Raw genomic sequence first — 144,179 nt, 5'->3', positions numbered from 1 at the left:
TGAATCACTTTGCTGTACACCCAAAACTAACACAACACTTAAATCAACTATACTCAATTTTAAAAAATGAAAAAAAAAAAAAAAAGAGAGAGAGACACACACAGAGGAGGGACACAAGGAGAAAAGGGATGGTCACATGAAGATGGAGGCAGAGACTGGAGTTGCGCTGCCACGAGCCATAAAGTCGTAAACTTGGAGCCACCAGAAGCTAGAAGAGACGAGGGAAGACTCTTCTAGATCCTTTACAGGGGGTGTAGCCCTGCTGCCACCATGATTACATACTCCTGGGCTCCAGAACTGTGAGAGAACACAATTTTGGTTGTTTGAAGCCACCTATGTGTAGTCACTCATTATGGCAGCCAAGGAAACTAAGACAGGGTCTCTCTTGCCTCTCTGTAGCCCTGCTCTGTTGTTCAAAAGAGTAGAAAAAGGAAACCATCCTAATGTCCATCAACAGGAGAATACATGAATAAATTCTGGTGTTATTTCACAAGGAAACATTACAGCCAAATGAATAAACTGCAGCTACACGGGTCAGTTTGAAAGAACCTCACAAAAAATGTTGCGTGAAAGAAGCAAGTCGGAGAAAACTACAAATACATGCTTCCGAGTATATAAATTTCAAAAATAGGCAAAAGGAAACAATGCATTGTTTAGGTTTCGAGGCACAGGTAGGAAAGCTATAAAAAATAGCAAGTGACTGACTAACACAAAATAGTGATTACTTCAGGGAGGGAAGGGGCACTCAGGGTTTGTAAGGTTGTGGGGTTTGAGCTGGAGTGGGGGAACGATGGAATTTCTTGTAGTATTTCTCTTTACACTCTACGTGTACCTTTTATAGACTTTTTGATATCTTTATTGACACATCGTAAACTGACTATACTTCAATTTTAAAAATCTAATAAAAATTAACTAACAAAGAAAGTATAGGCTTATGGAAATTAACCTTGTCTGTTTGCTGAGTGTCTCTCCTCAGATGAAAGATTCCACAGGATATGGACTAGTCTTGTCACACGTCATTCAGTCACCTGACACACAGGCACCAGCTCCCAGGAGGGCAGTTACTGAGCTAGGCTCTGGGCTCCAAAAAGAGGGAACAGATTTGCAGGAAAAAGTGTTGGGAGGTGAGAGAAGAGAGAAAACACACACTGACTTACGTGTAAAACTAATTTGCAAGTTGAAATGCATTTAAGGGCCACGACTTATGTTGTCTGGTACTCCAAAGCCTGAAGGCTTTCAATACTTGTTAAAGGGATAAATCTCCTGACCGTATAAATTCTATCCAGTTAAAGATGGAAGGTTGAACACAGGTACTTAATATTCCAAAGCCCACTGAAATAAGATGAAGGGAATTTTTTTTTTTTTGAAAAAACATACCCAGAAGGACAACATAAGCAGAAGAGAGCAGCAAAAAAAAAAAAAAAAAAAAAAAAAAGGCAAAACAAACAAAAACCCAGCAACAAGAAAGCTGGCAAGCAGATGGATGAGTGGCCCTAAACTTGGCAGGCCCCACGAAGCTGACTCCCAAGCCAGAGCCAGGCAGGCTGAGCAGCCACGTGATTTGCACGCAGATCCCTGCAAAGCACTTAGCGCTGACAGCACCAAGCATCTGGAGAAGTGGGGGTGAAGGTGGACCCTAAGAGCTGGAGAATGCACTGAAAGCCTGTACAAGTTGAAGCCGGACGCCATTCCTCCCCAACTCCATGCAGTCTCGGATCTGTCTCCCCCAGAGGCTGGCAGACGTGGGGAGGTTTCTTCTCTGAAGAGGGATCTCTTTCCTAGGGGCAGCAGCTCAGTTGACAGCAGTGGGATTACGTGTATGTTTGCCTCCGGTGCGCTGAGACACCCCCAGCCCTCTGCCCCAATGATCCTCAGAAGGTTGGCAGCCAGGGGAACTGAGTATGATGCCTGGTTCCCTGAAGAGCTCAGTACCTGCCAGCCCTCCTCACCGTGTCACTAGCATGCCTCCTTCCCCTGGTCCCATAGTGGAGTGGCAGGACTAGAACCCAGACGCCCACCCAGGACTTCCAAGCCCATGTGCTTTCCCAGTTTTCTACTGGATCTCCCAGCTCAGGCAGACAAGCCCCTCTGACGCCCCACCCTCACCCTACTGTCCCCAACGCCAATATACTGGTTGAAAGAATTAGCTGGCATCCCATCAGACACGTCAAGGGCCTGGCCATCCTTCCTCGTCCTCAGCCCTCAGACTCCTGCACCCGTGGTACTCCGGGTCACAGGAGAGTCTTCCTTCACCTTCTAGCCTTAGAAGTCATTGGGAGGAGAGTTTATGAAAATCTGGAGGAGATCTGAAGAGTCCCCAAGGGTCTTGGGTTCTGGAGTGAGAAAAGGTCCCAGAGGGCGGAGTCTGGTCCTAGAGGGCTACATTTGAGAACTTCCTGGTCATACCCATAGGCTGTGGGTGAATGGATGTCCTCTTCCCCAAGAAAGGGAGAAGTTAAACAATTGCTTTGAGACCATCACATGTAGGGAAAGAGGAAAAGGAGCAGCTTCTGTATCTTCCAAACCTGAAATGAAAACCCCAGTCTCTCCGCTCAGGCCACCCTCCTGCTGCTAGTGTTGGCCGAGATGAGGGATAAATTTCATCTGTCTAAGAGCCATCTGAGAGGCGTGGCACACAAAATGCAGCAGCTTCTAGACTACTGGGAGGCCAGGAATCAAGAGCCCAGGATGCATCCAGGCACAGGCAACCTGTCTCAAAGGGCTTCCCTGGGGACGTCTGGCTCCATCCCTCCCTTCACAGACCCACCTGAGTGGTCTGCTGCAGAGCAGAGACCCCATGATCAGTCAGGAAAAAGAGCAGAAATACTCAAGAGGAACTCCAAAAGGATCCCCCACACCCACTCCCTCCCTGCTCCAACCCCAACTGCCATCAGCTCCAGCCAAAAAGCCTTCTGTCCCCGGGGAGCCCCCAGCGCCACTCTTCCCTGCGGGTACCACACAGCCAGGACAAGAAAGCATTCCTTTCGGTGGGGCAAGGAGGAAGTGGGCCCAGCCCTGCCAGGCGGGAGGGGAAGAGGATTCCATTCCTATTGTTCTCACTCAGACTGCCCAACAATGGGACTAAGAGCGGAGGAAGGAGGTGCCTTGGGAGTCTGTCTGACCTGCTGGAGCAGCAGTAACCAGGGCATTCCAGCCTCCAACTGGTTCTTGTGTTTTCTCCTGCCTCCCTCCCACACTCCCTCTTCTTCTTCCTCTCTCCACCCCTACCCCCACCATGCCAACAGTCTGCAGGAAGCTCAGGGCTAGGGGGCCCAGCCCTGGTGCCTGTCACCTGTTGCCAGTCCTGGCTTGCCCTGTGAGTTCTCTGCAACATTCCTTCTGCAGATTTGCAGCCTCGACCCACAGAGTTGAAATCCAAACATCTCCCCAGACTGTAGACCCCCCACTGGAATTCCCAGGGCCATGATCACATGGGGTGGAGAATGCTAATCAAAATCAGTTTCTTCCATTGTAGGCATCACTGCTTTTAAAGGACACAGGCCTGGTCCGGGGATGCAGCAATGAACCAAATAGATTCCTGTCCTTAAGAAGCTTATGTCTCGAGGGAGGGTACAACTCAGTGGTAGAGTGAGTGCTCAGCATGCACGAGGTCCTGGGTTCAATCTCCAGCACCTCCAATAAATAAACATAAATAAATGTAGTTACCTCCACCTCCCCCAGCCCCCAAAAAACCCACAAAAGAAACAAAAAAGAAGCATATGTCCTCATTTTCTGCTCTCACCTGTGTGCCAAGTCTATGTGGCAAGAAAATGCCCCCTCAACAACCTGGCCAGAGGTGTGGCAGTGTGGTACCGGGGTTAGGGGTAGGATTCTTGACATGAACTAGACCCAGGTTTGAGGCCTGCTTCTACCCATGTGCAAACTGTATAACCTTTGGAGAATTTTTCTTAGTCTCCTACATCTCAGTTTTCTCATCTGTACAGTGGGGTTTTAGCAGGAAGATAAGCAGTATTGTTAAGGATAACAGTCATTATAGGGGTTGTCGGGAGGATCCAATGAGAAGACACATGCCAAGAGCTTCGCCCAGTGTCAGGCGTGTAATAAATAAATGCTCAGTTGCCATCAGGTGTCCTCCACGGGGGAGCTGTCTTGGACGAGGAATCTTTGCTCCAGTTTACTGTGTACTTGCAAAAGTTCCAATTGCCCTGACTGCTCCCTTTTCTGCAACATCTTATCGTGAGCTAGCTCCCAACCCAGAAATTCACTGGGCTGTTTATTTCCCATTTGTCCATGTGCTCACCACAAACATGGAGGAGCCTCTGGGTGAGGCTTATACTGAGAAGCTATAATCGTAACCTTGCAGCCAACGCATGAAGCCAGGGGATGGGATCCAAGCGCAAACAAACCCTCCATATGGTTCAGATTTCTGAGGTCCTTGAGAAGTAGAATTCAGGAAGGTTTCTAATTATGTCATGGGCTATTTGAGAGAAAACAGCACCCTGTGAGAGAGAGGACCCTTTCTCAGCCTCCAAACAGGAAGATGACTCAGTCCCATCAGCTATCTCCTTGGTGTTGGGACAAAAAGGCGGGTCCCATCCTAAGGACCTTCCTTCTCAACAGGATGATCACAAGGAAGTTTAAAATCATTCACTGAACAGTATGGACAGGACCAGGGTGGAGACTGGTCACCATATTATTGCAAATAATTCTTGCCTACAAGTGATGTCTACCTCTTCATGTTTGCAGTGGGGGTGGGAAAACCATTCTCAGAGTAGGTATGAAACAAGGCCCTGTACTCCTAAACCCCCTTCCCCAAAGATGTTAAATCCTAGTCTCCTTTCAGGTCATTTATACAGATATTGAAAGACTCAAGGAAACATCTGAGCAGAGCGTGATCTAATCCTATTGTCTTAGACAGATGTGCTTTCTGAGTTCTTCTCACCATGAACTTGACTTCATGGGACCTCACCCTGCACAGAGCCTCCTGCTAAGGGCTACCACATTTGTTTGCCTGTTGTCAGTGTGCCTCAGACACCTGAGGAGGTTGCACTGAGTCCTTGGGCTTCTAGACACACAGAGCTGAGAGGAAGTGGGCACAGTCAACACATCTCTGTTTGCTGATCTGAAGATATGGGGTGGGCCAAGAGACCCCAGGATCCAAGTCAGGTTTCTCTGTGAGCGTGTGAGGAGGTTGAGGCAGGGAAGGGATGCTGGCTTGTCCTGTCGTGTACCCTAGTTAACTGGAATAGGGAATTCAGGGTCAGGTCAGAAATCCCCACGGGGACAGGCTGGAAGTGAAGACACGATAAGCAGCCGAAGGAATGGGATGGTGTCTGTTTACTTAGTGACGTCCCTCAGAGCCTGCCTGGCAAAATGGATAGTGTGTAGAAGACCGCGCATCAGTCAGGGCTCTGGTAGGAAACAGGGGGGACCCTCGAACTGGATGGATGAGCAGTTTAACAAAGGTTCAATTTACGAACTTGAAGGAAAGCAACAAGGAACACTGCAGTGTCCCAGGGTGAGCCACACAGGGGGCAGGAGGATGGGATAGAGGCCACCCAAGGCAACCCAGCTCACTCTCCCCACTCCCCCCAGCCTCCTGCCCATGCTTCCCATTGGACGAACCCAACCAGAAACCAGAGGGAAGTGAGCCCAAGGTGTGGTCCACCCCAGTCCATCCCTCAGGTCACACAGCAAGGTAGAGAAGGGAGGGACTGGCTCTGGAGGGGCAAACAGAAGTCATCCAGCCCAGCCCTCAATAAGGAGTTGCTGGTTGACTGAGAAGCCAGCCTCGGACCCTGGATGAAGCTAACAGAGAAAGAAGCCACTTGGAGCTCCTCTGTGTCATTGCTGTTTGTGGATAACTTCAACTCACTGAGCACTTACTCACCAAGCACTGCAGTAAGGGCATTACATAAATGATCTTTCTTCATCTTCACAACAGCCCCATGGGGTGAACACGGCTATTATCCCCATTTGACAGATAAGAAAACTGGGCCTCAAAAGGTTTATGTAACTGGGTTCAAGATCCACACTTACTCAATGGAATAGGGATTCAAGTTGACTCTTACTCTTTTCTTTCTATTTCCCCACTTTTCACAAAGAACATTTTTAAATGTAGAGAAGAGCTGAAAAAATAAAACAGGGAACATCCTTATCTCGACCACTCAGATGCAACAATTGTAAATACTTTGTCCTATTTGCTTTATCTGTGTGTGTATATCATATGTAGATTTTTATTTAGAAAAAATACAAAATAACTTGCAAATATTCCCTCATGCATCTTCCAAAATATCGACATTCTCTTCATAATCACTCTACTACTATCACACCTAAGAACATTAACACGAATTTCCTAATATCAAGAAAACCAGTTTAAGAGTCAAATTTCTCTCATACTCCCCAAAATGTCTTGTATTTCTTTATTTGACCCAGAATGCAATAGTTTATGCACTGCATGCAACTGTTATGTGTTTTTAGCCTCTTTTAATCTAGAACTGTACTCCCAACGTTTTTCATTCAATGACATGGGCTTTCTGAAGGGTCCCAGCCTGCTGCCCTATGGAATACTCCATGTTCTTGATTTGTCTGTTTCCTCGTGGTGTTACTTAACTTGTTTCTGTATTCCTTTTATTTCTGTAAACTGAAAGTAGAGGCTCGATTAGATTCAGGTTAAATATTTGGGGTAAGAATGTTTTACAGGTGGTGCTGGTCCCTCCTGTTGCATCACCTCAGGAGGGCTGTGATGCCAAGAGACTCTCAGAGCCTACACTCTGACCTGCCAATCAGAGGCCAGTCCCCTAGCCAGGAGGAAGGGTAAGGGAAGGGCTAAGGATGAATTTGCTGACCACTGGAAAAATCCAGACTGAGGAATTCCCTACTGAGTGTCGTCTGGTTGGGAGGATGGAAAATCCATGGGAAAGAATAGGGTAAGACAGGGGAGGGACAGATGACCTTGACTTCCAGGGGCCTTTTTTTTTTCTCTAAGCAGTTGTAAAATATGCCAACTTCAAAGAAAAGGACAGCTCCCCACTGTGAAGCACAAACACATAGACTTGTGCCTCATTCACAGGTGAGCTGCACCCCACCACCCGCAGCGTGACCCTGTTCACAACCAAGGATGTTTGTCTCTCTTAAGTGGTCCCTTTTGTCCATCAAATTATGTTTTGTTTTGCTTTGTTTTGTTTTTTGGTTAAGGATGGTCTTGTTGCAAGAAATAAAAAATCCACTTAAGGTAACAATGTGAAAAAGGATGTATCACAAGGAAACATATATTTAAAAACAGACAGACTCATAGGGATCCCCAGACAAGAACTGTCCAGCTGCTCTCACATCACACCTAGATAATTATGGCAGACATGCTCTGGAGTGTCTGGCCAGCACATAATCCCCCACGGACCCTAAAAGCCCTGGGTTTCAGGACCTCTTCCTTTGGTCACTGGGTTAGGAATTGGTGACCTCATCAGGATTTACCCTGGTCCCACTGGATTCTGCCCCCCAGGAATCTGACATTAGAACTAAGACAGGCTGGTCCGTCTCTGGACCAGTTGCTGGCATTGAGGATGTGTCACTTCAGTAAAGCTGAGAAAGGCCAGAAGTGTGTCGCAGAGGCATCCCTGAGGCTCCTTCGTGAAACAGCACAAACATACAGACCTGGGCCTTACACTACACGAGCTTTTTGGCTTAAGCCAGCTTGTAAGGAGTCTGTGTAATCTGCCACTAAATCAGCCTGACCCAGCAGTAGCATACCAGGGCAGGGCAGAGGAGCAGGCTGCCCCGTCGGGAGGAACATCTTACCACAGACATTGTTCAGAACTGCTGGTGTATGGCGAGCAGGCCTCTGCTTCAGTTGCATTCCTAACTTTTCATTCCCTGCAGACAATGTGCCCCTGAGTGTCTGCACCAGGTGGCTGCTCCCAACCACCTTGCTCTTGGGACACCACAAAGACTAGTCAGTGAGGGCCAGACCAGAAAGGGTTTGGAAATGTTTCTGAAAGCCTGTGTTTCCCTCTGCATTCCAGCCCTAATTCAAATGTGATTCTGGAAGGAGCCCCCAGAAAGAATTCCCAAGGCACCTGAAGGTTTTCCTTCTTGCCAGCCTGTAGAGGGCAGAGGACAGGTCCTGCCCATGGGACTCAGCCCCGGACATCAGCAGGGCCAGAGCCTGAGTCTTCGGCCTGTTCCCAGCTCCAGCTAAGCACCCCTCCAGTGGCCGCATCAGTCCCCAGTATGGACTTCCTCAAGCAGAGATGGCTAGTCTCCTCCTCCTCCTCTTTGTGCGAACGTCCCCTCTTCTGTTTACTCAATGAGATCCAGTTCTTAAGAGGAAGTGAGGGTCACAGATGGGAGCCCAGAAGGCTTCCTGGCAGAGAAGGTGAACTTGTACACAAGACCTCAGGACCCAACCCAAGTGTTACCACCTTCTCCAGAAACATCCCAAGAATGCCTGCCTTCTCCCAGGCCCTTGGGGGCTTCCCCCTGCAAGGCCCAGATAAACGCTATCTCAGGGAAGCAACATTGTCTAATGCTTAAGAATGTGGTCTCTGTAACCCAGCTGCCTGGGTTTGAATTCCGGCTTCACGGTTTAACAATCAGTCACTTCAGACAGGTTATGTGATCTTACCGAGCCTCGATTTTTTAAAAACGATTTTAGTGAAGTAGACTTTACACATCATAAAATTCACAATTTAATGATTGTGCAATTTAATAATTTTTAGTAAATTTACTGAGTTGTGCAACCCTAATTGAATTTTAGGAGATTGCTATGACCTCATAAAATCCCTTGTGCCCCTTTAGAGTTAATCCTTATTTCAATCCTCAGCCCCGAGGGACCATTAATCTACTTTCTGTCTCCATAAATTTGCCTTTTCTGAACATTTCATATAAATGAAATCATACAATATGTGGCCTTTTGTGTCTGGCTTCTTTCACTGAGCATAATGTTTTTAAGGTTTATCTACAATGTAGCATGTATCAGTACTTCATTCCTTTTTATTGCCAAATAATATTCCAGTGTATGGAATATATACATATTCTTATCTATTCATCAAATGATAGATACTTCTGGTTTGAAGCTACTAAAAACAGTGCTACTATGAAAGTTTTTGTGTAGACACCGTTTCAGCTCTCTTGGGCATATACCTAGGAGTGGAATTGCTGGGTTGTATCTGAAATTGAGGTCTAATGCTTTAAGAAACTACCACACAGTTTTCCAAAGTGGCTCAGCCCTGATTTTATTATTGAAAACTCAGTACACTGAGTCCCTACCTTGTCTGAGTCAATGAATGAATGAGTCCATGTATGCAAAGCACTCAGCACAGTGCCTGGCTTGAAGTGCGTGCTCGGGAAAGGCTGCGTATGCTAGCTGGTATAATTAGCTCCTAATTCTTTGACTAATTCTTCCTTGGAGGCAGGGATTGTGTCTGATTTGAGTCTTTTTCCCCAGCCCTAGCAGAGTCTCAGAAACTTGAATACAGGGCCCATTACAGGACAGAAGAGGGCAGAGCCGTCCCAGAGGCACGTGGTACCATGCGGTTCAAGAGGGAGGGTCCTGCTGAGTGCATGGGGCAGGGCTTCCTGGAGGCAGTGGCCATTAAGCTGGACTTTGAAGGCTGCCTTCTGCAAGGGCACGAGACTGATCCATAAACAGATACTCTTCACACCTCAGGTAAAGCATCCACAATACCTCCCCTTGGACTGAACCCTGGGGCCCCCTATTTTCCGCTGGCATGGAGGGAATATGATGGGGGACACTTTCTGCCTACTTTCTCCATTATCCAGCAAAAGTTGGGAGGAAGACTTGCAAGGCACCTGACAGCTCTCTCCAGCACTGAATCATTCTCCCCACCCTCTGCCCTTGACCACTGAGACTAAGAGCAGGCTCTGGGGTGTCCCTCCATGGGGCTGGGCCACAGGCTTTGGAATTAACTGCTCCCCCCCTCCTTAGGAGACCCCTCCAGCTCCTTCCCGCCCATCCTCCTTCATGCCCCAGGTCCCAGCCACTGCCCCACTCACTGTCTTCTCCTGGAGAATCAGGGTGCACTGGGGTGCTTACTCTCTGCCCATCTCCCTCTTACTTTCCACCTGCACCGCTGACAAGAGCAGACTGATGAGCAGAAACCTGTGCCCCGACCCCAGCCCCGGACAGCCTCCAGCCTGATTTACCTGAGGCTTTGGTTCTAATGCACTGCAGAAGTCTTCCACTGCTGGACCGGTAGCAGTCACACCTGCGGCTCACCTCCACCCCTCACATCTGCCGGAAGCCCACCCCCCACCAGCCCCACCAGCCCCACCAGCCCAAAGGCAGCTCGGGCTGGGGGAAGGTGGGGGAGGAGCAGAGGAAACACTTCCTATCCCAGAAGGCAATTTCAAAATCAACGCATTGCGGACCCAACAGCAAGCCAACTGCACGTTTAAGGAAATCAGTGGAATGTATGCAATTAATTAAAGGGTAAGACTCAAGGCAGACTAAATACTGGAAATCAGGAACTGGAGTCCAAGTCCCTTCATGATCGTAAGGGGGAACTTCCCGATTTGATTGCAGAAAGCAATTTACTTCAATTAGTAGTGACATAAACAGGGTGATTGCTTAATAGGAGTGCCGAATCTCTAAAAAATAAACAGCCCGAATTGCATCCCTTACCATTATATTAGTGGAATGGGATAGCTTTTCCCGAGACAGGTTTGATTAACCCCTTAGGAGCCACCCCACTCCCAAACAGGGAGCTGCCTGTCTCCTGCAATGTCTCTACATTGTAGCCCTAACATTTGTTGTGCATTTAATACGTGTTAATCAATTTGATTGTCGCTTTCATGTCTTTTAACCCCCTCAAACAAGGGAGTCAGCTTTTCAAATACATTTCCAACCATATCATTCCCCTGCTTAACTTAAAACTTCCTCAAGGTTCCCAACAATTTATCATGGCCTGAAAGCCCCACAAGATCCGTCCCCTGCCTGCCTCTCCCACCTCCACTCAGAGTACTCTCCCACTTACTCACTACACTGTACATTTGTAATCACTGCCTGTTCCTGAAATATACCAAGATCGCTGCCACCTCAAGGTCTCTGCACCTGCTGTTCCCTCTGCCTGGAATGCTCTTCCTTCCTTTCTGTGTAGAACTGACTTCTCACCTCCAGACCTCAGGTTAAACATCACCTCCTCAGGGAGGCCTGCTCTGTCTGCCCCATCGTTACCACTCCCTTCTGGCTTCTGATCTGACACTTAGAATTACCACTAATTATCTTGTGTGTTTATTGTTGAAATATTTCTTGTTTGTTGTCTGCCACCCTCTCCGCCATAACGTCCTTGAAAGCAGAGATCCTGCCTCCTGTCTGGCTTGTTCACTGCACCAGGTCAAGCACACTGTACGCAGCCAGAAGGTATCTGCTTAATAAAGGAAGTATTAGCCCTGCTTCTATCTAGGTGAAAGAATCGAGGTCCAGAGAAGTTAAGCCACTCCTTCCACTGTCAAACAGCGGGTAAATGGCGGAGCTGGGGTTCAGACAGCTCCCTCCCATGTAGCTACCCTAAACAACCCTTTTGACTGTTTTTGAGAAGCCTCCCTTCCCTGCATCCACCTTCCCCCACTGCCGTCTCACCGTAGCCACCCCAGCCCCAAGAAGCAGGCACCCATCCAACCAGCAGGGAGAGCATTAGAACCACCACAGCCCCAAAGCAAAATCTCTTCTTCCCGCTGAACACCCTTCCATCATGGGGATGGTTGGTACTGCTGCTCCTCAGCTGGGCAGGGTCCTCATTCCAAGGTCAGAAGTTAAAGACCATAAGACCTTCTTCCTCTGGCTCCTCATCTGGAGGATTTAGGTAATGAACTAGGCTCCTCTTAGGAAAGGCACCCCTGGCTGGGAATGTGGAGGCTGTAGAAAAACTGCTTGGAGGAGCTTAAGCTGCCCAGTGACGGCCACCCCCACACACCGCCAAACCCCACCCTCAGCCCAGCTCTCCACACTGCCAGTTGGGTGGGTGCTGCCTGGGCCTTATCCTGGGCTGGTTTAAACTGGAAACAGAAGGCTGAGGAAGCCAAGCTCTGGCAGGAGAAGTGGCCAGGAGAAGATCGGAGAGAGGATGAGAGTTGCGAAAAATTGTGTGCAAGAGCCCCCTCTCTGGGCTGCCAGGGTGTGGGACTCTGAGCCTTTCCCCGGGGCCAGGCAGATGGGGCGGGGGCTGACCGGAGAGCAAAGCTCTTCCCCTGCCTGCGCCCGCCAGACGCCGGCTGACTGAGCCTCACTGTCTTCCTCTGGCCCCTCCACATCGTCACCCTCGGGAAGTCAAGTGCGGCTGTCATCACAGCTTCACTGTCATTCTCTCTGTGACCTTGAGCAGACCTTTAACCTCTCTGCAGCCACTTCTGGTTGATAAAGATATCACAATACTCATCCTGCCTAAAGGCCAAGTTTCAACAGCTTTAAAAAAGGTAATGAATGGGAAAAAGGATAAAGTACACCAAGGGGATATACTCTTGTTTCAGCCTAAGTAGGAAACAGACTTAAACATTTAGTAAACATCCACTGTGAAAGGTAGCTTTTTGATGCCTCATGTTTAGAGAAAACTGATGTTCACAGAGTACCTTGCCTCCAGCTACTGAGCACCTACGCCTAGGCGTCCATCACTGTCCCTGATGCCTGCGTTCAGCTGAGACATGACTTTGGCACTCAGACCTGATCCAATCAGACAAAATCCCGGGGAGAAGGGAGCAGCCTAGGAGCATTCCCTGAATGCAGGTGAAGAGCACTGGGATGTGAGGGGGGCACAGGGTACAAGAATCAGATCATGGGGCTTCCCAGGCCATGGAAAGGGGTTTTCATTATTTGGTTCCAAGTTACAATAAGAAAGCAATAATAAAAAAAAAAAATCAACCTCTTTAAAAGCAACTCGAGTGGCATGGAGATGGCCCCGTGGGCAATAGGGCCCAGCAGGGGGTGGGAGGGGTGGTGGACTTAAAGGGAAGAGGATGGATTTGAATTCAAGAGACATTTTGGACGCAGAACCCATGGGACCCGCTGGATGGGGGCGAGGATGATCAGAAGACAGTGCTAGAGGTTGAAAATACTTTACCAAGGAGTAAAGCAAAAACCCCAAGCTGCCTTCTTGCTAGAGACACTTAAAACATTTAAGAAGATTCCAAACCTAATGGATAAACATGGAAAAACTCTCGAAAACAAGTCTCATGTATGCCCTCAGGAAACACGGATGTATGGCGCCTCTAACCCCATTGGCCGGAGCCATCTGCTCCTTTCTTTAATTAAGCTCCCTAAGCCCCTTCACTGTTAATGATTCCCAGCTCCTCGGTGGGACAGGACCTTTTCTCATGAGATTCCGGCCCAGCACAGCCTTCAGAAATGCCTTAGTGTGCCTTTATTTAGGCTTTGGCGCCAGCTTCGGGCCTCAGAGCTTCAAATTCCCCTGTGACCATGGGGAAGAAAGACTGAGGCCCATTTGAGGTCATACAATGTTTTCCAAGGAGCTCAAGTGTCACCTCCTCTGTGAGGCTCGCCCTGACTACTCTAAAATAAGAATTCCACCTCCCTGTTATTCTCTCTCTCTATACTCAGAGGTTTTTGTTTGTTTGTTTTGGGTTTTTTTTTTTTAATTCATGACAATTATCATAATTTATAATTACCAATGACTCATTAGATTACTCTTGGCCATCCCTCCCCAGCAGGCTGGGCCCTTCTGTCTCTTTAGGCTATATCTGCAGCCCCCAAGTACACTGCAGTCACCTAGTACGTGGTTTATATTTACCCATTAAATTCAAGGCACTGGACTGGGGCTTTGAAAGCTCCCATCAAGCCTTCCCTCTTGTCTCTTTCTGGCTCCACAGCTCTAACTGCCACTGCCAACTTGTGTCCCCAGCACAGAGATACCTCCCAGGCATTTTGTTCTCCAGGGTGGCGGAGGTGTGGGGTCTATCAGTCCAGTGGCTGCTGAATGCATCACGTCACAGAGGTCAAAGAGGTTACTGATAACAAAAAGCAAAGCCAGGCCTCATTTGTTAAATGATGGTACTCACAGCACTCAGAGCCAGGACGTGGTGGACAAGACCAACATGGTCCCTGACCCTCTCGGAGCTCACAATCTAATGGGCTCCTCAAAGTCTTTTCCAAGAGCCATCTGTTCCCCAGGCCAGATGTCCATGGCCAGGGCTTCCAGCTCTACTCTCCCCCATCTCTGCATGTGGCAGCTTTCAAGATGCCCAAGGAAGGATTCGATGCAGCAAACCCCACCTCCACTGACTTCAGGCCAAGGGGACACTAGGAATGAAGCTTTCAAGCTTTCCTGTCCCAGCCCTGTGGCTCATTAACTACATGACCCTGAGCACATCACCTCCGTAAACTTTATTTCTTCCCCTGCAAAAGGAGATCAAGAGTCCCCACCCCGAAGGGTGGTTATGAGGATTCAGTTAGATGATGCTGATGATAACTGCTGATGTTTTTGAAGTTCTTTGCTAGTGCCAGACACTGGGCTAAGAGCTTTGGCCGAATTATCACATTTAATCTTCCCAACAACCCCATAAGGAGAGCTGCTTTTAGAGATGAGGACAGACATTACATCAGTGCCCAGTGTCACGCAGCCAGCAAGTGGCAGAGCTAGGATGCAGACCCACCATGGTCACTGCAGTCTACCCTACAAGCCATTTCCTTATGTTGCCTCCCCCTGTGAATGCAGGCAAAGTGCATGGCTGGGTGTCTGGTACGAAGTAAGTGCTCAGTACATGGTACCTTTTATTCAGCAACCGGAGGCTCCCATTACAAGGCTGCCCCAGCTCTGACAGTTTGGGATTGGCCTGTGACCTCCCAGCAGTCAGACTCTCCCTGACCCTTTCCTGTTCCAAGTCCCAAATCTGCCTCCTTATAGAAGCTCAGATGGGAACAGACGGTGGCTGTCCATTCCCTGTCACCTCCCCGACAGCCCAATCACTGTGGGCCACCCAAAGCCTCACCTGGCTGAAGACCCAGATCTTAGCCTCCGTGAAGATGCTGAGGGGCCAAGTTTGCCTCAAGGGTCTATTTTTGGCTCTCCCTGTCCCCTTCACCCTACCTGCAGGTCCCAGCCTGAATGAAAACAGCAGGGGCCTGGGAGGTAGCTCCAGGTACCACTGGGACCAGCACAACTCAGTTCCAAAGAAAATGGTAGTATGAGATCATTCATTATAATACTCAGCTCCCAGAAGAAACCACTGCAAGCCCCATCCAAACCACAGACAGCTCTGGCAGCCTCGGTATCCTCTTAGGGTTACATAGCTTTGCAGGGAAATAAATACCAACTCATCTCAAAGGAATTTTAAGGGCTAATAAACCTTAACCAGTCTGTGCAGAGAGGGCTCCTTTCCGAGGGAGGGACTGCGGTTTTAGGGAGGAAGGACTGAGAGGGCTCCGGGGCAGGACTTAGAGGAGACCCTGTGGGCCGGGCTGCAGGGCCATTCTTCAGAGAGGCTCAGCCCTGTGCCCTTGGCCAGCCCCTCCTTGTATACCATCAGAAGCCACCATCAGATGGGTAGTGAGTTCCCCATCACAGGAGGTGTTCAAGCATATTCAAAGATAAACTGCATGGGTCTAAGGGACCTTCTAGTTCCAGGATGTTATTATATTATGACTTTCAAGTATAGGAACCTACCCTTGGCATCAACAAAAGGCAGGATAGTATGGGAGAAAGTATTGGCAACTAGAAACTGAAGACCTGTAATTTTATACTAGCTGGGTGACCTTGGGCAAGTTGCTTCACCTTTTTTGAGCCTCAGTAAAACAGAAATAACAATACTGTCTCCTGCCTGTCCCACCTGACTGTCGGAAAGGAGCAGATAAATTGCAGTGCATTGTGTGAAAAATGCCCGGCAAATTGCGAGATGCTTCGCAAACAGTTAGATGCTGCAGACACACCAGGCATTAAGCAGAGAAGGTGGCCTCCTGTCTGGGGTGATGGGAAACGCGCTAAGAGCCCAGCCTGACCATCACTCCATGTGCGAAGAAGGCACTGTCTTCTACTGCCCTGTGTTTTCTGGGGGAAGCAAACCAAGTGTGTCTGTAGATTCTGAGCCAGAATCCACTAGCCGTGGATCCTCAGCCAGCTCAATTCACTTGAGCTCCTTGTGCCTCACTTTCCTCATTTAAATAGGTATAATGAGGGTAGGCATCCTAGAGAGGCCTGAGGAGGATGAAGTATAAAATAGATACCAAGTGCTAAGAGCAATGAAAATACTATACAAGGATTTACTGTTGTTGTCATTCAGATCTTAACCAGCTAAGTAAGTTAATTACTACCAGCCACTGTCACTGAGCAGGAAGAACAATCCTAACGACAGATGGATTTTGAAAAGAGTGGCAGAAACAACCACTACTGTTTAATAAGCAATTAACATGTACCAGGCACCGTGCTAAGCATTTTACGGACATTATCTTCTCTAATCTCCGTGACAGTCCTTTGAGGTGGTCGCTTATTGTTCCCATGATATAGGAGACTAGGCCTCAGCAAGTTCATGTGACTTCTCCAAGGTCACAGAGCAAGTAAGTGATGGTGTCAAGGCTTGAACTTGGGCAGGCTGGTGCTGAGGTCAATTCTGTTAGGCTTATCCTGGCCTCTGGGATCAGAGCCTCTGTAGTGAGAGGCTAAAGGAAACAGGCAGATCATGTGCCGTGAACACAGTGGGCGGCCTGCAGGCTGCACTGCACCAGGGATCCTCTGGTTTCCAAGGAGGAGGAGAAGGGCCTCCCTTCAGGGCCAGACAAGATGGCAAGGTGTTGGGGAACGAATGGCAAGTGCAAGAAGAGAGTCCTATCCAAGCCTCAGTGGCCTTTGCCCCTCTGTCTATGGACAGATGTTGGGGGACCTTCCCCCAGAGGAGTGAGCCTGGGTGGGGAGATCAAATGCCAGGAAGCGAGGCTGCCTGCTCAAGTCAGGTCAAGCCTAGGGAGAGGTAATAAGTAACTGGGCTCAGTGAAGAGTCAGCCTGTGTAACCAAGGCAACCATGAGGTTTCATACGGAGACCGTAGGGCTGGAACGGGCATCCCCCTGCCCCCCAGCCCCAGAGCTGGCAGGTCACATTCCCTGAGTGCCAGGACCAAGGTGCTTAGACTCCACTGCTGCCTCCCGCCAAGGAAGGGAGGCCCTGCCAGGTCCTCAGCAAAGATCTGATTGCCCCTGATATGAAAAGCAACAACTTTTGGCCTCTACCCAGAAGTGGCCAAAAACACCCATGGGAGAGAAAGAACCTGCTCAGTCCTCACTTCTCAGACTTCTGTGCCTTCCCAAACACCCAGAGGCTGAGAATGCCCTGGAAAGGTGGAGGCTGGCCCCACTGTGCCAGGCCTGTGCCAAGTGCTGCCAGGCTTCTGAGATCTGGATGCCAAAAGGCAGGCCCGGAGAGAGGTACGGCCAAGAGGGGACAGGAGAATGGAAGCCTTAGAGGCACCGTCAGGACCTCGAACAGACGCGGCTGTGTAAACCCGCCTGTCTCCTCCTCATTTGCCAGCAGGCTCCAAGGTGCTAGTTCGGGGAAGCGCTCTGGGTAGCCAACCAAGAGGCTAACAGGCCGGCTGTGCAAGGCGCTCTTCCCACAGAGCCTCACCCACGTGGCAGGCAGGCAGCTGGCAGCTTGTTTTACGAACATCCAAAATCCAAGAGGAACCACAAAACCACGCTGGGCTGCAGACAACGGACTGAGAAGGCCGATGCTGGGGATGCCCCCGTGTCCTCCCCCTGGACTGGGCTCCTGCCAGGCTCTGCCGGGTGCGGGGCAGCGGTGGGAATCCGCTCCCTGTCCACCAGGCCCCAAAGTCTTCCAAGTCTCAGCATCCAGCCCTGTGACTGGGAACACCTTCTGTCGCCCCAGGTGGCCTTGAAAATGGGAAACAGTGGAGCGGGGGTGGGGGTCCAGGACATAGCTCAGAGGGTCAGTAACTGAAGGAGATGACTTGGAACCCTCTGATAGCTGGAGTCCTTTCACTGCCCGTTACTAATTTCTGACGAAGGGGAAGAAATCAGCAGTTTGGGGAACCCTGGTGCCTAAGGGGTGGTATGGGGGGGCAGGGGGCAATGTTACCTGATTTTCCAAAACTGTCTTTTTTCACTAAACAATATGTTGAGGATATTTTTGTGTGTCAGGAGATACAGTTGTGTGCATTCATTTTATAATACAAAGTGATAAAATTATTTTCAGGTACCTTTTCTGCTAAGATTTGGAGGGTGTGAAGATGGATGGATGGATGGCTGGACAGAAAAAGAGTTAGGGCTTCTCGTCCCTCTTGATCACAGTCACAAAGATATTACAGATCTTAAGACTGGAAGGGCTTAGCTTAGGGTCAACCTTCTTGTGAATGCACCTCCCTAACCACTTCCGTGGTCCTCTCCCCCCACTGGTCTTTACCTCTGTAAGCTTTCCTTTCCCTTCTGAGCACTTCATCACAATGTTAACTGGCTGCTTTTTGTGCATCATCTTTGTCCTCACTAGGCTGTAAGCTCTGCAAGAACAGATGTATTCTAAGCACCGAGCATAATTCTAGTGAGCATTCAATTAATGAGTCTTCACTTCCTAATAATGAACACATAATGAGTATTCAATTCATATTTGTTAAATGAACAAATACTAAGTTCAGAGGGAGGTGCCAAGTGACATAAGATGTGGTCCCTACTTTTCGTCTTACTATATAAGGAGTAAAAAAGATGATTGTGTGGAAAAAAGTAATCAATTAATGAGAGCATTCAACAAATGGTCTTGGAATAACGGTGAAAGGCATTCATAAGGAAAAAGAATGAAACTCAGCTGAATCCCATAACTTACATAATAATTAGTTCAAAATGGACCATCAATCTAAATGTAAAATACAAAACTTTTAGAAGGAAACGGGAGAAAATTTTCATGAACTAGAGTCAGGTGAAAAGTTCTTAGACATGACACCAAAATCACAATCCATAAAAGAAAACAATTGATTAAACTGGACTTCATCAAAACTTAAAATTTTTTATCTGTGAAAGACTCTAGCCTACAGCAGCAGAAGCACACACCTAGACCTCTGCTACCATTTCATGGAGAGGGCAGAATGTGACTTCCCACCCTTGACTCTGGGCCTTGGAACTCGCACTGGTCAATGAGACATTTTAGATGTGAAGTGAGCAGACACTTGAGATACGTTTGAGCATGACTTGCTTTTCGGCCATGAAAAGAATGTGCCTTGGGGACCTGACAATCCAAGGAGGATGAGAGACTCGTGGTGCAGACCTGGACCCAACCTGCAGCCTGGAGCCAAGACCAACAGAGCCTAGATCAGCTGGACCCCGGTGGCCCAAAGACAGTTCAGCATCACACACACGACACGTCTCATCAGCCTCCTTCAATGTGAAACAGGTCCGCAGCCTTCACGACCTAGACACTTTTGAAGATGGCTGGTCAGATACTTCAGAGTATGTCTTTCAGTGTGGTCCTTATGATTAGATTCTGGTTATGCGTCTCTGGCAGGAACACAGAGAAGTAAGGCTGACTGATTGCCTATCAGGGGCGCATGATTTCAATTTGTCCCATGGCTGGTGATGCTCTATTTGATCATTTGATTAATGTGATGTTTGCCAGACTTCACTGTAAAGTGACCCTTTTCCTGTTTGAAGTTAAAATATCTTGTGGAGAGAATATTTTAAACTATGTAAATATTCATTGATAATTTATATTAGTATGGAGTAATGGTCTCCTAATTCAATCAGTGGGTTATAATTCATCCCTATCATTATTTATTTTGATGTTCAAATTGTCCCAGATTAGGCCAGTAGAGGCCCCTTCGAGCTGGCTTCTGTGTCCATTTGACATTTCTCCTTCATTTTTTGAGCACGTGCTTGCTTTCTGCCATAACAAGATGCTCCAGGCTCTTCTTGTACCTTTCATGCCCTAATCCAGGAATCAGCTGTTTCTCCAAGGAGCCCTAGTTCCTGCTGTTGGAAAATATATTTAGAAGCCAAGATCTGAGTGCTAGGTGTGTTCATTGCTCTTGAGGTGTCACTATGCCTGGGCCCTCAGTGGGGTCAGAGATAGTGGACATTTACATGTATCTGTCACAATCAGTCAGTCAATCAATCAATCTACCTACCTATCTACTTATCTATGTACTTAAAGCTATGAGTTCTGATAGATATCTCCAGTCCAAATTCAACATTATAAGGTTCATTTAAGTTTTATCCCTCTCCCTAATTGTAACTCCCTTCTCTGACAGTGAGAAACCTGGCTCTCATTAGTCCTAATAATCTGCTTATTTGATCCCTCTCCCTGATGTCACCAATCTGCCGCCCCCAACCTTTCCCCTGGATGCCCTTCTCACCCTATGACTCCTATGCTGGGACAACCCCCACCCACAGGGACACGTTCCTCACTCTGCTTGGACTCTGACTCTTCACGTCAGGCCCCCTCCTCTACACAGATACCTTCTTCACTCTATCCGGACTCTGAAACCCCATAATAGGACATACCTATGATGCAGGTATATGCCTTCCCGTGGGCACCCTCCTCTCCCACCCAGGTCTGTCTTCCCACCTTTCTGCATGAGGCTGCTCTCTGCACCACTTGGACACCTTGTTCACCTTTCAAGGCCCTGATATGCCTCCTCTTTAGACACCTTATCATCCCTTTGGGTTCTGACTCCTCAAGCCAGGCAGTCTTTCTACATAGACTCCCTCCTCACCCCATTCAGGCTCTGACCTCCTCCGGCACCACAGCAGCTCTCCCCAGGTGCACTACGCACCTACCTTGCTTTGTCCCACCTAACAGCTTTAGAACCAATCTATTCATGAAAGATGGGAAAACACAAGAAGAAAGGGAAAGGAGGGAAGGGAAGGGAAGGACCCTCTGCCCTCTGCCCCCCGGCTCCTAGGTGAAGAACAGACTGTAGGGAGGCGTGAGTGAAAGGGAGACAGTGGAGAGGCTTCTGCCAAATCCCAGTGAGATTATGGAGACTCTGAAGCAGTGGGGATGCTGAGAAATGGTCATCTTCTAGACATATTCTAAAAGCAAAGCCAACAAGATATGCTCATGAAATAACTTGGAAATTCAACCAAGGATCACTTATTTTTCATATTGCTTAGTCAAGGCTCTCTGGTTGCAAGAAGCAGAAACCCACTCAAACAAGCGTAAGCAAAAAAAGATGACTTGATACAGATTCAGGGGGATCTCTGAGAACCCAAAGGCAGGAGGAGCAGCCAGGCCTCGTGAGGGGCAGGAACCAGGACGTGCAGAGCCACTAGGAGCCAGGGCGGGCACCCTTCCTCTCTCTTTGACCCTCTGGCCACACAGTCACTTGTCAATGCTGTTCTCTGCACATCTGCTCCATTCTCCTCTCTTGGCAGACCTCCTCCCTCTGTTCTCCACACAGAAGACAGCAACAATGATCCATGGCTCTTGTTTTACATGCCCTGTTCAAAGGGCTAGAGGAAACCAACTAGTGTCATTCCCAGACCCCGATTCCCGGGGGAAATCATCTGAGTGGACCAGCATCTATCAGCAATCTACTTCTTATAGTCAGGAGAGCAGGGTTACACAGAACGTGCTTGGCTCCTGGACCCATTCTTGATGAGGGAAGGGGGCCGTTTTTAGGGACTAGGGGATTAATGGGCAGGTCAGACACACCCGCAGAGTGTCATCTATTCATCTAGTAAATGTAAAGGATTGAGGAGCTGCTGGGAAGTATATAAAAGCAGACAAGACACAACCTTTATCTTCAAGCCAACAATCTCCGAAGAGAACTAAGATATGAAACAGTAAGAAAATGATTCAAGACAGCCAGGGTCATGTGGCAGGAGCTCCAAGAAGCACTGGTGGCCTTCAGAAGTGGAACTCCCTCCCCTCCCACAACACTATCAGGCTCTGTCAGCAGCATCTCAGTTCCCAAAGCAGAGGCTGGTGGGGGACAGGGAGGGGAAGGGGAAATCTTTGGTTATTTTGCAGTGGACATGACAGGCGCAACAGAAGTCCCATGAGCTGGGCTGTCCTCTGATTTTGCCGACACTGGGCCTCTTCAGGGCTCTGGGTCCCCTCACCACTGATTTATGACTTGTGCAGTCAGCAAATTTATACCCTCTGCGGCTTTGTTTTTACAGCATTGCTTCTCCAAGAGCTGGCTTCATACCTCAGACATATAAATCTGTTAAGGGGTGCTATGTAGCCCAAGAGATCTTTCCCAGGTGGGCAAGATTTTGTTCTCATCTATAGAGTCTTTCAGAGCCCTTCCAGCCTGACCCCTCCACCCTCACCCCATGCATTCAGGCTGTCTTTATTCCCTGGAAAAGCCAGCCCAACCTACAGTTCCAGTGCAGCTGAGAGATGGGGCCTAGCTCCTTCCTGAAGCCCTTAAAAGTTCACCGAGCCATCCAACTGCTATTGGCCACAAGCTTGGGGAATCAACCCAAATTGCTAATTTTGCTGATACTCATCCGCTCTAGTTAATTCTATCATCTCTAAGACCTTGGCTGAAGTGGCTACGTGACAACAAAACAGGGGCGGAATCTTGTTACAACTAATTCCACTTGTCATTCAAACCTTAGCTGACTAGGATCACAGTTGCAGTCTAAAGTAATATGGACAGAAAAGGAAGGGTCGTGCAAATTCTTGAAATTCCTGTTTATTTCCCCTCACCTCTTCCTTTTGGAGTGTTGCTTTGGTTGGAGGAGAGCTGCAGTGTTTGATGTAGGGGTGGGTGAGGGGAAGGTTGAAGGATATTTACTTATTGTGACTGAACAGACCCTCTCCCACCTCCAAGCCAAGCAGCTTAACCCCAACACCTTCCTCAGGAGTGACTAGCTTCTGTCAGAGGCAGAAGGAAGCTGGTGCTGGATTGTTGGCCAGAGCAGTAAAGCGTTGTGACCCTGGGCTCTGCACTGACATGGAAACTGTTCTGTCCTGTAGGCTCCCTCTTTGACTCGGGGACCACAGATTTTGCTCAGAAGGAAATGCTAAGGTAATATGAGTTCCCTGTTTTCCTCTACATGGTTCAGTCCAGGTCAACACTTTTCAGAGAGGGTTCCATGCAACATGAGTCCCATGAAATGCTCAACAAAAAATAAGTTTGACAAAAAGACAACCTACTGAATGGGAGAAAATATTTGCAAATGATATGATGGACAAGGGATTAATATCCAACATATGTAAACAGCTCATACAGCTCAATATCAAACAAACAAACAAACAAAAAAACAATCAAAAAGTGGGCAGACGGACTAAATAGATATTTTTCCAAAGAGGAAATGCAGATGGCCAACAGGCATATGAAAAGATGCTCAACATCACTAATCATCAGGGAAACACAAATCAAAATCACAGTGAGAGTTCACCTCACACCTGTCAGAATGGCTATCATTAAAAAGAACACGAACAACAAATGTTGGCAAGGATGTGGAGAAAAGGGAACTTTTGTATGCCATTGGTGGGAATGTAAATTGGTGCAGCCACTGTGGAAAACAGTATGGAGGTTTCTCAAAAAACTAAAAATAGAACTACTACATGACCCAGCAATTCCACCCCTGGGCATATATCCAAAAAAAACCCCAAAATATTAATACAGGAAGGTACATATACCCCAACATTCACAGCAGCATTATTTACAATTGCCAAGATAAGGAAGCAACCTAAATGTCCATCTACAGATGAATGGGTAAAGAAGATGTGGTCTATATATACAATGGAATACTACTCAGCCATAAAAAGAATAAATTTTCCCGTTTGCAGCCACATGGATGGACTTGGAGGGCATTATGCTAAAAAAAATAAGTCAGGCAGAGAAAGACAAACACTGTATGACATCACTTATACGTGGAATCTAAAAAACACAACAAACTAGTGAATATAACAAAAAGAAGCTGACTCACAGATATAGAGAACAAACTAGTGGTTACCAGAGGGGAGAGAGAAGAGGGAAGGGGAAATATAGGGGAGGGGATTAAGAGGTACAAAATAGTAGGTATTAAATAAGCTATAAGTATATATTGTAGAACACGGGGAATACAGCCAACATTTTATAGTAACTATAAATGGAGTATAACCTTTAAAAATTGTACTCACTATATTGTACACCTATAATTTATATAACATTGTACAGCAACTATACTTCAATTTTAAAAAATAAGTTTGGGCAATACTCATATCTATGATGGTCTCTCCTGGAATTAATACAATGGTGTGTGCGGTGAAAGCGGTGAGAAGTCCAGTGGTTAAGAAGCCTGGTTCAGTCTGTTTAACCTGTTTCCCAAGCCTCTTTGACCTGGAACAGACACCTCCTGCCGTTGCTCCTTCTTTAATAATAATTAGCTCTAAGGACACATTGCAGGAAGTGGCGATACCAGCCAACTTGTACAGGTGGGGTTGAATTCAGGAGTCCCCACATCAGGCACCATAAAATACTGACCAACTTAGTTCCAGCCTTGAACCCAGGAACATTTTGGTTCTGAAAATATGCTCTCTTCTATGAAGGTGGCCTCTGCATCTCAGAAAAGATGAATGGAGAAATACTTGAAAAATTAAATTTAAAAAATCTTTTTAAAGCAACATAAGCCTATTTATCCAAAGTGAAAGTCAAACTTGACAAACCACATTAAACAAATATGTGGTAAATCTGTGGAAGAAAAAAAAAATCTGAAACTGGAAAAATGATCTCAAATTTGACAATGTCTACCATGACCTTTTCTTAGCTTAGCTCATTGTGATCTATTCAGTAACTTAAGCTCTTTAAGCTTCAGGTTACCTATCCACCCTACAGCGTGGCTGCAAGGCTGAGAATGGAGCATACAGATGTACTTTCAGGAGACCGCAAGGTCTGAGATGCCAGACGTTAGACATGACTTTGATGTCTTGGTGTTCTCTGAGGTTCCATGACAGAGAACAAAATCATGCTAACTGGGGCACTAACCCACCAGTGAGAGATGTAAAAGGAGATTGTCAAAAATGACTTCATAATCCTTGACAAACATCCACTTTAAGGACAATAAAAGGAAAAAGTTGAAGAAGTTAGCAGTGACCATTTCTCTGGAGAAAATTGCTGGTGTCCAGCGGTATCTCTTGCTGCTGTGGGCCATGAAGACTTAGCCACGAGATGGGAGTTGGGAAAACAAACAGAAGGTAGAGGAAGGGAAAGAGAAGCCCACCCCTTCTTGGCCAAAGGATTGTGGGGAGAGGACAGCAAGCAGAAGAATCAAGAGGTAGACAGGTAGGTGTGCAGGTCCCAGTTTTCTCTCAGAGAGGAGCTGGGGGCTAGGTCAGGTGAGGGAGACATGGTGAGCAGGGGAGGTTCTTGCCCTGCCTCTGATGTGGCCTCTGGAAGGGCCACCAATACAGAACAGCAGGCCAAGCAGTATGGCCAGGAGGAGAGGGTCTGGGTACCGTCAGAGCTTCCCCAGTTCCTGCGCTGGGGCACACACTGAGCAAAGGGATAGAGGCCAAGGGCGAAACTCCTGCCCAGAGGCCAGACGGAGGGCCAGGCAGAAACACACGGGGATCTACTGAGGGGGAAACAAGTCAGCAAGGGTGCCCTCCCGGCTGTTACCTGAGCTGAAGAGGAGTGGACTCAGATGTACAGCAGACACCAAGGTGACTCAGGGACAAGACTGGGCCCAAACAGTCCTCCGTGACAGTAGCCAGCTCACACCCAAGGCAAACACAAGGACAGAGGGAACCCTCACCCCTGACTGTGAATTCTCCCAAGACCCTCCCCACATGCCCTCTCAGACCAGGGAGAAAAGGCTAAATGAAACCTCAAGTGACTGTTTAAAAGATTAGACTCCGTCACATGCTGCACTGGGCTGCACTGGCCTTTTTCTCTGCCACCCAGCAGGTGGGGTAATGTGGGGGCTTCTACCAGTTACAGTCCTAAACAAAGAAACTATACTTTCTCTCATTACTTTGTAATATTTTTAAATGGAGTATAATCTATAAAAACATTGAATCATTATGTTGTAAACCTGAAACTAATATAATATTGAAAATCAATATACTTCCATAAATTTTTTAAAAATAAAATATATTTTACTATCAAAAAGAAAAAAAGAATCTATAGTTTCTCTGCACATCTGAGAGTGGTGTAAACAAAATTTATGGCCCTACTGCAAATTAACGGAAGTGTTTCTTTTTATTAAATAATGATGTTACCTCTTCTAGATGGAATACCAGTTGGGCTCAGTAGTAAGAACCTGTCTACCAGGAATCAAAGATTTCTTCTAGAAATAGTTTCTCAGTTAAAAAATATTTCCGTCTCAACAAACTGCCAAAGGATGTGACGGCGGCATCACTGTGCCAAGTGGGCAGGGCTTTTGCACAGGGGCTAAGGTGGGGGAGGGGAACGCAGGCGGGGGAAGGAGGTTAGGGGTGCGTGCGTGGCATGGGGATCAGAAGGACCTGGGGTGTGAAACGCTCGCTGAGGCAAGTGCTGACCGGTCAGATGACTGTGACGCTCAGCTCTGCCTCACTGGGCTCTTTTGAAGCCTCGATGAGGTAAAGCTTAGCAGCGCTCGGAACAGGGCCTGACCCCTGTGCCCAGCAGTTATTTCTGCTCCGCAGTAAGTCAAGATTATCACTTATTACTTCTACACCTGTCTGCTGCATTGTAAGGCACAGGACTACAGAGGTTCTGTTTGTTTGTTTCTCTTGGTTTTTTTTAACAAACAGCAGCACTTTTACGTCTAAAATGAATGTGGTTCACAGGCATCTCCAAGGGATCGAACCCCGCGAGAAGCTCTGTAATGTCACAGCCGCGCGCGAGCCCCTCCCCCGGGACCCAGCGTAGCAACGCCGGGAACAGGGTGGGCTGTCGTTCATCACTCTATCCCCAGGGCCCCATTCCTGGGACACAGGAATGGCGACAGTAAGGCTTCCCCGGTGGAGTCTTGCCCTGTTTGCCATGTTTTTTTGCCTCTTCTTTGAGAAAGACCTTCAGGTTCCAAGCTGGCGGCTTTGATACTGCCTCGGTGGTGACGCGTCTTCAACTTTGAGGATGGGCTTCACTTGTGGAAACTGTGGGGCATTTGGAGCCCAGACGGCAGATGAGACCAGCGGAGGGCTTGCCCAATACTGCTGAGCAAAACCATTTTTGGTCAGAGCTAGGATGCCATTCAAATGGGGCTCACTGAATGGGGAGCACTGGGAAGAGAACAGGCAGATGTGTAAAAACCATTGGAGGCACTGAGCATTCAGCCGTCCACAGGGAGCTGGCTGGACATGAGGCCTGATTTATTTCTCTAGCTCTATGGTCTCAACTCAGGCAGGGGCTTTGAAGTCACTGCTGTGGAAAATTCTAGTTGTTTTATTCTAAAGAATATAAGAACAAGTTGTCATTCAATAACGTGTGCGTGGGATGTTTTTCTCTGAAGAAGAAACAGTGTGTGAACTGTCTCAGGAGGGATGCAATGGAAATTGGTCCCAGGACTGGCTCTGGGCTGGTGAGCGGGGGACTGGGCCAGAGGGTCCCTGCGATAGACTTATCCCACAGAGCATCTGAAAGTACCTTTTAGGGTTTATCCTATTTGCATGCTATTGCCTGGTAGACAACTAACAGTAACAAAGCAAGAGAAGCAGAAGGATTCCTTTCCTCCACAATAAAGACTGAACCTGACTTTTCTCTAAAAAACAAAACCAAAAGAGTAAACCATAAAGGGATTAACAGGAGGCTAATAACCCCATTGGGAACTGTTAACACATCCTAGGGTTGTGCGCCCAGCCTGGCCAAGAAGGACATTTCATTTCTCCACACTGTTTAGGTTTGTGGTTTAAGAAAATATATAACCTTGACCTAAACCTGCACAGACAGTTTGCAATAAAGATCATCAGTTTTACACATACTAATCCTGTAGTTGGATTGTCAAAGGGGGCACTCTACCAGCCCCTGCCCTCCCTCCGTTCTTGACCTTTTTTGGCTACTCAGCCACCCTCCCTTATGCCAAGAGGGGCCAGGGAAGGGGGTTCACATCTGGCCTTGTCCTATCTAGTCTGTGAAGGCAGAAAAATTGACCATAACCAGGGACTAAACGCAGGCTTTGGGATCATTTATAATTATTCTTGGGCTACCTGCAGTTGAAATGAACTGGCTTTACCTGAGCTGTTGCACCCCCAAATCCCTCCCACAGTGGGTTTTCTATCCTAGATGAATGACCTTGTGATGTGCACCATGGAGGAACCAGGGACAAGGACGTGTGTCCCGGACACCCCCATGTCCTTTCTTCTGCTTTCAGGAAACAGCTGCCAGGGTTGGTTTGGGGTCCACCCTTTCTCCAGGCTCAAGGTGAGGTTTCAAAATACAGGCCTCAGTGGGGAACAGATCGCCCAGCCTGAGTCAATCATTGTGCCAGTTTCTCTGGGCCTCAGAGCCTGCACCAGGGATGGGAAAATAGCCCTGGGGGAGCCAGAGTCAATGGACCACAGGGGCCCTGCTGGGGACAGAGCCAGAGACAGGTGTGCTGTCCACTGGACTGAACCTGTAGGATGAGGGTCACAGGACACCGCCCTCGTGCCTCACAAGGAATCTAAGGAGAGGAGAGGATATCTGAGAGAGTCCAGGGCTGACGAGTGCCATCTTTGAGCACTAACTCCAATCCATTCCATCTCTGCCCATATATATCTTAGTATGTAATCCAATAAATATCTTTAAAATTTTTTTCTGCTTAAGCCAGAGTGTGTGTTAGCTTTTCTGTCTCTTATAAGCAAAATGGTCCTGTCTGACATGCTAGGGTGCAAAGTCTAGGTGACAAGACTTGTATCCAAAGTTGGAAAAACAGTGGCACCAACCTTGACCAGTGAGTATCTTTGAATTAAACCCTGGACTATTCCATCAAAGGCATCACTGCCTACATCTCCGTATCTTCCTTTTGTGGGAAAGTGGAAATACTAGAGGGGAAAAGCCTAAAAAGCATGGTAACAGAAGGGAATTTAATGGAGGTTTTATTCCTCTGATCTGGCTATACCTGTAGCCTACTCGCTCCTCATTACCAAACAGGCTTTTTCGGCCCAACGGCTAGGCTCAGTGTTCGGAGCTGGTCTCAAAATTCCAGTGAAGTGCAGAACATTCTTTTATTAGGAACTACAGAGCCCTCTGAAAACCAATATAGGTAAGTAATGAGCCTGAAGATAATACAGGGTTAATAATTTTCTCACTGACCCCATGAAACCCTCTCTCTCAAAGGCAGGCCACAGGCAGCAGAACTGTTTGATGAGGCCCTGAATGATAGTCCTCATATGCGGTATCTGTCCCCCTCAGCCCCCCAAACCATCACCCTGTTTCCTTGATGGTGCCAGAGGTATATTTTTATATAAATGTGTAGCCAGTCTCCAAAAATGATCCCAACAATTTCTCCCCTCCTGCACAGGCACAGATGTTGCTTCCACATCAAGAGGTAGAGCTTGTCCCTGGGTATTTATCCAGAGAAAACTCTAATTCAAAAAGACACATGCACCTCAATGTTCACAGCAGCACTATTTTACAATGGAATAGTAAAATGACATGGAAGCAACCTAAATGTCCATCAACAGATGACTGGATAAAGAAGTTGTGGTATATTTATACAATGGAATACTAGTCTGCCATAAAAAAGAATAAAATAATGCCATTTGCAGCAACACAGATGGACTTGGAGATCATCATACTAAGTGAAATAAGTCAGACAAATACAAATATCACGTGATGTCACTAATATGTGGCATCTAAAAAAATGACACAAATGAACTTATTTACAAAACAGAAAGAGACTCACAGACATAGAAAACAAATTTATGGTTACCAAAGGGGAAAGGGGGAGGAAGGGATAAATTGGGAGTTTGGGATTAGCAGATAGAAAGTATTATATACAGACTAGATAAACAAGGTCCTACTATATAGCACAGGGAAATACATTCAATAACCTGTAATAAGCTATAATGAAAACAAATATGAAAAAGGATATATATGTAAAACTGAATCACTATGCTATACCAGAAAATAACACAAATTGTAAATCAACTACACTTCAATAAAAATTAAAAAAAAAAAAAAAAGAAAAGAAAAAAGAGGTAGAGCTTGTCTCTGCCCCCTTGAATCTGGGCTTGCCTAGCCTGGATTTGATCAACAGAATAGGACAGAAGTGGCCTTCTGGAACCCAGCCCTGTGCTGTGAGAAACTAAAGTCATGTGTGGAGACAGAGGAGAAACAAGGTGTCCCTGGTGACAGCCCAGCTCAGCCCCAGGCCACCAGCCAGCACCAACTGCCAGCCACATGAGTGAGAACACTGCAGACATTCCACCTTCGCCAACACCATGTGAGGCAGAAGAACCACTCAGGCAATTCATAGAAACTCTAGGAAATAAAAAGTCGTCATTTTAAGCCACTAAGTTTTAAGGGTTTTGTTCCTCAGCAATAGCTAAGAGAAACAATATTCATTGCCATCTTATATGAAATAAAGAAAAATTGGGAACAATTTAAAGGGTTATCAATAGGAGAATGGTTACATAAGCAATGGTCCAGCCATACCAGGAATGCTGCATAGCCACTGAGAAGATTGAAATCAGTCTGAACATAGTGACAGGGAAAGACCCCAAGATAGACTGATGAAAAAACCCAATTTTAGAACAATATGCCTAGTATAATTTTATGTAAAATATTATTATTTAGGTAAATGCATATACACCAAACCATTAATAGTAGTTATTTCTGGGGAGAAACATGGGTTTGGAGGTCAAAGAAGGATACGAAAACTCCTACTTTTTGATTTCTGCATTGTTTGTTTGTTTGTTTTTGCAATGAGCATGGGCTCATGCATTAGTGTTACCATCTAATAAAAGATGACAAATACACCCAAAGTAATAAAATACCTAGGACTAAATCTAACCAAGGAGGTGAAAGACTTATACACAGAAAACTATAAAACACTGATGAAGGAAATTAAAGAAGACTTAAAAAAATGGAAAGATATCCCATGCTCCTGCATTGGAAGAATCAATATTGTTAAAATGGTCATACTGCCCAAGTCAATCTACAGATTTAATGCAATCTCTATCAAATTACCCAGGACATATTTCACAGAACTAGAACAAATCATAATAAAATTTATATGGAACCATAAAAGACCTAGAATTGCCAAAGCATTACTGAAGAAAAAGAAAGAGGCTGGAGGAATAACTCTCCCAGACTTCAGACAATACTACAGAGCTACAGTCATCAAGACAGCATGGTATTGGTACAAAAACAGACATATGGACCAATGGAACAGAATAGAGAGCCCAGAAATGAACCCACAAACTTTTGGTCAACTAATCTTCAACAAAGGAGGCAAGATATACAATGGAATAAAGACAGTCTCTTCAGCAAATGGTGTTGGGAAAACTGGACAGCAGCATGTAAATCAATGAAGCTAGAACACTTCCTTACACCATACACAAAAATAAACTCAAAATGGATCAAAGACTTAACATAAGACAAGATACAATAAACCTCCCAGAAGAAAATATAGGCAAAACATTATCTGACATACATCTCAAAAATGCTCTCCTAGGGCAGTCTACCCAAGCAATAGAAATAAAAGCAAGAATTAACAAATGGGACCTAATTAAACTTACAAGCTTCTGCACAGCAAAGGGAACCATAAGTAAAACAAAACGACAACCTACGGAATGGGAGAAAATTTTTGCAAATGAAACCGACAAAGGCTTGATCTCCAGAATATATAAGCAGCTCATACGACTTAATAAGAAAAAAACAAACAACCCAATCCAAAAATGGGCAGAAGACCTAAACCAGCAATTCTCCAAGGAAGACATACAAATGATCAATAGGCACATGAAAAAATGCTCAATATCACTAATTATCAGAGAAATGCAAATCAAAACTATCACCTCACACCAGTCAGAATGGCCATCATTCAAAAGTCCACAAATGACAAATGCTGGAGAGGCTGTGGAGAAAAGGTAACCCTCCTGCACTGCTGGTAGGAATGCAGTTTGGTGCAGCCACTGTGGAAAACAGTATGGAGATTCCTCAAAAGACTAGGAGTAGACTTACCCTATGATCCAGCAATCCCACTCCTGGGCATATATCCAGAGGGAACTTCAATTCGAAAAGATACATGCACCCCAATGTTCATAGCAGCACTATATACAATAGCCAAGACACGGAGACAGCCTAAATGTCCATGAACAGATGACTGGATAAAGAAGCTGTGGTATATTTATACAATGGAATACTATTCAGCCATAAAAACCGACAACTAACGCCATTTGCAGCAACATGGATGTTACTGGAGAATGTCATTCTAAGTGAAGTAAGTCAGAAAGAGAAAGAAAAATACCATATGAGATCGCTCATATGTGGAATCAAAAAAAAACATAAATACAAAACAGAAACAGACTCATAGACATAGAATACAAACTTGTGGTTGCCAGGGTGACGGGGGGTGGGAAGGGACTGGGATTTCAAAATGTAGAATGGATAAACAAGACTGTACTGTGTAGCACGGGGAAATACATACAGGATCTCGTGGTGGCTCACAGCAAAAGAGAATGTGACAATGAATGTATGTATGTTCAAGTATAACTGAAAAATTGTGCTCTACACTGGAATTTGACACAACATTGTAAAATGACTATAACTCAATAAAAAAAAGTAAAAAAAAAAAAAAAAGAAAGAAAGAAAGAAAGACAAATAGGTTGTTAAGCCTTTTCAGCCCAGACCACTGACTTTCTGAAAACGTAGGATAAGGCCAGTTTCAAGCTGGCTGCCATCTCACTGAGCACCTACAATAAACCAGGAACCCCATGTATTATTTCTAATTCCCACAACAAGCTGGGCAGGTGAGTTTTAGTTTTCCTATTTCAGATATGTGGACCCTCGGGTTCAGAATGGACAGGTAGCTTTCCAAATGTTACCCAACTGAGTTTGGAACCCAGGCGGGTCCCACTCCAAAGCCTGGGTGCCCTTTCAGGGAAGACCTAGGCCTTACCTGATGGAGCTGAAGGTCCGGTTGGGGAAAGGAACTCAGACATCTGAGAGGCACTGCTGGCTGAAGTTTCTGCACACGTGGACCCAGGTTTAAATTCCAGCTTCACTGCTGATGAGCTGTGAGGCCGTGGACAAGTGACAGCCTGCTGTGTCTTATTCAACCATCAAACACGCATTTACTGAGTACCTTCCAAGTGCTGGGCACTACTCATGCCGGGTCCCCAGCACCTCAGAAGGGAAATCCCTTCCATCCTGGAGCTCATGATGTAATACAGAAGCCAGATATGAAACAAGTAACCAAATAAACACATCATGTGACCACAGAGGGCTGCATTAAAAGCTAAGAAAAGGGAGTGCAGAAATGCCTCAATTTCCACATCTGTAAAAATGGGATACTAATGGTGCCAACTTCATGGGACTCTTGCACTGAGTCACTAAAACATTTCATGCAAGATGCTCAGTACCAAACTGAGGACACAGTGAATTCCAATAAATGGGAATTATGATAATGATGATGAAAATGATGAGCTAAACTGTGTACATAGAGGCTGCGATAAATAATTTTTTTCAAGGGTGCCTAACATTTGTTTAATGAATACAACAAAGAGGTAACCCACTTGGGTGAGAGCAGTCAGGGAGGCCTCCCCAGAGGAGGGACCTGCTCAAAGCTGGACCAAGCTTTGTTTGCATGACAAGGGACGTGTACACCCTGCCCAGGAGGCTCTGGACCAGCCAAACAACAAGACAGAGGCAAGGCGAACCCGCCCACCCCCGGCTAACACAGTTAGTAGGGCCTTATCACAAAGAGGAGCAGGGCCTGCCGAGAAACCAGACTGGAACAGGCCTGCTGCTGCCACCACCGGGAAGGCAGTGGGGGTGGGGGTGCAGGAAGGCCTGGGGGAGCACCAGGTTATTTGTTATGGGGTGAAGAGGAAGCTATAAGTGGTCCTCTGTCCTCCATTAACAGCAGGATGGAGTCAGGCTGGAGCCGCTGGCTGCGGAATCAGCCTTGTTTTTTAAACACACATGGCTGGTCCAGGCCTTTTAACCCCCAAACACCCCAGGGTTCCTGCAGGAAGAAAACAGTAGCCTTTGGTCTAGAAACTTTACAGCTGGGGTGTAGCTTAGTGCATTTCTGTTCAGCTCAGAAACAAACAGAAGATAAGAATATTGTGATTAAAGGAACTATATTTTATAATGGATTATTCAAAGTCAGGGAGTCCGGGCTGGTTATAATTCTGTATCCTGGAGACTCCTCACTGTACATCCTTCAAGCTAAAAGCAAATAATAAAAATGGATCACTCCTGTCTGCAAAGACATACAAAATATGTCTACCTCATCCACCCTTCTGAGAGTGTCCCCTGCTATCACCAGAAATTACTTGAAAGTATGCGATCTAGAAGTGCTTACACACACCCTGGCCCCACTGCCCCCTCCGTGCCCCCCACCCCCGTCATATTCCGCTGGGACTTTCCTACAGCACCCTTTGGTGAGGCGAGGGAGTGATCAGACCGGTGATGCTTCACTTTCTGGAGAAGTCCAGACACCCTGGGAAGCTCATGAAGGCCTTTCCCTAGGAAATGCACATGTGCACACCACACAGAACCATGCAACGTCAGGAGTCCCTAGACCTCCCTCTCTGCCCCCAGGCACATTCTAAGTCTCCAAGGACCCCAGCTTCTGTCCTTTCCAGGTCAGACTGACTGGTAAGCTTCCAGTTCTACGACTGCTTTGACTCCATTCTCTACAGGAGATAATCCTTAGTGAGCAGAGGCTAATTACAACAACAACAACAACAACAACAACAACAACAACAACAACAACAACAACAACAACAACAACAACAATGTCAGGGCCCCAAAACACCCAGGCCACTGGAGAAGCTCAAGTTAGCAGGATGAGAGCTGTTACCACTGGGGAGACCAGGGCATTCAGGCAAGCTCGACAGAAACTCTGAATCCCAACTCTCACCCATGATGTTGAGGGGGGGTCCCTAGCACATGTAAGGCCCCAAAGGACTGCCATCTGCCTCATCAGAGCCACTGCTTGGTTGAGGGGGAGCCAGTGAGAAGGCAAAGCTTCCCCAGTCCCCAGTGCCACTGTCCCCTCCTGGGGCCTCAACCCCACACTCCATGACGGGGTCCCCAAGGCCATGCTGCTGAGCAGGGGCAGCCACACCTGAGAGTACAATCCAGGTTGGTTTGGGACCCCAGACCTCAGAGAAAGGTCAGAAGGGGAACACTTAATATTCACCATGACTCTCATCCAGCTTGGACCAAAAACAAAGATCTGGAGCTGCGTTTCACCCCGACCCAACCAACCATCGATGGGGGCTGTCTTTCCCAGAGCCTCCTCTAGCTTTACCTACCAGTTGGAGTTCCAGCCCGATCCAACCCGACCCCCTACACAAGAACCATCCCAGACTTTTCCAGAAAGCAATGTGCAAGGCCAAACTCCAGGGGCAGTCCCTCCAGAAACCAGGATGCTCAGGACAAAGGAACTTATATGAGGCAGGAAGATTAGGATCCACAAGCCTCTGGTTGGGCTCAGTGGGAGCGAGCCAGCCCCCAAATGCGGGAATGATTGCTAACAGACCATGTCCCCAGCTTACACGTGTTCCACATCCACAAACTGGAAAAAATGTCGAATTAAATATGAAACAGGAAACGGAGATGAAGCGCTCTGCACACAAACACACACACACTCTTCTAGTTAGCACGGGAGGAAAGCCAGTGGTGGCGATTTTTAATTAGAAAGGAGGACTAATAGCCAAGGCCAAGGCCTTCATTCCTGCAGCACCAGGCCAGAGTTTTAACCCCTGTAGCCCCAGCGTGAGTGCCTTACTATCAATGGCTCCACTGTAGAGAAAGCTCATCAGGGTTTTATTTTTTGTTGTTGTTGTTGTTATTTTTTTTTTCCGGATGGGGGAGGATTAGGTTTGTTTATTTATTTATTTAATTTATTTTTAATGAAGGTGCTGGGGACTGAACCCAGGACCTGGGGCATACTAAGCACACACTCTACCACTGAGCTATACATCAAGTTTCCCTTCTTTCTTTCTTTTTTTTTTTTTTTTTTAGTTTTTTATTGGAGTGTGGTTGATTTACAATGTTTCAACTGTACAGCAAAGTGATTCAGTTATCATCAGGGTTTTCTGAGCCTGGCTTGTTAACTAAGAATCATTAAGAAAGAGAAGGAGGTGAGGGAGGGGAAGGGAAGGGTCAGGAGAGAAGTGAGTGAACCCCTCCAGCAGGACAGTGCGTGTGGGTGAAGGCACCCCAAGTCTGAGAGAAATGGGTTCAACTCCCAGGTCTTCTATTTACATCTGTGTAACCATGGACTAGTAACTTACTCGGCTCTTTTGGTCTCAGTTTCCCTTGCCTGTGAAATGGGGATGACAGAACGAATTTGACAGGGTTGTTGGGAGGATTAAATAAAATAACATATGAAAAGCACTTGTTTGCCTGGAGCATTTTAAGTACACAAACATGATGGCAGCTGATACTATTAAAGTAGATTTTTTTCCCTTCTGTTTATTTATTTATTCATTTTTTTCTTGAAGTAGAGTTGATTTACAATATTGTGGTAGTCGCTGGTGTACAGCATAGTGACTCAGTTATACACACATCCATACATATTTTCATAATACTTTCCCATTATCGGTTACTACAAGATATTGAATATAGTTCCCTGTGCCATACAGTAGGACCCTGTTGTTTAAATTAGTTTTATGATTACTCTTGGTCTCCTTAACGTGTCTAGGCAGCCATTTGCTCCAGTGAAACACAGGGGATAGAATCCCTCCTATTGAGACCGATTTCAAAGTGTGTGTGGGGTGAGGAGAGAGGAAGCAGGTGGTCCTTCCACTAACAGAGGAGGATCATCAACCCCACGGAGGGTGAAGTGTGACATCCTGGAGGGGAGAGTCCATGGGCTGTCCTTCAGGGAAACCCCCACCCGCACAGAGAGTAAAACAGGAGCTAAGGCCCCTCTGCACCGCCCCCTCCACAGTGCACCCTGCCATCACTGCCCGGAGCGGCATCTGATTCAAGCATGCACAACAATACAGGTCTGTGGGTTTTCTCTTGACAAGACCATGTGAGAAAAAACAGGCATGGAAAAGGGGGCTGGGTTTTTTCCAAAGCAAAAATGATCATGGAGAGGTCATCATCATGGTCCTGAAAGAACTCTTCATATCTCAAAGGCCATTTAAACAGCTCGTGCATAGAACAATGCCAGGCATATAGTAGGTGCTCAATAAGTATCTGTGACAACCCAAAGGACAAATGTGCTCTGTCCCCATGGCGGCCACTCTTGAGGCACTCACACTCCAATCAAAGACACACACAGAAAGAAATCCCCCTCCAGCCCACCCCACTTTGTTTCCAGGTACTAGGTAACAAAAAGCAGTTAAATTATGGCCTCCAAACACATCTCTAATTTTATAAAATCAGGTTTGGTGCCTCCCTGTCACCATTAACCACATACTCTTACTAAGACATTGGATCTAGGACCTGACACACAGTAGGGTCACAGTAAGTATTTGCAGAATAAAAAGTAATTAATAAATGCATCTACTGATGCCGAGAGCCACGCTGCTGACCCAATGCAACTGTCAGAGGAAGAGGACAGCAGAGCCCGGAGCGAGCCAGCAGGGTGAGTTTTCCTCCACTAACGTCTCCTACCGGATAGCATCTTCCTAAATGAAATCACGAGGCCAGACCTGCTTTGGGAGGGCAGCACTGCCCTCACTCCAGTGACACAAGCCATGTGTTTTAGAAAAGAACAATCCACCTTTATGATTAGCAGTCAAAACAGGGCCAATAATTTCCATTTTGCAAGCATTTATATGCCAGACACCAATGTCTCCTTTCATTCTCACATGAAGGAAAGTAGGTTATATTATCCACATTATACAGATAAATCAACTATGGCTGAGAGAAGCGAAGAAACTTGCCTGAGGCTGCACAGCCGGTCTGTGAGAACCTCCCTCCCCCGCCAATCCCACCCAGCTGTGTCACTCCTCCAACACTTCGGTTCAAGCATTTTCCTTGGCCTGGAGAGCCCTTCCCAACTTGCCCACCATGAGAGTCCATCTCATCCTCCGAGGCTGTTCTCATATGATGTTCATTTCTGGAGCCTCCTTGCCCGGCCCCCACACCACCCCCCGACCCCTGGCCCAGCCCAGGCAGAGCAATCGCTCCCTTCTCAGTGCCCTGAGCATCGCGCCACAGACCCAAGGCATTCAAAGGGCTCGTCTGGAGCCAGGGCCTCTGTACCTCCAGCACCAAGCAAGCACAGGCACCTGTCTGCCCCACAGCAGGAACACAACGCATGTCCTATAATTAAGTAAAACCACACACATCCTTCCCCAAGTAACAAATAGAGAAGTAACTCCTTCAACCCAGAGACAGGCCCATTCTGGTCCCCTGTCTGCTCCCTGGGAAGTGGCTGACCAATGGGGCGAGGGGTGGGGGCCAGGAGAAGACCAGAATTAGGCTGACACCCCCCACCCTAGAGCCCCAGCAGGGGTCCAGGCCCAGGAAAAACAGGCAGAGGCCTCCTCTCCCTCCCGCAGCAGGTGCTGGGACAGGCCAGGGCTGGTCGGGCTCAGATGCATCAAGGCCATTTGGGCTCTGGGTGCTGGCGACCCTGCCCCTGCAGAAGGGGCCACAGCAGCGGTCCTGCTGCTCCCGTGGGCTGCTCCCTGGCCTCCTCCCTGGGGCTCTCCATGACCACAATATTTTTATCCCAAGGAAGCCAGGAGAACAAGTTACCTCCCGGGCTTGTCTTCAAGCCCAAGGGCTTTCTCCCTGTCAGAACAAGAGGCCGTTCCTCCAAAAGTCCCAGCTCTTCTGTCTCTCTTATCTTTTCCTATGTTTTATCAGAAACTTCTGAGCAGAGAGAAGGGGTGGTGTGGAATCTTCCCACTGAGACACCCGTAAGGGCTGGTTCTACAGTTCAGGTGGTCACAATCTATTGTCTAAACCAAGATACTTTTTAAATGACAGAAGACAAAGAGGCATAAACTGGGCCTGCCCCTAGGCAAACCAAGACATCGGGTCCTTCCACCTACAGGGTTGAAGACAGGGAGCACTTCCCTGGAGTTCAAGTTTGCCTAGCTCCAAACCCAGAATCACTGTTGAAACTATTCCACAAGAAATAGCCACTTCTCAGAAAGATATTGCCAAACCACTTCTCTGAGTAACATAATAAGATCCATAATAAATCATAATGTTAATCTGTCCTTTGCCTAAAGCCATCCGGTTTCTCCTGTAAAAGCTCTACGCAGAGGGGCATGTCAGGCACATTCTCTGAGTGCAGCAGACGCTCCCAAAGACAAGGCACATCACACTAAGGAGCCCGCTGTACTGACGGACTCGCGTCTGTCAGTGACACCGCTGTGTGGGGCTGGAGGGGGTGGGACGAGGGGGGAGGCAGGGCCTTTAACCAAGTCTCCCAGGTGGGTAAGGGGAGGGGACTAGCCACTGATGACCAGGTAAAGCCCCTGTGGGTATTGTCCTCTGAGGTACACCTACATGCCTGGGGGGGGGTGGGAGCCTGAGTAAGGGGGTGAGACTTAGGTCCCCCAGAGCAAATGTGGGCCAGGCTCCTGGCTCCACTTACCTCCTTCCCTCTGGCTCTGCTGTGGGAGCACATTTCAGCCCAGGGTTCAGTCTTAGGACTGTGGGGACTCAGGGGAGCCCACAAGCGCTTGGGCCAATACTTGACGAGCCCCAGCAGACACAGGGCGCCCTGTCTGGCTCCCCTACTAGTTAGGTGAGGGAAGACCTGGGATGGGGCCTTAGCAAACTTCTGGTGCATTCCTGAATCCTCTCTGCAATACTGGGACAACAGGGAAAAGTGACCACGAGTAACCAAGAGTCCTTGACCTCCCAGGATAGTTATCTCAGGCGTGTGTGTGTGTGTGTGTGTGTGTGAAATCGTAGATCAAAGAATCACATGGGTGTGTCCCTGTAGGGGAGCCCGTTTCCCCACACTTCCGTCCCCTGTGCCATGCCCATGTAGCCCTGTACTCTTTTATTCCATACAGTCCACCAAACCAAGTTCATTTTTAAAGTTAAATATACAGTTAGCCTTATACCAAAAATAAACATCTGTGAAATAATAGATTTTATAAATGTGTTATTACATAAATAAGATAGAAGCATTGAATATGTGTATATTTTAATATGACTATTAAACTTCAAAAAATCTTTATCCATGGACCTCCTAAAGTCAGTTCACAATTTGGGAAATGCAGGTGTAGAGGGTCAGGGGTCTGAGATCAGGGTACCAGCTGGAGAGAAGGGTAGAAGGAGTCATCACCAGCTGGGACCCCCTCCATATACCACCCTTATCAGGGCCTGATACCTGCTCCCCTTTGCATTTTTTTTTTTTTAGTGGAGGTACCAGTGGCTGAACCCAAGACCTCATGCATGCCAAGCACACGCTCTACCACTGTGCTGCACCCACCCTCCCCCTTTGCTTCTTGAGGTGTCACAGTGGCTGGGCAAACTGATGCTCTCTTCTTGTTGGTTCCCCAAACACGGCCAGAAACTGTCCCTTTACTACACTCTGCAAACTCACCAGCTGAATGCGACTCTGCTTCCTGTCCGGACTGGACTCCCACATGTAAATATCTCATACAGGACATAAAACTATTACAAAGGCCCCAAGAAATGATGAGTTAAGTTTAGGAATAGACAACTCATATAGAAGAAATACAAAATAGTAAACAAATGGTGGGCAAGTATTTAGTGTATTTAATGTATTTATATACATAAAAGTTCTAAGGACTATGTATTACCTTTTAAATCAGCAGAGAATAAAATGCAAGCCAAGAGCCTCCCCAGTGCTGGCCCTGCTGGGGAAGAAACAGCCCCTCATCCCTGCTGGTAGCGTGGAATGGTGTGGGGTCCTTCCGAAGAGCGATTCAGCAAAATATGTCAAGTACAAAAAAAAAAAAAAAGTTTAGATCTTTGAACCAGGTAACTAACACCTGGAAATTTGCTGAGGAGATACGTCACAAGGGGATAAAAAGAAAATTGCACAGAGACCTCCCTCGTGCTTTTTCAGATAACAAGAATTAAAAACCGTCTACATGAAACCCAAAAGGAAGAATTTACCGGTTAAGTAAATTCTTCTCTATTCCATCAATGAAATATTATCCAGTCTTTAAAATTTAAAAACAAAACTTCATAAAAATCTTTATAATGTATATAAAGTCAAACCAAAAAATATGGAATAATACATGCACAATGATGAACACCACGGAGGAAGACCAATGCCCACAGGCAAAGACTGGAAGCACTTACTATGGTGGTGAGATTATGGACGTATTTTTTTTCCTATGAATGTTTGCTTTACTGCCATAATATATTTAATACATTGCTAGCACACTATGATTTTGACAATCACATGTAAATGGGAACAATTTATTTTTTTAAAGTTTTTTTTTCTTTTTTGTGGGGGGAGTTGTTAATAATTTATTCCTACTTGGTGGAGGTGCTGGGGATTGAATCTGGGAATTTGTGCATGTCAAGCATGCCCTCTACCACTTGAGCTATACCCTCCCCTAAATGGGAAACATTTTAATTTCCAAAGTAACAAATATTTTGTGGATAATAACTGTAGTTAGTCTCCTACTTTCTCTAAATTCCTATGTCTTTTAATATCTGGTAACAGAATACCATGACGCAGTGAATGGTGCCTGGGCTTTGAGACACAGCTGAGCTCCTGGATTTAAGAGCTGTGCGGCCTTGGAAAAACTATGTAATCCCTCTGAGCTCCGGTTTCCTCATCGAAATATAGGATGATAATGTCTACCTACCTTCCAGGGGTTTTAAAGATAAGTGCCTAGTATAGAGTAAGTGTTCAATAGATGATCGCTATCAGTCCAGACAGACAACTGGAGCTTACTTTTACAATTCTGTTTGGGCTAGCACTGTTTTTGACTCCACCTCCTACATGTATATGTCTTTCCTCCCAAACAAGACAGTGAGCTCCTTAAGGGGTACCTCCTCTGGACACAGCCCAAGGATGAAGCCCACAGACCACACTCCATAAATATGAGGTGAATGATGGATTGATACCCATTTAGTCATCAGCTAATCATACGAAGGGCAAAATAAAGACTGGAAACATATGACCGTTCAGGAAGAGGATGATGAAAATCCATGACATCCCACAAGCAGAGAGCCAGGAAGACGAACCCTCGAGAAATAACGACACTATATCCCTTCCAAAGGCCCTCCCAACTCATTCTAAAAATGGAACAAACACAGGATCCAGAAATGACACTTTCCCTACCCACACTCCACCCAAGGAACTAGCCTGGAATGAGAAAATTCCAAGTAGAAGGCTCCACCAATGAGGACGGGCAGCCGGTCCCCCATGGTGCTCTAGCCTATTTTCCAAGAGTTGAGGATCACAAGTGAAAGTGGAGAAAACGAAGGAAGAGAAAACCCTAACCCTCATTACACTCAATCTTCAGCCCCTTAAAGGCCAAACATGCCCCCAACTCCTTACTCTGAAAATTGGTAATGAAAAGGACAGAATTTAGCATTTATCCAATCTTTTTAGGAGGTACTTTATTTCAGGGTAATCAGATAGTCCCATGCAAGGAGGGGGAGCTCTTCTTTACAAATTCTAGGGAATAAATGTAGAAGGAACAAAAAAATTAGAAAAATCACTTTTTGTAACAGTGGCATAATTGAGTCAGGCAGGGATTATGAATGGATGCACTGGTTTAGGGGAACTGGATAGTATTCAACATGGGACCATTGTTTGCTGGTAGCAGGGTGGAAAATGAAAGCTTACTGACACTGTGGGATCAGGCAAGAGCCCCTTACCCACAATCAACCTCTGTCCCAGGCACAGAGGGACCCACAGTAGGGCCACCAGACAGGATACACCCTAATTCCAGGCAATAAGAAGCACGCAGTGGGGTGGGGGTTATAGCTCAGAGGTAGAGTGCATGCTTGGCATGCGCAAGGTCCCCGGTTCAATCCCCAGTGCCTCTGTTAAAGAGAGGAAAAAACAAAACAAAACACGCAGTTTGGCCACACCTGAGTCTAATCAGGTTCTCAGTCTAACTTCAGTTTATGGGAAAAGCAGACGATGGAGGAGTTAACATCACCAAAATCAACAATCACACCAACCCAGAAGGTGGGGCTCTACAGGGAATCTGCCTGGTTGCTTCAACAAGCCAATGTCATGAGAGTGGGGAGAGGTGCGGAGGAAAGTTCTAGAATCAAAGCATCTTAAAGGCATAAGAACCAGATGCAGTATGTGGTCCTGATTTAAATAAACCAGCTGTAAGAGATATTCTTAGGACAATTTGAATATGGATTTGGTATGATATGACGTTAAGGAATTAATGCAAATTTTATTTCTAACTTTGATATACGATCTTAAGGTTACTCAGGAATATATTCCTACTTCCTATGGATGTATAGGGAAATATTTAGGGAAATGTCATGTTTCTAATATACTTTAAAATATACCAGTGAAAAAAGATATAGCAGAGATGACCAAATATTAACAAACCTATGTAAAGTGACTATGATAGCTAACTTCATAAAGACAGAAAGTAGAATAGTGGTTACCAGAGGCTGTGGGGATGGGGGAATTGTGAGTTATTGTTTGTTGGGTACAGGGTTACAGTATGGGATGATGACAGAGGGTGGTGATGGTTACACAACCCTGTGTAACACTGGTCTTTTCTCTACTCCTAGCCAGACCCTAAGTCTTTCAAAAAACCAATAGGAGGTCAAAGCATTTTTTTTAAACCCTCCTTTTTTCCTTAAAAGTAAACCTCTAGGTAGATAAACAACAAGTTTATTCTGTATGGCACAGAAAACTATATTTGATATCTGGTAGTAACCTATAATGAAAAAGAATATGAAAAGGAACATATGTAATATATGTATGTCTGAAACATTATGCTGTACACCAGAAATTGACACAACATTGTAAACTGACTCTACTTCAATTTTTAAAAAAGTAAGTCTCTAGGACTAATTTCTTTTTGGACCTCCACAGAGTCTGTCTCAGAGCAGAATGCAGAAAGTCAGTTCTAGAAAGAGCCAGTGCCTGATGAAACAAGATAAAGAGACTCAGAAACTCAAGATGGCTTAAAGACCTAAACATAAGACAAGACACTATAAACCTCCTAGAAGAAAACATAGGCAAAACATTCTCTGACACAAATCTTAGTAAAGTTCTCCTAGGGCAGTCTACGCAGGCAATAGAAATAAAGCAAAAAAAAAATTTTTTTTAATGGGACCTAATTAAACTCAGAAGTTTTTGCATAGCAAAGGAAACTATAAACAAAACAAAAAGACAGCTTATGGAATGGAAGAAAATATTTGCAAATGATGCAACTGACAAGGGCTTAATTTCCAGAATATACAAACAGCTCATATACCTCAATAACAAACAACCCAACAAAAAAATGGGCAGAAGACCTAAACAAACATTTCTGCAATGAAGACATACAAATGGCCAATAGGCACATGAAAAAAAAAATGCTTAATATCACGAATTATCAAAGAAATGAAAATCAAAACTACAATAGGGTATCATCTCACACCAGTCAGAATGGCCATCATTAAAAAGTCCACAAACATAAAAGCTGGAGAGGGTGTGGAGAAAAAGGAACCCTCCTATACTGTTGGTGGGAATGTAGTTTGGTGCAGCCATTATGGAAAACAGTATGGAGATGCCTTAAAAAAACTACAGATAGACTTACCCTATGATCCAGCAATTCCATTCCTGGGCACATATCTGGAGGGAACTCTAGTTCAAGAAGATACATGACTGGATAAAAAAGATACGATACACATATGGTGATATATAGATAGATAGATAGATAATGGAATACTACTCAGCCACGAAAAAGAATGAAATAATGCCATTTGTGGCAACATAATGGACCTGGAGATCATCATACTAAGTGAAATAAGCCAGAAAGACAAAGAAAAATACCATATGATATCACTTATATGTGGAATCTGAAAAATATGACACAAATGAACTTATTTACAAAACAGAAACAGACTCACAAGACATAGCAAACAAACTTACAGTTACCAAGAGGTGGCAGGGAGGGGAGGGAACAGATAAATTAGGAGTTTGGGATTTTCAGATACTCACTACTATATATAAAACAGATAAACAACAAGTTTCTACTGTATAGCACAGGGGACTGTATTCAATATCTTGTAATAGCATATGATGAAAAAGAATATGAAAAGGAATATATACATGTGTAACTGAATCACTGCACACCATAATTAACACAATATTGTCAACCCTACATCAATTGAAAAAAAAAAAAAAGATAAAGAGACTCAGAGCTGAGCCCTGAGAAGCCGAGCCCAGTCCTGAGTGCTCACCACAGCCAGGCACAAAGCTAAAGCAGCCCTTCAGATCCCGTGAGGTCAGCATGGTGGTCCACACTCACAGCCAGGGAAATAGCCTCAAAGAGGTTAAGTAACTCGCCCAAAGCAGAACAGCTGATGTGCAATAGATTTTAAACTGGCATTTCAGAAAGCAGAGCCTGAAGTGAGCTACCCGGAAGCTTTTCTGCCTCCTTCCCTAAAGAGTCTGTGGGGCTGCAGTCTCCAAACACATCAGCCCCACCCCGCCTCCCGCCACAGGGTTCAAGGCTGGTTGGCCAGTTCACAAGCAGTGACCTTCACTTACTCTCAAAAGGGTGAGGCTCGCGCAGCCATGAGAGGCAGAAGACTGGTGTCTGGCCTAAAGGCTCTTGCGATCCACTTGTGAAGACCTCGCTGAGAAACGTGAGTAAGCAGAGGGAGTAACACACCAGCTGTAGGGCACCGGCAGCAACACCACCTTCTGCTCTCGGTTCCTCTCGCTACTGTGCGGGTGACGCCGCAGTTAGGGGGTTGTCTACCGCTGCAGTTTACGGCCGTGCTCCTCACGCTCAGGATCTTGTCCTCTCTTTACACACTTCACACCCGCAGTGCTGCCCGACACAGGGAGGGTGTGGGCAGTACCCAACGTAGTAGGAAAAAGTGACCAGGTGTTCAGAGTTTATCCCCACCCCCCACCTCATTTGTTCACGTTGGGTCCTACTCCCCACTCTGCCTTCCCCTACCCCGATCATTTCAGAATACCTCCAGGTGGCCTGTGTTCCCTTGATTTCCTCCCCAGTTGCCAGGAAATGCTAGGTGCCCTGCTGGAATCTGCTTCCACCAAAGGCCACCTCCAAGCCCTGAGCCCTGCCTAACTGTTCTGTCCTTAGGCAGGTGGGCACCTTTGCCCGTGCTGGTCCCTATGTCCCCCAGCCCCTGGCTTCCAGGCCATCCAATTTCTCTATGGGTGACAGGGACTCACCAAGCAGATGGGATTCGCTGCCTCCAATCCAGCCCTGAGACCCAGGCAAGCGGGCAGAAAGAGCAGAATCCCCACCCCCATCAGGAGAAAGCCCTTTCTGTGTGCACAGCAGTGCTGCTAAGACCATTTCCAGGGCCAGGCCTGGCCCCTCAGCAAGTCCTCTGGGCTCTGGCAGGATGACAGTGTGACACAAAACCAGGTCAGTTTCTAGGCGCTCAGGCTCAAAGACATGGGTTTTCCCCAAGTGTCCCTAAGTAGGCAAAAAAAAAAAAAAAAACCCTCACAGACCTGGTGCCACTGTCTTTCTGATGGAGGGGGTGGGTGGGCCAATTATAATCTTGGCAAGAGCAGCTCCTCCCCAGGAAATCTCCCTCCCGCAAAGTCTGTGCCTCTGTGGGCTGGGATTTTATTTTAAGTGAAGGCGCGCTCCTTGGTACCACATTTTCTTCCCTCCTTCCCGGGAATGGCGCTAAAAACCCGGTTCCAGGCTCCACATGGCTGTAATGATGCCACAGTTTTCCTCGCCGTATGCTGTTCACTGACACAGTCTGGAGATCCTACAACAAACACATACTGCCAAGTCCATTCTTCCCTTCCAAAGCCTTTTTTCATTTTGGCCCATGAGGTCAAAATTATTAGCATCTCAGGCCAAATTTCAAAGAAAAGTTTGGAAAAGCACAAACCTGGAATTCTGTCCTCGTTTGTTTTTAAAGCCAACTTTTGGGAATATGCAGTTAGATTTAAGATGGACCCACTCTGCAGTTACATATTCATACTCAAAGATACGCAAACTAACAAATTCAGTTCAAAACAGTAAATATTTGAAGCTGCATCCTAGCCCAAGATGCAAACACTCAGTGTAGCCCCATTAGTCCTACTTCCTGTTGTGACAAATTCACATAAAACCATTCTGAGGAGGATGCTTCCAGGACTCGCCCTCCCTGCCTCCAATCCCAGCTTTTTGTGCAAAGCTAGTTGTCTAAATACCACTGAGCAATGGTGTTTTTTACAGCCTGATTTTGTCCTGTTAACTATAAGTAAGTTATATCTATAAACCTTCCTGGCTAGAAAGCTTTTCTAAGTGCTTCCTAATGAGGCCATGTGGCATGATGGTTTGGGGCAGGTTCTGGAGTCAGACCTGGGCTGGAATCCCAGCTCCACAACTTTAGGCAAGCAACTCAACAATCCTCCGCCTGACGTTCCTCTCCTGGAAAACGGAGGTGCTAACAGGCACCAGCCCCACAACAGTAGGGGCACTCACCACCCGTTTTGTTCACCTTGTCCTGACTTGGCAGTTTTACCTAATTGCAATCCCCTTTTGCAAATGTCACAGATAGCAAACACGTTGTGGGGAACAAACAGGCAAGCGGTCTGCAGAACTCTGGGTGCTGAGTTCACCAGTGACCCCCTCAATTTTAGTGTCACAGCCCTCGGTCTGGCACAGACCCACCCCGGGGCCCACAGGAGCATAGGCACCTAGGAAAGAAAGGGAAGGAAGACTCTTCCTGTTCTTTCAAGCTCTCACAGACTTTTCCATTTGGTCCTCAGCAAACCCCCACCCGACCAGCCACGTTATCCTGGATTAACCTTGGCTTTGGCAGCCAGTGTCTCCGGCAGCCAGTGTCTCCAGGCAGTGAGGAGGGTCTGGCTGGCCTTATCCCCCTCCCACAGGGTTGCTCCACGTGGTTCTCAAGGTGCCTCGGGCATGGCCCCCCACAGTGAGGGTCCTACTATCTCTGAGACACCAGGTCTCCTCCTGTCCAAAGCAGAGGTAGGGGATGCTGAGCTCACCTGGGCAGACTCAAACCAGCAGACCGCCCTGCCCTTTCAGCCCAAAGCCAGATACCCAGGAAGTTTCCACAACATAGCTTGAGCAGGGAGGACAGGTCGGGAACTGGGACACAAACTTGACATTCTATAACAGATTATTAAGGTAAATTACGGTATAGTCAGGTGATGAAATACGACTCACTCTTAAAAGGATGCGATGCAAAACAATGAAAAAAGATGCTCACGATAGATTGAAACAAAAAGCAAGCTCAAAATAGTTCGCAGAGTTGAAAGTTTTTGAAAAACCTTTCCCATGCATTTGCATTTCTATGTTTCACACCTAGATACGTATGCGAGTACCAAAAACATCCTGAAGGAAGATGCACCAAAGTATTTGCGGGGCAGACACCACATGGCAGGATTGGGGGAAATCATTTTCTCCTGTGTTTTGCTTCTCAATAATACATTCAGTAACAGCCATGCAGTAGTTTTGGAAAGAAGAAAAAATTAGCTTCAAAAGAACATGCCTCACCTCTAGTCTCTCTGGCTGAGTCACCTCTTACAGAGAGAAGAGACGAAGGCTGGGCGGAGCTCCCCGAAGTCGCCTTCCCCTCCCATGCGTGTCACATTCCTTCCCAGTGGCAGAGAATGAGTTTCTCGACAGCGGAGCCGGCCCATCTCGGGGCCAGGATGGTGCTGGCAGGAGTCACTTGCTAACACGTCCCGACATGTGTTTCCAGTAACGCTGTTTGTGGCCGCTTTCTTCTCTTATCGCTCCTCCCGTGACCTTTGCTGGTTAGACTTACTGGCTGGAGCCAGGTGGATTTGTTTGATTTTTGTTGATGGTTATTAGGAAGAGGAAGTGCCAGAAGGGATTACCTCAAGTTTAAACCTATTTCCAGCAGAGTCCCAGGGCCTTTAATTACACATTCGGGTCTGTTTGGTAAAGAAGTGGTCAAAGATGTGCTTTTTATCTCCCTCGGAATCTCCCGAGACTGGCAGGGTTCCACGAGAGCCTGGTGTTCCTGCAAACTCCAGCCACAGGCTCCTGGGTGGGAGGAGGGCAGCGGTGGAAGATGGGATACGGAGAGGGAGGCCGACGAGGGAGGCCGACGAGGGACAGTTTTAAAAGCCCCGCACCGGGAATCCTTGGTTAAGGCCGTGGCGCTTGTGGGTAGAGACAGTAGAGGCACCGCAACCCCAGAGAGGTCGAATTTTGTTTCGAGACCAGAACTTCTGCAGCTCCCAGAGGAGAATCCTGAGTCAGCTACTGCTGAACTTCAAGGATGAGGAGTCAGGATACTAAATGTCCAGCCTAATCCAAAAGCAGACTTTTCTTTCTTCCTTTTTTTGCAGATTTTTTTTTCCCCACATCTTGGTACTGAAGATAGTAACAGCCCAACTCACCACTGGCAGGCGACCACTATCTGGAATGATCAAGGTACCAGATCAGCTGAGGGGCAGACTGACGTCACCATTCTGCTACAGGTGGGCCTAGTTGGAGAGATCTGAACCAGCTGGTCCTTGAAAAGCACTCTGATTTCTCTAGGCCAGTGAAAAAAAAGACAGACTCCGGGAATGTGGACTCCCCACCCCACTAGCCCCCCTCTTTGTCTTAGTTGCCCGTTGAAGGGATTGCCAAATGACCAAGTTGCTGAAGGTCCAAGACCAGAAAGTTTAACACATCAATTGCAACTTTATTGGAAAAAATGAGGATGCTTGGTTACTGAGGGTTACATTTTTGGCATAACAGCGAAGTCAGGAAATTCGGAATTATTCTTTAGCTGCTTATATTAAAGACACAGTGTTGTAGGTCAAATACACACACTATTTCAGACAATAGGGCTCCAAATTTCCCATTAATTTATGGCCCAGAGGGGATGGAATTTGGGGAGGAACATTTGGTTAGAATGGAAATGGGAACAAATGGGATTTCGTTAGAGGCCTCTTTCGTCAGCTGGGACCCCTGACCACCCAAATTCTGCCCCCCAGTGAGGCTGTTTCTTCCACCACTCCCAGGGTCCCAGCAATTCCCTTTCGGTGGGAGCACACAGCATTGAGCACAGAATCTTGCCCCCATCTCTGGAATACTATAATACCCTCAAGGTAAGCGAAGTCATAGTCTTTTTCTTGGTACTGCTGCCTCCTTAGAGCAATGAAAACAGGTCCTAAAAGACACAGAAGTGTTTCTTCCCTAGAGTCAACCTAACCACCTCTCTGGGGCTCCCAGCCCATGCTCCAGGAGTTGGGCCTGGGTGAGAAAGGCTAATAGTTCAGGCACAACTCTGCAGCAGTACAGACACTCGGCCTTCACATCTTACAGCAGGATTGTTCAAAGTGCAGTACCAAGACCCTGATGTACCTTAAATGATGTTAGGTGGGCATAACATTTTTTCATTTTATTGGTAATATATTTATTTTAGTGTGAATTTGAGAAAAATGAAATTAGCATGTCAAGGGTTACTTCATGAATGCTAGTTAGGATGAGGCTAAGGAATAACAAATTTAGTAACATTTAATAGAAAAATTTTAAGTAGAAATTTAATAATATAGATGAGATAGAAATAGGACAAAGCTCATGAAGCTCAGTTTTCAATAAGCAAAGTTTGGGACAGTTCGGTGGCAACTAGACAAATTAACAAATGTGCATGAAAAGCTCAGACAAGTATATTAAAACACTAGAGACAGCCTTCCACAGTACAGAGAGCTATGGAATCAGAAAGCCTAGGTTCAGGTGCTGAGTGCTATTGTTTACTTAGCTCTGTGACCTTGGACAAATTACAACTCTTTAAGCTTCAGTCTGTTTGTCTGTAAAATAGAAATGAGAATTCCTATCTCATTAGATTGTTCTGAGAATGAAATGAGGTAATATTGATAAAGACTATTGCACAAAGCCTAGAGGAAGTGCTTGGAAAGTAGGAGGGAGGATTAGAAATGGAAAGGACTCATTTCTAAAGCAGGCTCCCCATCTATCTGTCGTAAAGATTTCCTTCCAGGAAGATGCAACCCAAATAGCAAAGGAATATTTAGCCCTTTGGGTCATGGATCCGCTCCCAGAGAAACACGCATGCAGACACACTTGCCAAGGCCAAAACTGCACACGATTTTAAGGTGTTCATAGGTGACAACTCCTCTAATCACTTCCTGAGCTGGCGGCAGACCTGGTGAGCGAAGACGGAGAGCTAGGCTAACAAGAGGCTTCTCCGCTACTCGTGCCCCAGGGATGCCCGGCATCATCCTATCTTCTGGATGCATTCCTAAACTAGACTTTGGTTCTGTCTGGCTGCCTCTTCATACACAGGCCACCACAGCTTAATTCTCAACATGGGCAGAAGGCAAATAAGAGCTCACGGACCCACACAGCCCCCTACACTCAGTAAGTGGCTTGTTCTCCCTGCCCTATCTCGGTGCAGTACAGCCTGGCCTTGCAATTTTTAACTTGGTGCTAATGGAACTGGGTAAACGCAAGAGACTAGCAAAGGTACATGGAAAACCATGGGCCCCGATAAGCTGCTGATACGGTGCGCCTGCGCTTCCGCCAGTTCTATTTAAACACTGATAGACCCCTGGGCAAACAAGAAACCCTTTGTGCTCCGAGCATCCACAACTACCATTCGGAGTCCATTCTGCACATGGACCAGGCTCAGAGTAGGCGGAGCAGGGGTGGGAGAAAGGCAAACTTTTCCTGCACTTTATCAGACAAATGCACACAGGGAGGAACAGGCTGATCTTCAATCCTGGGGCTCCAAATCTTTCTCTCTGCCCCCTGCCCTGCCTCACAGCAGCCTCTTAACAATTGAGATTGAGAAAATGTTTTCTAGAAAATTCACTGCAGAGTCTTCAAGCAGGACACATGGGCTAGTTCAAGCCATGACCCACCCACATCACACCAGTAAGTAAGGCATGAATGATTCAGCTCACAAAGAAGCAAGGGGGGTTGGGGAAGCTGGTGAGTTTACCCATAGGCACTAATGTCAGCCAAAAAAGGAGTCAAGGTCAAGGCCAGAGGAAATCCAAGAAAGTTAGACTGCTATAGAGCTGGAAGACGGGGGTTGTTTCTCACAACCATTTGAATTTTGGTTTATATAGCAAACAGTGTTTGTAAATTAAGAGTTTTGAATTGGAATTTCTTTCTTGAATATTAAGATGATAAGAGCCCCACTCCTCCAGGTATGATTCTTCTGGATGGGTAGTTTGGACATCATCTGGGAGCTTGTTACAAATGCAGACCCTTGAGCCCCAGCCCAGACCTTCTAAACCAGAACCAGCATTTTAACAAGATCCCCAGGCAATGCATATGCATGTTACAGTTTGAGAAGCACTGGTTAGAGTACTTATAAAGTTCTTGGAAAGGTCTATTAAAGGATGATAAAATATAATGGATTGTGTCCTTTCAGGTTCACAACAGAGCTTAACCTAAATATCATGTATAAAAAAATAAAGTTCACTTTAAAAGGATGAGACTAATAATAGTAGACCTGTGAATATAACTTTTGTTTTCAGTAATTAGTTCTCAAATCTCAGTGAAGAAGTATTTCTCATGAACAGCTCAATATATATGACATCAGTTGGGCAGCTTCCAACACCCTTCTCTGACGTGAAAACAGGATTATTTTCAGCAGTTCAAAGACTACATGTTCATCCCATAAAGGTTCAGAGTGGTACACATTAGAATTAGTGGCATTTTAACAAGTTAAAAATATATTTCAGATTTAGCATTATTGTCAGCAGGCAAATTTTGCAAAATCAGTTGAAATGTTTCCATAATCAACATGAATTATCTTTGCAAAAAAAAAAAAAAAAAAGCAGCAGAGGTTGAGGTGTGCTGATTAGTGGTCAAGAGTGCCTGGGTTTGGATCCTTGCTCTGTCTCCTGTGTGACATTATCTAAGTTACTTGACTCCTCTGAGCCATCTCCCTCAGCGTAAAATGGGGATAAGAGCACTTTTACTGTTGAATTATTGTAGGATTAAAAGATATTATTCATGAAAAACACTACAACAGTACTTGGACATAGTAAGTGCTAAGTAAATAGAAGCCACTAATAAGAAATTAGTATTGACATTTGTTTTTCTATGACTCACATGTGGAATCTAAAAAAAAAAAAAGATACAAATGAATTTATTTATAAAACAGAAACAGACTCACAGAGATAGAAAACAAACTATGGTTACCAAAGGGGAAAGGAGGGGGAGGGATAAATTAGGAGTTTGGGATTAACAGATACACGCTACTATACATAAAACAGATAAATAACAAGGTCCTACTAGATAGCACAGGGATCTATATTCAATATCTTATAATACCCTATAATGAAAAAGAATCTGAAAAGGAATATATATATGACTGAATCACTATGCTGTACACCAGAAACTAACACAACATTGTAAATCAATTCTACTTCAATTTAAAATTTTTTTTTTAAATTTTAATGAAAAAAATAGTATTGACATACTGTCTCAAGATGTCATTCTGTGTAACTTGAGAGAGTGAAGGCCACTTGGGTCTTGTCCTGTCTCTATCCAGCACTAGCCTTAAGAGCCTACAGGAATCGCTCCATCTGAGCAGTAACTAGAAAGACCCACGTCATGAGCTGGGCTTGCCCCACTGGCTTGGGGGAGGTGGTGGTAAGAAAAACAACCTGTGGTACAAGCTGGAAAGCCTGAGGCCAAGGTCAAAGGCTGTGTTACAGTGGCTGCTCTGTGCCTCCAGGCCAGAATCCCCCTGTTCCCGCTCCCAGGAAGGAGAGTTGGAAGCTGGGAGCCTGGGAGAAGGGAGAAGAGGAAGTGTTCATAGGGGCAGGAGAATAAAAGCAAAAAGAGGGAACAGAGCAGGTGCGCTCAAAGCACAGGTGTTGCAGCTTTGGGAAGACTTTGTGCTCTGACAGCACAAACCAAGTTAGTTTGGAGCTCTTAAGTGGCCTCACCACCAAGAGCTCTACGGAGCAAGTCAGTTAACCTCGCGAGCCTCCCTTTTTAAAAATATAAAACGAGAATGATAGTACTACCCTCCTCAAAAGTTTGGGATGATGATTAAATGAGGTAATGTGTATAAAGAATGCAGCAGGGTGCTTAGCACATGGTAAACGATGGGTAACTGGTACCCATTACTAGCACATGGTAAACGATGGGTAACTGGTACCCATTACTATCTGTCTATGGCAGGTGTCTGCAACACAACTTTACTGCAGGCTGAATCCATGGGGTCAAGGAATTTGATGTGAATTTCAGATGAACAGAGACATTTTGGTCACCCTATCAGTGACAGACTAAGATCATAGGAAGCCTTTGTTATAATTGCCACAACAGCCTAGTCATTTTCCTTAGGGATGGAACCGTGGAAAGGAGAGGTATTAAAAGCTGGCTTTAAAAACACTATCATTTAGGATTCATCAGAACTAGTTGAAAAATAAGAAAAGGCAAGATAATCTCCATTGTAGCAAAAAGACTGTAAAAAAAAAAAAAAGAATTTAATGTCTAACGTAAGCAAAATGGCTGAATGAGAAACCGCATCTCATCAGACTATACAAGTGATTAGTACTACATTATGTAAAAATGATAAATTCACAAAAACAAGGGTAAAAAGTCCCAACAGTTGATTTTTGGGGGTAGTAGGATTAGAGGTGACTTTTAGATTTGTTGTTTATTATTATTATTGTTATTATGATTACAAAATCATGGTATTTTTGAAGCCCCTGTAAGTTCACGGGGGAAAAAAATGTACAATGATTTAATAGTTTCAGCCACAGTAAGAGATGATTTGGGGCAGTGGTTTTCAAACCTTCTTTTCAGCTGTGAAACACTTTTTGTAAACAAAATCTTGAGACTCCCATCTACGAAGCAGATAAAATACTGCTTTTATTGAATAAATGCATTTATATGTTGTGTTCATCTTTGCTCCACTTCAGTCTGTAAACAAGAGCACATATAATCACATAGGTTGCATATACATTTCAATAAAGATATTTTACTATAGTTTTTAATGGTTAAGGATATTTTTAGAATATCAAGTTTCAATTAAAAACGCAGAATTCTACTATCTCTTGGAAGCTGGTTCAGGAACATGGAGCAGATTGTGAAGATGGGGGCTAACTGACTGTTGGGCGCTTTTCCAGAAAGACCAAAGCCTCCAGAGATTCATGCAGAAGTCATGTGTGTCCACGGAGAGAGAGAAGGAGCAATGAGCAGAGGACACTCCCCTGTCGTCTGTCTAATGACCAAACCGAACTAACATAGAAGCACATGGAGCAGAGGTGAGCCCGGGGACACTGTAGCAGAGGCCTCGTCTGTGCAGAGCTCCCCAGGTCCCAGATGAAAGGAGGAAACAGGCAGGTGTACTGGGCGGGCTTGGATTTGCTGGGAACATCGACCTTGGGGCACTCGCGGATTCTAACGGGAGCGCTTCAGGAAGGAAGGTAAAGTGTGTGATCTGGTTGGGTGGGAAGGTAAAGAGGGCAGAGAGTAACTTGGATTGACGAGGCCCAACCAGGATGCAGAGAAAGGAAAGGGCGTATAGCACAGAGAACTATATTCAGTGTCTTGTAATAACCTTTAATGAAAAAGAATATGAAAACGAAGATATGTATGTATGACTGGGACATTGTGCTGTGCACCAGAGATGGACACATTTTAACTGACTATACTTTAATTCAAAAAAAGGAAAAAAAAACCCAAAAAACTAGTTGAAAGGAAAGAGAAAGGGGGCCTCGGAGGAAATGGCCCTCTCTACGGTGGGAGAGAAAGATGTGTAGGGACGTGGGACAGGAAAAGGCCAAAAGCAGCAGAGTGATCTAAGAAGTACTGGAAACCTTGTGAGAGGGAGGTGCAGAGAGGCAGGTAAAGGGGCCATGATGAAGAGCCGGGAAAGTAGCAAAGAATTTAAGGCAAGTGCAGAAAGAAACAAGGCGAAGGATAAGAAGTTCAAAGGACGCTTTGAAGACCTAAATCCACACGAATTGAGCATACGGCAAATCTCCTCATACAATACAAATGGCCCAAGAAAAAAGGAGGCCAGAATTTCAGCCGACAGAACTCAGGAAGGGAAATGAGAATCAGAGTTTATTGGATTTATAGAGTGTTTTGATGTGACTGAGTGTTGAAAAATTATTTGCCGGGGGAGGGAGGCTTTGGTTACTTGCTGGTAAAGAACGTGCAATAATCCCTTTGATAGCAACCCGTGGGGATCACATGAACATGGGTATGTGTGAGGTCCTACAGAAACACGTGATGGAATTCCCAGAAAAGTAAGAGCAAGTCATATTCTCATCTGGGCAGCAGGGATTTAGAGTCGTCTGATTTATCAGGGATGGGCTAATGACAGCCTTTAGGAAAGAAGGAATGAAGAAAGGCAGAATTTATGAAAGCTACATGGTCCTCATAAGGAAATAAATGTCCAGGTTTGAATTATAGCTTTGGCCTTTTAATGTCCTGCCCTGGGATCCAGTGCTGTAGCTGGTTGGAGACCTGCAAAGAGCTGTCTTCTGAGTGCTGGGCCCTTTACCTACATTATCCCACTTAGAACTAAAAACAGCCCTGTGAGAAAATATTCTGGAACACAGATTAGGAAACTGAAGTTTGGGTGGGGCAAGCCAATGGCCCGCGACTACACAGCTGGCACGTGGGGAGCCACAGGTCCAGCCCCACCAGTGGACTCATGCTCGCATCTCCCCTCGCAGTGGCTTTCCAGGTTCCAGCCTCACAAGTGCCCTGAGATGCTTTCCCGTCCATCCTCTTAGGCTCTTTGGGGTTGGCTTCCTCAGGTGGCAGGAATCTCTCTTTCCTTGGAGAGTACTTGGTTTTAGGATGATCTTTAGTGCCCTTGTGGTGAACTCTACATTAGGGGCAGGTCATCACAACTTGAAAAGTACAGAAAAAAAAGTCTCACCTTTGATGCCAATTAGGCAGAGAAAATGATGGTGTGTTATGATTTCTTGGACAGGAAATCTCTTTGTCTTATGTCCTGCCCTCTCTCTTGCCAGAATGTCCTTGTGCCCAGTGGCTCCTCTGTACAAATCCTACATACATTATAGCCAGTACAAGGTCATACATATCATAATCAGCTATCACAGATTAGTATTTATCAAATGAAGGCCTGAAACATCTATAGCTAAGAAGCCAGAGCAGGGCGGAGGGTATAGCTCAGTGGTAGAGTGCATGCTTAGCGTGCACAAGGTCCTGGGTTCAATCTCTAGTACCTCCATTAAAAACTAAATAAATAAACCTAATTACCTTCCACCCAAAAAAAAAAAAAAAAAAACCTCTCCAAAAAAAAGAAGCCACAGCATTTCCATTAGCAAGATTAGTGAGTCCTAGCAATCACCATACAGTGCAGTGCCTGCAGTGCCTGCAGTTAACAATACTGTGTACTTAAAAATTTGTTAAAAGGGTAGGTCTTATGTGTTCTTATCATCAAAAAAAAAAAATAGTAAAAAAGAGGCAAGAAGAAACTTTTGGGGGTGATGGAGATGTTTACGGCACAGATTGTGGAGATGATTTCACAGATGTACACTAATCTCTGAGCTCATCAAGTTGTACACATTAAGTATGTACAGCTTTTTGTATGCCAGCCGTATCTCAGTCAAGTGGTTTACAACAAATAAAAAGTAGAAATCCAGATCATAAGTATTTATAATATATAGAAACTCTCTTTTTCAGAGGTAGAACTTCATCACTTCTGACACACAGGTGCCTGTCTGAATTTCATCTGTAATTCTTTCCAAGGGAAATAAAAACACTGTAGATGGAGGTGAAGCCAAGGCCACTTGGGACATGAAAATGTAGGGGAGGTGTCTTGGCCTCCCTTCAGGTGTCTGATGTCACCAAAGCTGCACTCTAGAGGGCCAGCCTGGGTACACTTATGACCTCTGTTTTGCCCTGTGTTCCTACAAGTTTTATGGGAAGGTCACTAATAAACTAAGTGTGTAAATGCTCGACCGTCTAGTTAAGAAATAATAACTGCTCCTGGAGTTGACTTGTGCTACATATTTCCTGCAAAACACACTTATTTACCTTTCCTTCTAATAAAATACATCCGACAATAAATAAAAGGCAGTGAAAGTATCCATGGCTTGCTATTAAAACTTGATATGTTTTAGTGACAATTTTTAGCATACTGTTTTTAGATGAATCAGGTACTATTTGAAAATAAGCACCTAATGAGGACTTGATTGAGATTGGCACCAAGGACCAAACACAATAATTTGTCCTAAGTACAGTGTCTGTACTTAGAGAATTTAAATGTCTCCCCTTGAAAAATCAAATTGCACTTTAAAATGGTCAATATACTTCTACCAACCAGCCACTTGTATAAAAACACCACCATAAAACACATTAGTCTTCTTATTTTTCTTAAGTTTAAACTACAGTCTAGTGAATTTAATTCATCACACTCTTACATAAATGCTACAGTGGAGGGGGAAGAGTCTTTGGAATTTCAGACAGTTGTTTCTTTTTTCTTTCTTTCTTTCCTTTTTTTTTTTTTTTAAGAAAACCTCTCAAGAAGGTATCCAGCCACTTCTTGGAGACATAATCATATGGAAAGAAAAGTGATCCAAATAAAGGAGGAATTTTTTTTAAAAAAGCCTTAGCCACTCTTCAAATTTATTCTTCAGTTTAGGCCAATCCTCTTTTATAGGGGGCTCTGAGCAATTACCAGGCAATCTTATCCTGTGAGTCTAAAGGATTAAAGCAGAAGCAAAGAACAAAAGGAACCGATTTGCTACACTCTTCCCCTGTCCTCTTAACAAATCAGACTTCATTTCCTCCGGGGCCTCCTTCCCTACCTAATCTTCCTTCTTTCTCCCATGGTCCCTTAGGGAAAGGATTCTTAAAGGTAACATTAGGGAATGCCACCTAAACAAAATTCCTTCAGAATATACAAACATTGAAAATGACTTCAGAAACTAGAGGGTGCTTTTCTGATTCCTCATTTTGGAAATTCTGACAAAGTGCAACTCTTCTGATGACTGGATCTTAAAAAAAAAAAAAGTAGCAGGAGGTAGTAAGCCACCCAAGTTAGGTTTACCAGACTTTTAGACACACTCCCTTTCCTCTTGCAGACTATTTAGGACAGTGCTTGCGGAAGGTCACCACATACATTAAAGGGAGCACAGCCTGGGAACTGCAGACGTGACATCTGTCAAACTTACTGTTCCATCTGTCACCGACATGGGCCACATACAAACCTCAAGAGCTCTTGGCGACTTTAAGGGGCCTACTAATGCATTCTTTTTCCTTTACCCTTAAACCATTCCAAACAGAGGATCTACCTTATTTTTAAAGACCTCTAAGGAACAGTCCACAATCACTCATAGCCAGCCAAGTATTTAGAAATTATGTTCCCTATGGCTGTTCACCATTGCTCTGCAGACACATGCCTTCCCATAGTCCTGCTATAAAAAGAAGAAAATATTGTAGCCATGAACTTTGAGAAGACCTACATGAAGACAAAATTAATCTTAATTTTACCCAACAATCAATGCCATGAAAATACGCTAGTGAAAAATTAACTAAGTTTAAGCGTAGGTATACACGCTCTGCAGGTCTCTTCTATTCGGTTGTCTTCTGTGGAAAATGAACGTTTGAGAGGAGTACTTACTTACCCGTTATCCTCATTTGGAAACTCTGTAGAACTTCTGCAGGAACCAAGTCTGACCATTTATAATTCTACAAGATGGGTATCAGAAAAATATTAGTTTCAATACCTAAATCCAGGCAACTGCTAAATCACAGAAGGGCTTAAGGCCAAAAATAGTTGGGAGACCTGCATACAGATTAAACCCCATTTCACACATACAGCCCCAGGGAAAACATATAAAACTACCCAAAAGGGGGCTTTTCTCACACACATGACTGTGGGTACACAGATTTAGGGTTTGAGAGTCACTGAGCCAAACCTAGAAAGAAAATGGACTAATTTGACTTCTTTAGCCCAGCAGTGCCCACTTCTTAGAATTATACGGTACCAAATGATGCTAGTAGTAACAGGGGTGGTAAAAAAATATTCGTCCATCCAATGGCTCGCTCAGTAATTTATCTGCAATCCCAGTTAAAATGTATACTGGAAATAAGTCATGAATATAAAAACCCTCAATGTTGATAATCAGAGGAAAAAACAACATACTAAAATGACCAGAATGACATCTAAACCCAGCGACTGCCAAACACAGCCGGAGAAATGGTTCTGTCAAAATAAAGATGTGGAAGCAGGAAGCAGATGGCAAAATTCTTTCTAAAACCTCACTTAAGGGAACATTTTAGGCATTTCTGACTGTCGTGCAAATGAAAAGAAGGATGTTTCATCAAGTGTAACTCTAGCCGAGTTATGATAATAGGTTGCTCCAGTCCTCTCTACTTGGCTCAGGAAGTAACTTAAATGGGCTTAAATGGGGGAAGCAGCTCTCAGTAGGGGATGTGAATGCAAACCCTCACTAGCAAGGTGAAAAATCAGTGCAGCTCTGAATTTCAGAAAAGAGTTGAGCTGAGTTTCAGAGTCAGAAGGCAGCACTTTCTTAGTTCTATAATTTAGCTGATAATGGTTTGTGTCAAGAAATTAACTTCTCCTTCTCCATTTGAGTTTTTTTGTTTCTTGTTCTTTTAAGGTTTTTGACCCTCTGGTGAACCTTCCAGACAACTAATGAATAACAATGAATACTGTCTTCTCAGCGCTCCAGCACTCATCTAAGATTTAAAGTAAACCACTTTCCTCAGTCTGGGTGTCTATCAACCTGCAATCACGTATGGATGGGGAAAAGTTTGTGAAACATCTCATTTCTCACACAAATGATTAATCACTTTTAGAGCAGGATGAACAACATACAAAGCAGGGTTGGAGCTGTCTGTTGCATACAACTACATCTCAGTTTCTGACCCAGATGAAATCCTGCATAAACACAAGAAGTCTGTTTCATATATTCCATATTCGGGTTTAACAGGTTTGCATTTAAGTTTACGTCTTCCTAATTTGCCAACTGAATGAAAACGCTCAAAATCAGAAAGCCATGCTAAAGGAAACACCAGACTTTTAAGCAAAAATGGGTATTAAAATACAACTTGGAGTTATACATCTATTCTACAAGTGACAAATTCTGAGAGGAACTGGAGGGCGAGAGAGACAATGCCATGCAGTGGAGACTGGATTATTTCAAATTTCTAGACAGGGAAGCTGTCTTCAGGCGGACAGCTCTCCATCCACAGGTTGTCCAAAGAGCCGGTCTTTCGACAGGCGGTCAAGTTGTAGGTGATGCAATGAACTGGGTTATAAAAGAGCCTCTTTTTCGAATGATACAATCGGTTTCCGTACCCCTCTTTTCCTCCTGAAAACCTTTTACTCTCGACCTGAACTCACTCTCCCCTTCAAGAATTCCTGGTGTGTTTCTTTGAGATGTCCTCCACGTCAGCAGCAGCGCCGACAGAGAACCAGAACTCAGAGGCTCCCTGTCAAAGAGCGCTCCTTGTGGGTGCCCTAAATGAGTGCAACCAGGTGTCACACCAAAGTACATGGAATAGACAAAGGGTGACTTAAACCTCTGAGTACCTTACTTCAGTGTTGGTAGTTTAGCACATGCTCTCACTCAATCCACCTTACCAACCTCACAGACTCTAAATGCTATTTAGGCTTAAAGATATACAAAACGAGATTTTTAAAAAACAGACAAACCATCAACGGAAACATATTTGCATTCTGTTACGCCTCTCATCACCCGGCAAGTCATCTTCAGAAAGCGTGAAAAGGTGAAAATTTAAATAGCTAAAAAACATCAGCAGAACCTGGAAATTATTAAGCTACATCTTACATGATTTTTCTGTATTCATCATCAGTGTTTCACTAAGAACCAGATTCGGTCAGGTGATAGGGGCCACATTACTTTTTCATAGAATATTCCCTTCATTTTACATAAATGTATAGTTCTGTATCTATGCCTGGCATGTTTTAAGTTAAAATTTGATAATTGGTGTTTACTAGCATCAGGACCAAGTGATTTTTCAGTATCAACTACGGCAACCCCTCAAGAAGAAGCGGTCAGACGAGGTGGTAGGGCTGGACTCAAAGCGGAGGCCAGCACTCCACTTGTGGGGTCTATTTTTGCCGATTCTCACCCAGAACCTTGCTACCTCAGGTAACCACTTAAGTTGAATTACCACTTCTAATGGCCCTGAAACTCCCTTTCAGTAGTTACTTCTTCCTTTAAACATAGTATAAGAATATAATGAAGGCCAAATTTCATCTGGGCTACTAATGACTCATAGGGAGACGCAGCTTAAGTCAGACAATTTAGTTGTGTAATACCAAATGGTAACAACAAGTAAGAGACATGAGGGACCTCTGTAGTCATGAATGAGCCCTAGCTGTCCCTTAGCCAGGTCAAGCCAGTTTATTCCATAACCTCACACAAATAACGGTGGTTCCTCAGTATCCGCTTTCAAATAATTTAAACATTCACCATTTATCTGAAAAGGTTATTCTTAATAATGAACCTACCAAAGGGAGACCGAAAAGAATGATAGAGAAAGATGGAAAGTAACAGTGCAGTACAAACATCTCCACCGTAATAGTAAAGGACTCTAGGTAACATACGGTGCCATCTTTATGAATCTGAAAAGACTTTTAGAACATTTAAAAAAGAGAAATCATCTTCCCAATTACTTGTAAAGCATATCAAACTGTAGGTTTACATGTGTCTAAGTCTTAAGGACCACCACATATGTAGAAATGAGAATTCCAGTCCTTGAATCTTCAAAGGCAAATAAGGCACAAGGACCTGTACAGAATAAACACAAAGCAAAACTACAGTGTTTTAGGTAATGTGATTTAGGTCCCCTCTACTTTGTCCTGTAAGATAAATAGTTCTCTCTGTTGCCCATGTCCAAATTTATTCAGATGGTTAAGAGAGATATTCATTTAGAAACTTAGAACCTGATAGGCTATAAACTCTTCCAAACTCTACTACTGGTATAATCTAATTCAAAATATAAAAACTTCTCAGACTTTCATAACCCACTCCCCCCACACTCTCATCTATGGTAAAATATAACTTTTGAACAGGAACATACTATACTATTATTCATAGTAATAAGTAAATTTCGAGCAAGAATGGTCATTTGAAATGTCCATCCAGGAGACACTCGGTTTTCCTGTTCGGCTTTCAAGTAACGTACACTTCTGTGTACTATATACTGACTCCCCTAAATGGCCTTCCCACGCTGATCCTGGATATTCACATGCAGCACATAAACAAACATTTGCCGCCATTATATCATGTTAGTGCTGGTTTGTGTAGTGATTTGACCAACTTGCTACATTTTTTTTCTTTGTATTTTGAAGAAGTCAAAGACAGAAAAGAATTAAATGGCTGGTATTACACGAAATACTGGTCTCTAAATTTAACACAACTGATACAAGAATAGACATCAGGAGGGATGGGAAATCTTTAGCATCAACTGGGTGCTCAAAGGATTTAAACCTGTTGCTGCGTTCAACTGAGAAAAAGGGCAAAGAGAGGGAACATGTAAAAAACATTAGAAATAAGTTATCTAAGATTATGTCTAAAAAAATGAAGCATAATTAGGAATTCCAGAATGGCTTAAGATCTCTACAATTCCTCCATATTTTAGTCCATATCTTTTGAATAACTACTTTTCATACACATTCTTTGGAGTATACTGAGTATGATAGTAAGAAAGAAACTTTCTGTGCCGAAAAAGAAGAAAAAACTGGCCCACGATCGATTTTTTTGTGTTCACTGAATGATTCTGTATGAACCTGTATGAATGAAGATTAGAAAAAAATTGCCTTAGCAATTAACAAGGGCAAACTAAGAAATTAAACACTCATCCACAGCAAAAGTTGCTACACAAGAGACGTTTATTAATGTTTTATTTACAGTTTTAACATAGCAAACCAAGGAGAATTACCACTTGGCAGAAAGCACATCACTCTACATTTATAACACATTGGTCTCTGCTAACACGTTGTAAAAGCAAGGAATACAGTATGTTAGGGATCATCTCAAAAGTTCCAAGCTAATTCTTTCTTTGCTCCTAGTACCTAATCCCCTCCCTACTCCCAGCCCCTGTTCTAATCATCAGGAGACAAAAGAAAAAGAAAAAAAGGGGTAGGGTCTATAATCATACAGAAAGTGTCAAGAATTGCATTTTAGTAATTAGGCTGCATTTGTCCTTGTCCTTTCTATTTTATACAGTGACAACACCTTTACAATCCCTTAGGTACACAACACAGAGTAAGGTACTTCAAAATTAGAATACAGACTATGAAAAATTAATGCTTATTATTTACCAATTAAGAATATATTCTTGACCACACCTTAAATGTATTTTGCACTATGATTTTGCTTCCAGGTGTTCACAGTACGATTAAATAAATTTCTAGATTAATTTTAATAGCAAAATGGATTATGTGCAGAAATGCAGTCATAACAAAAGTTTTAACTTTTGAGAAAACCCCTTTTAAATGGCCAGCATTATACATATCTTACACTAAAATATTTAACTCCAAATTCATTTTTGAGATGGAGGATGAATAAAGCAAGATTGCCCCCTACTGACTACAGGGACAAGGCTCATGCTATTTAAAATGACTACAAACGATAAGGCATTATTAATACATCACAGACTTGATTGCGAGAGCTTTTTCAAACATTAACCACTAATGATTCAATGATTACAGAATTTTGCATTAACTATTAAAATTTTACACCTAGGAACAAATAGAGAGAAATGATCTTTTTCGACAGTACATTATTTTTTTTAAAGCAGGTAATTATTCCTCTGTGTTCTGCATCTTGATTCACTTCCTGCAGGTGTTCTCTTGCTTCTTGAGAGAGAATTCATAAATGCAGGAAGGCCTCTGCCAGAAAACATCTGCCAGAGAAGGATATTGAATATTGAAACTCTGGTTAGGTTGTTATTTTGGCTAAAAGAAGGATGTAGTCACAAAAGAAGGCAGGATGTTTGGAGACAAGAAGTACATTTTAACATAGCTTTAAGATTACTATACACTGACATCATAGTATTCAATAAACATTTCATTTTTGGTTCTTAAAGTTATCAAGGACTTTAGAACTAGAAAGAACCTAAATGCTTTCTCTAACACCCACGAGGTGAAGGGTCTCTCTCTCTAAATCTCCTAACAAAAGAACAGAAAGCAAGTAACACTTCCTTCATCCTACACTTAACCTCAACAGCAATGACTGAAACTTGGAGACAAAGAGACAGTAGAATCCAAATGCACAGATAATTTTCCTACTACATCGAAAGATGTTTACACTGCCAATTCTGCCAGATCTCACACAAGGAGGATTTTCAATAAGGATGCCAATGGTAACATGCTATACTTGGAGCAGGGCAAAGTAAGAAAATGACTGTAAACTCACAGGTACCACAAGTACTTTTCCTGATCAATTAGGAAAAAAGTGACTATATTTTGGGATATGTATCTCTGAGGGAAAAAAGACATACATAGCCCCAACTAAGTTTAAAAAAGGAACATATATGACTAAAATAAATGCTCTCAAAACGATGTCCATATACTTTGTTAAATGCAGTCTTCATCTAATACTTTGAGGCATTTCTGTATTGGCATACAAATTGGTTTGGTTCTGATGGAAATAACAGGAAAAAAATACAAGTAACTCCCTATATTAATGCTAACAAATAGTCTAAATAGACACATCAACAACTTAACAAATATTTATTTAGAAACTACGTTGTGGAGGGGAGGGAATAGCTCAAGCACTAGAGCACGTGCTTAGCATGCCTGAGGTCCTGGGTTCAATCCCCAGTACCTCCTCTAAGAATAAATAAATAAACCTAATTACCAGCCCCCCAAAAACAACAACAACCCTGCACCAAGTGACAGCTGGATGGGCTCATACATAGGCCCTCAGCTCACTTTTCCATCTTTCCAAATCACTCCAAAGGCCACAAGCAGCCCTTTTCTGATTAGACTACTGTATAAATCTTTAAAAGGCTGACAAGATGCAGAGAAACTACAACATTGGAGGAAATCAACATATTCTTTTTGAACTGTTAATATTTTCCCAAATTCAGTTGGTCTTTTGAAGTAAACCAGTGACACTGACATAAGAGCAATGGTCCTTTAGACACTTGAGAATGTGCAGGAACAATGACACTAGGATATAAGGAACCCTGAAGGCCAAGTAAAAACAAAAAGAAAATTGGCAGACAGATGTCAAATAGAGATTTTTGCAATAAGGCTATCTAGACTCATTACAAACCTGAGTAAATTCAGTTTTATCAGTTTCCATTAATAGATGAAAACTGATGTAATAATTACTACTAGGTCAAAACGCTAGTTTTCCAAGAACATGAGATACAATCCAGATAACTACCTGGCCACTTTCCTTAGTTCACGCTGCTTCCACACAGGTAAACTAGCTTTAATAGATCCCTCAAAATCAGAGCCACCCAACAAACATTAAAAATCCATGAAGAGGACCTAGACAGGTTACTACTGGGTGATCTCAATCACCATACAAACTCCAAATGACAAAGACTGGCACTCACTGCTCTCTAAGACTCAGAGGCCTGTTCAGATCAACTTGACTTACAAGCTGTTACAAAAACAATGACAGAGTGCAAACTGGAGAAGAGACAGGTTTTAGGGACTGTGGGTATCATTACTGAACTTCAGATTAGATCATTTCAGAAATGAAAGGAATCCAACAGCCTACAGATCATTTAATTTCAAGAGGAAGACAACAATTTCTTCTTGGATACTCATTTTTTTTTAAGTAAAAATTCCACTGGAAACATTTTCTACTGTCTTGCTACTTTACAATACAGTCCAACAAATCAAACTAACTTGAGAGGAATTTCCTTTAATAAAATAAGAGAGGTATTAAGGAGGAAGGAGAAGATTACAGAAAGGAAAAAAGGAAAGCATTTATCATCATATGGGAAAGAGTTAAGATATGTGATGCCTGACAGGTACAGCTCACCGGTCACAGCGATCACAATTACAAAGGGCCCTATCTCATCAATGCCACCAAGGATTACAAACTTTCTTTCCTCCTATCTCAGATGTGGTTAAAAGAACAAATTTAAAATGTTATGCTTCACATATACAAGTGCTTCTGGAGCAGAGTTAGAAAACAGTTACCTGTGTGACTGTAAGTAACCGTACACTACGACAGCCAACTCCTCAATTAGCTGGAGGCATCAGAGGAAGTGGTACCCCATAAAAAATTTATTTTCTAGTTAACTGGTAAATTAAAAAAAGTATAACACTTTACATTTCTTGACCATTTCAGATAAAGATGTTTCTAAAAGGTATCTGTTTCTTGTTAACAACGCAGAAGGAACATTTTGTGTTTTCTGCCTCCTCACAGGCAGTCACTCGCTTCCTGCTGCCACTGTGCCCAACGCTAGTAGCACTTCCTTCTGGCTCTTCTTGCCACGAGGGAGGAAACCAGATTTCCTTTATAAGCCTAAATGAGCTCTAACGGGAACCTGAGAGCTGCCCCTATGGCAGCAGTACATGAGTTTAGTGTTCAGCTTTTGTAACATCTACTTTGGCTTTAGAAAGAGGCCTTTTGAGGTCATTTCAAGGTGTGTGTGTGTGTGTGTGTGTGTGTGTGTGTGTGTGTGTGTGTTCATATACTATATTGGGGGCAATGCCAGATCTTAGCATGGGGATTGAATTATTTTTCTCTGCGGCAAAGTACTTTTAGAAATTCCCTACCTGTGTCTTTCCAGCAAAAAAATAAGCCCACAGCTAACTTTTAACTAGTGGGATCTCCATTAAAGAAAGTATGAAGTCTCAATGAAAGAAAAGAAAATCTGCATACCTTACATGATGGTTTTCTAGGACATCTGCAAACTAAATTAAACTAAATTTCCTCTGAAGTACAGAAAGAAAATACTCTACTTTCGGATCTGGATGGACAGTTTTCACCCCTGTCAACGGACAAAGGAAATTCAGTCCCACAGGATACGAGGGCTTTTCAGGTCCCCTCTGGGGATACTGAAAATTAGTAAGGAAGTCATTACAATTCTAAATGCTGCTCCAAGTCCCCAAACCCTTAATTTAGAGCTCTGAATCCTCTGGGCATGCCAGGAACAACTCCAAATCAACTAGAATAGCAGACAGACAGGAAAGCAAAGAAACTCCACTACGCCCTCCAGCGGAGGGCGCCCACGCGCCCCTAAGTCTCTGACAACCCCTGAAGCACTACGAAGCTTCGAGAGCAGCAGACCTGTCACCCCCCTCACAGCTCCAACAGCATTACTACTCACTAAGGGAAGCCTGCTGCAAATCGTAATCCTAAACGTGCTTTGTTTTACATTTAGGATATACCCATAAAACATTTCAGAAATTTTAGAAGATCAAAACAAAACAATAACAACAAATTTTATAAACCGAAAAACCCTCAATGAAGTCCCTAACCATACAGGAAAGCTGAGTTCAGTCTCTCTCTCAACCTTCATTGTCATGTCAACCTGTCATGTTTTAGAAGCAAGGTGAATAATGTTTGCGCCCCTAATAAAACCTGAATCTCCTTCTAACTGAAGAAGGAAGAGAACAGAAAGAGGTGTGGTCTCAGTCCACTTAGAAGTTCAAAGCCACCATCAGACTAGACCTACAGAATCTGTTATTTGAAGAAAAAGAAAGGGGGAAGAAGGAGAATCTGTCCCCTCAGGATATTTCGGTCACCAGTGGATTGGTGGACATCTGTAGGTTATTTCAAGCACTCATCATAAGGAGAACTGTGGTGACCTCAAGAATCGCCTTTTAAATCTACAGGCGGTAAGACTTTAAAAAGCTTGGAAGTAACTATAAATTATAATCAGGCATGTAGAGCAAAGAAAAAAGAAGACAATGGTAATTGCATAAAACCACATAAAACATCTGACAAGCCTCTTAAATTAAGACGTCCTAGACACAAACAAAGACACTACAGGCATAAGAGCATAGGCCAGTGGTGTCAACATCCATCTGTACCCAGACTGTGTAACTGAATTCAGAATCAGAGCATACCACTCATCACATTTTAAACATGCAATAAAACATTCCCCTCCCCCCAGAAATGCCCTTTCTTTGAAAACAAAGTCATAAACACAAGCGCCACTAAAATTTTCTCTCAAATAAAAGTACATACTCCTTTGAAGAAACTGACTTTCACCAAAAGAAGCCTAAGTTCTTTGTAAACTTTAACTTTTATAAGAAATGCTTTATGAACGTACTCTACCACACGTGTATCTGGGCTTATCAGTCACTGTAACCTTCTGTTACTTATGTAGGTACATTTAATTATACATGTAAAGTGCTTAACGCGGTACCTGATATATGGAAAAGTTGACAAATGTTAGTTATTACTGTAACACCATACTTGAAAAAAATTTTATTTCATTTAGGAAGTTCTCACATAATATTCTGCTGCTTAAAAACTTTCAATGCTGTCTCACCACCTGCCAAATTAAACATGGGAGATACTTTCTTCTCTAGAAGCGTATATCCCGAGACCACAATGAATCTTCAAAACTGAGAACTCTACTCTGCGTCCTAAGACCACCACAAATCTTCAAAATTGAGACCTCTTCGCATCTAATTATCTAGATAAACTGTGATAACCCAACAGCAAATACAGAGCAAACTGACACCCACGGGGCTAGCCTTGTGTTGAGCCGACACATCCCTGCGTTTAAAGGGCTGCTCTCAGTTCTGCGGCTCCACGGCAGACGGGCTCAGCGCTCACCACTGTCTCAGCCTGGCCTTCCAGCCTTCACCTTCCACACTTCTTAATGCTACAATCAAACTGCTGTCCCTTGAGCCAGCTCCATATTTTCCTGTCTCTATTTCTCCTCAACACTTTGCCTCCAGTGATTCTCAAATTCTTCCCTACCCTACATTTTCCACTCTCATTTATACTTTCTGTCAATTAAGGTTTATCTCAAGGGCTACAACTTCACAGAACCTTGTCTGAAGCAGTCAACCAGCCTGGCCCCTAGGTGTGCTCCAGGACCCACCTATCCTCAACAGTCTTAAGGAACAGAGTCAATTCCAAGAAAGCCCATTAGATCTTGCTACCAGAGGCCTCTCTTTCCCAAGATTCCCTATCTCTTCCTTTTTGCAGCTACTGATATGAGATGGAGTCAGCCTCTGGGGAAAACCACGTGTCAATCAAAGAAGAGCCTTGGCAGGCTTAGTCCTCCTGTTCTAGGCAGGAGAAAAGACCCTTTTCTCCCTTTCCCCTCCTTGGGTTTGACCTTCCCACCAGAGTGGTAACATGAGGCTGTGCGCCTGAAGAAAGGCAGCAGGAAGACTCCCTGACTAATTCTAAGACATGGAAGCCTTTGTGGGCTGGTCAATAAATAGCCAGGCAAAAGGGGTTCCTGAAGTACTGCTGGTCTCTCCCAGCTCTGGGGCTTAGGGACCCTATGTAACTGAGCTGTGTGATTAGGCCTCAAGGGCTCCTTCTCAATTCTTCCTCTGGAACTGGTACAACCGCAGCAGTGGCTTCAGGATTCACAGCTCAAAGATTTAGGGACCTGAGTCCCAGTCACGCCTCTTGGGCATTGTCAGAACATGAGAGCATGTTTTCTCCTATGGCAGTTTTTCTAATGCGCCTTTTTCCATAGCTTTTTTCCACAGAAACACCCCTCACTAAACTAGAAACTACCAAGTAGCTTCCGTACCTTCTCTTCATTCCCCACCACAAGGTGTATTCTCTACTCTAAACCTGACGAATAATCTGCAACGTAACAACACATGATTACACTGGCACTAGAATAAAGTTTTTTTCTTTAATACCTTTAATAAATAAAGAGAACTCTGGTCCTGGGGAGATTTGAGAAGGTATCTGGCATCTTCCGAACTTTCGCGTAATTGATAAATCCTCTGAGAAACAGGAGAAAGCCTAATTTAAAAAAGAAAAGTCAAGAATGAATTTATAATTTCCATACTAAGTCTGCTCCCCAGAAATATCCCTCCTGATAGCAATACTTCATCATTTTTCTGCTAAAAGGTATCAAAACACAGTTTCCTCTAAAATTTCCAAAGGATTTCCACACCAAATTTCCCATTTCTCAATGAGAACACATAATCTCAAGAGCCAAATAAAAGCCTCTTTTGCACAGTCAGAATCTAATTGGTTTAAAACAGAAACAAAAACTAAGATGTGGCCAAACGTTTACATTTGGAAGCATCACTGAGAAACATTATCAAAACCTACCTTCTGAGCTCCAAAAAGTATTCCAAGATAATTCACTCTAAATACAGAGGTTATAAACTGTGTTTTTCTCAAATAAAAATTTCATCCTTTCTTGTCACAGGCTTTTTTTTCTGACGACAGTACATAATGTTGTCCACTAGATGTCAGGCTCCCCTTTACAACAATTCTCATAGTCTATACTCTACTCTATTCTTAATTTCAGCGTCAGCAGGGAAGCAAGCTGAGGAGCCCCCTCCAAGGGTAGCTCACATATTCCTGGCCCTCCTCCTGAAGAGATGGTCCCTCAGTCTTAGACATTTAACCCCTTTATGGAGATATAATTTACATACCATAAAGTTGACCTGTTTAATGTATACAATTCACTGGCATTCCGTATAATTAAAACTATAATCTAATTTTAGAACTTTTTTTATCGTCCCTAAAAATATGTCTACCCATTAAGCAGTCCCTCCCCATTTCCTGCTCCCTCCTCTCATCTCCCCAGCTCCAGGCAACCACTTTCTTTTGGATACATTTAAAAATATACTCAAGTCGTGGAAAACTCTTTGTACTCAGACAGAAATGATTTTTGGCAGGAACGAAGTTATCAGGGCTGAGCATGGCGTACAGCATTCTGTTTGGCACCAAAATCAACAAGTGATTTAAAGAGCAGGGGTCACCCCCTCAAATGCTGAGTGAAGGGATCCTAGTGATACAAGCCATAAGAGCACGTAACTTGTGTGGATGGTACAGCTACAACCTCACTCCAGTCAAAGGATGGGTGCCACGTGGGAACTTAGGTCAGTTTTGCTAGCTAATCCAATTTTTAAGAAAAGCTTAAAACTTCAGACATTTTATATAAAAATTACTGATTTTTATACAATGACAACTAATTAAAAAAAAGACTTCTGAAAATAGCTGTGAAACATACAAACCGCAACTACAGGCTAGATGGAGCTCATGAGCTGCCAACTTGAGAGCTTTATGTAAACACGGTCTTTGTAGGAAAAACTCAAAAAAAAAAAAAAAGTTCTCTTAAAAAATGACCCAAACACTGAATCCAAATGCACTAAGGTACATCCAAAGTCTCACCATTTTTTGCTTACCAGTAAGCAGTAAGATAGCAAGAATAATCAATTACGAAGTGTTACATATTCATCTCATATGAAACTTTAATACATGAAGGGAAACCAGTCCATTATATTTCTGTTAAGTATCTATGCAGTCAACAATCAACCTAAAATTATGCTTAATGACTCTTCTTTGGTCCATTCAGAATTCACTTGGATTTTAGGCTTGGGGGAAGATGAGGAGTCAGACTTTCTCTTAAAGATACAGTTTAGAAAATAAGCAAGCCAAGGAACTATTCTTCTAAAGTAACTCTCCTGTAGGTTTTTTTTATTATTAGGCTTCTCAATAATCAAGGGAGGAGGTAAAAAGCACTATTTCCCTTTCCTTGGAAGGCCAATGACTGATAGGAGAGTAGATGGTGCTACTAAGGAGGTGGGGTGTGGCGTCATGAATGGCTTGTATTTTCTAAATAAAATTTAGGGTCAGTAATGCATGGCTCTGCTACCCTAGGCAAAGCAGATAGGCCCTGAACATATTAAGCACCTGCTGGGCATAGGTGTTACACTGTGTTGGCCAGACCCAACAGCAGCCCTGGCACCAAGGATCTTAATCAAGGAGACAACAAAAAGGCCTGAAGTAGGAGAAATGTTAGGATAGGAGAAAATGATGTCATAGTAGCAGAGTGAAGCAATTATACCACCTTTAACTGCTACAGGATAGCCCTATTGTTTTAGAGAAATAACAGCAGTGATGGTGGTCTGTTATTGTATCATACACATTTTTCCCTACAAAGAATGAAGAAGCTAATAGTATTCACCACAATGTTCATTTCTTTGCCTTAAGATGGCTTAGAAAAAAAACTTTAAATAAAAATTAAAAATTTAGAGTAAAAAGGATAATCTTAAGACCAACAATCTGAAGTGGATAGTATATTAAAATAAAAAAAAATTCCTTCCTCCCATTACAAAATACTTCTTATTCTCACCAGCAGTGAACTAAAGAATTCTGGAAACCCAATGGCGGTTCTTCCAGAAGTTACATCTAGCAAGGCTATACATTTTCTGTTTTCTACTGACAGATTCAGCTGAAGATAGGCCACATACATTCAGGAGTAGTTCAACTGGTTACAATATATCTGTAAGCAATCTGGGGATGGGCTTGTGAACCCTTTATGGCAACAGCTCACAAGAGGAAAAAAAAATCTACAGACTATAAAGTCATCTTAACAGTGCATCATCCCCCTGGTCACATGGGGAAGGTGAGAGTGTAGATAAGTGTGTTAGGAAAAATCTACCACCACTGAGATGTTTTATGAACATGCATGTTACTCTGTGACAGCAGCCTAATCTTTGAAATATTTTAAAAATAGTATTTATTACTGCCGATGGATATATTACTATGTAGGAGGTGAGATGAGGGTTTACTGAAAGTAATTTTACTTCTACAGTTTAACATAATCTTTTCTCTTGTCTTTATTAAAAGCACTTACCTAAAACCAGGAACACCCACCAGAGCCAGTACTGACCATCAAAATATCCAGGGAAATAGGTGGAAAACTGAAAAACAAAGCAAAATATTTTAGGGCAGCTCAACAGATACAATTTCACATTTTAACTTAAGAATTTACAAAACACTAAAGATTTTATTTTGTATACTAATGCTGTTCATTTAGAGCTTACAAAAATTTCTAAAATGTTAGGTAAAGTATTTTACATAGTACTGATTTGAAGTGAGTATGATGTACGCAATATATTTCCTTTCATGAAAAAGCAATCTTGAAATACGACAGCTTTCAGGTTTTATATACTCCTTGTTTTGAAGGCACTTAAACTTGTTTTCTTTTTCAAAATCTTTTTTCCCTCCACGTTTTTCTCTCATCTAGAAATATGTCTTGATACTTTTATTTTGCTTGCCCAGTACTCAAAACAACTATTTGGCTTCTTTCTAATGAACCCTGATTTTGTTCCTACTCCTCCAGCCACGCCCTGACCTTGGATGCTTTCTCACGTACATCATGATCACTGCACTGCTTTGCCTGGGACTAGCACGTGATGTTACTCTAGCCAATGGGAACTGAGGGTTCCTGAGAAGGGTTCCTTGCTTTTAAAAAGAAAAAGGAGAAGAAATAGCTCTTCTGCTGCTGAACGCTATTGCTTCCGATGTGATGCCTATAACTGCCATCACCATCTTAGCCCTGAGGGAGGAACAGCCACACCAACATGCAGAGCAGAAATGTGAGCTGTCCCTGATGATGTCACTGAAACACTTAACTAACCTCCGGGTCAGAATGTATTTTCACTGGAAATAACATTTCCCCATTGTTTCCTAAGCCATTTTGAACCAGGTTTGCTCACAAAGCCATCCTAACCGATATAAGCTGATTCATTCAATTCAGCTAAAAATTTCACTTTAAAATTTAGTAAAAATAAAGACTGGTAACTAATTTTATTTTGTTTTCTATTGGAGGCTTTAACACAGTTTGGACATTAAAATACAGTATTTATTAATAAAACAAGGAATGAAGAACCTCCTTAGGGCTTGAGGCCGTAACCTGAAGTCCATGTTTTAGGTGAGTGTACACTAGCTGTCTTGGAGAAAAGCCTGTAACTTTTAACAGATTCTCAAAGGAACTTGGAATCCTAACAATGTTAACAACTGCTTTAAAATAAAGAATTTAAAAAAAACTCCTGTGGTCAGTGAACATCCATTAATTAGCTAATAATGCCAGTTTATGATACATATATTGGTTTTATCTATAAAGTTAACAATAGCAGTAAACTTAACTGAAATCAGAGGACACCTTAAGAGACTAGATCATCTACAACATTAACTTACTTCACGCGATTCTAACTAACTGGTAACTCGCAAAGCACTGGGCCCCTAACAAAGTAGGGCTTGTTAAACAGTTTTGGCTCTCCAAGCATTCTGGCATAACCAATGATGCTACTGATAACCAGTCCTGGAAGGAAGAGAGGAAGGAGGGAGAAAAGAAGACAGGGAAGGAGAAAAGAGAGACTAAAATTTCAGTAGCATTAATAAAAAGAACATGTGCTTTTGATTAGCTACCAGAGAGGTGATAACCTTCCTTTTATTATAAAAACAACTAATTTCAGAATACATGTATTATCATATTATAAACATTTAAAACAGAGAAAGCAGCTGGTGAACAACCTGCATAATAGATACCCTCAGACCACCAACATTCATTAGATGTGACTACAAAACTTGTGTGCATGTACCAGCTGCAGCTGATTTAGGTTCAATTTCATGAAACCAGAACAAAGACAAACCAAAAAATCATTTTAAATGCTGAGATAATTCCCAAAAAGCAAATGAAAAAAAAATAGAACATTAAAAATTGTTCTACTTCTTCCTTCTCTACAGACTCTATCTTTGCTAGTGTACAACTTACCCTGACAATCAGGATCCACTTGATCAGAGAGAGACCAAATCCTGAAATGGCCCCATACCTTCCTGCGGCTGAAGTGGTCAGGCAAAAAGACAGGAAAAACCCAATCCAGTTAAAGAGGAATGCCACTGCAAGAGCAGAGAGAACAAAAGATGTCAGACGTGTACTGCTGCCCAAGGAGCAAGAGTGCCCTGCACTTGCTTTTGCTTCAGTGGCTTTCCCAGGGATGTAAGAGCCTAGCCCACGCTCCACAACCCTTATCCCACTTCCCCAAAACATCCACCCTCAGTTTTCCTCCAAAAGCAAACAAAAAAACACAGTCTCTGAATATCAGGTGTTGTACCACTACATCTACTAGTAGTCACTTTCAAAAATGCGTTAGTATCACCAAACTGCATGCTTACAACTTGTGCCCTCTACTGCATGTTACATCTTCATACATCAAATAAACATTATTTAACATTAAATCAGTGCCCCCAAATAATATGATTCAGGTCATTCACCCACCCGCTTCTATGAATTTTAACAGCTTATGTAACATGTCACCTCTAAAAGCTCTGCATTTCCTTCTTATCTTTTTTATACAGCAAATAAAAGAAACGGTTGCTCACTTCCAAGTCCAGCATATGGAAAGATAAATGCAAAATAACTTCAAGGGGGAAAAAACTGGATTGACTTTGATGTGTTAGAAAACAGCTTGCAAAACAAAATTCATCAGACAAAGGCATTTGATTCCTAGCCTACAGGTCAGGAACGAGTAGGAGGAATGCTAAGGGGCCCTGCAGATCCAAAAGACGAAGCTTAGCTCATGGAAAAATGTAGCATCCTCATAACTGCTTTAATTATATTTTCCATAGATATTCACAGAAACAGAAGACAAAGAAAAAGGATATTAAGATAAAAGTGTACTAAGCTCTGAACATCTCAGTTCAGAGATCAGAAAAAGGCATCAAATAAATATAGTGTATTAACATATTAGTTCAACTAGTCCTTTTAATTCAGTCAGATTCACCCATAATGCAAAGCGCTCCTGTTTGTGGGAAGCAGCTCTGCTGTGTGTATATACTTACTGAAAAAAGTTAACATGAAAATCCCATCGTTTCCTATCCTCATCTGGTCAGGATCATCAAAATCATCCCGACCCACAAAATCCTCATCCTAAATGAAAAGAAAAATAAGGTGAATTCACAACGAATTATTTCAAGGCAAAGAAAAATATCAAGAAAAGAGAAAGGGACAAAAGTGAGTACCGAGGAGAAAATGTACTGCTTTGGCTCAATTCAAAACTGTAAGCAAGTCTCAGTACGTGTTAAAGTTATCGTTTTGTCTTATAAGTAAAAGATAATAATTAGAGAAAAAACAAATCTTCTGTTCCCATAGTTTTCTGCATGAAAGCACTTTTCATTTTATAACCCAAGTTCTTTAACAAAACACTTCAAAAATTATAAAGTTCACAAAGAACTGTTCACTCTTTATTTTTTATATGTATCTAAGGAAAAAGGAGAAAATGTTCCTATACCTTTGGCTTAAATTCTAGAATATCAGTAATTCAGGGCCTATTAAGGAGATACCACTGACAGGCTCAAGTGCGTTCTGAGACTGACTTGGGGGCCGTGGGAGAAGACAGCGTCACCATACATGAAGGGTCTGACAGGGGTGCATACTGCTTAACTCCACAACTATCTGTTTACATTGGTAGACAGGTCTGAAAAACCTCACTTCCAATCTTATTGGCAGATAGGATCCTTTTCATCCTAAGTTGAAAACACAGTATTACAAGTCTAGAAGGAACATGATCCTGACCAACACTGACACCAACATGTAGTTTATCTTTTCAATTAATTGTAGGATGTGCTGAGATACTGAAAAATAAATGATTCTATGCTTAAAAGTAAAAGTGGTTGACTTGTACACAATCCAATGAGGGTTTCTCAAATGAAAAATAAAAAACAAAACTTTATGGACAACTAAAACTTGCCCTACACAGAAAAGGGACTGGGAAATCCATAACAAGTTGTTACCTGGTTCCCCTGGGGAATGGGAACTAGAGAAAGTGAAGTGTCAGTGTTACTTCCATCCAACTGAACACATGTCCTCTATTGTGTGAAATTTTTACAAGAATGTGTTTGTTTTCTATTTTCGGAAATATGAAATACCTAGTATTCTGAATTCATATCAGCAGGATAAATGGCTTTGCCAAATTATAAAGTGATTCTGTTTTTTGCATAACTACTCAAAGATATACTACAAAAATAAATGGAAGTAATGTCCAGTAATACTGCAAATGCCTTCTGTTCTTTCTGTCCTTGGTATCTCTACTACCGGGATTCCTCCTACAAATTGCTGCCAGGTCAATGTTTCAAAAACACCGTACTTGTTGTTTTATTATACCCCTGCTTAAAAACTGTGAAGGATTCTGCATGACCTATATGTACGTCTGAACGCCTCAGCCTAGATTCAGAAGATTCTACAACTTACATACAGTTCTGGTTACAAACTCTTTTTGGGGGCAGGGCAGAGGGAGGTAATTAGGTTTATTTCCTTATTTATTTTAAATAATGTACTGGGGATTGAACCCAGGACCTCATGCATGCCAAGCGTGCGCTCTACCACTGAGCTATACCCTCCCACCTTGGTTACAAACTCTTGATCAAGCAAAACCAATTACTACATCCACAGTACCTGCCCTGCACCTGGCTGAATTCACCATCTGCTTTCTAAGCTTTTTCCTCTGGAATGTACTTATCCATCAAAATCTGGGGGCCCAATTCCCCATGACCACAAGGTTAAAGTCACAGTTCTTAACGCTTACTGTTCTTGTGCTGCTGCTTAGACCATGGGTACTTGTGGCCTTTTCCCCAGCTGGACTTTTACCTCTTGTATGGCAGAAGCATTGCCTTATACAAAGTCTTCTACCTATCCACTGCAAAATACATAGCACATCATATAAAAATGTTTTTGATATATGTTTCCTGAATAACAGAAGCCTTTAGGAAGTTCTTAAATATGTACACTTATAAAAGTATTCTAAAGAGATCTGTGATTAATTAGAGCTAATCTGGTCTATTTCCATGAAAGAGTTACTATAATCCAACAGGTCTACAGAACATATATAAGGAATTCAGAGTCTAGAATATCTGGGTTTGACTCGCCCATGTTACTTATTAGCTGTATGACTTTGGGCAAATTACTTAATCTCTCTGGGCCCCAATTTTTGTATCTGTAAAATGGAGATAATATAATCTCTACCTTGCAAGGTTATTGCGAGGAACGGAAACAATATATAAAATACATATAAGCACCAAGCACAGTATCAAGCATGTTGTTTGCTTCCAATACATGGCAATTATATTAAGACTGTTTTGTCTTCAGACAATGAGCTGCATGAGGGTTCTTAGTTTCTCCCTAGCACCTCCAAGAATTGAATGCATGTCACCATATAGAATCAGCCTAGACTGGACTTATAAACTGTTACTTCTGCCAAGTAGTGGTTTAGGAGTTTTACCCCTCACAGTAGATGGGATCTGCAAACAGTCCACTATCCTAAGGCCTGAACTTCTGGGGCTTGTGTCACTGCACTGCCCAGACTAAGCTTCTGTTCCTGTTATTATATTTCACTCATTTCCTGCCAGGACTAGAGTTTGGAACCCTGATTGCTCCACATTCCTGGGTACTGGATCCTGCTCCCCATTATTCCAATATCTGGCCTAAGGCCTTCCCTCCATAACGTCAACCTGGATGAGTATTTATGAAACCCACAACTGTATTACTTACAGGTCTGACATCATGAACCAAGAGTGTCCAAAACTCTCCACTGGCTTTCATCACACCCCACCACCACTCCCATGAATCAACATCAGACCAGATGGGAATTCACTGAATTCACTTGGCCTACACAGATGGCATGGCATGGGGTTCATCTAGATGATTGCTAGAGCCCTTCTGAGTTAATTCTATGAAGTTCCACTTTTGCTTTTCATAGACTCCACAGTGGTTATCTACCTTACACCAAAATATTAAGTGTGCAGAATCAAGACGAAGTTGGTGTATTTCCTAAACCAGCTCCTGTTCCAAGACATTTCAGCCATGCCAGAAGACTTGAGAAAGTTGTGGTAGTAGAGGTAGAGGAAAGATGAGCTGGCTTGACTAGTGATTTTTCTGCTCATCTATACCTTTTACCTCATCATTTTGAGGAAAAGAGTTTATTATTCCAAAAGAAAATGTACTTGCTTTTTAAAATTAGCTATACTTTTACTAATCAATTTTATCAAAGTAATATATCAAAAAGGAGATAATGAAAAGGACTTAATTCTCATAAACCAGCACCCTGTAACATGGTAAGCTGGACTTACTCTTCCAGGAACCAAAGGGATAGTAGCTTCAGTTTTGGTTCTCTCGGCTTCATCATAACTGGGCAGTGTGGTAGCCACATTGTAAGAGGGAGGCTTTGGAAACCCAGACTCATCTTTGTAGTCAAAATATGCTGCAGAATAAAAAGGAAATCACAATTATCTGATGATTAGCTGAAATGAAGGAAAAGAAGATTTCTGCAAACTCTGGCAAATAAAAACCAGCCATTTCTCTAACAGTACAGACAGAATAACTGAATCAAATGATGTTTAAAGATGAGTATAAGACTGGGAACAATTTTTAAATTTATCCTCTTTTCAATTATTTAAATTCCAGGCTCACTTTGCCCTCCCTTCCAAGTGCTTTTGAACACTTTTTCTGGCTGTTATGTGGTGTGTTCACAAAAAGCATTTAATATTAATAATGGCATAAAGGAAAAATTTAAGCTAAAAATACTTGACCTGTCTGTATAAATCTGTACCATGGTTTCCTCCCATTTATAAACATGAAAATAAACTTTAAAAAAATTTAAAATTCATTTCTCACAGATTTTGGCACTTTGACTCTTTCACATTATTTTTACATGTACTGTTTTCTATGACATGCCTAATGTAACTAATTCAGTTACAGATCCATTATTTATTTGTGTTAAATCTTGCACTCCTTTTTAATGTTGCATCTTCATTCTCATTAACGTCTATTACAAAAGATTCAATATGCATTATTAGAAAAGATCTACTTACAAATGGATTAATTTTCTACACAATTTTTTTAAAAGCTTAGGAATTTTGAAAAATTCCTATAGTTGATCAATATTAACATTTTTCTTTTCTCCTCTTTTGTTAATTGTAATTAATTTCCAATTTTACTGTAGTATATTATTGAAATTATCAACCAACAGAATTCACTTCATTAACAGAAAAAAGGAGAAAAATTCTACTGTCTTCACATGGACAGAAAAAACATTCGATAAAATTCAATACCTACTAATAACAAAAACATTTAGCAAATTAGGAATAAAAATACTATTATTCCTTAATCTTACCACACATCTCTATGAAAAATCTAGAGCAAATACCATAATTAATGGTCTTTTCAATGGATGGTATGGGATCAAATGAGTATCTATATGTAAAAACAATCTTGACCACTACCTCACACTATATAGAAAAAATTCCAGATGGAATGCAGATCTATCTAAATCAGAAAAATAAAATATCAAAGCTTTTAGAAGAAAATTAGGAAAATATATTATGGAAACTAAAGCTGCCACTTAATTGAACTCAAGAAACTTATTTTTCTCTGTCAAAATAGCTACTTTACATACATACATATGTATACATATATATGCATCCATGTATAATACAGAACACTGAATATATATAATTGCCTTTAAATTTTCTTTTTACTTTTAATCAAATCATACTATTAAGTCATATTACAACTTGAAGGGTACAATCTGAATTAGCCCACAGCCATAGTAACTCTGAATACATGAATAAAACTGGTATCTACTACCTTAAATTGAGGGAAATCAAGAACATTTTCATTTCTCTATTTAAAAGGATTCTTTTTAAAAATGGTATCCATCAATACAGACACCTCATACAATTTTAAGTTTCCATGAATAGTTTAATGACAATCTTTTCTAATTTATTTAGTACATTCAAAACAAAAAAAAATCCAATATATTTGTTATACTGTTCAAATTTATATACCACAAATTAAAACAGGTAAAGTGAGTATACAAAATAGTGATTTGCACCTTTTCCCCCCTACCAACATGCGTGCACCATTCTATTTCTAACCATCAGGCACATACTTGCCACTCTACCACAGTTCTGTTTTAGAGTATGGAAGAAGTTCCATCAAAACTGGTCAATTTTCAGCAATTAAAGCAGACTGGTTATCACAAAGATCTAATTACCCAAAGTCCTAAACTACTGCAATTTTCTTTCTTCTCCCCCATACCTTCCACATACGTATGTAAAAATTAAAAAGATAATCTGGCATAAAGTGGGAAGACAAAAGGTTAATTAAGGAGGGTTTAAACTATGAGGAACAGAATGAAAGAGTTGGGAGACTTCTAGGTTTTTTAATGAAGAATTTATTAGCATAGAAGGAATCTAACATACTATATTCTAGGTCATAGGTACTAGAATCAAAGAGCAAAACCGCTAATGAGTAAAAGTACCTCCCCCGCAAAAAACCCGAATCAGGTGACCATATGGTTCCTGAACTCTTACTTCCTTTATATTAAGAGTCTCTTGGAAAGCAATGGAGTTCCATAAAAAAGCCACATTGGAACAGGGTTTTATCTGTTTTTCAGAACAGTAACATGAATTTTTTTCACTTCAGGCTACAAACCAAAAATAATGTCAAAGACTTCTCAAGGAAAGCTGAAGCAAACACCAACATAGCCACACTAGACAAAAGCTTCTGGCCAATGCATCTCAAGAGCTCAGCAGCCCCTCATGCTGTCACCTACCTGCACTCTCTGCAGAGATGCTGCTGTAAGGTGGAGGAGCATCCCCCGCAGCCTGCTGCGGCTCTCCAGACTCCTCTTCATTCTGCAGCTAAAAAAATGTTTATATTTTAATGCAAGCATAAAGCCAATTTGACAAAGGAGAACCTGAAAACGGGGATAGCTACTTGGAAATATGTTTCAAAAGCCTTAAAATGTGCAAATCCTTTACAAAGTATTCTACTCCCAGGAATTTATCCTAGGGAAATAATCTGACAGAGGCAAAAAAGGAAGATATAAATGTTATTGCAGCAAAAAATTAAGAGCAATCTAAATACCAATCATAGCAGACTTATTAAATAAATTACAGTTCACATCACAAAGGACTACTAAGCAATCACAAAAATGAAAATAAAGAAAATGCGATGACTTGAACAGTTATGCTGTACTGCTGCATGAAAAAAGCTAAATTTAACAAATCCTATGAATCACATACTTCGGTTTCGGAAGACGAACATGTGGTGGAAAGATCTGTAATGATAGTTATCTACACTTTACACTGTTTATCTCAGGAGATGCAATCGGAGGGGATTTTTTCTGTTTCTTATACATATGTTCTAATTTTTTGTAATGAACATTTACCACTTGTATAATTTTTCAATTGGAAAAATAATCTAATAATAACAATCTGTTAAGACACAGACAAATCACAGCAAAACCAAGGTTTACCATTATATTCAATTTGTGCATAAAATTATATCTTAAGTAACTGAAATATTTATAAAAACATAAAATTCTACCTAATTCTACATATAACCTCTGTCAATACATCTTCCTCTTCCCTATCTTGGCAACTTTCTCACTGGACCATCTACAGCTCTAGTTACCTTAGATAACTCACACTGAAAGTGTCTTCCTGCCATCACCAGTCTAGACAGTCTACCCAACTCATCTTTATAGAAGAAAGACATTTGATTTAATTTTCCAGTGTGACAACAGACTGACTACAGCTTTAAAAGACAAACTGGCTAAGAATGGGAGTCGATCTGTAAAGTACTAACAGAGTATTTATTAGTGTAACTGACCTGGAGGTCACGGTCCTAGCTGTACACCAGCAATGATATATAGAGCCAACTGTAAAATACCTCTAACCCAACTGCTAGAAAGAACTTTATCTTGAATTGAGACAGAAAAAGAGCCTGACCTGTCATAGCATGAAGTAGAAATCAAATTTGAACCATCTCAGTCTCGAATCCCTATACTATTCAAAATCAGAAGCCAACAAAACTGTTCTGATTAAAACTGCTAATCAATGTCCAATGAATTCTTCTGCCAAGTCTTCATCAACATCTACCATCTAGGCACATTTTTTTGAACCCTAGTAATCTAATGTTAAACTTTAGGCACTCCCAAAATAACTGTACTGTAACATAAGATGAATTTTCCTTTCAAAGGAAAGCATATGGGCAAAACAGCTACAGTAAAGCCAAATGTTCCTGGGAAACCAAAACAGTTAATAATTTAAATAGGGTTCCTGGGGCCAGGTTCGCCTGGAATATTTTCAACATTATCTGCAGCTCTCTAGACAGGGGCATTCTCAGCCTCCTCCCACCTAACAACTCTTGTGCCTCGGGAATGTTGCAAAAAGCAGCGAAAGAGAACCAAGACGCACATACAGACTTTTCAAGAATGCTGCCTTAATTTACTGGAGCCAGTCATGTTCTTTATTTAAACCTAGCTTGATATTTTTGACCCCTTTTTCTATTTCCTGAGCTTGGTCAACTAATCATGTTACCTCTGCATAATTTAGGTTTTAGAAAGTAATCATGAGAATTCTAAGAAATACAGAATTCTAAGAAATGAAGAATAAAGGAGTTATAATGCCTGTATCTACAACATAGGTTGTCTGTCTCCTAGAAACCTGGAAATGTGAAATTTGATCATCCCATACCAGAACAACAGATAACAGATCAAAGAAATTCCAACCGTCTCAGAACCCCCATTTTCTCTTTGATGAGGAAAAAAGAAACAGTTACAAGTAAAGTTTTTTTGTTCCATTAAAATTCGCCACTTATTTCTAACTGAAAAAACAAGAATAGCAAAAAATATCCACTATGATTATGGAGGCACCACACACTGAGATGATCTCAGGACCTCACTGTACTGGCTTCCCAACTCTGATTTGTTTTTCATAATCCTGGTGATAAGTTTAGGCCCCATCAAGAGAGGTGTTTAAAATAAAGTACTATAATGTAGGAGGAAAAGAGAAATCACCTTCAAAAAGTATTTAGTGACCACCTTCTGCGTGAATAATAACTTGTTACACAACAGAATCCCTAAGTAGAGCACCTATCATGATTAATTTGGCTTTGGCAGGCCAAACAAGTCAGGCACTAATTAACAAGGCAGAGAGAAGTGCACCAGAACCAGAGTGGGCCTTGACTATGAGGCTATGAAATTGGTTAGCTGGTTCCGAAATGTATTTTTAAGATTCTCCTTTTCTGTCCTTGGGAACCTTTCCTGTGCAGCCCTCTCTGCCACATCTTGGAGCTCAGGGATCTTCAGCCTCCCTCTCAAGGCTCTCTAAGAGATTAAGTGTCATTGTCACTTTGGGGCTAGTGTTGGAAAGATGCCCAGTCTCTTCTAGCAACTGGGTCAGTGGAAGCCTGAGTCCAACCTACCTGTTACAGATTTTTGGTTGTAGGGGATACTGAGAGACAAGTTTCAGGAGTGGTGGGACTTTCTGCTCTCCCCCTGGACTATGCTATTGGGTTGGCAGGGGAAGGTCCTTTGAATATGTCTTTGTTACAGACAACAAATACCTTTGGGCCCCTGGATTCTTTTCTGTCACATAACTTCTTAAAAAAAAAAAATTCTGATCAATTTTATTTATCTCCAAATAAGATTTAAAAGTGGTTTTTCCAAAAAAATTATACAATTACCTATACATGCCATATAAAGTACTGAGTTTAGTACAAAACTATGTCTTCATGGCTGACATAGGAATAATTCACTCATCTGAAAATTCAGATTGTCTTTCTCTTCACCACACCCCAGAGAGTGCTCTCACTCCCATTATCCTGATTACCCGTGTTCCTCCTTATACTCTGAGCAGACTCATGAGTCATGGCTCCCCAGAAGAACCTTAAAATTCTTTCATGTTCCCACTTTATATGTATTACAATCTGATCTGGTACTTCTTAGCCTTGATCAACCTCAATTTTTTTTCTTTTAATATTTGTCTACAAATAGATGCTATTAATGTTTTGTCGTCTAGATTTAGCCTGCGAAACATAACACATCTAAAGTAAAGGATATTTTTCCTTCTTACTACCTTCCTCTGTATCCTATCGTACTGTTGCTATTAGAAATAAATACATGACATTTTAGCTAAACCACAGTTTAAAGAATCCCCCATATAAAAATCATACATAGCTCCAGTTCTAATAGAAGCAAACTGAATTTAACAAGTTTAAAGACATTTGTACCCTACAGGTTTAAATTCTTACTTGAGCTCTCACCCCAGTAAGAAGGCTTCTTCACTACTCTCCCCTAAGTAGTTCTAAAGATGGTCTTCAATTTAGAAATGAGGCTTTTTTTAAGCAATAGAAGAGACGGGCTAGGATCAGGCCTAAGTCAGGGTCAGTATTTACAACTGCACCGGATGGCAGTACCTAGAGGCACGTAAAAGCCATTCTTGGACTCTATTTACTAAGAATGAGAGAATAACAAAAAACAAAAACAAACAAACAAAAAAACCTCTACTAAACAACAAAGAGAAAAATAAGCCAAAAACCCATAAATCCTTATATATGAGAAGAGGTATCAAAATATACCTTATAAAATACCATATGAGACCACTCATATGTGGAATCTAAAACAACAACAACAACAAAAAACCATAAATACAAAACAGAAACAAACTCATAGACATAGAATACAAACTTGTGGTAGCCAAGGGGGCGGGGGGTGGGAGGGGACATACTGGGATTTCAAAATGTAGAATAGATGGACGGGATTATACTGTATAGCACAGGGAAATATACACAAGATCTTATGGTAGCTCACAGAGAAGAAAATGTGACAACGAATATATATATGTTCATGTATAACTGAAAAAGTGTGCTCTACACTGGAATTTGACACAGCATTGTAAAATGATTATAACTCAATAAAAAATGTTAAAAAAAATTAATGCAGACACAACATTTCAATTGAGGCTGCAGCAGAGTAGAAAAAAATTTCTACAGCATTTGACAGATATTTCTAATATGATAATTATCTAATTGGATTATGATAATTTGTTTATGTACTTCGGTGAATTCTCCAAAGTGGGACATTTTTGTGTATTTGCTGAATGCCTAGCAGAGTCCCTAGAATACAGTTGTTCTTCAGAAATGTTTATTGAATGATAAAGAATATTAAGCCTCAGAAAGACCTAAATAATAAGGCAAAATTGCCTTTAGAATAGTCAATACAGCATAAATTTGGGGTGAGTTATAGAAATTGTGTTTGTATAAATTATTTTTCTTTTGAAATACCATATATAAGTATCTCAGTCAAATATGTCAAAATACATGATTAAGCCGATTACATATTGGCTTATCCTACAGAAATATAATACAAAACACATGTCCTTTAAAAAAAATATATATATATACACATATACCTTATAACTCACACAAACATAACAAGTATATGGAATATAATGCTAAACTATCTAATAAACCCATAAAGTTACAAGTATTTGTACCACTCATTGTATTTTTCTTGGTTGAGTCCTAATTAAACAGCAAGAAAATTCTTCTAAGTTTTAAATCCCTTCTTTAAGTTATGAACAATTAATCTCAGAAAATCCTAGATCAATACCTAAACTCTAGCTTTAAATGCTATTTACCACTTCTAATTTTAGAGTTAATTTCTAAAACTTCTATCTTGAAATGCAATTTTTATTTTTTAATTCTTTTTTTAAGCTTTTGTTTTGTGGGGAGGCAGTTAAGTTTATTTATTTAATTTTTTTTTAATGGAGGTACTGGGGATTGAACTCAGGACCTTGTGCATGCTAAACACACACTCTACTACTGAGCTGTACTATATCCTCACTCTAAAATGCAATTTTTAAACCTCTTATTACCAACCCACTACTTCTGCATTCTCTTTAAATCCCACCAAATGAGACAGTGTAATTACCAGAAAGTAAACAAGCACATTTCTTTAGGTAAACAACTGGGTATGCTATTTTACTCTGTTGTTCAGACGACTATAAATGTCACTCTGTTGTTTGTGAGGACTATACATTTTCTATTGTATGAAGGCTGTAGTTTTTTTTTAATGAAGTATAATTGACATTGAATATCATGTCAGTTTCAGGTATACATTGTGGTAATTCAACACTCACAGACACTTCCAAATGATCACCTTGACATCTAGTTACCATCTGTCACCACACAAAGTTGTTACAATGGTACTGACTGTATTCCCTATGCTGTATATCACATACCCGTGACTTACTTATTTTATAAATGGAACTTTGTACTCCTTAATCCCCTTCACCTACTTCACCTACACCCCAATTCCCCTCCCCTCTGGCAAAAACCAGTTTGTTTTTGTATCTATGAGTACAGACTGTAGATTTTTAACTGTATACAGTATACTGACTGTAAATTGTATTATTCCAATACCACCAAATTCTTTACATTCAAGAACAGTTCTCTATTAAATTGCTATTAATTAGGGGATGACAACTGAATAAGGTAAATAATTGACAAAGAGAAATTCAACAATAAAAAAAAAAAGATCTAATTTTAACAGACATTTCTCCAAAAAAGCTATACAAATGGCCAGTACACATGGGACGTTCAATACCATTAGTCATTAAGAAATGCAAATCAAAACCACAAGATACCACATCACACCCACGAACATGGCAAAAAAAAAAAAAGAAAGAAAGAAAAAGAAAAAAGAAAAAAAAGGTGGGAGAATCAAATATTGCTGAATAATATTGTGAAGAAATTAGAACCCTCATACATGGCTGGTGGTAATGTAAAGTGGTGTAGCCATTGTGGAAAACAGCTTGGCTGTTACTCAAAAAAAGTTAAACACAGAGTTATAAAAGGATCCAGCAATTCCACTCCGAGATATAATCCCAAGAGAACTAAAAACATATTTTCACAGAAAGACTTGTACATAGGTCTCTAGATACCAGACAGTCACCTGAGTAGGTGTCTGCAGCCTGCTAGCGTGCTCTAACCTTAGCTGTGGGTCACGGAGAAAGGGAAAATGTGTATGCTCAGCTCTAATTGCTTAGGACAGGCGAAGACCAGCCAAGTGCCGAGAATGGCAGATAGCATGCCACTGGATTTCCCTGTGGCTGCATGGCTGTATTTTCAGGATTAGGGAGAAGTCAACTTTCCCTTGACAGGGATGTCTTCAAAGGTTTCATTCCCTCCTCTGCATTCTCAACCTGACTTCTTAACCCCTTCCCAGACACTAAGCATCTTATTTTAAGGGGGCGGGGAAGGGGGTGGTAAGAGGAAGTTTCCACTCTGTACCAACATCAAATAGAGTGTATTTAAATCCATGCAGTTTAAAGAGCAAATAAACTTAAAAAAAAAAAAAGACTTGTATATGAATGCTCACAGCATTATTTGTAACAGTCAAATTCTTTATCAACTGATGAATGGATAAACAAAATAATGCTATATCCATACAAAAGGATGGTTAGAAATAAACCATGCTATCAAAAAAAAAAAAAGATGACATACTGATACATGTTACAACATAGGTGAAACTTGAAAACATTACGCTAAGCAAAAGAAGCCAGTCACAAAACACCACATACTGTATGATTCCATATATATAAAATCTCCAGAAAAGGCAAGTCCTATAGAGACAGCAAGTAGACTGGTGGCTGCCAGGTGCTGGAAAAGGGAAGAAGGGCGGAGCGACTGATTGCTAATGTGTCAATGTTTCTTTTTTGGGTGATTCAAATGTTCTGGAATAGACAGTGGTAATGGCTGCAAAACCTTGTGAACATAGTAAAAATCACTTAATTGTATACTTTTAAAGGATGAATTTTATGGTATGTGGATTACATCTCAAAAAAAAGTAAGAGTATTTTCTAATTTTCAAACTGCAAACCTATATAATACGCATTTCACTTAAAACAACACTGAAAACTGACTACTCCAAATCATTATTTTCCTGCTATCAATGTCTGTGCCCCTTAATGGGAGGTGATGGGTCTTATCCCACCAACATCTCCAGAGCTTAACATGGAACACAAATCTGTGAATGGATAGAAACAATAAAGAAAAATAACACACTGAATTGCAAACTAATCATTGTTCAAAAAAAATTCCTTAATATTCTCCTTTCCTAAACAGATAAATATTACAATAAAGAAATGAAAAGATTGGGGTGGGGGTAATAGCTCAGTGGTAGAGCACATGTTTAACATGCATGAGGTCCTGGGTTCCATCTCCAGGACCTCCATTAAAAAGAAAAAAGAAATGAGAAAGTAGTTTGACTAACAACCTATTTTAAAAGCTGAGAATAAACAGTATTATTTTTTTCTACTTCAAGAGTTTACCAAAAGATAACTTTAAAAACAAATCACCAGATTTAGACTATCCCTAACAACACCTCTCATTGGCAGAGGGAGAAGACAAATGCAAATCCTCTTAATAACAAAATGAAAACACAATTTAAAAATCAAAATTCACCAAAGCAAAGGAAAAGCAAAGTAATCAGAATAATGCTTTAAAAAGACAATGGCAATAACAGGAAAAGAATATTGCAGTAAATCCTCTTAGAAAGGCCATCAGTTTATAAAGCTTTCTATTTAAAGATTTTTGTGGTTATCACTGTTAACATACATACATACAACCAATGAATACAATTTGGTTTGCAAAGAGAGAAAATATTCTAACTCCATATTTATGTCAGCCCTCAGAAATGAGAGCAAATGCTTCAAACTATGATGACCAATTTGACAGCTTTTCTTGTTTTCTTCACCTGAGCTCCAAGAAACAAGTGAAGTTATACCATTCAGAGAGAAAAGAGGAAGGCAAGATAGTAGCCACTCATCTCCAACCTCAACTTTCCTAAGAAGCCAAGGCACTGGGAAAAATCACTCCTTATCCATGGAGCCACTGAACTTGCCAACTATGGCTATGACAGTGGCATTGTGAGATTTTGGGGTAGCACCAGAAAACTGTCATCAACCTGCCAAGTCCTGGGATCCACATCTTACATACAAGTATTTTCACATCTGATGGTTTCACCAACACAATGTCAAATAAATGGTGCCCAGTGTTTCCTGGCACCAACTTCAGCAAAATCTACAGCCAAGAGCCTTCCAGGTTAATGGCAGGAGCCTCCCATCCCTTGCCATGCTTCATGATTTTACTAAAGACTGGGGAAACAAGGGACAATTACACAATGTTGTCAAATAGATAAGAGTAAGTCTCTCTACCCTTGAACATAGTATCTTTTAAGAAGTAGCATCCAACTATTTACTAACCAGTCCATGTCCTGAGTCTTACCTCTTCTTCACTTCTTGGTTCCATAAGAAAACTCAAGTCTTAGTTCAGTGATCCAGAACCTACTTGGGAAGGAATTAAAAGTCTTGCAAAGACAGGCTGAATTGGAGACTAAGCACCTGGCTTATTCCCCTTGCTTTTGACAGGGTAGTTCACCTATTGTATACAGAGTAAATAAACAAATTGAAAATAGTAGCAAGACCAGATTCATTTTAAAATAATTACATAAAATCTAATCCCTATGAATGGTAAATACTGTTTGTGTTTTTAAAACCCTATGGGTTGTGTTCTAAGATATGTTAATGCTCTAAAATATCATCACGGAAGCAAAAATTAACTCCTAACTATTCACCATTTTAAATGACATATTAAGCAATGCTTTAAGAAAAAAAAATATTATACATCCCAACAGAACACAGACTACAACTAGCATCTATTCAAGGATTCTTTTAGATTTCAAAAACAATTTTTAAAAATTACTTGTACCTATGTATAGTCTTTACAATAGAACTTAAAGGATTCTGGACTTGGCATACAGAATACCTCTAGCCTCCATTAAGATGTTTATATACATATACACACATTAATACACACATATAGACATGTTTGTGCATATATATAGATATATATTTATATTTAGATATACATATTTATGATACAGATATAGCATACATACATATGTCCCTCCTAAAATCCTAACTGGTAAAACAATTATATAATGTCATATTATAATTACAAAAGCAGTCAACTCTTTCAAGTCAGTCCAACGCAAAGTTATCATTAAACCACATGCCTATCTAGCAAATATTTAAATTAGCTTGATTTGTGCAACTTTCCCGAAAAACAGCTGTACTGCAGAAAGAGTACTTAAAATGTAAATGCCATTAATGTAAATTTATAATCTACAGATGTAGAGTTAGATGTAAATATGCTGTGAGTCATACTTTCTATTCTCTTTGCCTTTTCTTCCACCATAACCCACAAGAGCCTTCCACATGGATAATCGGAAGTGTGAATTAGTTCATTCAGTTAAATTTTACCAGACACTATCATATACCAGGATCACACCAATTTTTGACTATTTTTTCCTTAATGTTCCTAAAAGAGCACTTTCATTTTTTCATTAATTTACTAGAAAGACTGGCTGTTATTTAAGCCATAATAATAGTATTCAGGCTGATAATTTGGAATATTAAAAAGTTAATTTGATGAAAGTTAAGATCAACATTCGTCAACGTGGACAAAATAACTCTTCCATTAAATCTATTGATAGAAGCACTATTCCAAGTACCATTATAATAAAATACCAAAGGAAGTTCTTTCTTAGATACAGTAACTGGTTTCTTCTGGGCTCTACTTGTTTTTCATGTTAATATTTTCCACCCTCTGGCCAGCTTAGTGTTTGGGTTATCACAAGGGATGGCATATTTTTATCAGCAGTTTCCTGCAGAAGTAGTACATATTTGTCTTACTGGTCGTCAAAAGTGAACCATCAATTTCCTCCTTTATCATTACCTTTTTTGTGCACAAGGACATGGAGATGTTCACCCATATTCACTTCTCAAATTAAGAACTTTTATTCATTCAAAAGACACTATTGAGAAAATGAAAAGACAATCCAGAACAGGAGAAGATAGTATTTTTTGAACAAAGGGCTCATATCCAGAATATATAAAGAACTTCTAAAACTCAGTAAGGAGAAAGAAGCTATCAAACTGAAAAATGGGCAAAAGTCTTGAAAAGACAATTCACAAAAGAAGGTATCTAAATGGCTGATAAACTTATAAAAAGGCACTCTATTTTGTTAATCATCACAGAAATGCAAATTAAAACCACAGATAATGGTTAAAATAAACAGCAGAAAATAGCAAATGTTGCTGAAGGTATACAACAACCAGAACTCTCAATCTGGGAATGTAAATTTGTAGAACCACTTTAGAAAACTGTTTAGCAATATCCAATAAAGATGAATTTATACAAACTCTATGTCCCAACTCTACTCTAGTTATATAACCCAACAGAAACACATATATTCACCAAAAGACATACCAAGATGTTCAAAGCAACAGTATTCATAAAATTGGAAACTACCCAAATGCCTATCAACAGCAAAATGGGTAACTAAATTATGGTAACTTCACACAATGGAATACTATACAGCCATGTGAATGAATAAACTGTAACAACGCACAACAGCATGTGTCAGTCTCATAATGTTGAGCAAAAGAAACCAGGCACAAGAGCATTTATTGTACGACTGTACTTATAAAGAGACCAAAATCAGGCAAATCTAACCTGCCAGTTGAGTGGTTACCCTGGGCAGGGGCACAGCTGGAAGGGCACTTAAAGTGAGCTTTTGGAGTGCTGGTAATGCTGCTTCTTGATCAGCATACTAGTTAATGTGCATGTTCAGCTTGTGAAAATTCACAGAGCTATGTACGCATTTATGACTTGTGCATGTTTCTGTATGTAAACCATATTACATTAACAATTTCACAAGGGGAGAAAAGGAGACTGGCACAGAATCTGTGAAACCAAGTCCCCCTAAAACTGAGTTTCCCTGTTGAGTTTATGATTAACCACTCTATCCAAAACTTTATCCGTTTCCTGTCCTGCCCCAATTTCCCTCAGGATTAAGGGGTATCAAAGAAAATGGGGGAATTAAACCAGTCAGGACCCTATGGGGCTGCCCCTCCATCTCCACTGGTTTTTTTTTTTTTAAATACATTTGACTTTTATTTTTTGAAGAGGGAGACAGTTAGGTTTACTTATTTATTTATTTTTGGAGGAGGTACTGGGGATTGAACCCAGGACCTTGTACATGCTAAGCATGCACTCTACCACTTGAGCTATACCCTCCTCCCCGCCTTGTTTCTTGTTTGCAGGGGTAAAAAAAGGCTTTAGTCTCCTAGGTCTTCCCAAAGAGCCGGCTCAAGCAGTTAATGATTAGGACAACAGAGGACACAGGACTCCTAGTTCCTCCTGAAAGAATACAGATAATCTAATGTATATCTTTGAGTTGTTCTGCATAAACTAACACCCCCACCCAGTAGAGGATGGTGACCACATGCTGACTGCAAGCACATAGACCCCAGACTGGTTGGAACCAGAAGGCTGAGATCCCTGAAACATCACTGTTACCTTACCACCAATCAATCAGAAGGAGGTCCAGGAGCTAATCACGTATCCTTTGACCCTCTCCCCTTAAACTTGTCTTTAAAAACCCTCACCTGAAAGCCATGGGAAGTTTGGGTCTTTTGAGCATAAGCTGCCCGTTCTCCTTGCTTGGCACCCTGCAAATAAACCCTTACTGTGCTGCAAACACCTGCTGTCAAGAGTTTGGCTTTCTGCACCACAGGCACACGAGCCCTGGCTTGGTTAACAATGCAGACTATGAGCCCTCTGTAGACTGGGACCTTTGCATGGTTTACTGCTATAGTCACCCCAACACTTTAACAGTGAGTGGCACATTATGGATACCTCATTAGCACATGTTGACTAAAGCAGACCTGGAGGTGTAGATTTAACAGAAAACTACCTGAAGAAATGGCAGCTAGCCTTAATGCCATCTTAACTCACTAGTTTATATTTACTTAAAGTATTTGTGTTACTTTACAAATCACCAAATAAACGTAACTCAAGGCATGGAGCCACACGTAGATGACTGCTCTATCTGTAGAAGAGACAGTAATGACGGCTGCATGAGTGACCAACAGCAGGTGGCCTCCCCATCAGTACTTAGCACAAGAAGCACACACAACATGTGGAGAACCGAGGAGAAACAGCGCTTTACAAAACGACGAAGGAAAAAGCAGCTCTCTCTTACTGACTGGTCTAAAAAGCAAAGGGGTATGGTGGGGAAAAGGATTCAGAAAAGACTGCTATGATACAGGTTGTATACTCACAGGTGTTTGATTTATCTTCATGCTTCATAAGGTACCTATGCAATACACCTATCAACACTATGGTTCCACAGTTGCCAATTTTAAAAAGAAATGTAACAAAAGTGTAAGAAACACAAAGGAGAAACAGACCTCTCCAACTTTCATCTCTTTACAAATAAACGTTTAACATTTAGTATTTAACATATAACATAGCACAGTGTATTGGGTACAAACAGGTATTCAATAAATGTTTGTGGTACCTGTGAAGGACAATTTTTTGGGGGGAGAGATAATTAGGGTTTTTTTTGTGTGTTTGGAAGTACTGGGGATTGAACCCGGGACCTTGTGCACATACCCTACCACTGAGATACACCCTCCCCCCTGGAAAACTGGCATTTAATCACACTGTAATTCCTAAAAAGTTTTTCCCTTCTAAAAACAACCAAACGGCATACCCAAAAAAGGGGGGGGGGGAATATTCTACATTAAAAAGACAGCAAAGTCAAATATATAGACATGCCAAGAATCCAGACTCATGCTGACTACAGCCTGCTTGGCTCTGCTAGTCCCATGAGCTACCAGAGCTCTCTCGGCTATGCTTGCTTATAATTATTAGATGACGACGATGATGATGATGATGCCTGGGGTAGAGTATACTAAGGCAGAGATTATGGATGGGAAACAGTAATATATTCAAGAGTCTGCCTTAACTTAGGCCTGGTCATGAGGTCCCCTTCTGTAAGAACCAGAGCCAAGGGGAGAAGCATTAAGCACTTCATATCTTCCCCTTCACCTCATCACAGAATGTACCATTATGTAAGTGTGCAATTGCTGTATTTACTTAACACTATTCAAAGAACATGTCAGGCCATGACTGGTGTGGGGTCTGAATGTGACTGGTGTTTTTGACCTCTCTGAGAGTCTAAAGCTCAGCAAAGAAAAGATAATTAAAAGAAGTAATTACAATTACAATGTTCCAGTTAAAGATTAAACACACACACTTGCTTCTTATCCCTTCCAAAACCCTTCTAAATGTAAATACTAGTAAAGTTTTGTTAATTTTTTTGTTTGTAAGTATTTTCTTTAACTAAAGTATAGTTGATTTACAATGTTTCAGGTGTACAGCAAAGGGGTTTAGTTATACATATATATATTCTTTTTCAGATTCTTCTCTAATAAGTTATCACAAGATAACTGAATATAGTTCCCTGTGCTATACAGTAGGTCCTTGTTTACTAATTAGTGTGTATCTGTTAATGCCAAATTACTAATTTCCTTAATTAAAGTTTTGTTAATTTTGAGGCAAAAAAAAAAAAATCAAACCCAGATCAAAAAGCAAGTAACAAGAGAGGAAGCAGCAAGAAAATCCTGAAAGCTAGAAGCAGGATGACAGGTGACAACTTACACAGCAGACCCAAGAAGACAGAATGCTAAAGCAGAACACAGAAAAGCAACTTGTCTTGCACTACACCCTCCAAACGCTCAAGAATTTGTGGTTGCAGGTTACCAGTGGAAGTAGGAGTGAAAATAAGATTTAAAAGCAGAAAGAGAGGTTGGAGACCCAGGTAAATACACACAGCTCCCAGGATCCCCATTAGGAGCCTGGAGGTTTACTCTCTGGAGAGAGTGAAGCAGAGAGGTCTGGGCTGGAGACACCAGAGTTTAGGAGAAAGAGCAGCATATTAGAAAAGACTGATTAAATGAGAGATGTACGTACTAACCCTTGAGATTGCCCAGTCTTCCTCTGCCAATCAGCTCCCAGAATTCTAGCTGCCAGGCCTAGTCTCTGGGGAAACTGACCAGTCCAAGAAGAAAGACCTAAAGACACTGTCACTTGGAGAAACAGCCTAGTCGGTTTACGAGGCAAGAAGCCTTGGCAGGAAGCTCCATCAAGCATACTGAGCTTGCATACTGATCACGTACTCTCAACCAAGCAGATAAAGATCGCCACATAGCTAACGAAAGCTTCTGGCTTCTGACTTAAAGGTCATAAAAGAGCAAAGCAAAGAGAAAAAACGCAACATGGAGAAAACAACTATGCAGGAAGGCATAAACTTTAAAAAGAAAAGAAAAAACTTTCAATATTCTCAGAGAAACAAGAGAAAAAAATTAGAACCACAAAACAAGGACAGTGTGCTATTTTTGTAAAAAGGAGGGGACAACTGAAGAGCTTTTGAAAACTAAAAATAACAGATATTAAAATTTCATCAGAGTTGGAATATAAAATTGAGAAAATCTCATGGAAAGTAGAGGAAAAAGAGATGAAAAATATAAGAGGAGGTTAAAAAATTTTTAAGAATCAGTACAAAAGATCCAAGATCCAAAAGGAGAAGGAAAAAAAAATTAAAGCACAGAAAAACAAAAATCAAACAAATACTTTTTAAAATTTCCCAGAACTGATGGACTTCAGCTTCTAGACTGAAAGGGCCCACTGAGTGCCTGGCACAAAGAATGGAAATAGATCCACACCAAGGTGTAACATAGTGAAATTTAACAACACTGGGGACAAAAAGCAGCTCCTAAAGGCCTCCAGAGAGACAGAGAAAGTAGACAACATCTAAAGAATTAGACCTCACAACTGACTTCAGTCTTCCTAGTAGTGGAACCCAGGAGGCAATGGAGCATAAGAATTCAAAATTCTGAAGGGAAATGTTTCCAACCCAGAACTGTCTAAGTAAGAGTGAAGATTTAAAAAAAAAAAAAAAAAAAAAAAGGTCTTAGATGTTCAAAGCCTCAAAAAAAAAAAAAGTTTAACCCCTGTGCATTCTTTCTCAGAAAGATACTGGAGGGTGTACTCCGTGGAAGGGAGACAATAATCCAAGAAAGAAAAAAAAAAAGATGTGACTCAAGGGAAGGGTCTTCAATTAAAAAGGAAATTCCCCAGGATGACAACTAAACAGGAGGCCTTGAGAGCAGCCTTCTAGAGCAGGTCAAAAGCCAGGAAGGAAAGATGCACGTACCCACTTCCTAACTCAACAATGAAATCAATAAAATACCTGATGTGTTTGAATGTATCAAAAAACTATTAAGATTAATAGGTTAGAGTCTGAGGATGGATTTATACTATAAGCAATTTACAATATGTATATAGAAAATAAGCCAAACAAACAAACAAAAAAATCTGTTAACTTTAGAAAAAATTAGGTACTACCAGGCAAGGAAAAGTAACCACAGCATACAACATACATCAGCTGTGAACAGCCTTTATTATTCTCAATTATTGTAAACACTAAACAGTGATCTAACTACATTATAGATATAACTATATTAGAAAAATGGAGGGTCAGGAAGTGGAGTATATGCAGTTGTAGGAGGATGCTAAAAGAAAGCTAAATCCTTATATCCCACAGTGGTGAGTCAATTTTTTAAATACTGAAAACTGAAAAATCAAGAAGTCGCACATGATAAATGTGTTTTTTTTAACCTATAAGGATAACAGCAAAACAGTAGAAAGAAACAGCTTAAAGAGCTAAGGAGCAGGCAAGTAAGCAGGAGACTCCTGTTTTTGGTAATAAGCCTGTAAGATTTGACCCTAACCTATATATGTAAGATATAAAAACTAAATAAAAAGAAACAAAAGATTAAAATGTGATTACAAAACGTGTCACAAAAGGGGACTCTCATGTTCAGGGGAAACTAACCTAACTGCGGGAGAGGGGAGGTACTCAAATTCCCCTTAGGACAGACTACCTAAACTGAGGTGGAGGCTAGAAAGAAGAGAGCATTCCGGGTAGAGGCAACAGGGTGAGAGAAGGCCTCCTGGCCAGAGAGAGTGACATATTCTAGGAACTGAAACAAGCTTGCCATGGCAAACAACAAATCATTAGAGTCGACCTCCACCCACTCCCAAGTCCTGGCCTCTCGCATCTGTATCTTACCCTTCCTTCAAGGCCAGGCTCTAGTATCTTCTCAGTAGCTTCCTAGAAGTCTCTGCAACCGGGTGATCTTGTCCATCTCAAAATGATGCCTTTTATCCACTATCTTGTTCTCTGACTTAATCTAATTAACATTATATCATAATACATTCTAAAAGGACTGAAGTCACTTAACAGGTATTTAGTGAATACTTACTGTATGTGTTAAATTGTGCTGGGTATTAAATGTAAGGGAAAGAAGAAAAAAAGGAAGGGAAGATAGGAAGGAGAGAGAACAGACAAAGCAGCAATCTACAGGCGCTCAGTAAACTTTTAATTAGGAAGGCCTGTGGTACATCCGTTTTCATTCCTTAATGTTTAAACATGCAGGTCGGAACTTCAGAAATGCCTTATTAATTAAATTACAAATGGCTCATAGGATGAAGTCTTTGATGAATGGTAGCTTGACACTTTTAACTCTATACATACTCTAAGACAAGCATAAAAGTAACATTTTTATAATAATAAACAGCACAATGGGACTTCTAAAAAAATACTTTTTTTTCTTGATTACAAAATTCCTAAGTTCACAAGGAGAAAATCTGGCAGAAATATAAAGAAGAAAATAAAACCACAATATCATCTTCCACATGTCCTTCTAGCCTTCTGGGGGAATACAAATAATCTTACAACTTTTTGCACTCACTCCATGGTAGACTCTTCCTTCATCATTAAATATTCTTTCATAATATCACTGTAGCATTTGAAAGTCCGTCTGTATTTTTCACAGAGGAAAAAAGTTCACTTCTCAGAATTAACTACAGCATTAACTAGGTACAAGATCCTTTCAAACACAATTAAGATTCTCCCTTAAATACTTTCAATAAAATGTGAAGTCTTAAACTTAAAATGGCACTTGGACTACATTAAACCTGATCCACAAAAAATAAAAAATGTTCTAACCTCCCAAACAATGGCAGATGCTAATGTAATAAACCCATGATTGATTACCTTTCACCCCCAGCATAAATTGCCTTTTCTCCCCCTTGACTCAGCTAGTCATTTTGGCCACAGCTGAATGGTGACAAGATGGCTGTAAAGATCATAACATCACTTAACTGTGATCACCTCCATTAACTCTCTCACCTAAGATGAAACTGGACCAATGTGTTTTAAGAGCATTAATGCTGTCCACCCTCACCTGCATGACTGAGAAGTGATTTTAAGTAGGTACCCTCTAAAATACTGTATCTGAAAATGCAATTCAACTTCACAAGGACAAAAGTGTTGAAAAGAATCTCCTATCAAACAGTAATCATGTATAAGACCTTGAAGGCTGCAGACAGCCCTCAAGCCATACTTCTTATGCTGTTTCTGTGATAACACAAGCAGATTTTCCAGAATTCTGAAAGTGAAACTACTAAAAGTGAGTAATAATACCAGAAATCGAGTCAGTTTCTTTAAAAAAGCTATGAAAACTTCAAAATATTTTCTTGCTTTTAAAAGACTTAATTTTATTGTGAACCTAAAATTGCTTTTTAAAAGTTTATTTGAGAAAAATTTTAACTATCAATTAAGTTTCCTGCTTTCTAATAGCATCATTAATTTTTTGTCATGATATACAATGGTTGTTTGAAGTTGACCAGAAGGAAAAGATCTACAAACAGAATGTTTTAACTACTGCAAAATTATGGAACAATACTCTACTCATCAGTGACTCATTCTTTTAAAACATACTATTAAGATTTCTCTATATTTTTAAACCATGCATAATTTAAAAAAAATCTACTGGACATAAAATCATCCATCTTTATTTACTGACACCACTTTAAAAAATAATTATTCATCATGAAAGATATTTGCTAAATCATCAATAGAATGCTATCCCTTTGGGTCAAAGCCACCAGCTTCTAAGCACAAAAACAATCAATCATAAGCGTGAAGGAGTCAAAATAATCTAACTACTAAACTACTTCATTATACAAAAGAAAATAAGGCTAGAAGGAAATTAAAGTTCTTGCCCACAGTCATACGACACCTACTTACTTCATGGCAGAAGCTACACAGTATATTACTGATTAGATGTGTTGATACAGTCCTTTTTTGCTCTCCTGAATAAGTCTCTACTTAGACAGGGCCCAAGGTGAGCCTTCCCAATACTGCAGTGTATGTCACAAGCTTCAAAAACTGCTTTTTAACACAGATACGTGAAAAATCTGGATACAATACCATAAAGCTCCTAAAATGAAAACTTCAAAATACTAAGAACACTGTATCACTGATTACCCAGTCTGCAGAATTTTCACCTAAATTTAACAAGGACAAAACAAATTTTTAAAATCTAGTAACAAAGTAAACAGCAAAATAAGCACTGAATTCAACTGAGAAAGAATTGTGGTGGTTCAGGGGACTTGGGTTTTATCTGTAGTGCTTTCAATTTTTATAGGATTATATTCACTGTTAATCAAACCTTTCTGTTTAGGATGCATCAGGGCAATGGATAAGACATGGGCATTATTTTATGCTATTCTTGCAACTTTCTGTAAGTTTGAAATTATTCACAAACAAAAAAAATTTTAAGGAATTTTTTTTCAAAAAAAAAGCAAAACATGATCATTAGTAGAAAATTTGGAAAATAAGAGAAATAACTCTTACCACTTTTCTTTAAAAGTACTGTTTAAAAAACAAAAACAGAAAAAGGCATTTGTCAAGACCTAAGGAACTTTATAGCACAGAGTGAACTTCAATGCATGTGAAATTAAAAAAAAAACACTTAGGTGGTTAGTGGTTCTCAGGATGGTATGCAGAATGTGATGAAACAATCTAACTGTATTATAAATTTATCAAACAACCTCACTGAAGAAGGTGAGAAGAAAAGGTGCTAACCTAAGTAACCCTGGGAATGAGTCAAGTCTGCAGGACCAAGGTAAAAGAAACTGTACGTATGCCCTGTCGTCTAGTTGGTAAAACTGTTTCCCACAAGGGTGTGAGTTAACGATTCTGATACAGCTAGACATGTATATTAAAACTGAAGTTAAATTAAGTAAATGGACGGCAGGTGGGAGAAGCCAGGTTTCTCACTGTTGGAGTAGAAGTTTAAAGATAAGAGAGAGCAGGAGGCTGGAGTGATCCATGCTGAGTCAGTTAGTTTAATATAGATACAGATGGTTACATACAGAAATGCTTATGGACATGCATACACATATACATCGCTTTACTCTGTCAGCCTGGAAGGCCCAGAAGCCCTAACACACTAACAGCAACAAGCACAGATCTTGGTTTCTAATATCATTCTCCAATAAAAGGAACCAGGGCTCCTTGGAGAAACAGCTGATTCTAGGATGGCACAAAAAATACACATGGTGAGACTGGTGCCAAAGGGCTTTAAAAAACCACAAAGATGGAGTTCTGTCAAAGGGATATAAGTGCCAATTGAAAGAGATCCCAACAACCAAAGCTGAACAATTTGAGCAACAAAATAAAGCAGTATTAGCTTATAACCCAAAAAACAAAATAAATGAGTCCACACTAGTATCACTGAATAAATAAATTAATGGAGAAGAGACAAATGTCCCATGCAGAAAAATTCCAAATAATTTACATAGATACTCTGCTCTCAATGTAGTGGTGGAGCTTAACTCTCCAATCCTTAAGTATGGATTGTGCTTAGTGACCACAGTGACTTCCTTTCGAAGAGCACAGTACAGAAAGGGGGGTGGAGGGGTGGGAAGAGTCATTTTACAATAGAGAGGTCTGACAAACACTACTTCAGCCAGATGATCAAGGTCAATATCAACAGTGATAAGCCGTGCTGATAGTATGCGTTCGTGGTATGATGTGACAAAAACAGCACCTTACCTCTGTGGTCTTCCTCCCCAAACCCCACCACCCCAGTCTAATCATGGGAAAAGCATCTGACAAATCCCAATTAAGAAACATTCTACAAATACCTGACCAATATTCCTCATACTGACAAGGTCATCAAAAACAAAGAAAACCTGAGAAACTGTCACAGCCCAGAGGAGTCTAAGGAGACGTGATGACCAAGTGTAATGTGGTAACCTGTACAGGATGGTGGAACAGAAAAAGGACACAGATAAAAACTGAAAATCTAAATAAAGTATAGACTTTAGTTAATAACAACATATTAATATTAGTTCATTAATAGTCACAAATGTACCATACTAATGTAAGATGTTAAAAGGGAAACTGTGTCTGGGGTATACAGAAACTACTATCATCAATGTTCCTGAAAATCTAAAAATGCTACAGAAAGTTAAGTTTACTTTTTAAATTTTTAACATTCTTTTTTTTTTTTAAGGAAAAGAAAGAAGCCCGAAGAATGCACACCAAATTTAAGAAGCAGTTATATCTCTGAGGAGAGACTGGAAGGGAAGGGAAATCAAGTTTTCCTTTACAAAGTTACTGTCTGTCTCCAATGTATGAAGAATGTATATGTGTACTATTTTATAACACAAAACGCTTAATATTTAAATGCCACATTTAAGCACTGAATGACAAGTAAAATAAAAATGTTATTAAACAGAAACCATTTCCTAAACTTTGTATTTCTATTCATAAACTATCCAATCTCCAGAAAAGGCCATCAAATCACATTCAAGCCTCTGATTAACTACTGACATTATTGCAATATATGAATTTAAAAGAAACACTGTCAAAGATTATACTAAATTGCCAGTAGGGAATAAATATGTAATACATGTGAAAGAAACTGCTTTAATCAGTAAGAAAATTATTTCACTAGAAACATCTTGAGATTGATCAGTATTTAGATCTAGTATTTAGAATTACAATAAAATTCTGTTATTCAGAAAAAATGAGTCAGCTTAATTGTAACAGCAGGATGTGCTAAGTGATGTCTGGTTAACACTCGCTTTATTACTACACTTGGTGAAGGCAACAACACACACTGTACTTCTATCTAAACTGCCTCAAGAAGCAATTACAACTGGAGTGTGTAAAGTTCAACAGATTCAATACATGGTATTACCAATCGCCTGGCATGTTGGCAAAATGACGTGAGAATAAAGAGAAGATCATCAAGCTGCTTCTCAGCATTAACCTCTAATTAAAGAGTTAAAAGGTGCTTTATCTAAAGGGGCATCATCCACTACTACAAGAATATGGTTCCACTAAACAGTGGTACTTGTTCAAAGATATGTAAGAATAAGTCATTAAGAAATCAAAGTAATTATTTTAAAGCCCTAAGAACAAATAAATAAGTTCTTCAAGTCTTCCTTTCTTTTATTAACAAAAGTACAAAATCACTCTCATGGTAGGATTAATTTTATAATCTAGTTTAAAATAGAGTAATATAATTGGTGTCAAAGATAAAGTAATTTGAATTTATGTGCAGGCAAAAAAGTGGGTGGCATCAGTTTGGATAACGCCAGGATTTCCTAGAGCACCTCACCAAGAGTAAGTCAAATACAATGGACAGTTGCAGATTTGCCCCTTTTGACACTCACAAATCCTGGTTCATAACAAATTACAAATGTGCTCTCATTATATATTCCTCATGGGATAGTATCTGCTTAAAATATCATACTATTATATCTTTTAGAATTATACACAAAAATATTTATGGATGAAATGATATAATTTCTAGGATTTACTCCAAAATAATGGTAGGGAGTACAAATGAAAAAGATTAGCCATTTGTTGATAATTGTTGAAGCTGAGTGATGCGTGCATAAGGTTTATTACAGTATACTTTTGTATACGTTTGAAATTTTCATAGAAAAAGTTGAAAATGTAAATAAATATTAAGATATTACTCCTAGAAGCAACCCAAGTCCCATCAACAGATGACTGGATTACTGATCAAAGCAGTATACATATATGCGATGGAGTATTACTTGGCCATAAAGAATGAAATATTGCCATTTATAGCAAACTGGATGGACCTAGAGAATATTATGCTTAGTAAAACAAGTCAAAGATACAGTATGATATCACTTATATGTAGAATCTAAAATAATATAAATGAAGACATATACAAAACAGACTCACAAATAGAAAAAACAAACTTGTAGTTACCAAAGTGGAGAGCAAAGGAGGGAGGGACAAACTAGGGGTACAGGATTAGCAGATACAAACTACTATATATAAAAGGCAACAAGGGTATACACATACAGGAAATTATACTCATTATCTTGTAATATCCTATAATGGAGTCTAATTTGCAAAAATACTGAAACACTATGCTGTACACCTGAAACTAACACAATATTGTAAATCAACTATACTATACTTCAATTTAAAAGAAAAAGAAACTACTCCTACAATTTAACAAAAAAAAGCAAACAACCCAACTCAAAAAATTGGCAAAGGACTTAAATAAACATTTCTCCAATGGTATATAGTTGTTCAACAAACACACAAAAAGATGCTAATATCACTGATCACTAGCGAAATGCAAACCAAAACCATAGTGAGATGCCACTTCACACCCATTAAGATGGCTTTATCAAAAACACACACATACACAAACAGAAAATAACAAGTGTTGATGAGCATGTGAAAAAATTGGAATCCTTGTGCCCTGCTGGTAGGAATGTAAAATGGTGCATCACTATGGAAAACAGTATGGCAGTTCCTCAAAAAATTTAAAATAGCATTACCATATGAACCAACAATTCCACTTCTGGGTATATATCCAAAAGAACTGAAAGCTGGGACTTATTTGATACTTGTTCATCCATGTTCATAGCAGGATTATTCACAATGGCTAAAAGTGGATATACAAAATGTGGTATACACATACAACGGAATATTATTCAGCCTTAAATGGAAGGAAATTCTGACACATGCCACAACATGGATGAACCTTAAGGACATCATGCTAAGTGAAATAAGCCAGTCAGAAAGAACAAATACTATATGAATGTACTTATACGAGGCACTTACAGTAATCAGATTCACAGAAAGTAGAATGATCGCTGTCAGGGGCTTGGGAAAGGGGAAATAGAGATTACTGTTTAATGAGTATGGAGTTTCTAGAAATGAGTGGTGGTGAAAGCTGCCCAACAGTGTGACTGTACTTAACACCACTGAACTAACTTTACACTTAAAAATAGTTAAAATTGGGGTTAGGGTATAGCTCAGTGGGAGAGTGCATGTTTAGCATGCACAAGGTCCTGGGTTCTATCCCCAGTATTTCCACATACACACAAAAAAATTACTAAAGGTGAACTTCATGTATATTTTACCACAACTAAAAACTTTTTCTAAGAAATCATTCTACCCATTTTCTCAGTATTATAAAAATTTTCTTTGATCATTGGCCATATAGGCCACAAATACAGCAAAACCTTTAAATCTTGATATAACATTCTAAGGGGCATTCCATGATATAATTAAAATGTCTTTTGAAACTAAAAAAATAAAACACACAGGCACCATTTGCTCCTTCTTCCAGGATTGCGACGTCATCTAACATGAAAATGGTTTGGCCTGCTTGAGATGAAACTCTTTCCCTCATCTATCAAAACCTCCTTTTCCCAAAGTTGCTCTACAACGTCATCAGACTACAGTATGAACTTATTAGTGATGTCCACAAACAGGCAACTTCTTTAGCAGACAATGAGTCAAATCTAAAGCAAAACATTCTGCAGTCTGTTTTTAAGCCTCTATGGCAAATATTATAGTTGCCTACTTTCACTGGATTTAAATCCAAATATCTCAAAACATTTCAAGAAGTATTTGGCAAAATTAATGATATAGCCAAAGATCTACCGTAGTGAGGCAAAGAGGGCTTAGAATGGATGAACAGGAATAAATGTTCCTCAAAGAAAGCAACACACAACAGGTTTCTCAAGATTGGATCTACCTAGACCTTTCTGAAACAGTGCTTCAGAATGTTTGGACACACAATCTCAGCTTCAAAATGCAAAAAGAGAAAAAATAAATAAAGCCACAGGGAACCTATGAGCCCAGCCTACCTGTGTAGTCTGTCATGACGCTAAAAATTCAAGTTGTATTGCACATATTGCTCTATCAATCAAAAGACCATAAAGGCAAAAGCATTGTTTGCATTTATGAATGAATCATACAGTTTTCCATTACACTTACCTTGTTAGATGACCAGCTCAGTTTGATTAACCAGATCAAATAGAAGTCAAAAGGGCCCTTTGTGACAACGAGAGTATCATGCTCTGATCAAGTTGCCTGGACAATTCACCAACATTCCATAATTCAAAAGCCTTTTAAATATGTATATCCTCTCACCAAGCATTTCCACACCTCGAACTTTATACTAAAGAAATAGTTGAAGATGTATGTAAAAGAAACTTCAGTGACTGAAAAAAATTATAAACACCCTTAGAGACCAACAATAGGCAACTGATTAAATTCTGGTTCAGCCATACAAATGCCCACTATGCAGACATTAAAATACGAACCCATCTTATTATGTAGCTATAGTGTGTGCCTTTGTACATATATGTGCACAATACACATAATGCAAATTAGTGGATGCACATGTGTTTGAGAACACGTGAGTATATAAACATACCTGTGCATTTATGCACAAAGTGTGTGCAGGTATAATCAGGGGCACGTGTACGAAGATGTACCTGTGTATGTATGCATGGATGCATAAGAGAATACATATGCACATGGATATATCTGCTAATGTATACGCCTATATCTGGACCATAAGCCTGTGTTTTTAAGGAGGTACATGTGTATTTTATCCTTGTAATCACTACTTAGAAGCTGTGACCTTGAGCAAGTTACTGAGCCTCTTGGCAGTCTTGACTTCGGTCATCTATACAGTACCAATCCTGCCTCAAAGGGGTTTTGTGAGGATTAAGTGAAATAATGGATATAAAGCACTTAGTACCATGACTGGCACATAGTAAATGCTCAATCAATATTAGCTTTCTTTATCTGTACACATGTATACTGACCTATACTTCTGTGTATTTACATAGCTATAAGTCCACAAGGATACACACCAAAATATTAACTTAGGCTATCTATCCGTGATAGGTTTTTGTTGTGGGGTTTGGCTTTCATATTTTGCAATTTTTCTAGTAAGATCAGTTCTTTTTTTCATTCTTTTGAAGGTTTCTTCAAAATAATGATTAAAAAAAAAAGATGGTCTGTCCCTAACATACCTCAATTCTGCATATTTAAAGCTATTAAACACGACACTGAGAAATACGCAATCGTGATACTCCACAAATATTTTTGTATTCTAGCAGTGTATCAGCATTACCTAAGAGCTCAAGAAGATGGCAGCACAAAGAAAAGCCATAGCGTTCTGCTTGTTTGCCTTATCCAAGGCAGGATGAAAAGAATGAATTAAATTACACTATGGGGTACATGTGATTTGCGAACACCTTGATGACAGATAATTGATACCTGTCACTTGTATTTTACTAAAGCAGGCAGGAATCATGAGCCTTAGCCAAGGTCATACAAAAAAGAACGTGCCAGACCCCAGGCTGTGAAAGATCTAAGGACTAGACTGCATTGCCACAATTTGGGCGTGCTTATGAAACCAGTAAGCTAAATTCTTAACCAGTCATATCGGGAGTCGGGCTGTAGGAGGGCGGAAATTACAACACAGGGCTGATGACGGCAAAACAACCCAGTAACTGGCCCCACCAGGGTTAATCTAGATGCTTTAATCGTATTGATTGTCCTTACGTCTAAAATATGAAACTGTGGATCATCTATGATAGGCCATTTAATTTCATAAAAGCACGATTGCCATTCGTACGCAAATTATACTGAAAGCATTTGAAACAAAAACGCAAGCCGTTATTTGCGGTTCCAATCAACACTGGCTCAATTCCCACAATTATGATGTGTTAGATGAAATACCTCTAAAAATCCTGCAGAATGTTTTTCTTAATTTCCGAGGGAAACCCGGCTACAGACAGAGGCGAGTAAAACAAGCAGCTCTTCTTCCTAGGACCTCAATTTAAAAATCATACCGGAGATAATAATCCAATGATCCCCACACACTGCCTCCGCAGCTACAATATTCAGTTTATCTTTAAACGTCATTTCCAAGATTTAAAAACACACACTCAGGCACACGCCCTGCAGTCTTCAACGTAGCTCGACATTTTAGGGGCATCACCAGTTAAATGCCGCCTTTTAAAAATCTACTGCAAACTGCGGGCTTGTCCCTTGTCGCATTTTGACTTTTGTCTTAAAACGGAGGCGAGGGGGATGGGTTTCGACAAGCAGACTAGGCTCTGAAACCCTGAGTAATCGCATCTCGCTGCGGAGAGCTGTCGGCAGCAGTCGCAGCGATTTTAATCTTTCCTCTCCACATAGTTTCCTTTTCCATTTCATCCTTTTTTTTTTTCTTTCCAGTGACATCAAACCCACGGTGGTAAAAGAAAACCTGAAGGCCCCCAGGTCGACGCCTCGGGAGGGTCGTGGGTTCTGACCCCGGGACCCGCCCGCCGTGGGAAGTGCGAAACGCTGCGGGGCGGAGGTTTTTCCACCGCGCCAGACCCGCCCCGGGTCGCGGCCGCCTCGAATCCGAGCCCGGGGCCCGGCCGGCCCGCCCAGGCCCAGCGCGGCCTGCCAAGCCGCGGCGCCGAGTTGGCCACAGGCGGGGCCGCAGAGGAGGCCTGAAGCGGCGGGAGGGGACGGCAGGGACCGGGTCCAGGGTCCGGGGAGACACCAGGCGCTGCTCACCTGCTGGTACCGGCTGCCGGAGGCCGGCTCGACCGCCGCCAGCGCCGCCAACGCCAACGCCATGGCGCAGCCGGTCGCAGGGAAGGAGGGCGAGTGAGCGAGCGAGCTGAAGGGGCGCGGGCGCTGAGGCCTGGGGGCGCCGGGAGGCTGGCGGGGACGCGCCTCGGGTGGGTCTCAGTGGCCGCCGCCGCCGCCGGGCCAGCCGCTCTCCTCGGGCTGTGAGCGCAGCCGCTGCCGAGCCTCCAACGCGGCCCCTAGGGAGGAGGCGGGGACGACGACGACGACGACGACGCTGCGCCGCCGCCCCGCCCCCGACTCGCGCCGCCCGGCCCGCCCCGCCTGGCCCCGCGGTGCCGCCTCCCGGGGTGGAGTCCGCCCCTTCTCCCCGCCTCCCCGCCTCCCCGCCTCCCCGCCTCCCCGCCTCGCCTCCTGGCCTCCTCGCATCCAGGATTGATTCTTCCCAAAGCTGATGGCTCTCAGGCCACCGCGGAGCTGGCGATGCTTGTGAAGGGCGCCTGGTTCCGAACCCCGACCTTCCCCTGCCTGTTCTCTTCTAAGCCACATCACACACCCCTGACACAGGGGCCGCAGCCCCATCTTAGCGGTCGTTGGCGCCCAGGGAGGTTGACAGTCTTACACAGCAGCCATCGGATCCCTGGTATCTGGCTGCAGAATCTCGGTTCTTATCCATGCCCTTCATGTCTGCCATCCTCCTAGATCAAGGGTCTGTCCACTACATGGCAGAGGCCAAAGCTGGGCCAGTGACCATAGAAAGTATGTGATATTAAAATTTCTGTGTCCAAAACTTAAGTTTTATTGGAACATAGCAGCTCCTATTTGTTTAGTATGGCGTGCAAACCCTGAATTACTTGTTCTCTGACCCTTTAGAGAAAAAGTTTGCTGACCTTATGTTCCTAGTGAACCCCTTGAACTCAACGCCTATTTAGAGTGGCTGATAATACTAGAACCGTCATTTTCATGCAGTCCTTTTATAGTTTTAACAACCTCATCCGTGGATACAGACACGGTATTTTATGAACCAAAGCTCTCTGAGGAGGTGACATGAAAGGCGAAACTTCAAAGACATAGCCGTGCTAAGAGCTTTCCAGGTGACAGGAACATGTATGCAAAGAGGGTGAGGGAAGTGAGAGCTTGCCTTGTGGAAGAAGGAAAGAGAGGCAGCATTAAGAGCCATATAGGAGATACAATTATTGATGTTTCACAGAAGAGGGAGTTATGCCTGAAGAGATGAAATATCTTACCCGAGAACACAGAGCTTTAAGGGGGAAAGCTGGAATGTAAACTCATCAAGCTGGCTTTCTTAACCATTATCATGCAACTAAATTATCCACTTTGTGAAGATGAGAGTAATTGTCTTTTAAATATTTTGATATCTCCCATTGCATCTAGCACAGTCTAGCTATCTGCACTGTATCAGGCTTTTGAGGCCTGCTGTTTCTTTCTGTCATACCCTGCCATCTGAAATTGCTTTTACCCACATGTCCAACACAGAGAAAAAAAAAAACAAAAAAACCCCAAAAACCTTGATCTCTGAAGCTTGTCGCCGTTCCCATTTCTTGATTGCCATTCCAAGTTGGTAGTCTAGAGTTGGCATTAATACGATGATTGTTTTATCTTCTAAATTTCAAGTTTAGTTCACTATATCTTTTAAAGCTTAGCTGTGTTTTGAACTTACCCTGAGGTTTCTGTATATAGGAGCCAATTGTAATCAACAAGAATTCTGTATGTTTCTCTTCCTCACTTCGAGTTCTCTACCAGTATCCAAACTCCAACATGTCTTTCCCTATTGCCAAGCACTGGCCTCATGTATTTCCCCTGTAGGAGAGTGAACAAATCCAGCCACGTGTCCATCTGAGCGTTTCTAAGTGGTCTGCTCCTTAGTCGGTCCTGCAGTTGTTCTTTATAATCCAAAAAAACAACCTTTACATGTAATAAGGTACAGCGAGTCACTCCAAACATATTATCCTCCAGTGTGGTCTTATATAAAGGGGAAAAAAAGTCTAATTTCAAATGTTAAGAAAATCTCTTCAATGGAAAGTAGAAATCCAGACTTCTTTGCCCAGATTATCTAAATTTACGGGTAAGAAAGCATAAAAAAAGAAGACGTCTGTGCTGAAACATACGGTTCTTGGAGCAACAGCTGCTGCCTTCATGCGTGTCTGCAGCACTTTTGTGGCTTTTGTGGAAAAGAAGCTGCTGTCCTTCCCATCTACTTCTTTCCTAAATTGCTTTCTCCCTCAATAGCTACTCCCTGCATGTGGACATACATATTAATCATAATATAAATACAGGGCTTTCTCATAGGAATATTTTCTCTCAAAAGAAAAAAAAAAGTTAATCTCCAGCTTCTAATCTCCCTTTCCTATTCCTTTTCTGATGTCCTGAATAAGAATGTTTTGTGTTAATAGTAAAGATTTGTTCTTTTTTTTTTTTTTTTCCCTTTGAGTTCTCCCAAAGCCTTAAGTAAGTAAATCGAAATAGTTTGTGTTGATTCAATGGCTGGGTAAACTGGGGAAGTGAGAAACTGAGTCACTGTGGCAAAAGGTGTCCGGATGGCAAGCAAATTGTACAGTGAAGGGGAAACCTCTGAATTTCTGGCTCACAGATCCATGCCTGCTGCAAGCCAAGCAGACAGAGAAGATAATCCAAGCCTATAAAAATTGCACTCTTTGGCTTCATCTTGAGATGTTGTCAAGAGAGTTTCCACAGAGAAAGTTATTAATTTCAGATTGCTACACTTAGAAGCTTATTTCCCCACAGAACAGCAGTAATACTTTCCATGTGCAATACTTTTTATGAGAATTGCTGACTCTGAATCATCCATCCTGAGAAGAGAAAGATTATGGACAAGTAAGAGCATAGCTCATATCTGCTTCCCCATCCCTTCCCCCAATTTAGACAAAAGTCTCCTCCAGGATAGGTGTGGTCTTCTGTCTTTCACATCACCCAAGGCCTGTCCTAGGCAGTACTGAGCTCAATAAGTAACCAAGAAGGGTTGGTTAAATTTTAAACAGAGCCTCATTGGTCTGATATCTCATTTCAGGCCTTGAATGTCTCTAGCTAACCTTTACAGGGCTCCAGCTGAACCACGCATTTCCGTTTCTACTGACTTACTATTTCTTAAATTCCCCTTACATTACTGGGACTTTCATTAAGGGCAAAGGTTATGTCTTCCTATGGCAAATAAAGAAATTATCCACTGATAATTACTACTGTTTTTAGAGCACCTCCCAGGTCTTGGACTCTCATACATCATCTCCTTAATCTTCATAACAAAACCATTCTGCAGATGAAGAGATTCAGGAAATGTATATCACTTGCTCCGCTAGTGAGTGGTGGAACCAACATGCAAACTTAGATCTGTCTGACAACTTTGTGTGGAGGGAAATAGAGGACACAGAAGAAATATGGAGACTTCACACTGAAATGGAGACGATAATAAACACAGATTCCGGACATACTTTTAAATATAAAAATTGTAAGTTAATTATAATTGCGTTGGGTTATATTAAATAATACCAAGAGGTGGTGAAGAGAATTCTGTGGCCAGGTGTGATAATCAGGTGAGGATAGAGGAGGAAGGGTTTTGAATGAGAAAAAAGCTCTGTCACGATGGGAAGAGAGGAAGGCATATAGCAAGTCATGAATATGCTTGTATCAAAGCTTAGAAGAGGGGTCCACAAACTCTTATATAAGGGGATAGACAGCAAATATTTGCGGCTTTGTGGGCCACAAGCTTTCTGTCATAGATACTCCACTTTGTCACTGTATCATGAACACAGCCATGGACAATACCAGACAAACTGGCACAGCTGTGTTCCAATTATTTATGGACACTAAAATTTGAATTTCTTGTCATTTTCACATTATGAAATAATATTCTTTTAATGTTTTTCATCTCTTTAAAAAATTTAAAACGATTCTTAACGCAGATCGTACAAAAACAGGTGGTGGGCTGGATTTGGCCCCCAGGCAGTAGTTTGCCAATCCCTAGTTTCACAGAGGAACAAAAAAAGTTTATATGCTAAGAGCCTGAGTAGGAAGTTTAAACCACAGAATAACGAAGAAGGCCTGCCTAATGGGGAGGGAAGGAAAAGAGTGAAGAGGATGGGAATTTATAAAAGCTCTTAAAACATAAATGGCTTGTGTGAAAAAGTATGTCAGAGGAAAAGGATTAGTCAAGTAGGAATCCAGCATGAGGTTCTTGACTCCTTGGTTTGCCTTCTCGCCACCAGAATACAGCTGATTCTTCAATTCAGCACATATTAATTTAGCACAATCAAATATGTGCTACATTGTGGCTTTCTGCCTAGAAGCTGAAACTATGAAAGAATAATTTCTCACTTATTCCCCAAAATGAAATTGAGAAATGCTAAGGGTGGTTACTTACTTGTTTTAGTTAACATATCTAAAGGTTTTGTGTTATGGCTTTATTTTCATAAATCTCTAAGGATTTTCTAATTTCCTATATGAGTTTTTGGACCCATTGGTTACTGAGCAGGGTGTGGTTTAACTTCCTCATATGCATTCATATTCCCAATTTCTTTCAATTGATTGCTAATTTCATTCCATTGTAGTTGGAGAACATACTCTGTATTATTGCAATCCTTTTAAATTTATTGAGTTTGCTTTATGGTCCAGCATATGGTCTATCCTGGAGAATGCTCCATGTCTACTTGAAAAGAATGTATATTCTGCTGTTGTTCGGTGGAGTGTTCTGTAGGTGTCTATTAGGTCTAGTTGGCTTATGGTGTGACTCAGATCTTCTGTTTCCTTGTTGATCTTCTGCCTAGTTGTTCTAGCCATTATTGAAAGTGTATTGTTGAAGTCTCCAATTATTATTGTTGAACTGTCTATTTCTCTCTTCAGTTATGTCAGTTTTGCTTCATGTATTATAGTGCTTTACTTTTAGATGCATATGTTTACAGTATTTACTTATCCTATACACTGTCTTCATCCAAAAAGGATTAAAGTGGTTACAGTATAGCAAGAAATCACAGCTTAAAGTAGATGAGAAAGAAAAAGCAAAACAAGAGTAGCAACGAACATGAAACAGACTTTGTCTTCTTGTTCACTATCGTCTCTGTGCGAACAGAGCCTGACACATAGCAGGCCCTTGTAGGATTGAAATAACATTAGGAATGAGGTTAACACAAAAATGAAGTTACACATATTTCAAGTGCATCATAAATTTGGCATCCAATTAAAGTAAAGACCTGTTTGGTTATACAACTGATAGTGAACCTGAGCTAAGTAAAACAAGAGAAGATACCAAAACCAATGGAGAAATTTCTTCCAAGAGTCTTCGGCAATATTTAATTATAAAGATGCTAAATTGACCCCTCTCTCCTAAACAGAATATATGCTTTAAGTTTTGGGAATCCTTGTTGTCAGGAGTGATGCTACAGCTGGTCCATTTACTGCCATATTTGATTGTGCAAATTACACATTGCCCCACTCCAGGAACAGCCATGACACATGACACCCCCCCCCCCGCATCTGGGCAATATATGATCTGTGTGACCATAGGAGGTGACCCCGTAATACCTTTGAGTGATTGCTCCCTTAAAAAAATGGCTCATAATTTATTTAGGGGCATTGTGGGCGGCAAAGAACAGCAAAGCGTCCACAAGGAAATCGAATGACTGACGCTCATCATTGGACACTATGTACCAGCCAACTGCATTAACTAGTTCCTTGAAAAAAAGAACAAGGTGATTAGGGAAAAATGCTTACATCTCCAACCCTCAGGCTGATTAGAAGGGTAAGAAAAGGGTTTCTCACATTTCCCAGGTGGGTAGTTTTCTTACTGTGTTTAGGGAGAATCATAAGGAACACAATTACACATGGGAAATAGTAAAGCTCGGAGCTTGCACTGCCGTGGTGTGTCAGGGGAGAAACAATTTGTGCTAATTATGACACAAAAGAGAAGCGACCCTCAGGGGGCCCCCCAGTGGAAGACGCTGATGTTGGCTTAAACTCAGCAGCAGCTTGTGGGCATGCATGCTGGCTCCTATAGGTCTTCAGGGAACCGTTCCCAGATGACTCAGAGCAGGCCTCAGGCAAAGTATAAGAGAGAATCTCTAGTTCTCAATGAGATTCCATACCTGGAAATAATATCTTAGTTTTTAAGCAGTGCTGACATCCTGGCCAAATCATTCAGGAACTCCTCTCTCACAGGTCTCACCCTCATCACCACATCTTCAGTAACTAAAGCCCATAGATGGAGCAAAGACAAGCCCCTCCCCCTCCCGGGTGCCAGTTCCTTCCCTTGAGTCAGCAGTGCTGTAACAGGGCGGCGATACTAGGTGAGAAAGCATCCTGGGAACACTGGCCTTTCCAGAGTTGGTTGTGACAAAATAGGATGCAAAACCCCAGATTTTGATTTTAAATTGTGTAACTGGGTACTCACGTGGTGGTGGGCTGAATGGAAGCTGCGTTGTTGAAACACTGAACATCCTCTTGCCTTGTTTTCCCTTTACCTGTTAAGCCTTTGTCACTCTGTAAGCAAGGATGGTCAGTATCCTCATCTACACATCATCCAGAATACCAGCTTAAAATCCCACTGATGTTTGTCACCATAAAAAGTTTGAAGGCACACCTTTCATTGTCCACTGCCCCAACAAAGGTGCCTCTGATGGCACTGGCCCCAAGAACAGTGCTTTAATAACTCACACACACTGAGCACTTACTTTATGCTGGGGGCTGTGCCAAGTAATTTACATTTATTATCTTTTTTTTTTTTTTTACCACTCACAGTAGATACATGAGACAGAGTCTATTTCTATCTCTGTTCTATGGATGAGGGAACAAGTGACATGAAAGTTAAGTATCTCGTCTGTGTGTATGTGTCATAGAAAATTGGGGCTAAAAGGACTTTAGAAATAATTTGATTTGATCCTTCGCTTTACAGATGAGGTAAGTGAGCTCAGAGAGGTTAAGTCCCAAGCCCATGATCTCACAGCCAGGAAGTGGCAGAGCTGATACCTAACACAAGTTTCCTTCCATCCTTGAAGTACGCCATCTGCAATTTTGGGTTAACACATCACCCTGGCCTCCTGTTCTCTGTGAATCTGTGGCCCAGTCTTTTATGACTTGAGAATTCATGCCGTCCCCTAGTGTACTGTCATCACGCAAGCAAATATGATTCAAAACAAGGCCGGGGGCGGGGTGGGGGTGGGGGCATATTGTGTCCTCTCTGCATCAGTGATGACGAAGTCAAACTTCATGACTCAGAACACGCAGAAGCCCTCCAGCCCTTAACAACTTTCCCCACAGGAAACCCGCCAGGTGCTTAGTTACCTTTTGAGCTCTTCGTGGGTGGCAGAGAACGCTTCCAAAAATAGATCTGTCCTCAGCTCTCCCAGAAGAGGCTTGCAGCCTAAAAACGTCACTCCCTTCTCCCTTCCAAAACACAGACATCACTGCCTGGGGTGTAGTCCTTCCTTACTAACCTAGCCAGCAGCCTAAAGATAAGCCTTCCTCCCACCTGGAGTCTAGACTCCCTTATCAGGGTAGGGAGAAAAGTGTCTCTTGCCAGCAGGAAAAAAAAAAACAAAAACAAAAACAAACAAACAAAAAAACCTTTCGTATGAATTTTGGCAAAAATTGCTCTTCCAAAGCAGATAGATTTCAAGGAAAAAGATGTGGTCTCTGGCTTAGTCTTTTATTTCCTGAAGATCAACTAAATGGGACCGGGTATGTAAAAGGACTTTGTAAGCTGCAAATACCAGGAACTATCACACACCTCTGTGCACGTGTTCCCCGCATTTCAAAACTGCAGCAAGTGCGAGGGATGACTTCTCCAGCGATACCTCTGCAGACACAGATCTTCCAACCACAGAGACCCAGGGAGTTTTCCTGGCCTGGGCTTTCCGTGGGTGAGCTGAGATGAAATGAGCACCACTGCTGAAAGGAGTCCACAGGCTGGGGTGCAGTGTGCTGGAATGAGTAGGCATGAGTTTCAACTTGCAGACAGAATTGAGGAGACTGGGAGAGAGCCTTGTTCAGCTGTGAGTGGACCTCCAAACTGAGTCTCAGCCGCTGTGTTAACCTGGAGCTGGTTTTAATATAAAGACACGACTGCTAGCTTCTTGCCAGGGGCATGTGATGCTTGAGCTCCATGGAACACCTCATCTTGTTAGAGCTGTTTTCAGTTCTTTTATTTTATTCCTGTGTTCATTCATTCAGTAAATAGATTGTTAATTCTAACTCCGTGGCCAGCTTTCTCTGTTTCAACAAACCCCTCCATTTTCTACCCACGAACAAAGCCCACACACAGTGAGTATAGTTTGAAGGTAAACAGGTTTTGTTTAAATAAGAAAAGTAAAGATGTGCCTGTTTCCAGGGCACCCAGTCCCTGCCACCCACCTGGCCCCACACCGTAAACTAGAGGTCACTTCAGGGCTATTTTCTGTGTTTGGGAACCATTCTGCTCCTGGAAAGCACTAGTTTCAGAATGCCATCGTTCTGTTTTTGGAGTATTTTTTATAGAACCATTTCAGTATTTATTGGGCACTCTTGTACATAGCTCCACGAGAGATTCTGGGGGAATATAAAAGCAGTAACGACAGTAGCAACACAAACATATCATTAAGAACAAGAAGTGCAAGAGTGGTTCCTGGGCTTTAGGTACTTATAAAGGGATGCCCAAAGGCAGAGGAAACGCATATAACTCGTGCTACCTCCCCCAGGCCTCGGACAGACAGCAGTAATCCATCACAACCCTCCCACTGAGGTCAACGCAGCTCAGCATCCTTCTCAACACAGTGCTCTGAGTCACCACTGCCAGTTGTCTGGGATTGGTGGGTAAAATGCAATCCATCCACCTCCTCTTTCCATCCCTGTATTTTTGACTAAGTCCAGCAGAAGTTCAAGAAAGGAAGAAATGGTCATATGTGTTGGAGTGGTTGGGAAAGATGCCACAGGGGAGGGCAATTTTAGCTCTACCCTGAAAAAATGATCAAATTTGAGTAGAATGAGTAGAGAAGAGGAGAGAGGAAGGATATTTACTGTATTGAAGTTTTTTGCATTAAAAAAATTTAGTCAAATATATGGCTGTGTCTTTTTTTTTTTTTTAACTTCTTGCTTTAATTTAGGAAGATCTTTCTCACCCTGCAGATCATTAAAACACTCGCCTATATTTTCTTCAAGTAGTTTTATGGCTTTCTTTTTTTTACAAAAAAGACATATTTGATCCAGTTCAATTTACTTGGGGACAAAGAGTATGGTAGGAATTCAGGTTTTTGGGGTTTTTTTTTTTTTAATAACTAGCTTCATCTCATACCATTTGCTGAATAATCATTTAAAGAGTCTCCTTTATACACAATATCACCTTAAATACATGTGCTTATTTCCGGATCCCTGATTCTTTTTCACTTATCTGTTCATTTATCGTGAGTCCTGCATTGTAGAAAATTTAATTCACAAAATCCTCAGCATACAAATCAGATAAACTAAGGAGATAGGATTCTTCAAGAGACAGATAGCAAGCTGCCCCAACCATCCCTGAAATGACTCAATTTTTCAAAAGCTTAAATGTACGCATGTCTTTTTTTTTATAGAACACCTTTATTGGCATACAACTCTCATATAATTCATCAATTTAATATGCACAATTCAGTGGCCTTCAGGATACTTGCAGTGTGGAACAATTTTAGAACATTTTCATCACCCCAAAAAGAAAGCCTGTATCCATTAGCAGTTACTCCCCATTCCCCCCAAATCTCCAGTCCTATGTAACCATTATCTATTTTCTGTCTCTATGGATTTGTCTATTCTGGATATTTCATTATAAATGGAATCATACAATATGTGTCAAGCTCCTTTCACTTAGCATGTTTTCAAAGTTCATCCATATTATAGCGTGTGTATCCACATTTCATTTCTTGTTGCTGAATATTCCATGGTACGGCTCTACCACACTTGGTTTATCCATTCATCAGTTATGGACATTTTGGTCATTTCCACTTTTTGGCTATTACGAATAATGTTGCCATGAACAACCATGTATATATTTTTGTGTGAACAATACATTTCCTTTAAATAGAGCATTATTTTTTTAACATCTTTATTGTGGTATGATTCCTGTAAACTACACATATTTCAGATGTACAATCTGATGAATTTTGGTGGATGTATACTCCAGGGAAATCACCACCACAATCAAGAAAGCTAACATTTCCATCATCCCCAACCGGTGCAAAATTTGAATTCCCAATTTATCCCTTCTCACCAAAAGATAAAAGGAACATTATCTTTTGTATAAAGTCATGTACTTCTCTGCAATACCAATCCTGTGAGCCATCTTTTCCAAGGATTAAAAAGTTTATTTGTTCACAGCCTTGCTTCTTTTATTTATTTACTTTATTTATTTTAACAGAGGTACCGGAGGTTGAACCCAGGACCTCGTGCATGCTAAGCACATGCTCTACCACCGAGCTGTACCCTCCCCCTAGCCTTGTTTCTTTAAAGGCAAATGTAATTTCATTTGTGGAGGCCTTAGGCTAATCCTCTCAGTCTATGCTAATTTGAACCACCGCTAAGTAGAGTAAATTAGGAAATTAATTACTTAAGAAACCTGCAGCCTGGTGAAGGACATGGCTAGGTGGGTGCTCAAAGGAACCCAGTGAGGATCCACGGCAGACAGGCCCTAAGCAGAATTAGCTGGAAGCTGAAGGGGTGGACTTGAGTTTTTGACGTGTCCAGACCAACATTTTTACTACCAGGTATATGTTTTTATCTATGGATGGCTTGCTTGGGGTGCAGATTTTGGAGACCTTTTGTATAAAGGTGGGAAGAGATGGGTTGCTACGAGGCATGCAAAAAGGAGTTTTAAGCAAAGGCAGACCTTCTGTAACCCTAAGATTTCCAGGGCATTTATGACAGGCTCAGCAGTCATGCAGCTTCCCAGTTGAGAGGCAGCTGAATGGATGCTCATAGGATAGACGAGCAAACAACTTTCAATTCTAACAAATATTTATAAACCATCAAAAAAAAAAAAAAAAAAAAAGAAGCCAGTGATAAAAATGAGGGTGGTCCTGAAGCACAGTGTACAAACTCATCAATGCTAACTTTTTAAGCTTTTTTCTTTGCAAGAATAGGATGCAGGTAACTTCACTCATTCATTTATGTCCCAGAGGTTCAAATTTTAAACTAGCTTAAACCCTTAATAGGTTTTGCCCATTAATCCTGCCCTTAACACGATTGCCACAGTCAAGGTTCAATAAAAGAAATCAAAGAAGCCAAACAAAGGCAGATAGTGTTTTAACAGACCCAACTCCCCTAGGAGACTCGAAGGTCTTCAAAACGAGACCGGCATCTTTGTGGTAGGAGCACCATAAGTATACTGCATTTGTTAAATAATAGAATGTGGGCAAGTGTGTCTAGAATCAGATTTCTAGCCTCTGACCCCACTCACCTACCCCCACTCTGTTGTTTATAAGACCCCAGTTTCACCCAATTCTAAGGGACAAATCATGGTTTATCTAAGGTAGAGTAGTCAGAAGACTGTCTTCAGCATTTTAGGGAGGAGAGAGGGCATCCACAGCAGAAAACCAAATGTTCCTGGTTGATCATATCCTTCACCTGCCAACTTTGAAAGGAGAGCCATTTCTTTATACTTGGCAGTTTGTACTGAGAAACAAAAATAAAAACAAAAGCAAAGGAAAAAGGATTGAAATACTGAATCAAATCGACTTGACCAAATCCCAAAGGTGGCCATGGAGGGGAACAGACCTAGCATTGTAAGCCCCCAGCCCTCCTCCCACAGCTCCCTGACCCCTCGGTGTCGGCTAATTGCAGCTCTGGGAGAAACAGAATAAACAGACTGTTCAATGCTGCTATTTTAAGCAGCACCAAGTCTGATTAGTCAATGCTGGCAGCAGACAATGTGCAAGAAGCACCTTTGTGGACCAGAAGCCATGTACTCGGCCAGACACGCTGAAGACAAGCTGCGGGGAAGCCCAGAAAGCCCCTTTTGGGAAAAAGCCTCTTTGACCCTTGTTGGTTACACCTTGGCAGATGCCCCAGGCCAGAGGTGACATCTATCTGGAAGTGCCTGAAAAATCCCACGGTGCCCAGGCTCGAAGCAGCAGGAGGTACGTGCCAGTGGCTGGCTTCTTTGTATTACTTGGCAATCAGTTCAGGTGTCACCTCCTCAGAGGGGGCTACCCTGGTGCCTCACAAAGACCTGGAGACCCTAGAGATGAAATCGTTGTTGGTTTCAGCCTGCACAGAGCCCTAGTTCTGTCTCTTTCTTGGCCACAGAAGCTCACTAAGGGTGAGGGGTGGCAGGGCCAGCTTCTGAAAAGGTGGTGGCCCTTTTGATTAGTTGTTACTCAGTTTTGCTCTGGCTTTAGTGCCTATTCGGATGAAATAATGGTGATTTCCCCCTTGTCCCAGAACAAAGAGAGCTGTGACTTATGTCTTCCAGTGTTCACTGCTAATTTCATGCATCATCAGTTTTCGTGTTCTCTCGTGTTTCCATTAAACCCGGTTTCCCCCTCTGGGATGTTGGCACCTTGTGGGGAGCACACTGTGATTGGCTGGCATGTTGGGAGTTAGGAAGAAGCTGAAACTAACTTGGGGGAGAACGTGTGCCTTGGCGACACCCACCCACATGAAGCTTGCCCGCCATACCCCCACCCTTACCCCCAGGGCAGCCATGGCTCACCCGTCACAGCCAAGCCCGCAAGTGGCCTCTGGGTTCTTCTCCACAGCACCCCAGGCAGCCACAACCACTGAACTTAATGGACACTGTTTGGCAGTCCTGCTTGTTATTACAATAAAATTGGAAAAGAAAAAATAAATCTGTCCTCCAAACTGAATTCAGTTACACTGCTGCCCAGATCGTGTTCCCTTGTGCTGTTTCACAAATTTTCCCATCACCAAAAGTCTATAAGGTGAGAGGGTCCCTTGTTCTTTTTAAGGAGGAAGGAAATCTCTCTGAAAACATCTTTTAAAAATAAGTTTGAGAAAGGGGTGGGTATAGCACGCACAAGGTCCTGGGTTCAAACCCCAGTACCTCCATTAAACACATAAATAAATAAACCTAATTAACTGCCCCCGCCTCAAAAAAAAAAAAAACAAAAACAAACTTGAATATGTTTTAAATATGGAGAAGTACAGAGAGGAAAACATATAACGGCCCCTGTTTTCATTGCCCAGGTCACTCCTGTTGATATCAGATAATTATTATAACGTTAGAATAGTAATACACGCATAAGGTTTGAAATTTCAAACCTTACAGTATAAAATAATATAAAAGTATAAAACTATAAAATAAAGTATAAAATAAGTGATAACTTCTGTTCCTGCCCTTCCTAATGGTAACAACTACTATTTGTTAATCATTTTTTATGAGTCCTTCAAGAAGAAGCCTATGTGTACACACACACACACACACACACACACACACACACACACATCTTTTAAAATTTGCCGAAAAAGGGAGAGAGATCATGCTCTACATTATATTCTGTACCTTGCTTTTTTCCTTCTTACTAAATAATACATCATGGCATTCTTTCCTGATTCACCTCATTCATTTTACCAGCACATGGTTTTCCAACATACGGATATTCTGTCATATAATCTGTACCCTATTAATGCCAAAACATCTTTTAAAGACTTCAGTGGGCTCCTTGGTAGCTGATATGCTATTCGTCAATAAGAGAGGAGGGACCCCTAGCTCATTAATTCACTCAAACTCCTATAGCTCTAAAGATTATTCAGCTTGGTCCACAACATTTGGCAAATGCAACTACAAAGCAAAGCATCCGCAGAGCTGGGGGCTGGGGAGTGGCATGAAAAAAAGCCATTTGTAATGCACCAGAGTGAATATCACTTGCACACATCACAAGCGGTAAACGTTGACAGTCTTAGAAAATTCAGTCATGGGACAAGGCCAGGTTGTCTTGCTCTGAGTGACATCAGTGCAGCCCTGCTTCACATAGACTTCAGATTAACAATGTCTCAGAAGCCTTATGGCGCTGAAAATGCTTTATTTCATTCACAATGGGTTATTCACTACTGCTGCTCAGTCCACTGAGCCAGCCGTGCCTTCTTATCTCCAAAATGCCTTGATAGTAGGACTGTCTGTCTGTCTGTCTGACTATCTTTTTAATTCTTCAGGGAAAGAGACACTTGCTTTGTCAGTTCTAATTCTGCTGGGGATTTGAGGTGACTGGTTCAGGTAAAATTGAAACTAGCTTCACTTTATCACTTGTTAACTATGTGTCCTGGGGCACGTCACAGAATCATTCTAAGCCTATGAAATGGAAATAGTAATAGCTACCCCACAGAGCTGTTGGAATGATCAGCTGGGACAATTTATGTCTACAGAAGAACATACGGTTCTTGTATGTGTATCTGCTCCCACTTAGATATGTAAACATGTCTCCACTGTGTGAATCTGCAAAGAGAGATGTTTGGGAAGATGTTTACTAGTTTATTAACCTTGGTTTTCCCTGGGGGGTGGGATTTCGGGGAGATTTTTTTTTCCCTTCATTTTTTTCCACACTGCTAGGGCTTCTTTGTCTATGGGATTTAACATTAAAAAAAAAAATAATGATTAGGCATGATGTATATGAAAAGCGTAAAGCCATTTTCAAAATGAGATAATGCATATAAAAATCACATACAGTAAATGCTTAATCAGTAGTATATGTTATTACTGTGAAAAGCTAACTGGAAAAGATGGCTTTTTTGATTCCAGAAAAATCACAATTTAACTATATTTAAGTCCCAGGAAGGCCAATTTTTAAGATACCGGGCTTTGGAATCAGATAGTCCTGGGTTTAAATCTCAGTTCTATAAATTCTTCCCCCTCTCAGTCTTTTCTAGACACTATATCTTGAGCAAAACACTTCATCACTTACAGCCTTGTTTCCTCCATCTGTAAAATAAAAAGCTTCTTCCCTATCCAATCATCTAAAACCCTGCACAACCGTCAGTGCATTCGGTGTTTCCAGTTACCCGGAACACACAGAATCCTGAGGGTACCTGTGACTTTGTTTGTCACTCTTTAGGGCCCTGGACACAATAATAGATCCTAGTCATGTAAACATAGCTAATTCCCTATGCCATCTCTACTTTCTTTCTCTTTACCAACAGAACTTGGATTTTATACAGGGCAGCAATGTGCCCAATTGAAAATACTCACCTCCCAGACTTCCATGCAGTTAGGGATAGCCATGTGACCCAGTTTGACCAATGAGATATAAGCAGTACTCTGATCTATTTCTTAGACATCACAAGGGGCTTCCAAGAAAACTGGCGTATACCCGACCAAAAGGGAGAGACGCAGCTGGTATATATTCTTTGCCCTTAACTCTTCCCCCTATTCCCGCCTGAAGCAAGAACATGACATTTAGAGGAGCAGTAGCCATCTTTGCCACAATAAAAGAGCCACACACTAAGAATGACAGAGCAGAAGAAACCAGGTCCCTGATGACTTCATGGAGATGCTGTCCAAATCCTGGACTACATACTCTAGATTTCATGCTTACATGAGAAAAATAAACCTTTAGTGGGTTAAGCCACAGTTGTCAGGATTCAGTTACATGCAACCAACTGTAGTCCCAAGCGAGCTCACACCTTATAGGGTTCCTGAGAAGAGTCCAATAAGATAATGTTTGTCAAGTACTTAGCCCAGGGGTCTGAAACACTGGCATCACTTAATAAATATTTGTTGATGAGTTCCAATTTTCTTCCCAGTAAGAGGGGATTAAGGATTGAATATCTGTCATAGAACATGATTTCCTAATAGTTCCTAATAGGAACTTTATTTATTCATTCATTTGTAAAGTTCTTAGAATGACCCCTGCACACAAGACGCAATTTATAAATATTTAGTAAATAAATACAATCCTAACAAATGTCTACTGCATGCCTACAATGTGCCAGGCACTGTTCTAGATGCTTGGGAATTCAGGAGTGAAGAAGACAGACAGTATTCCTGCCCTTATGGTACTTTCATTTCAGAAGGAGTAGGAGGAGAGGAACACTAAGCAAATAAACAAACAAGAAACTGTCATGAAAATAAAACAGGCTGGTGTGATAGAGATACAAGTGCTCCTCGGGGAGGGTATACAGGGAAGGCCTCTTGCAGGTGGTAACATTGAAAGTAAAACATGATTCGTAAGAAGGAGCCCACTCTGTCAAGGTCTGGGGGAAAAACAGGTAGAGGGAGGCTTGTCAAAGCCCTAAGGTAGTTGTGAGTCTGGTGTTACGGAGGAAGAGTCTTCCCAGAATCACCCCAGGTTTGCATTTGCAACCACAGAGAGGAATGCACACGCAGGGCAAATCCACATTTTATACTGTCTGCAGCAGACAATTTGGGGGTCCCTGTTTAAGAAAAAAAAATACAAAAGTAAAAACATAAAATAGGGCTTTGGAAGGGGACTTTGCAAGTGAGTGGCCCTAAGCTTACTTCCATGAACTTTATGGAAAATTTATTTCTGTTTAGACCTGAGGCAATAAAAGTAGATTTGAAGGATGACTTATTCAGACTCCTTTGGTAGTCAGAAAAAAAATCTGATATTTATGATAAGGATGCAGGATGACAGAACCCATGGATGAGAATCTCACTGGGCCAAATCTGCATCGTAACCAGACTCAAACACCAGCAGGACTCCTGGGCCTCCCCCACCTCTCTAAACCTACACATGCTCTTCATTCTTATCTTCTTTTGGAAGATGAGCTCCAACTGCTTTTCTGACCCAGGGAGCAGAAAACCACGGCCACCCACGTTACATGGTAACCACGTAACTACCTGTTCCTAATCCAACTTCCCAGGGAAGCTCTCTGACAGCCTAGAGTCAAGCATCCATCCTCAGGTCAAAGAAGAGTACCATGGCTACTGGGAGGCCGCTCAACCCTGAGATCAAGACAAAGGCAGTCACCCGAAAAAGAAGAATCACTGTGAGCCAGGGGGCAAACCCAGGAGGCATCTGCGTCACCTGCAGAGCAGCTTTGATCAATAAAAATATAAAGGAGGACACAAATGTAAACCACATATGCCATTTCCAGTTTTCTAGCAGATCCATTCAAGAAGTAAGAAAAAAAAAAGATGAGATTAATTTCGATAATATATTTTATTTAACCCAACATGTCCCAAATGTGATTACTTTAACATACACAATACAAAAATGTTTTACATTCTTTTTTACATATCAAGTCTCCAAAACCCAGTGCCCGTTTTACACTGTCAGCACACCTCAATTCAAACTAGCCATGTTGCAAGTGCTCGATAGCCATTGGTGGCTGGTGGCTGTCACAGCGGATGTGCAGGTCGGGATTTCTGGGCTGAGAGCTGGTGGATGCTGCTACCCGTGTACATCACAGCAGGCCCAAAGCTGTAGTGCTCAAACACAACCTTCTCTCGCCTGGTGCGGTTGTCATGACTGCATGTCTGCTCTTGGGCTCAGGGTAAATGTGCGGGATTAATCATCGGTGGCTTTCAGAGTGCACACAGCACAAGCGCATTTGCTGCCAGACTGCAATTACAGAGTTCTTTCTTTGATGGAGTCAGAGTTAATGTTTTTGCACTTCCTTTATTCCAGAAATGAAATGAAAGCCACACACACACACACACACACACACACACACACACACACACACACACATACACAAAGGCCCACAGCACCCTGCAGCCCTATCAGCAAATTGTTCAGCCTTGGTAGGAAGGTCATTAGACTGGTTTCAGATAGAGCCCTTAAAGCATCAGGAATACAGATAAATGTCAGGATACCGGTTGCTCAGCTGTACGTCAGTTCAGCCTCCTAATGGTAATAAATGCATCTCTCCAAAGTGTGTCTGCTTTCTCCTCAATCTGCTGCGTCTGGGTACCATAAGGTATACTCCTTTTTCAATACATACATACTTCTCCTCAAGTTGTAGCCAACACAGATGTATATAGGTCAGATTGGCTCCATGCCACTTTGACAGGGTGGTTTCTCTTCTATTTATGGATTCGTCAGGCGCGTTTAGTTGAAGAGACTGGATGTGACTTAGAAGCCTCTTATTTTTCTGCCTGGAGGCAATTTGTAAAAGTGGCCTAATAATTAGGTAGCAATTATTATACAGCCAGCCGTGTGCTAAGTATTTACAGACATGATGCCGTTTAATTTCTACAACGGCACCATACGTAAGTACTGTTATTAACACACCCCCACTTTACAGAGGAGGAAACAGTTCCTTTGAGGAAGGTTAACTGCCTCGTCTGAAGTCATACGGCTACCGCGCAACAAAGCCAAGGTTTGCGCCCAAGTTGCCTGACTCCACAGCTTCAGCTGTTGATGTCTGCACGGCACCTGAGCATGATTTTTGGAACAAAAGGCCATCAAGTCTTGCTTTCAGGGGCCAGCAGTTTCACCAAAGGGCATCTCTGAGGCAGGGTGTCTGAGAAGTGAGGACAGTCGGAATGAGGTCACCAGTGGGCAGGACTAGAAGGTGGCAAAATGAAGCTCCTCTTCCGTGGGAACAATGAAGATAGATACACAACCAGAAATAGACTCACAGACGCAGAAAACAAACTGCGGTTACCAGAGGGAAAAGGGGTGGGGGAATGGGATAGATTAGGAATTTGGGACTAACAGATTCACGTTACTATATATTAAATAGATAAACAACAAGGACCTACTGTATAGCACAGGGAACTATATTCAATTTCTTGTAATGAGCCATAATGGAAAAGAAACTGAAATTATATATATATATATATATATATATATGTATGTATGTATATGTATAACTGAATTGCTTTGCTGGACACCTGAAACTAACATTGTAAATCAACTATACTTCTATAAAAACTAAGAATGAAAAAAATAAATAAAGACAGATGTGCAAATGCCTGGGAAGAGGGCAGTTGAACAATCCTGCCAAAGAAGGACTGGGCTCCAGTCTCCGCTGCCATTGTAAGGCAGCTCTGACCTTACTCTGCGGCCTTGAGCAAGCCACCTGGCTCCCAGCGATGTAAAGATAATGGCACTACCAGGCCTCCCTGAGGGCCCATTTGGATCAACTAGTTAATGGTTATATACTGGTTTGAACTGACAAAGGGCCCAAGGAAATCTCTACTCGGGCCTTTATAGCACAGTACTGAGCCCCTGTTGATGACAAATGTTAAAGGAAGGTTAAGCTCTCTTTAGTTTTATGGCTTCTATGGAGCCATTCGGCAGCAGTAGGCCAGACAAGAAAATAATAGCATACCCATATTAATTAGCCAACTTGACTCTGAGACCACACCAGTCATGTTCTCTGAACCTGTATTTAATACCAGTAACTTCAGATGGAGGGCAGGCATTGGATAAATATTTGTCAAATGACTAACAGCAAGGCTCTGATGTTTATTCAAGCACCTACTATGTGTCAAAGAGTGGATTACAACATCCGGTTTTAAAAAGCCACCTCTGATGTCAGTATTATGCCTGGAGGTTAACCTCCCCTCCCCCCTCAAAAATATATTTTGCCTGGAGGTTAGGAATATTACCACCTCAGTCTGATTGCGGATTTCGCCATCAGTAAGTGCGCAACCAAAAGTAAAGCAAAGCAGCAAACTAGAGGACAATCTTGCTTGATAGCAAACCATCAAACAATTGCCCAGAGCAAAGAGAAATTGAAAAATTCGACAGTAGCCTTCTTGGCAGAACGGCCCTAGAAGACAGAAATCTTTATTTGCCAAACACAGGGTAAATAATAGAATTTCAGGAGCTATTTTGATAACAAATATAAATTGAAAAATATGCAGAAGAGTTTCATCCTTTAAAGGAACTTATCTACTCAGAATTCCACCAGGTAAGATTAAGTAAATTCCCAGTTAGAGGTGAAAGTCACATCTCAACCACATAACAGCCTCCCCAACCACTGAACTCAACTGTTTGGAAAAATGTGAAATGTTCAAGTTTCCATAGAAATGACCAGGCAATTGTCCAGCTGGTCTCAAAAGTGGCCAGACCCTGTTAATCATTTAATGCCTTACCTCATGTGAGATAAACACAAGAGAAGTCATTGCCAGGCTACCGCATTTTTCTCAAACCATGATTTATTTATTCATTCATTCTTCTGTTCATTCAACTGAAATAAACTGAGGGCCTACTGTACGCCAGGCACTGTTCTAGGCATCAGTGAAACATGAATAAAACAAAGCCCACCTATCTTTCTAGAATTTACATGTGAGCAACTACTTTCAATTCACCACCAGAGCCCAAGGACGCTTCAGTTTGTAGTTTAACAAAAACGAAATAGCCTTTTGGGCTAGTACTTGGATTTTCTTATGTAGATGCATTCTTTCAGCAAATATTTACTCAGTAACTACTAGGCTACCCTGGAGCAATGCAAATGTGTATGAAGACAGAGCTCACTGTCTAGATGGAAACATTAAGCATTTACAGAGAAAAACCACTATGACAAGGTGTGAAAAAACAGATAGAATGGCAAAATGAAGCTCCTCTTCCGTGGGAACAATGAAGATAGATACACAACCAGAAATAGACTCACAGACGCAGAAAACAAACTGCGGTTACCAGAGGGAAAAGGGGTGGGGGAATGGGATAGATTAGGAATTTGGGACTAACAGATTCACGTTACTATATATTAAATAGATAAACAACAAGGACCTACTGTATAGCACAGGGAACTATATTCAATTTCTTGTAATGAGCCATAATGGAAAAGAAACTGAAATTATATATATATATATGTATGTATGTATATGTATAACTGAATTGATAGAATATGATAGAATGTTGTGAAAATTCTGAGAAGAAAATTCAGCTTCGTGGAGGAGGTAACTAGGTGGCGTCTGAATTAGGATTTAAATGATGAGTATGATTTGCACGTATAAAACAAGAGGAGGGTGGGGCATACTAGGGTGAAGGACCGTCTGTAACTGACCAAAAGTAACAGCTCTTATTTTCTAATATATATGTTGGTAAAGCAAGGTATGACAGCTGCTAGGGACTGAATGTTTGTGTCCTCCCCCACAACCACCAATTCATATGTCGAAGCTCTAATCCCCAGTGAGATGTTACCTGGAGGTGGGGCCTTTGGGAAGTAATGAGGTCATGAGGGTGGAGCCCTCATGAAGGGATTAGTGCCCTTATAAGAAGAATCATGAGAGGTACACCTCTGTCTCTGTCATATGAGAATACTGCATCTGTAAGCCAAGAAGAGAGCCGGACTATTCTGGAACCCTGGTCTTGGACTTGCAGCCTCCAGAACTGTGAGAAGTGTTTGTTGTTTAAGTCACCCAGTCTACGGTACCTTAGTTTGACTAAGCAGTTGTATAGCTGCCCAAAGTGGCTAAGGCAAAAGCAAAGATTCCAGCCTCGCTTTAAAACTTCTTTATCCAAATGAAGTTTTAGAGCAGCTGTTGTCCTCAATTCAGTTGAACACTCAAGGTCAACCTACAATGAGGAGTCAAAAAAGAGTGGAAAATTGATTTCATCTCACTTGCCCACTGTGGAACCAGCTGCTAGAAGCGTTACGTTACAAATACTTCTGAGGCTTTACTAAGGTTTATTAGAAACCTGTGATTGATTAGTGATGTCTGCCACAGGCAAAGGATTCTGGTATGGTGGTTGGTTTATTTGCCACCCCTGGGTTAGGTCAGGTATCTGAATTGCCCAGTAAGGAATGCTGTGCAATAGAGATTTTAAAACTGTTTTAGCATCAGAACCCTTTGGGCTGCCTCGAAACAGGGATGGGAGAGGTCGAGAGCCCCACCCACTCTTCCTCCTCCTCACTCATCAGAGTGGCACCTGGAACACAGCCTGAAACATCATTTTACAAGGCTGTGGCTTTCTGTGTTGCAAGAACAGCATTTCATAATTTTTCATGTTAAATTCCACAAGAGGGATGATAATCACCATTTTACAGATGCAGAAACTGAGGTCCAAAGAGGTTAAGTGCTAAGCCTCAGGCACATCCCCTCTTACTCAGGCCGGGGTGTTGCATGTCTCTAGCGCAGCAGCTCCAGCAAAGCTTGTCTCCCGAAGAAGAGAGCTGAGCTGAGGTGAAGTAAATGCAAGGAAAAAAGGGGAAGGTCCTGCCTCTCTGCGTGAATTTGTCTCACTCTGCCTTCACCTGCGATCACTTCCACAAGCCCCTCTTCAGGGACTCATTAGAGGTCTGCACTCTGAGCATCTCAGGGCTCCAGCACGACTCAAGTTTCCTCCTCCCATCAGGAGCCGAGGCAACGTGAGCCGCTATTCCTCCTCTCTCCTCAGCTGTTTCTAAGGAGAGCCTGTCACCTCTGCCTGGACTGGAGTGTGAGGTGGAGCTGCAGAGGGCTGACACAGGGTGGTCACAGTGAGTCCCCGCGGAAAGCGTTTACAAATCACAAAGCACGTTTATTATCTCACCACGCCCACCCTCTCACCATCACTGCCATCACTTCCAGCCTGGACCACTGTGGCAGCCTCCCCTCCCATCTCTTCTCCCCTCACCCACTCTGGCCTCCCTTCCATTTTCCACACTGTAGGCAGAGACCTTTTAATAATACAAATTTGACTGGGTCACTCCTTAGCTCAAAAGCTTTTAACGGCTTCCCGTTGTCCTTGGAACCCTGTGGGAAGAGCACTTACTTATGAGAAACATGCGTGTGTGCGTGTATGCACGTACACCCTTGCAAAGGAGGGTGGTTTACGATATTGAAACTGGAACACGATAGTAGTATAGGCTCCATTTGATACACAGCAGGGTATACGTATTTATTCATGTATCTTTATTTAGGTCCTGCCTCATTCCGCAAAGGCACTGGAATGGCTGTGTGTACCATACGCTTCCCGAGCAGGCAACAACAGGAAGCTACAATTTTGGAAACTTCAATCCAATGGTATAGGGGGAGAGAAACAGCCCAGTGGTAGAGCACATGCTTATTTAGCATGCATGAGGTCCTGGGTTCAATCCCCAGTACCTCCGTTAAAAAAAAAAAGAAAAAGAGAAACAAAATTATTTTAAAAAATCCTGTGGTATGAACCAACTAAAGTGTAAAATATAATAAATTAGCATTTTATTATCCTAAAAACTTCAAGAGGAAACTAAGAAACAAGATGCCTGCAGAGGTGCTCTATCACAACACCAAGATGATTTCTGGTTCACCAAAAGGGCATTTGGAGGTGCATCAGGAGAAACTGAGTCATTACCTAAGACAGTAGCCTGCATGTCAATATGGTCTTAGCGGTGGCCCCTAGGTTCCCTAAGTCAAGGAGACGTCCCTCAACAATGTCTCTCACAATTTGGAAAAGGGTCCTTTCTCATAGCTTTCCCTTGGTGCCATATATATATATGCACATATACATATATACTTTAATTTTTTAAAGTGTACTTATTTTAAGTTAGGCAACACACATTTCACAAGTGTGTCTGTAAGAAAGGCTCTTTGTCACTTCTGTCTTTCAGCCACCCTGTTGCCCTTTCCAGAAGCAATCACTGTTACCAGAAATAGTCTATGCATACACAAGTCAGCATAGTAGCAGTTTTTATTTTAATTCAAGCAGTGGAATTCTATTCACAACGTCCTGTGCCTTGCTTTTTGTCCCCCCACCTTGCTTTTTCACTCAACCGTTTATCTTAAGGCCCAGCGTCATTGCATGTGACCATCATGAACTGTGACAGGGCTGTGACCTTGGGATTTTTCATGGGCCGAAACTGTCTGACTTGGGGCTGGGGAACTGGGCCCGCACTTAGGATCATCCTGGAGCTTATCATCTGGAGATGCTGGGGCAGGTCTGGGGCCAACAGCACCCACCAGGGGTGAGGTGATCAGCACCAGCCTTCCTCTGCCCATCACTCAGGGACACTTGTTTATTTTTAGAGCTTTTTCATCATTTTTAATTACACAGGAAATACACTGTTGGGGAGGGGGAAATTTCCCCTTCTACCCTCCCTGAGTTCTTGTGGCTGGACTAATAATAAAATTGACACACGACAGGAGAAAAAGAAACACATTTTAATTCATGCACAAGGAGGTCCCATAGAAACGGGACCTCAGAAGTGGCCAAAGTAGCCATGTGAGGAATTGACAGGACAAAGAAACCTAGGTTTTGGGTGACCAATTAGTGAGGAATCTAGAGTTTGGGCTTGGAGTAGGAAATTAAAGAAGTAACAAGATTTGTTTATATAGGTTCCTTGGCCTGAATCCCTATCTTTGGCGATAAGGGAGTCCTTCTGCCTCCAGGTGCAGGGAGGGCACCTTTCACATGAGAGATCTACTTCCTGCTTTTAAGGAGACAGAAGCAGGGTGTCCCCTCTGGCTTTGGCTGTTTCTTAAGTAACTTTAATTCCAAATCATCAGTATGCCATTGAGGCACATTTGAAGGTAGCCTACCCCGGGCCCCAACAACACAAATAAATTTCTGCTGGAAAAAAAGGCCAAACAATACCCACGCTCTCCTCAGAAGTGCCCACTACAGCCAATTTGGCATTTTGTGCATCCTGAGCCTTTTGCTTTGTGGGGAAGGTCGTTTCTGTTGTTTCCCTACACGGGATCACGGTCTATGGACTCTACAACTTGCTCTTCTCATTTAACATTTTGTCTTGGCCTTATTTCCATTTCAGGGTCTACAGACCTACTTTGTTCTCTGTAACCACCATATTACGGCTCCACTGTATGGATGCACCATAGTTTATGTAACAACTTCCCCTTTGATGAACGTTTAGGTTATTCCTGATTTTTTGTTATTACACCCCCATGCTGTATACGAAAACTAGGCACAGGTAAAAATAATTCCTCTAAGACAGAGAAGAGGAATTTTTTTGAGGTAAAGCATAGGCACATTTAAAGTGTGAAGAGATACTCCCAAATTACCCTCCAAAAAGAAAGTTCAGGGATCTCCACTAGGCAGTGACATGGTAAGTGGTACAGGGCTGCTGTGTGCGTACCCTTAGAGATTGTGACCTAAGACTGACAGAGTGTTCACAAACAAAAAGAGGCATGCAAATCCACAGGAAAGTGCAAACTCTAAAAAAAAACACATAAAACACCATTTGCACTGTCATCAGGGATTGGGGGCAGAGAATGGTGAGCGTGAAGGACGTGTCAGGAGAGCCCTTTCCTCACTCTTCCCCCTTCTAGGTCCCTGTCCTCTTCCTCCCCAGCCTCTGGTTGAATAAAGCAGTATGGCAACACCGACGGGAGAGAGAGGGGCCTTCGGGGGAGTGCTGTAGGGCAAAAACTGGCATGTGCTTTAACACAGGCTTCAGGGTGCTGCCGCCACCAGCCCCCGTGAGCGAACTGCTGATGGTTAATTGCACTGACTCACATGCAAGTTTGCATCCCCTGGGCTTCTTTCTGGACATGCTCTGCTCCTCAGTTTGTGATGTTATAAAATCATGAGTGGCTTGATTTCCCCAATCTCCCAGCCTTCAGATATTACCTTTTCCTTCGATAACCAAATAAAATGGCTGCTTTTCCTGCTTCACAACCTACGGCAAGGCCATCTCCCTCCCCAGGATTTCTGCAGATGCCAGGGTTGCTTACGTTGTCCTGGTCACTTCCTGTCCCCATCCTGTTCCTGAATCTGCTGTTGGCCTCTCTGTTCTCACACCTCTGTCCATATTCATCACTACTGCTGTTCCTTCTTTAATTCTCCCAAACACCCATGTTTTCTGAGGTCTGTGGGTAAAGGAGGCATCACAACACAGTGCCGGACAGAAAACGTCATGATGAATAGCAGGCACCACGCTTCTGAACCCCTCCTTGACTGCTGTACCCTGGGGGGGAGCTGCTGGCCAAACTTCTCAGGCCCTGGCCTCATGGCAACCTGCCAGGTCACTTCCCCTCTCCCAAGAGCCCTCTGCCATCTCCCCAGATTTCTTCCAATTTCACTGTCCAGGGAACAGCTCCTCAATTCACTCTCCTTTATTCTTATTCAGCCCAGCAGTTGACCTCACTTGGTCTTGCAGAGCGCTTGACAGGCCCCATCTATTCAAATCCAGGCTCTGCTACTGCTGCCTGTGTGGCATTCAGTACGAGACTCGGCCCCTCTCAGCTCACTGTTTCTCAATAAGTGACAGCGGTCACATCAGAAGCACTAAGCACAGTCCCTGGTACATTAGTTCTAGGTATCCGTGAGGATGCCACCTCTCACGCCAGGACATGACCTGTCAAGGCCGTCACCTCTCAAGAGAGCTGTTATTGCCCTAAGTTCTGCCACCACCCTGGGAAAGTTTCCTCTCAGCCCAGTTCCTTGGAGATGTTGCTTATGAAATGCACTAGTTGTCAGGGGTCATGTGGTGATGGAGATAGAAGTTCTGGGCAACTTAAATGCCCTTCCTGCGGGCTGCGATACCGAGATTCAGTGCAACCCTCCCCTTTGCACTCTGCCACCCCTCCCTTCACAGATGGCAGCTGCACCTACCCCGCTCAAGGCAGACACTTGGGAGTCATCTGTGAACCCACCTTTCCATCATCCCCCACCCTCAGTCCCCCAGCAAAGCCCTGCAAATTTTCTACACAGCCACCAGGCCAAGCCCATGCACCTGGGCCACCCCAGCAGTCTCCCTGCTGGTTGCCCTGCTTCCCCCAGTCCCTCATCCAGCAGACTAGCAGAGCCATTTAGAAAGACAAGTCAGGTCAGTTTCCTCTCCTGCTTAAAACCCGTCAGTGCTTCCTATTGCCTTTAGAGTAAAATCCAGACTCCTTGGCGAGGCCGAACCCCAATGCTGCCTCTCCAGCTTCACTTTCTGCTGTCCTCACCAACTCCCCTCCTTTCTCCTCTAAATCCACGTCCCTGGAACACCCCTCACACCCGCAGCAATTCCCTGGCTCCTTCTTAGCTTGCCAGTTTCGGCGCAGAAAGACCTTCCCTGACCACCCACTCTCTCCAGTTTCTCGGCATCATCCCACCCTATTTACCACCTTCCGAGTTTCTCTCTACTCATCTGTTTACTGTCTTCTCCCCACAAAACTGTGAGCTCCCTGAGGGCGGGGGCTCTGTCTGTCTTGTCTGGTCCACTGTTCTGCCCCCAGTGCCTCACATAGTAGGCTCACAGTATATACTTGTTGAATGAATGAGCAAACAAATGAATGAACACATCAACCAGGAAAATGAAGAGGACACCTCCTGGGGAAGCTGTGATCTGGGAAGACACTCCAAGGGAGAGGACCCCAGGGAGCTCTCTCTCCACACAGGAGCTTGGTTCCTCACTGTGAGACAGGTGTAGACTGGAACAGAAGTGACAGCCCTGAAGCCTCAGGAGCCTCCTCCAGTTTCCCGAGATGGGAGAGGGAACGTCTCTCCATCACTGAGAAACGCCTGGACCCTCGCAGCAAAAGGGCAGAGCTGCTGCCTCCAATGCTGATTTCCACATAGCGGATGCCTTCTTCCACCCACAAGAGAGCCCACTGAGTTGCCATAGCAACAGAGGACTGCGCCAGAGTCCAAATAGGAATGTCTGCATCTCTCAGCACGTCTTCTGGGGAGGGCAGGGGGTGGGGGTCAGTCCCCAGTCACGCCTTGCCTCTGTCTGCCTCTGGCCAGTCCTAGTCTCTAAGCAAAACACCTCCTCTGCCCCTCTCCCCCACCTCCCTTGAACATCTGAAGAAGCACTCCCTTCAGAGCCCTCTCCTCTGTTTTCTTCCTCCTGCTGTGGAAGGCGAGGGGAGGGACGGCCTCATCTTTGTATCCTGTCCAGGCCCACAAATTGGCCAGAAGAACAAAGGAGAAGGGCTCTCTGATGGCTCACTGCTCTCAAGACTGCCTTAAGAATGTTTGCTTTTTAAATATCACTTTGTTGATCTAACTGGTCGCCTCCTGGTTTTTTTTTTGTTTTGTTTTGTTTTGTTTTTGAGGCTCTGCTGGCTGCCTTTTTCATATCCCTAAAGAAGCAACACCTGGCTTTTACTCCCCAGGAGCTAAGCCCCCTTTGGGAGAGCTGCTGAGAAGCAGTTTGTGTCATTTGTTGAAAGAGTGACAGTAGTATGTACCAGTCACTAAGGGAGTGTGTGACACGCATCACTTGTCTCAATCCTTACAACCGCCCTGGAGAAAAGGCAGTATAGTCCTTCTTTACACGAAAGGACACTGAGGCTCCCTCATTCCTGAGGGTCACACGGCTGCTAAGAGGCCACACATCGATCTGTACCCTGCACTCTGAGACTCTGAAACCCAAGCCGTTGGCCACTGCTCTATATCGGGAGATAAAAGGAGCTACAGGGAATGACCACAGTGAGCTTCTCCAGCCCCAGCCAGCCCCCTGGGGTCCTCACGTGGCCCCATCTTGACCACAGTGGCCAGCACTTGTTGGCTCAGGCCCCAAGCCGCATCACCCCCGCAGGGATCTGACGGCAACTCGCTCAGAGTGGGAACAAAGGCAGCTTTTTCAGCCTCTTCTTTAGAAACCTTGACTCATCGCCACAGAAGAGGCCCCTCGGATTGGCTGCTACCATGGCAACTGGCTGCCGATCGCTGTCCAATTATGTCAGCCCCGAACTGCAGTGCCTCCGCGTCCATTTCCTGTCTGAGCGCCCCAGCCCGCCAGCCCAGCCCCTATGACCTCCAGGCAGCTCTGAATGCCTCCGCTTTCTAATTACAGCTGCCTTTCAGTTCGCTAGTCCTGCCGGAAACCTTTGTAATCTGCATTGAGCTTCTCCTCTCAAGAGCCCATTGGTCATACCCAGCCTCTGGCTCTTTATCTGTGGTTTAGGGAGCACTGATTGTGTTATCCAGCCTCGCCCCGGCACACTCACTCACCCGATGCGCAGGGAGCTTGGACACACAAATTTTCAAACATCTGGAACTTAGTGTCTGGCACAAATCTGCTGCAATTGTGACCTTGTCTGAGGTTTACCGTGGCCTGACTTCAAGCCTGATTTCTTTGTTCAGTCATTTATTCATTAAATGACTTATGAGCATCTACTTGGTTCCAAGCACTAGGGATACCACGTCAAACACCACGTTAAACAAGACAGACTGGAACTTTACATTTCTCCAGGAAAGAGGGGGTATAAATAAACAGGAAAACACACAAATAAACATAATTTGCTGTAGTGGTAAGTGTGGTGCAGAAAAAGGAACTGAGGGGCGCTGACCCAGGGCTGGATGTCTTCCCCTGTGCTCATCTAAGCTCCCCACTTGGAGAGGGAGGGATACACCAGATGAGGGGTGAGGAGATGGTGCTTGGTGTCCAGTGACCACTTTGGGGTGCAAGTGGCAGAGACCAAACTTAGGGAGAAGGGTTCTTAAGGCAGTGACGCAGCTGGGGAGGTGAGGCCCAAAAGTCATCAGGACTCCACCCCCATCTCGTGCCCCTCTCCTTCATCACCAGCATCCTTCTTTCTCCTTGCAGTGGCTTCTCCTACAAGGCAGGAGGCGTGGCTGCTGACAGATCCTATGAATTTTACTTTTCACAGCCTCAGTCATTGAAGACAGCCTGATCTCAAGCACTCTCCTATTTCAAGACCAAAATGCCAAAGGAAGAGACTCATTGGGCCAGGTGGGAGGTTCCCAGGCCTGGACTGACCACTGAAGGTCAAGGATAGGATCAGAGTACTGACAAGGAGACTCCCAAGTTTCCAGTGGAAGGAACAGACCATCCCAGGTCTAGACCGTTCTTAAAAAGTGAGGCCCATGGCACTGGGTGCCCCTGCTATGCCCTCGTCCCCACCTCACTCCACCCCTACATCTGCTTTCTTACTTTTATGGTCTCACTTCTGTTCCAGAGAGGCCGCCTTGGGGCTTTTTCCTCAGTTCCACCCCAGCTCTTAAGGTCACCCTCTGTTCTGGGGGCTTCTCTGCCCGCCTCCCCTGTGTTGCCCTCATGTAGAGCCCCACCCATTTCATGCATGAGCCCAAGTCACCACCAACACTGGGCGATTGTGTACAGCAGGTTTACTGAAGGTCTGGGGGCAATGGATGGGGAACACTTTGTAGCTCAGAACAAGACCAACTTGTGGGCTGATTCTCACTGTCTTCTATCCTTAGAGCTCACACTCACACTAGGGATCTTATCTGGTTTCCCTCCCTCCTGACCTTATGCCCTGCCCCTAGTTCCCAGCAGGCACCGGCAAATTCTTTGTTACTTTCTGCTGCAGAGGTATTCAGCTGTCCGCCTCCACTCAAATCAGGTTCCTGTGCCAACCCCAGCATATTCTAAAAACACATTAAGGTGCTTTACTAAACAAAAGGATCTTCATCCTGAGCCTGCAAAGGATAGGAGAAGCCTTGGAACAGTAGTTTCTGGTTTAACTTATCCCACTCTCAAATTCTGAGGGCTCCAGTTCCCAGGGACCAGAGCAAGGACAGGAGGTTGGCTGGAGGAGTTCACGCAGAGACTCTGGTTTACCCAGGATGAAACACTGTCCTCCTCCGTGCGGAGCTCCCGTAAGGCTGACTGGGACAACTTACACACGGTACACCCCCCACGCCTACTTTGAGGTTAGATGGGGGTCACGTGCTTAGATCCCTGAGACTTCCTTCGGGGGAGGGGCTCAGCAGGTCCCACACTAGCCCAACCCCCTGAGGGTGACACAGAGGAAGAACGAATGGCTCCCAGACTGCAGAGGTTGGGGACACCTCAGCAAGGGACAGCAGATCCCATTCAGGGAAGACAAAGGGTAACACAGACCCGCTCTCCCACCGGCAGTTACATATTCCAGCTCAAGAAGTTCAAGTCCGTGCTTGCCTTTCCAATGCCTGCCCTTTTCACTCGCAGCGCTGCAGGGCTCAGCAAAGGCTAGAATCCTAACTGAGTTGCCTCCTCTGGGTCTCTCTACGGGATGCGTGAAGATTAAAAGATGACAGTCATCTGGAAGCTGTGCCCTGACACGTCTCCAGCTGCCTGAAGCTATTCCTGTGAACAACCAGAGCCCTCTTGATGACCTCAACCTGTATAGAGGTAGACTGCTCACACGGCCCCTCCTGCCTTCTGGTGCCTTGACTTAGAGGCCATGTTTAATCTTCTGGAGGGATGGGGGACAGGGATGGAGAAACCAGCTGTCTGTTCTAATTCTGTCCTCCTCCCCCAGAGAGATTTCACATGAGGAGAGTTACCAAGACCTTGGTGCTTGCTCCTTCCTTAGAAGGTTGGTTCCTTTCCCTTAACTCAGATTTCTTGGAGCCTGGTCCTATTATGGACTCCTCCCGACTTTGTGGTCTGGGCAAACTGCAGGCGATTTCTGCAAATGCATTTGACTTTGAACCTAGGACTAGGCTACATGGCCTGGAGATCACTCTCTCTCCTTACAAGAGAGAAGAGCAGGTTAGGGGAATGAGTACCGGGCCAGGAACCAGGTAACTTTGATAATCTGGTCCTGACTCTGAGGAAGTCTGACTGTGAGCAGGTGACATGCATTTCGGGGCCTTGGTTTCCTCACCTGTCAGATGCAAGGTTCAACAGTTTTCTAAACCACAGTCACTCACCTCCACCTTCATACTTTTTGTCATTCCTGTGGATCACCTGTCCTATTACATACTTAATACTTTTCTGAAAATTGATTTATCTTTATAACTTGGCTCCAGGCTAAGCAATATATCCATGAAATCACATATTTAATGGCAAGTTTTATTTTTTCAACTATGTGCTAAAACAAATACCTATTTTTAATCATACTCATCTATATAATCCCTAAAACCACCCTGAGTACCAAAACACATGTACCACCCTTTGGAAACGCTGGATTAGAGCATCATGTGAGCTCCCAATGTCTTCAGCCCTACTGTGAAATTCTAATAATCCCCAAAAGGAAAAGCAGTTTCAGAAAGAAGAAATACATTATTCCTGAGCCAACAGCTTGCATGACCCCTGGAACAAAATTGTTGTGTTTGGACAACTTTTTCTCTCCCATCATAGTTTACAGCGCTCAACTCAGACTCCAGTTTCCAGAGCCTGAGGAGTGAGCGGGGTCTTGGCCACTGTACTTCTCTTGGAGTTTCACATGCTCTACTGGAGGCCTCAGTCCCAAAATGCCCCACTTGTGTCAGGTGGAGGGATTGCTGGGGCCCAGAAGGAAAGGGCCAACCCCTTCCCACCTTCCCACCAACCCCTCAGGTGGCTGGAGTGGTGGCCTTTCATCCTGAGTTTAGCAATCCCAAGGTTAAAGCAAGTCTTTGTTGGGCTGGCAGCCTTATCTGGTTCCCTTCACGCCCCCAATGCTTCCTGGAACTATTTGGATGATACAATCTGAGATACTCATGGGGATCCTTGGCTGGGAACTCTCTTCTCTGCTAAGAAATTGGCAAGCGAGGGAGAGGAGAGTTGAGCAGCTGCAGGGATGGGCCGGGGGAGGGGACAAAAGATGTCTCCCTGGTGAAAGAAGTCATCCCTGACACCTGCACAGCGAAACAAAAGCTGAACAAATCATCAGCCAAATCATCAATGCTGGTCTTTCGCTACCTCAGGGGTTCCCAAATCTGGCTGATCACCAAAATCATTTGAAGGGATTTAAAAATAAAGTAAAACAGAAAGTTAAATGCTGTGATTCCAACCCTAGGTGTTTACCCGTGATAAAGGAAAATATATTGATAGCAGCTTTATTCACAAGAGCCAGAAGCAATCCTAAAAGACCCCCAGTAGGTGAAGAGAGAAACAAACTGAGGCAGAGCCATGTGGTGGAGTACCACTCAGCAACAGAAAGGAATGAAGTGGTGATGTGATACGTGCAGCAACATGGATGGAGCTGAAGAACATCATGAGAAGCAAAAACAAAAACAAAACAAAACCAGACACAAAAAAAGTGAGTACCGTACGATTCTGCGGACGTTCAAGAACAGGCAAAACCCACCTATGGTGATGGAATCAGAACACTGGCAGTCCACGCAGGGTGGGGATGGATTTAATTTTCTGGGGCTATGGAAGTGTTCTATACCTACACATTTGTCAAAACTCATCCAACTGTACCCTGAAGATCGGTGTATTTCACTGCAGGTAAATTTTACCTTAATTTAAAAACAACTGAAAAATATATCCGCTGACCCCATCCCATTCCTACTGGATCAGAATCTCCAGAGCAGAATCTGCAAAATTGTATTTTAAAAAACTGCCCAGGTGATCCTGCTGCACAGCCAGACACAGGAACTTTTGGCCCTAGAAAGCTTTGGTTGACACTGTTTGCCAGATCTGAGAAAGTTCTAGGGCTGCTACTAGGAAGAAAGACCGTGAAAACAGCTACTGCTTACTAAGCACTTATAATCTCGAATTCTCCCAATAACCTAGCAAAGCAGGTATTATTCTCCCCATTTTACAGATTAAAAAACTGAGAGCAAGACCTTTGCCCAAATCACACAGTTGGTAAGCAGCAAAACCACTTAGCCCAAGCCTTCTTTACTACAAATAGCTCGTTCTTTCCACCATTCATTCATTCAAACGATCAAAAACAAGTAAGCACTGAGTGCCTTCCCAGAACCGAGCCATCTGTGGGTCCCGAGGTTGTACCAACCACCCTGGATGACTCGAAGGAGGAGTGATGGGCGAGCAAAATGAAGTCTGTGAGGAAGCATTGCCCTCGGCTTCGTCGACTTGAGGAGGAAAAGGGATCCCGAGCCTCTTTTGATTTTAATTATTCAGGTGGTTTGGGGAAAGGCAGGAGGTTTGTGGTTATATAAGCAGAGCTAAAGGAAGCCTCTATGTTGCTTACTTTGGGAACTTTCCAGAAGCTAACACCAACAGCAGGTCATGTTCCAAATGGGTTAAAATCATTATCGGATTATGAATAATTCACAAGGCACCCCCTGTTACCCATTACATTTTGTTCTACATAATTGCCTTCTGGAAATCTGCTCCCAGTGCAGGGAATTGGGAGCAGGCATGAAATTGAATATTTCTGCCTTTGACAAGTAAATTTAAACAAAATTGTGAATTAGTTTCAGTCCACTGCTGCCTGTCCCCTTTGACATGCTAGGACTGGTCTTGTACCCCAGCAAAATAACTGAGCAAGAGGAAAAGGATCTAGCTTCCTTACAAGGGAAGTCAGCCTAAGCTCCTGTTCATACCAGGCAGTGTCCCAAGGGTTCTAACTATTGTGGAGGAATCAGGGTGGGACAGAGAGCTGGAGGGGGGAAGTCTAGGGGAGAATCAGAGTCAAACCACAAAATGTACTCTGGACGGCATGACATAAAGATGGGAATGACCAGGATGATAAGAGTAATTTTTTTAAAATTGAGATTTAATTCACCCTTTTAAAGTATGTAAGTCATTGTACCCCAGCCTCTGGCAACCATTAACCTATTTTCTGTCTATAAATTTGCCCGTTCTGAATATTTCATATAAATGGAATCACAGAATATGTGGCCTTTTGTGACAAGCTCCTTCAACTTAACATACTATTTTCAAAGTTCACCTATGTTGTAGCATGGATCAGAACTTCATTCCTTTTTATTGCTGAATAATATTCCATTGTGTGGATATATTATACTTTGTTTACCCATCCATCACTTAGTGGAAATTGGTTTGTTTCCCCTTTTTTGATTATTATGAGTAATGTGGCTATGAACATTCATGTACAGGTTTTTATGTGAATGTATGTTTTCAGTTCCCTTGGGCATATACGTAGGAAAAGAACTGCTGGGTTGTAGGATAACATATGTTCAATTTTTCGAGGAAATGCCCAACTGTTTTCCACTATGGCTGCACCGCTTTACGATACTCCCCCCAGCAACGTACAAGGTTCTGCCCTTTGCTAGCAACACCTTTCTTTCCCTAGCAATACCCTTGCTTTATCTGCCTGGTATCTGTTCTATG

At 42.5% G+C, this 144,179-nt stretch overlaps 1 protein-coding gene and 1 long non-coding RNA gene across 2 annotated transcripts; one reads left to right on the top strand and one right to left on the bottom strand.

Annotated features, from left to right (window-relative positions):
- The first annotated feature begins 45,563 nt into the window (after positions 1 to 45,563).
- LOC116152313 (uncharacterized) lies at positions 45,564 to 61,285 on the top strand. The gene is made up of 4 exons (XR_004135907.2): positions 45,564 to 45,698; positions 49,384 to 49,515; positions 55,141 to 55,278; positions 60,625 to 61,285. It is a non-coding gene; the product is annotated as an uncharacterized LOC116152313 (long non-coding RNA).
- A 2,584-nt stretch (positions 61,286 to 63,869) lies between these two features.
- On the bottom strand, positions 63,870 to 109,754 carry NDFIP1 (Nedd4 family interacting protein 1). Its single transcript, XM_031449245.2, has 8 exons — positions 109,476 to 109,754; positions 82,533 to 82,620; positions 80,047 to 80,177; positions 76,765 to 76,852; positions 75,698 to 75,822; positions 73,775 to 73,841; positions 70,815 to 70,920; positions 63,870 to 64,903 (listed from the first exon to the last, which is right to left on the bottom strand). Exons 1-7 carry the CDS (start codon positions 109,536 to 109,538, stop codon positions 70,817 to 70,819), a joined length of 666 nt encoding a protein of 221 aa, XP_031305105.1. The 5' UTR covers positions 109,539 to 109,754; the 3' UTR covers positions 63,870 to 64,903; positions 70,815 to 70,816.
- Positions 109,755 to 144,179: the final 34,425 nt, after the last annotated feature.

This window comes from Camelus dromedarius, chromosome 3 (assembly GCF_036321535.1).
Source record: "Camelus dromedarius isolate mCamDro1 chromosome 3, mCamDro1.pat, whole genome shotgun sequence".
In the NCBI taxonomy this organism is placed as follows: Eukaryota; Metazoa; Chordata; class Mammalia; order Artiodactyla; family Camelidae; genus Camelus; species Camelus dromedarius.
Note: the sequence above shows the minus strand (reverse complement) of the source record. Positions and strands in the feature narration are given on the sequence as shown.

Coding starts and splice junctions, on each gene's coding strand:
- NDFIP1 (XM_031449245.2), bottom strand. CDS start 109,538: ATGGCGTTGGCGTTGGCGGCGCTGGCGGCGGTCGAGCCGGCCTCCGGC. Junction 76,853..80,046: donor TCCCTTTGGTTCCTGGAAGA/GTAAGTCCAGCT, acceptor CTTTTCATTTAG/GATGAGGATTTTGTGGGTCG. Junction 70,921..73,774: donor GTGGGTGTTCCTGGTTTTAG/GTAAGTGCTTTT, acceptor TTTTTAAATTAG/GCTTTCTCCTGTTTCTCAGA.